General features: G+C 38.9%; 1 long non-coding RNA gene across 1 annotated transcript; it reads left to right on the forward strand.

Moving 5' to 3' along the window:
- The first annotated feature begins 21,487 nt into the window (after nucleotides 1–21,487).
- On the forward strand, nucleotides 21,488–107,979 carry LOC137153998 (uncharacterized). The gene is made up of 3 exons (XR_010920015.1): nucleotides 21,488–21,538; nucleotides 31,827–31,880; nucleotides 107,921–107,979. It is a non-coding gene; the product is annotated as an uncharacterized lncRNA (long non-coding RNA).
- Nucleotides 107,980–144,179: the final 36,200 nt, after the last annotated feature.

Consider the following 144,179-nt stretch of genomic DNA (forward strand, 5'->3'; position numbering starts at 1 on the left):
TATCATACTTGGCTAAAAATGGAAGTAGAGCAAAGATAACACCACAAAATGCATGTTCTTATTTGAGGATCTGATCCTGCTTCCACTGAAGCCAATGGAAATGTTTTTCAAATGAGAGCAGCATTTGACCCATCTCATAAAAGAAAACATAATGTTAGAAGTCATTTTGATTTTAATATTGATTTCATTTAAGTCTGTGATACATACACCACCCACATGTGCACGCACACACAAGATGACACATAATTGCACCATTGAAACATTTTGATTGCTCTGTTTGTCAACCAATCTTGAAGATTTTGTCTGTCATTAAACCATCCCTGCTGTGGCTTTCAACAATAAACAAACAGATTTCAAATTTTATGCTATTGCTGCCTAGACCAGGAGACATTTTTTGAAAGGAATGTAGCTGGTTTATGCAGCAGTGCTCATTGCCTACTGTTTGCAATTCTGTTCATAAGCCATTATCTTCTGTCAGTGCTTGAGGAAATGTATTAGGGTTATCTTCCAAATGGGTCATTACATTTTTTCTTCCTTTTGGGGGAAGCTTTCTAGACTACAATTCTGGACTGCCTCATTTTATTTTGTGTTGCCATTGTTTAGCAAGATCCTTTGATACACTGCATAGTTTGTATTGTATATTGCATAAACGTTTACATGTATAAAAACTGTGGAGATAGATGAAGGGTTGGGCTATTCTTTAACTTGAACAATTTCATGTAAGATTTAATCTAATCCAGAAATGACCATTGTTGAGCTACAAAAGGGTTTGGATAATTCATTTTCCCAGTTTCTCATTTTCATATGCCTGTAAATTTGCTGCTTCCAGCTGGCAGCAGAAACACAGAAATATTGTTCTTAAATGGAATTCTTATTTATATAATGCTGTAAATGTACACAATGATTTGCAAAACACAGAAAAAAGCCAAGAGGGGGTTGATTCTTTATTGTCCTGTGCCATGTGTAGTCATTTGAGCTAGTGCAAATAGGTGTAAAATGCCATCATTCTGATTTAAGTGTTTGACTTGGTGCTGTACACGCCTTTTGCAATAGGGAGAATGATCGTACAAGATGTGAGGCAACCTGGAATTGGGCCCAGAACCTGCCATGAAGGCCTTGCAGTTTCACAAAGAGGACAAATTGAGGGTAAACAGATCAGATATAGTAAAACACAAAGACAATGGACCTAATTCTCCTTCTGTTAACACCACTTCAAGTCAGGAGTTAGTCCTTTGTAATCGATAGAATTGCACTGGTGTGAATAAGGGGAAAATCAAACTCCTCATTGCTAAAAGGATAAATGTAGAAATGTAATGGAAAAAATGGGATTTATATAGGGATTGGCAGAGGGAGAGAGGGTATAAGACAGGACACAGATCCTGCTCCAAGCATGGAAGTATGGGAAAATTCATAGAGTTCAGAGCAGTGAAAGGAAGGAATCATCTAAGAAAGAGGCATGGGGAAGTGAATGTAAGAGGAAATGAGAATAGAGATGTAGCTAGGGTAAAATTGTTCATGTGGGCTTAGAACATATTATAGAGCATTGAATTTTGAAGAACAAAGGAAAGAGTAAAACACTTGGAGTAGGTTGAACCACAGTGCTATTAGAATGAGGAAGGCCAGGCTGTCACTTTCAGTGACAAATGTTGTGCTGTCCCCTTTTCATGTTTCTCATGTTATCATGTTTTTGGTGGCGGTCTTGAAGCAGCAGCAGGTCATGGAATCATGTAATTCAGTGGGATTCTCAGATTTCCTTAAAAAGTCTCTAGGTTTCATGGTTGCAGAGAAAAGCTTTAAAATACGACCTGAGTGCACTGCCAAGGCTGAAAAAAAAGTAAATATAAAGAACCTAATATTTGTTACATTGGGCGGGGGGAATCATGATTTTTATGAGCCTTACTCATAATTTTGGAACAATTGGGATTGGCAATACTGAAAATGACAAGAGTATGCTGAGAAAGGGAAGGAGTCTGGGACTCTTAAAATATCGATTTCTCCTCCTATCAGAGAAGTTAAAAGGAAAGCTTCTTCTCCTTTTTCTTTTATGCCCCTTTTCCTGGTGAGGGTTGCAGCGGCAGCATGGAGAGTAGGGAGGACCGGACATCCCTTTTTTCTGCAACAGGTTCCAGCTCCTCCTGGAGGATTCCCAGGCATTCCCAGGTCAGCCAGGAGATATAATCCCTCCAACATGTCCTGGATTGGCCTCACTTCCTCCAGTTGGGTGAGCCAGGGGGACATCCTTATCAAGTGCCCAAACCACATCAGCTGACTCCTCTCAATCTGAAGGAATAGCAGCTCTACTCTGAGGATCTCCCAAATAGCTGAGTCTCTCACCCTATCTCAGAGAGTAAACTCAGCCACCCTGCAGAGAAACCTCATTTCTGCCGCTTGTACCCGCAATCTCATTCTTTTGGTCATTACCCAAAATTCATGACCATAGGTGAGGATGGGGATGTAGACTGACCTGTAAACCAAGAACTTTCTCTGAAAACTTAGCTCCTGCTTCACCATGAGTGAGAGTAAAAGGATGCCTGTTCAGGGAAAGTTGACCATTTGTCTGTGTGTGACCTCAGTAAGCAGAAATACTAGTCACAGAAAGTGGGTCAAGAGCTGGAGGTGTTCATCTTCCCAGACAGCATTCAGTCACAATTTTTGCATTTTGGATTTTCTTGGGATATATGTTACTTGCAGGAGTGGGGTGAACCTTAGTAATTTTTGTACTTGGAAGTGCAAAAAAATCCACCTTACTTTCAAAGAAGCTCATCTATTTTTGTTCTCCTTTATCCCATCTCTTTGTGGTAGGCAAGGGTATCTGGACACTGCTGCAGCTGAGCCACATCAGCCTGAAAAGCATGTCAGAGAAGGTTATTAACAGTAGCGCCCTCTGTAGTGGATGCTTTCCAAACATGCAGAACAGTGGCTTCCTCTTTGAGAAAGTCGCAATAATGAAAAAGCCCAGAGCAAGTAAAGAACAAGTTATATTAGAGAAACAGGAATCATGTATGTTTCCAAAAGCACAGACTGTGGCAGTGCTCAATGGCTCCACCGATATGAATCCAACACCAACCTTACTTAGTGAACTCATGTTACTTCAGTCCACGTTATGAATCCAAGCTGTTGCTCCATTGTCTCACATAGCATATTACTATGTCAGGAGGAAAGAACAAGTTGGTAAATAGGAGCATCTTGAGTCTGCAGTGCGAAAGATAAACTTACATTGTTGAAATACAAGCAGTGAAAGGCTGCTTAAAATCAATCATCACAGACAATATCTACTGAACTGAAATCATATACATAAGCATATTACCTATTATGAAATGAATCAATCACTGATAGTGTCCCAACGCTTACTAACTGAGAAATGAACACTGAATGGCACACACCTCAGACTAGGTGAAATAAATGAGACAATTGGTATTGCAGTGTGAATGTGTACAGGTCTGCAAAATGGTTCAATTTAGTTGTATTTGCAAACGCCTTGCAAAGTAGATTAATTCCTTTGCTTATTGAACGGCAGGAGTTGCTAGACTAACTACTGCACCATGGCAATTCTGAGCCCTGACAATGGCCCATAGGGGTCAGTGCAACAGAGCACAAGTTCAGGCAGCCTTCAGAATTGTCCTAGCCTCTCTGTCATGCACCCTATCACAGGTTAACTGGCCCCTTTCAGGGGAGATAGGTCTAATGTCACCTGTGACTAAAAAGCAGCTTCCCAGCTGACTTCATGGGATTAGGTGATTACTTGAAAGAGTACCTGGTCTTTAAAAAGGTCAGCAAGAGCTTAGCTGAGCTGGAGAATTTCAGGGAATAGGTAGACTCATGTAGCAGATCCTGGAGCAGGTAAAAGAACCCAGCCAGTAGGTGATTCCTAGGCAGGTGGCTTAGGGAGTGTGAACACTGCAGAGAGTAGAGATGCTTGAGAGTCCCTGGATCAGGGCACTAGCTGGTATAAGTGAAGGAAAAGACTCTGGAAATTGTAGCCCTTGTTTGGGTAGAGGACCTATTTTATTGGGATATTTTTCCTAAATTGTCTGTTAAACAAATAAATTGTGCCCTGAGGAAAGGGCCTGAATTAGATTCTGGTATGGCATTGGTCTTTCCTGGGCTGGTGAGCTAGCCCCACTAGCTTACACCTCCCACCCCTTTCACATATCATTTTTATTCTTTGTTCCTTTTCATGTGGCTTATCCACTCTGCTGCAACATAGCTTTTCAGTATAGGCTAGAACAAACGATTGGCATTAGGCAGTGAGATTCCTCCCACCTTTCTCTAGAGTCATGAGAATCTCATGGGTTTCTACACTAAGTTTGAAGGCTAAATTACATTACTATTTTCATACTCATTGAGGAAATAAGTTAGTGCATTTCTTTTGCCTTCCAGTTTTTCAGGTTATAGACTTATGAGATCTGATAGATAAGATCCAGTAGGAATCCTTATTAAAGATAAACAGTTGAACCTTGTAGAATCAATAAATGGATTTGGAAGAGGTAAAAAGAATGCTCCTAATTTCACAAGAGGCTGAGAGATCCCTTGTGCAAGTTACATAGACAAGCTATTTAGCCCAAGAAAACAGATCAGATAAAACTGCTTGATGAAATGGGTTGTGATCAGAGGGATGGAGATTGGATGGAGATTATCGGGGTCCCCTGATTTAGTCCCATTAAGATGTTTGAGTTTGACTTCCACTTTGGATGTGGTAATTTCTACCTTCACATCCTCATTCCCATTAGCCACCCTGCCATTATCTCTAAGATCTTTATTAGCCTTATTCAAAAAAGAAGCAAAGTATTTGTTGGGCCATGCCTAGAAATCTTTAATCACCACCATATCGTCAGTGGTTAGTGGTCCTACTGCTTCTTTCACTGTTTCTTTTTATTTAGATGGCTATAGAACCTTTTACTTTTAATTTTAATTCTCTTTACAAGGTCCAACTCTGCTTGGCTTTTGGCAGTTCTCACATTATCCCTACACTTTCTGACCTCCAAGAGGTAGCTTTCCTTGCTGATACATCCCATATTCCATTTCTTTTACGCTTTCTGCTTTTCTTCATCACCTGTTTGAGATGATCATTCAGGTTGTTCTGCAACCCTTCCCTATGATTTTTTTCCAGTTGCATGCTTCAGATAGTTTCTGCACCTTTGACTTAAAGTAATTCCAGGCTTCCTCAACATTCAAATCGTTGAGTTCTTAAGGCCAATCCACTTCCCTAACTAATTCCCTTAATTTTTTAAAGGTAGTCCTTTTGAAATCAAGGAACCTAGTTTCAGATCTATTTTTATTTATACTTCCATTTAGTTTAAACTGAATTAGCTCATGATCATTCAAATCAGATTTGTCCCCTACAACCAGTTCTTCTATGAGGTCCTCATAGAATACGAAATCTAAAATAGCATCTTCTTTTGTTGGTTCAGCAACTATTTGGTCAAGAAATCTGTCATCTATCACATCCAGGAAAAACTGGGCTTACTATTATTCATAGCACTTGTCCTCCTATCTATAGCTCGGAAGTTAAAATCTCCCATAACCACACAATTCCCAGTTGTATTTATTTCATTAAAACCATTAAAGAGGCCTCTATCCATATCCAAATTGGATCCTGGGGGGTCTGTAGTGTACTCCAAGCACTAGCGCAGGGGAACCATTAATAGCTTTCTTCCTCAAAGTGATTTTGGCCCAAACAGCCAAAATGTCATATCCATTCCATCCCATCACTTCATCATTAATATACTATGCTACTCCACCACCTTTGGCTTTATTTCTGTCTTTCCTGAACAGCACATACCTTTCAAACCCTGTACTCCAATCATGACTACTATTCCACTGGGTTGCTGTTATCCCTATAATATTTGGTTTCACTTCCTGCACCAGTAGTTCTAGTTCCTCCATTTTGTGAAACAGGCTCCTTGCATCGGTGTACAAAAATTTTAATTGTTGCTGCTTGGCTTCGCCCACTTTTCACATCTCGCAAACACATCCCACTATAAAGTGCACGGATCAGAGCGGGAATAGATAAGGCCAGTCTCTTCATCCCAGTTTCTGTTTTACGGATGGGAAACCAATGGCAAGGTCTTCCTTTCCCCTAGTGTGGGGGGGAATTGGAGACAGCAGTTTCTCCCTCTTTTCTTCTCTGGAGGGAACATGGAACTAGCATGGGGACAGATGTGCCTGTGGAAAAAAAGGAGGCAGATAAGGGATTCCATAATTTGGACAGTTTTCTGCCAGTTTTCTGCCATGGCTGCTGAGGAGTCTTCGACCAAGCTTAACACCAACTCCTGAGTAGTTCATACTTGAAAATTCACTTCAAATCCTACCTGAGTCCTTATTTCACCAACTAGGGGAGAGGGAGAGGGAAGGGAAGGATGAGGGAGCTGAGCCTTAGGAACAGAAGAGTGAGAGCCCTTCCTCTGTTTGACAAGGAGGGACTGAACTTTGTAAGCAGAAAGCTTTGAATCCAAGGCTCCATGTAAGGGGACTTCTTTGATGTGAATATTTCTCATAGTTCTGCCCTATTGGTTCCAAAGCAGAATCTAACTTGGGTCAGGATAACTCATGTCACTTTATATTTTCCTGTTTCCCAAAATTTCTCATTCATAGTTAATGCTATAATGTCATTTTTAAATTATATTTTGTAAACACACAGCAAAATTGAAACATACAGGAAGAACAGGCAAAGTCCACACAAAAAAACTTCATTTTAATTCACTGAGGAATTGACAATGGGTGGAGAGCTTTGAAGACAATATCAAATGTTTCATTGTGGTTCAATGCTTTCTTCACCTGGAGAATGGAATAGAAGAAATAAAAGATAAAGAAAGAGCTATTTCTTTAATAGCTAGAACTAATTTTCTTTGTGCCTGCTAATTCAAAATAGCAGTACCTGCTTTGATTAGTGAGCCCCGATCCCAGAATGAATTCCTGCATGGGGATCCATGCAAGAATATAGGTGGCTAGTGAAAATACTCTGCAGGAGGTGGGGGCTGAGCAGGGTGTAGCTGCAAGTGGGCCTGTGTGGGCCACCCAATTAACACCCAGGCCCACCCAATCTGAGAACCAGGCACAATGCTTAAAGTGTGGGGGAGGAGGGCATAGGACACTAATAAATAACACAGGTGTGTGAAGGAGTCCCTGGTGCATAGGATCCTGCTTCTACCAGTCTCTGCTTTGCACTGGTCCCCAGATGGGCTCTGGCAGATGGTTTGGGAGCCCAGGAGCTCCCACCCAGTTTGCAACACCACTCAAATTTGGCCAGCTGCCCCTGTACTGTGCCAGCAGGGAAAGGGCTCACACTGCTGAATAGATAGGAGGCTGAGCTATTCACTTGGCACCTATGAGCAGGTGTGTGCCCACCCAGAATTCATTACAGATCAGGCCCTTAGGTCAAAGTGTTTTATTCAAGGAAACACTAAGATAGTGGTTTCACATTTCCACCAAAACACAACAGTGGACCAGATCCTGGTCCCATTGACGTAAGAATGAATTTTGACATTGACACCAATGGGACCAATATTCAGCATGGCATTTGTGGATGTGAACAGATTTATAAATCAAGTTCAGCACTATAATTTGGTGGATACCGGTAAATAACACTGATGTGTGAAGGAATCCTGTACTGTCACTATAACAGAACAGAAATCTAGTTTGAAATGCAGGCCCAGATCATGTCAGATTAAACTTCATGTGGAGGGAGGTATGTGTGGTAGATGCCTTAGACCAGTGTTTCTCAACCTGGGGGTTTAGAGGGGTCGCAAGTGCAGAGCTGGTATTGGGGGTGGCAAGAAAGGCAATTGCCTGGAGCCACAGGGGCGCCATGAAACTAAGTTACATGCCTCAGCCCCGTGGGGGTGGGACTCAGGCTTCAGGGGTACAGTAGTTTGGAAAGGTTAAGAACCACTGCCTTAGACCAAACATTTTCCTGCATGTAGTAACTCATAAATATCAATCAGGGTTAAATAACCACACTTGTTAGTTTATTATTAATATAGATATTATCACTAGAAGTATTTGTTGTGTTTTGAAAGTAGGTAAAGGTCATGTACTGTGCAAGTGTTTTTAATTAGTTAAAACAGTATAAATGAAAAATGTCTCCTTCTTATACCTTTCATTAATCTGGGTTTATATTTTTACAAACACCGAGCATCAGAAAAACAAGATGCCCACTAATATTATATTATAAATTCTCTCAGTATTTCTTCTGTTTTTATTGCTTCCTTACTTGGTTTGACATTTTCATGTGAGTAAAATACAGTACCACCATCAAGTTGTTCTCACTCATTTTTACAAAGGAAAAGTCATTTAATAAACATAATGAAAAGGTAAAAGAAAATGCTGGAAGTCAAGCCACAGCTGGAATGGGTTTGGCTGTTTTCTCTTTCACTTTGGTTAAAACTGCATGCATTGGTGAGTTAGAAGAAAATGATGTTGCTGTTTTGCTAGCATGTATGGCAAATGCTTAGTTATTCTATTATTTCCCTCTCACAATTTGATTCTGTAGTCCTTACTCAAATAAAATGAAGCAAATATACAGTATTTTAGAAGTTGTGGAGTCTTAAATTTATCTGTTTCTTGACCTCAGATACATTTTGAAGTTAATGTTTTTTTGCCTGAAAGAAGACAACAGACCTCAGTCCTCACTGACATTCTATCTGCTCCATGCTGTGTTGAAGAGCAGTGAACATATGATTAGTGATGGCTAACCATTAAAAGTTAGGGACCAAATTCTTACAGCACCACACTGATTTAACCTAGGTTGCATAGATTAAATTGAGAGTCTATTTGGCCTCAGAAGTTAATTCTTCCTACTTTTGTAGCAGTGCTTTCTTTGCCTTCCCTTTTTAATATTCACTAAATCTGGTATCTATCTTGAATACTCAGATGCTACAGTGGTAGGCATGAGAGAAAGACCAAAAAAACAGTATATAGTGTAGATGATGATGCTTCTTTGAATGATGTCGCTGTGGATGCTCCACTTCAGGTATTGGTGTGTTCCAGTATCTTTGATCAGAAAATTTCGGCTGCAGTGTCCTTCTGGGTTGTGCATGTGTGATAGTTATCACGCAGCACCATTGGCACCTCATCTCTCTCACATGTGCGAGCTGACCCCTTCAGATCCTTCTCATCCATTCCTGGCCTGCGACGGAGCTCCATAACAGTGTCCAAGCATTTGACATACCTAGAGAAAACAATTAAAATAATTAGAACTAAAATAAGTAGTTTACTCAAAATTTTATTTTTGTAGTTAGTTACTTAAACTACAAATATGTACATATTGTATATATATTAAATATATATATATATATATTTCCTATTCCCCTGTTTGGGAACAGTCAACAATGCCTGGTTCTCCAGGTTTTAAAAGATGTGGCTCCCTGCTGAGATGTTCTGCCTGTCTCAGATGATCATTTCTTTGTATCTGTTGCCTTGGGAAGTCACATGTCCCTCAAAAGTGCACTCACTATACTAATCTGAAGGCTAAAGCAAGATGAGATAGAGACCTCTGCCTGAAACATATCTTGATGGAGAAATCCCTCTGAGTGGCCGCCAACCCAGGACAACAGACTCCCTCTACAGGAGAATCCCTGGGAACATTACCTTCTTCTAAAGACAAAGCTCATTTCCCTAGAAAATCGAGGAAAATACCCATGACCTCGCCACAGAAAGAGCTGCCTAAAAAGAAATGATCTCCTGCCAGGTCACTGTCCTTGGTGACAACCACTTCTTGGGTGAGCATATTTGAGGCACTGGGTGCCTCTGGCACCGTCCACACCAGGACTGCTGCCAAGACCCATCAAAAGGAAAAGGAGTCAAAACACAATCCTGACTCCTCCTCTATGGCACTGTGATAATGCCAGTGAAAACTATGGCACTGAGGCCTTCACCAGTGGCTATGGCCCCACCACCTATGCCGACAACTTCCTTGGCACTGACAGACACAGCACCACCCACATCGAATAAACCAGGGTGTAAGACACTGGCACCGCCCATGGTACCATGCAAATCATTTTCATCAGCACCAATGGCACCAAAACCCAAGATACCACAACAACTATTACACCATGAAGAAGTTGTGGTATCCTCGGTGCCAGACTTGCTGCTCTTTGGTACCAATGGCTCCCTAGAGCATACGGCACTGGAACATCCAACCTGACCCATCCTTCCACCATTCTTGAGTGATGAGGATGATGACCAAGAAGAGAGTGCCTTCTCCTCACATCACTCCTCACCGATCAAAAACAAACCAATATTGGGATATATGAAATCAAGAATCTAATGCAGCCGAGAGGTACAACCATAGTATAGTCAACCATGACTATGCCCACCTATGCCCTTTCCCATGCAATGGCCATCCTGGGACCCAATGGGCAGCATACAGAGCACAGTATAGTTGACCACCAATCCTGCTTTGGGTGAAATAAGATAGTCACCATCATCTCCCATCCTGGAGACCACTGAAGCCTACAAGGAAATGGGGGATGAGAGGGAAGAGGGCACAGAGCAGAACATGAGGCCACCTGCTCACAACTCATCAGCAGCAGAAGATGAGTTCATAATGCCCCCACCTGCCACTACAGCCAACAATTTCAACTAGTTCCAAGAACTGTTTAAAAGGATATCACAGAGTCAGGAGATCTCTCTGGAAAAAGTGTCAGAAAATGAACACAAACTTCTACAAATTCTCTAGACCTCCTCCACCTCCAAAACCACCCTACCCATAAACACCAGATAGGAAATACTATGTACCAGCCAAGGTCATGGACTTCCTTTTTTTCTCTCATATCCTCGCCCAATTTCCTGTTGGTGGAAGCCACAAACCACAGTGGCAAACAACCCCAATACAGATCCACTCCACAGGACAAGGAGTGGAAGAGACTTAACTTATTCAGACGAAAAGTCTACTCGTCCACAACCTTACAGTTCTGAATAGCAAATTACAGTGTACTACTGCCGAGGAACAACTTGCCACCCAAACGGCATTACAAGCATTCCTTGATGTAGCAGACAAAGTAGCAAGAACCACAGCACAGCCATCGTAATGCGCAGGGCATCCTGGTTACAATAGTAAGAAATCCCAAAAGACCTGCAACTAAAGATGGAAGATCTCCCATGTGATAGGGAAAAACTCTTCTCTGCTAAAATCGATGAGATTCTGCACTCTCTGAGGGATTCCTGGGAGACACTTCATACCCTCAGGATTTATACACCTGCACCCAAACACAGACAATACCAACCCTATCAACACGGCAAAGACACCTCATTTACACATCAGCAAAGACAATTTGACTCTCAGAGACAAAGACAGAAGCCCCAACGACGTAGACATCTTAAAAACAGTTATCCACATCATAACCTACATAGGCCAAACAGCAATTTTGAACATTTGGTCAACGGTCTGAACGACCTTCCACACCTTACAGCACAAATACCAACCAGGTCTTTGGCCATTGATTATGCCCATTTTACCACATCTGCGCATCTGGGCATCAATCACCTCGGACAAATAGGCCCGGAGGAGTGGGCGGGCCTGGGTCTCTATCACCTCCCCTTTCCACGGGGCCACGCCGGAGGGACAATCCCCCCCGAGAAGACGGGGTAACGGGTGATGCCCTGGCCCACTACAAGAGACAAAAGAGTGAGACCCACTAGGGCAAAGCTGGCCGTTTGCCACATAGCCCATCTCTATTTAATGCTGCATGGAACTGTTTCTGTAACATATGGTATGAATTTCCCCATAAGTCTTCAAATATGGACAGAACATATTTCAGAGGTTTAGTGTATAATGAATTTTCTGGCAAACCTTATCTAAAACTCTTGATTGAAGCAGACCTGTGTAATTGTGTTCCTTTTTGGGGGATATTTTCTAGAAAGACATCACTTCCTACAGCATGATGGTACACACATGCCTACCTTTTTAAAAAGAGGTGATTTGTGTATGATTGTTTGCAACTACCCAAGTACAGTTTTGAAATATTATCCTAATATGTCTCTAGCAGTTAACAAGGACAAATGGATACTTCCATCATGACCCCCAAAGGTGTCCCTGAATTACAAAGACCCAGATTCAAAAGTTTAGTAAATTTTATTAAAAGTTTACAAACTTTAAAGTTTGTAAAGTTTAAAAACGTTGAAATCTGTGATAGTCAGGTCCATCTCTAATCCCTGTAGGCTATATATTATATCATTTTTAAATCATTACCACTAACAATGAACAAATCTTGAAAAAGAGTTGGTTTAGTTTTAAAAAATACACACTGAAGCCGTTTGTGCAAATTGTGCTGGCAATCTCATAGGAACAGGCTCTTTTGTGAGATTTCTGATAGTTCCAGTTTCTGTGTTGGAATATTGTGAGAATTGTTTCTCTCATTGTATTTTGACAGTTCCTGTCCCAGGTAAAACCAATTAGTTTAGAATATATGTGTGCATACAGTAAAGCAAGATTTAGTTCTTGTTTTGCTGTAAGTTTATGATGAAGATCTGCGTGAGTTCTTTTCTCTTGTTTTGCCTCACTTAATCTGGATTTATTCAACACTATTCTGCATATGGGAGGATTTAAAGAAACGGGGTTCTTTCCTGACTTTCATCACTCTGGTAAAAGACCACTCATTGGGATAATTGGATTGGTAGTAGTGAGTTTCCTTGTGCACTTCATGGATTCTTTGGCTTTTCTTTGCCTGTTTATTGGAAGCTTTGCTTGGGGCAGGATTTTTAATATAGGAATCCCTAGCTGAGTTTAGCTGCTTCTGGAGGCTCCCTGACCTCTGCTGGAAGGAGGAGCAGGAGAGTAAGAGACATTTTCCATCTGAAAAGTTTCCTAACCAAAGCTCATCTGCTGCTGGAGACTCCGGATCCCACTCTGACCCCTAGTTTTATTGTATAGAATTTTAGCTGGGAGAATTCTCTTTTAAACTGGTTTGCATTGCCATTGCCTAATACCCAAACAGGCCAGCTGCGGGTTTCATTCCCCTTTTGTGGATAATGGTGTAAAGAGGTAAGGTGTCTGATAAAACCAACTTAGAGAGGTTGATGATGATAGTTAGAGGATAGCTGGTGTCTGTAGAAAATCATAGCAGTGTTCCAAGAAGCTAAAACTCTGTTTGATCAAAAAAAAATGTTTAACATAACTAGAAAGATCTATTCAAAAGCTCAAACACCCATTTAAAGACATCTGAATTTAAAGACATCTGTAAACCCCAAACTGTTCACAATAGTACAAAGTACTGGTGGAGGAGGTTCTGACCCCATTTGGCTTTTATGGACAAATTATAATTGCTGAAACGTTTGAATTGCACCTGCAAAAGAATTCATTATACATAGTTTTAAAAAAAATACTGCTAAAGAATCCTGCTGTGAAATCCCATGGAACAGAATGAATGGGGAGTACAAGAACAGTTACTTTTTCAGAGCTAAAGCATGACAGACTCTTCACTATAACACTAGTGGTAAAAGGAGCCACTTTTCAAGGATCTAAAACTAACTACGGCAGAAAGGGAGTGTTCCAATAATGAAAGTAGAAGCTGTATCATCTGATGGTGGCTTTCTACACAGTCAAGTTGCAACTGACCTACGAAGATAGTCAATATATTTTTTCTCCCATTAACCATACCCAGATCGTTTTGTCATAGAAAACATAAGCTATTAGCAGGGGAGACTCTGAGGACTAAATTTTAGCATTCTTGAGGTTTTTTTCCTGCCTTGATAAACTTCGCCTGTTGTGGAATTTTTGTGTATGTGTGTCATGTAGGTTTCAGTGTTTCCTCCTGTTATTGAACCACTACATAGACATTTTTTGGCATTGCAAAGTAATACAATATGTGAACCTAGTCAATGTCATGCATTATCCTTGATTTAGGCAACCAGAGTGCACAGTCTACACAGGCTTGGTTTGGCCAGTTATGAATGTCCCCCACCCCAGTTTTGCTCGTTACATTGATGTAATGAATACTAGTGGGTGAACTGCTAAGGGAACAGACACGGAGTTTGGGTATTAAATTTCAAGACCTATATTCTGCAACACTTCCTGATTTATTTGTTGAGAATCTTTACCTGCCTCTGCCATCAGCAAAAGAACTTATCAGTTTCAACAACCATCACTAAGCAGCAAATATCCTCAATGAGAAGGATATCTGTTTGTTAATTCAGTGTTAGTGTGAGCTGTGAGGTGCCATCCTGACATCTCTGGAGACTTAGGACCTATGTCATCTGGCAGGTACAAAACAGTACCTGGCAGTGCAAGCTTTTACCATTCTTCTGCTTCCTGTGTGTCTCAACCAGCTTCAAAGAGCAAGAGCGATAGTTCAATCTCCATAGCCCATTCACTCCATAGACCCTCTGTTGGGACTTCTATCAAGGGTTTTGGAATACATTTTTCTGGACCTAGTCTTTCCCAACCGTTGATCATTATACAGTAGTTGCCGGACTACATTCTCTGGTATGATTATAATTGCCTTTGTTTTAACACTTCCTGTTTCTCTGCAGCAAACTCTGAAATATGACCTTCTATTTGTGAATATTCTGGGAAAAGAGAGAGAGAGAGAAAGAGAGAGAGAGCATACATGCTGTGTACTGTATCAGCTTATGTCATTAGCGACCCTTTTGTGTCCTTAAATAGCCTTGTGGCATGTTTGCCACACTACTGAGTTTTTAAAGAATCCATTATTGATTATTGCTTATCCTGATCTCTCTTGGTATTTTAGTCATTAATATGACCTTCTTTAGCATTGTCTGCATTCTATAATTTTTTTCTTAATATACTCATTTAATGCATTTTCATAATTTATTTTCTGCTAATGTTTTTATATTATAATAAGATGATATATTTGCCTTAATCACTCTGTCAGTGTCCTCATCAATCTTTATCAACACACATACAGCAGGTTGTTTTTGTATGTCATACTTTTTGCTAATTGGAAAACATAAGCTTTGTTTGTTAGGTGTGTTTTTGTTTCCTTTGTATTACCCTCTACATCTCCTCTGTTTCTTCTGACCCCCCTCCTCCACCATCACCACATCTGATTTTCATATTTATCAAAGTTTGTCATTCCAAAGGTAAATGTTTTTGTCTTATCTACTTTTGCCTTTCACATTTGTCATAACATTGTCAAGCTTGCATCGTTATTTAAAAAAAAATCTTTAAATGTTATGCACGTGGATCTGCTCATAAATATTCACAAATCATCACCAGAAAAAATCACCTCCACAACCTAGGAAAATATGTCAACTGAAACATTAGCAGTATGTTTAATCAGCAGTACAACTGGTGCTCCTATGAATAACAGTAACACAAGGTCTTAGGCTGAAAGATAAATACTGCACTTGCAGACTACTTTTAAACAATGCAAAACTTAGCAAATTAGGGGCATCTAATTAAATTTAGGGCCAGTATTAACAGATGGGCTGAGTAAAAACTGCTGGGAAATTATATCCATGCAAAAGGGCTTAATAATTACTCATCTGAATATTATGTAAGACATCAACTATGCAAGGCTGATGAGACTGCTGACTTCTGCAGTTAATTGTATATTTTGAACATAGCCAAGACCCAGAGTGTACAGTCCTTCCATATGAATTAACTACTCGGTACCAAAATGACCATAACAAGAGAAGAGGAGGTAGTCTTCCACGTTAAATATCTTGCTTTGACTATAAATGATGACTAACGTGGAAACCATTATGGTGCATTTAAGATCTCCCAGGATTGGTAATGTTGCCTTCACATGCATGTCATGGCCAATCAGTATGATCACTGGTACATAAGTGCTTCAAAACACTGCTAATCCTATTCTCACTTTAACACAGATTTCCATAAACCAAAGCCAGTTCTATAAACCACCCACTAATTAAAGATTCAACTCAGACTACTTCCGTGTCTGCATCATCGATTTGACCTAATTTGTTCCTCAGAGTGACAGACTACTTCCTGGAGAATGTCAGCCCTCCAGAGATGAAATTTCTTAGTAATGTATGTTTTGTGAGAAAAGAGCAGGCAATCAACAGATCCCAAATAAGTGTTTTGGGATTTTTTCCCCCCCTGAATATGCTTTAGGGATTCAGACCAATACAGATTCCTAAATTGACCTAAAAAAAGATACATGTACATAATAGACTTTGATACCGTTTCTACTTTGAAACAAGCAGACACATTTTAACCAGCAGGATTAGGAGATCTAGAATCAAGGATCCATCTTTTTTCATTGATATCAGAGGCACATTCATAGTCTGAGAATGGCTTTAAACATCCAGTTGCTGAAAAATCATAAATTATTGAAATAACATCCCCATATTGGACTTAAGAATTTTGTCTTCATATGATATAGTCCTGATATTCTTTTTTTAAAATTGCTACACAAAGAAAAATGATGATCATATTATGTCATGTAGTATGTGGAAGAATGGCTTAATTTACAAGATCAGTCTTGACTTCAGCCTAAGAAGTCTTTTTGTGCCTACCAATCAGGATGCACATTACCATGTTTTATCCAACACCAGAAAGCCTGCCAGGGCTCACCTTAAATTTTTAATGCACATCAATGTTGTTTCATGGGCTTCACCCTTTCTTCATATTGTCCAGAAATCTTTATTCTTGTAGTGTTGTCAGATAGCATTGTTATATCATGTTAATATAATACTGCTGTTTGGGGGTCCAATCCCATGGACTTCAGTGACTACAAGATCGAATCCTCCATGAGGATTTCTCCTTGTAGTCTTTTAATTTAGTGTCATTCTTTTGAAATACAGTAAAAATAATTGAAATATTGAAGGAAAAGGTAATCAGGGCCAGGAGTTCATGTATGTTAATGTAATACAAGTAGCAAAAATAGCCACCAGTTGCTATGGACAATTATTGAAACAGTTCCTTACATGAATCTATGCCTGCATCCTAGTCTGAAATCAGTGCTTAAGAATACTTTGGATCTAATTCTGATCTTGTTTACACCAGTATAATGCCATTGACTTCACTACAGTTACTTCTGATTGACTGATATAAGTGAGATCAAAATCCAGCACTCTGTGCTTTTCTCTGTATTTTGTTGATACATCTGATCACTCCTTTGCTGTGAAATTAATCCAGTCCATGTTAAATACTAAATCTGCATCTTTCAAAGAAGAACAGGGCTGGACTGTATCTCTGGCATCTTACAGTTGCAAGATGCTCCATCCACAACCCTCAACTACCCCTGAGTCCCCAGCTGGAATTTTGACTCCACCAAAATTCCTCCTGAAGACTCATTGCTTGACAGTTACACCACCCTTGGAGTGGGTGTAGCATGTTCCCACTCCACACCTGGCCACCAGAGTTTGATGACTTAGATATTGTAAGCATCAGTATATCCAGTGTGGTCTTTCTTGGGTACTGAGCTTTAATAACATTTCAGTTAATGCTCCAAACTGTTAGCTTGTGAATGTATGGCAACATGAGACAAAAGGCACAATCTTTGTTTTGTATAAACAGGGGTCACAACAGTGTTTTGTGTGAGTAAAATACTAAAGCTTGATGTGGGGATTGGCTAATTTGGAGACACTAAAGGAATACATTGAATAGATGTGAATGACTGCTCACATAGATTTAATAATTTCTGATACAGAGGTTTGCCGTGGTTAATAAAGCTTTTAGCCAAATATATCAAGTATGTTCTTCTTTTGATTATCTCCTAGTAACCCCCAGAGTTAGGAGACATGTTAGAATGTCCAGATATTCCAGTTCATTGGTTTGTCCTTGTTTCTGTGTGACAGGGTCTATTACTTGCATCTTTAAATACTTGATTACATTTTGTAATATTAATTTAAGTTGGTAACCTAACCCAGTCTGATGTAGAAATACAATCTCATTAGGCTGAAGTATGTGTAACTCAGAGGCACACTACATGCGGAACTGAAGTGGGTGGCACTGGCTGGAAAGGAGAGGTGTGGTCAGTGAGGTAAGGGAACTGCTGTACCTCAGTTGCACAGCATGTGGGGGACAGAGGACATAGGGAGTCTTGCCTTCTCCTTTGCATGTCCAGCATAAGGGCCAGGCAGAACTGCAGTCCCTGGGTCCAAGACTGCACAGAGACAGCTTCCTCACAAGTAGCCATTTGGTGGCTGGCAAAAGGAGACAGACATGGGGACTATAATTTCAGAGTCTCCCTCATGCACAGGCCACCACAAAGGGGTGTTAATAGGGGGCTGCGGACTCTGTATCCAGCTAATTTGGAAGGTATTTTTGATGCTGCCTCTGAGGCAATGTGGGCTCTTCACTGCTCCACCTTATGGGATATGCCTAAATGGCATGTTAGAGGCCTAATGTAGACAAATGCAATTTGTGAAGCCAAGCTAAGGGGGTAGGAAAAAGTGGTGCAGAGGTCAGAGCAAAAAAAAATCAATGGTTGTTGCTCATGTACAGTAGTTGCAAAATAGAACTTCAGGTGTGGGATTAAAGTCTAGCACAGGGGTGGGGAACGTGAAACCGTGCCGCCGCTGAATTCCCCCCCCCGCCGCCGAATTCTCCCCCGCCGCCAGGGCCACCATCAGGCCCTTGATAGAAAAAAGGTTCCCCACCCCTGCAAGAGAGACTATATTTGATGTTTTATTATAATTACTGGTATGGAAAGATGGTCTTCAAAAACTATACAATATATCTTTGTCTACAATTTAATAGATTTTAAACAGGCTGAGTTTTAATCTGGATATTTTTCATTTACACCTTTATAAGAATTTACTGATGAAGTATACAGCAGTGTAGACTATGGACAGATTTGTAAAGAAGTTTCTGTTGACCCAGAAAATTACAGTGTAGTGTACAGAAGCCTGATTGATCTGGGTCCATCAAACAGCGCAACTGAGTAGCTTGCATCACTCTTCTGAGAAGAGTGTGCAGAAAGAAATGCATTGTCTTTTCCTGAAAACAGGCATGAAATGAGGTTAAACACAGGAAATAATTATCACTCCACTACATTATCTAATTTTATTCTGTACATTTTGTAATGGGCATGTACATTAAAAGATTTTTTTATAGCATGTTAATGACAGGATTTTTTTTTTTGTGTATATATACACAAGTCAGCTGCTGCTGTTCAGAATGAATGAGCAGAATTTCCAAAAATTACTGAATAGTTAGAGAGTAATCAAGTTACACAGAATCTCAACAAAACAATTAGTTTTATTTGCTTAGAGTCAGAGACTTGATAAAAAAGCCACCAGAAATTAATGTTGATGGTACTGTAGATTTCTTCACTTAAAATGTTAGTTTAACAATATAGCTGGGTGTAAAACTAAGCCAAAGAACATTTTACGGGTCTAATTGGGGAAGCAGCATCAAAATGGATTTTTTCAAACTTGTTAGACGGTGTTTATCACACACAACAGCAGAGACAGTCTACAAGGCATTGATTCTGTCCCACTTTCACTGTGCTAGGATAATCAGTAGTCAATGTTCTAATACAAAGTTTGAAAATAAAACACAAATCATTACATAAACCTTTAGCTACTAAAATTATTCTTAATGATGTGGCTAGAGTTCCTGTTAGAGTGAGAACTTTTGCCAAAATTGATTGGTTTCTACTCTGTATCCAAAGTGATATATCTGCTTACAAAATGTTTCCAAATATAGAAAAATAGGAAAGTAGGAATGCCATTCAGGATTAGATTTGTGACCATGTAGTAGTTAGTATCCTAATTAGTAGTATCAGCTGCTTCAGAGAAAAGTGTAAGAAACACTCAGAAGGGGCAATTTTGGAATAACCTGACTACAGGGAAATTTTCTTCCCAAACCCAAGCAGCTATAGGCTGTTTTATGCCCCAAAGCATGAAGATTTATATTCTGTTTAATGTAATTTATCCAAGAAAATGTCTAATCTTTCTGAACTTTACTTAGTTGTTGTTATATTTTGTGTCAGTGAGTTCCGGAGATTAGTTGTGTGCCATGAAAATCCCTTTTTCAGTTTTTAATTCATTGTCTTTCAATTTAATTTGATGTTCCCTTTTTGTTATGAGAGAATGAGGGAGAACAGGAGCATCCTATTGACATTCCTCATGTCATTCATTGTTTTAAATATTCCTAACCATGTTATTCATCTCTGCTCTAAACTAAATAGACCCAGGTTGTCCATTCTCTGATATGGAAGTCTCTCCATACTTATTCTGGCTGCCCATCTTTGAACCCCTCCTAGTTTTGCTATCGTTTTGAGCTGAGCTGAATAGAACTGAGACATTCAGGGTGTGCCAGAAATTTATATGTTGGTTTTTCCCCCACCATTTTCTCTCCTATGTCTTATTTATTCCAATATTTTGTTTGCTTTTTTGGACCACGACTACAGACTGAGCAATTTGTCCAGTGAATTTCAACAATGATGCCCAAGTCCTTTTTCTGAGTGGTTACAGTTAATTTAGAACTCAGTAATACATATGGGTAATTCAAATTACTGTATTTGCATTTATGAACAGTGAATTTCACCTGACATCATGCTGCCTACTTGAATGTCTTTTTCAGGTCCCTCCTGAAATTCCTCAATCATCCTTAGTTTTGACTAACACAGTTTTGTGTCACCTGCAAATTTTGTCACTTCACTTTCAATCCTCACAAAAACTCCATTTTGTGTCATATTGAAAATTGACCATTTATTCCTACTATCTGTCATAGTCAGTTTCTAATCCCTAACAATACTTTACCTCTCACCTATGACTATTTAAGTTCTTTAACAGCTTTTTGTGAGGGACTGTGGCCTTTCAAAAAGCTTTTGACAAATAAATTAGATATACTGGTTTTCTTTCATTCACTGTTTTGAAGATTTCTATTGAATTGGAGAATCATATGTCTCTGAAAATCTTTAGAGAAGCTGTGCTGGCTTGTCCCTATTATATAAAACACCTAGAAGAACATACTGTCTTATCATTTCAACCAATTCATCCAGTACTAATGTAAGATTCACTGATCAACCCAGGTGTCTTTTTTAAAGATAGGCATAACATTTTCAGTCCTTTAGTAGAATGGTTGATTTGAATGATACATACTTTTGTTAGTGGCTTGGCTACTTCATTATTGAGTTCTGTAGGCACTTAAAGAAGTATCCAACCCCCTAAAAATATACAATCTATTTCTAGTGACCTGTTGCTTTTTTATGTAGCAGTTTGTTCCAATATCCTTCTTTTGGCAAGTCAAGCTTCTAAGTGTCTCATCTTTATTATCTGTAAACTGAAGACCTGGGTTTGGTACAGTATTTCCCCAACATCTGTGGTGAGGATAGATGTAAAGTAATTTTTTGCTTCTCTGAAATGTCCTTACTTGTTTCTTGTATTCTCAGGTGCCCAATGGTCTCTTGGATTCTGTCTCCACTCAATGCTTCTGATATTCTTAAATAATTTCTTGTTCTTTTTATAGTCCTTGGCTAATTGCTCTCTAATTTCAATTGTGTTTTCAACCTGCTGTCACAGTGCGAGGTGTCTCTTTAAGGGTAGGCCTGGGCTGCCACATCCCTCTTCCAATTTCTGTTCCTAAAAGACTGGGACTTGGTGGGTCTTCAGAAGATCATGTGGCTGCAAGATGGAAGCAAACAAAACCTGCTGGGGCCAGGTAATTGATGAGCTGTCTATTACTCAAAATAGAGACAGAGATTCAGAGTGTCTGGGAGTCTTCCAGTGGTAGCTGTGGGAAGACCGGAGGTATGGAAAGAACTTGAGGAGGAAGCCTAGAAGGCTTCCAAACAAGGAATTGTGGGAAGTGGCTCTGAGAAACAGTGAGGCAGGGCAATTTGGAGCTTGCAGGCAGAGTGCTGCCCAGGAGATAGGGTCTCAGAGCTGGAATCCAGAATGAAGCCAGGCCGAGCACTCCCTTCTCTGTTCTGAAATTTGAGGAGAAGGATTTGGACAAGTAGTTGAGTCCTGGGGAATGCAAAGGAGTAATACCCAGAGAGAAATGAAGATTGACAGGCTCTGAAGAGGCTGTGATCCAGGAAGAAGCTGGATAATAGGGCTTTGCTTTTAATTTAGTTAGGACTCTTAATAGCCTGATTGAAACCCTAACCTCCAAATTGCTAATGAACCACCTCAAATTGCCTACTGTCTCAGTGTGAGGCAAAACTGGGGCACTGAGATCAAGGGAACCTGAGGCAGTCGATGCATCTTACAGAGCTGGGTAAGCAACTGTCATTTCTCATAGCATACACTCCTTTTTCCTGGCTTCATTTGGCTGGATTTTCATTTATATAACAGAGTCTCTGGCTATCCTGGGCTATATTTGGTTTTCAAAACCACTGCCCATTTTGGGAATGGTTGTTTGGAGGAGCAGCACAGAGGGGTGTATCTATAGGTGTTCTGATTGACCTAGGTGGAATTTTTGGGGGTCTTTGAGAGAGTCTGAGGGGCTCTACCTGGTCCCAAATACTGCTGAGCTCTGCTGACTTGTGCAGAACCTGGTGATAGTGGGGCAGGGTAGCCCTCACCTTGTACCCAATCCCTTTGGGGAAATATAGTACTAATTGCAAGTCTCAACTTTCACAGTCTTTGTGCTTCCTACTGCCCTGATCAGTCCCTTTTGGTTATGGAGATGATAATGCTCCTTGCATTCCCTCCCCCATGTGGAAAACTATTAAGGCCAGCAGTAATCTGTCCTTACATATCAACATTTGAGTCTTTTAAGAAATTGCCATGCTAGAGAGAAGGATAGCATCAGGAGTAATCCTTACATCACCGGAGAGCTTGTAACTTACCTTTTTAAATATGCTTCCAGTCACACATTATATATTCCTTAATAAAACACAAACCCTTCATTGCTGTTGATTCATTAGGAAGCCTCCCTTACCAACATATTTCTAGCCTGACTATTTATGACTTAAATGTAGAGTATGCAGCTTAGTGCACACAACTGGAAGGGGATATTGTAATTGTGTACTGCATCTTTATAGGCTGAGGTAGCCTTGACTGTTATAGCAGCAGCTGCCATTTTGTGTTTAAATATGTAGATGCAGCGTGTTAAAGGAATTTGCTCCGATTTATCCAAATAATCTTTCAATCCAGCCTGAACTTTTCCTCACGCCTCCATCATATTAGACAAAATGCCTTGGAAATATTACTAGACATCTAAGATCCCGAGGACTTATGCAATTATGTGATACCTTGACCTCTAGCTCCTGGGATTCTTTTCAAGATGCTAAGGCTGGACCTACCTTTGTGGGGGTTCATCTCTTCTATTAGTTTCTGTTTATGCCCTCCAACTCCAGAGCCTCTAGAGCAAGGGATGTGAATTTCTACTGCTTTTTACTTCTACCAGTCACCATATTACTTCAGGAAGTGTTGATTCCAGCTTTCCCAAGCAGCAGCAGTTTTGTTGTTCCCTAAAGGGTTGTTTCCAACTCTCACCACTTTATTTTGAATCTTGTGCTGTCTGGTGTTTTTCTTAAAGCAGTCAAGTGATCACAAGAGAATGTCACTATTCATTTTTAAAAAGAAGTTTCTAGCCTTTATACTTGAGGAGGAAAAGCTTGAAAACTTGAACTCTAAAGACTCAAAAGCCAGAAGGCAAATAAGAACCCCAGATTTTTTTGTTAACTTCATTTTTAAGATAATCTCATGTACTTTGAGCAGCTGAGGCTAGCAATACTGGTGTAATTTGTCCCAATGACTAAGACTGATCCATTTCCATGCTCTGACCTTGGCATAGTTCGGAGCAGCAGCACTAGGGCTGCTTGACTGCAGGCTTAAGAAGGCAGTGCTATGTCTCGTTACACTTGTTTTATATTTGGAAACTTTTTTGCACCTGTAAAGGCTGGAAACCTGAGTATTCTTGTATTGTATGAAAACTTTGAAGGTGCGCTCTTTCCTAGAATATGGAGATTATTAAATCTTAATTATTTCATTTTGTAATTCCCTGTACTATGTGTTGGAATTTCTATGTTGAGGTTTATGTAAAATTGTGTGTGTATAAAAATCCTGAAAATTACAATAAAAAGAACTCGAAATTACAAAATAAGGCCCCAATCCTGCAAAGACTCAAGAATATGCATAACTTTAAGTATTGTGAGTCATTCCATTGATATGAATGGGGCTCCTCACCGTGCATAAAGTGAAGCATATATCTATGCAGGATTGGGGCCTAAAACAACTGGCTGCTCTAGGTAAAATGTAGCTCAGGTGATTAACACTGATTATTTTTTGAAAGGCAAAATTAATTATTTTTACTCTACAACAACCCATTTTGCCACATTTTAGGTGAAACAGATTTAAAATGTGTGGTAAGAGTCTACAGAAAATTAAGCTGATAATGTAAATGCTAACAGAGCTGTAATCATGTCCCCTACAATCTGAATTATTCTGCAGATATTCAAAATAGGAACTTTTAAATTTCTTTATGACTTAGTATTCTCAATACAGAGGATCTTGATGAAAAGAATCAATTAGGCTCAGAAAAGCTAGAATTCATAAATATCATCAGTAAATAAATTGTTGTTGTGTTAAGTAAAACCTGCTGATTTAAAACAGTTGATAAATCCTATCGCTAGTCTATGGCATGTTCTCTGGAAAAACTCCCAGATTTTATTTCATGAATAATGCATGAATATCTTTTTATGTGATTTGAGATGACTGGTTGCAGTGTGTCTGAATATTTCAGTTGTTTGATGCTGATTTGCTCTCCATTGAGAACTCCCTAACCAGTGCCTTATAAGGTAGAGAAGCATTACTGGATTCAGCTCTGAGAGTTAATGCAGCACGTTTCCATCACATTAGACAGCATCAATGACGAAAGCAATATTTAATTTCCCAGGTACAGTCAACTCAAAATCAAAGAGGTGAAGTGATGAGATCAAGGATGTTTTGAGATGTTAGTGTAGTTATTACTGTCAACCACCTTGTCAAATAGAGATAATCCATTCTGCTCAGCTTCCAAGATATGATGCTGTTTTTACTATCGGCAAATTTCAGGTGTCAAGACACTATTTAATTCTTCCCACTTGGATAATATTCTATCCTTCCTAGTTTCTCTAGTACCAAAATTTAATATTTTATTCATTCAGTCTCTCCACTGTAAGTGTAAAAAATTGTATGCAATTATAAAATATGTTGCATACATATTCTTAATGTTAATAATAGAGACTTTTTCAGGGATTTACATTTACATGGACATTTTAAAAAAGGCTGATCCTGTAATTCTTACTCAGATGAGTAATGTTTTTGTCAGTAGGGTTGTGTCATTGAAATCAATGGGAATAATCACGTGAGTAAGGGTTGTAGAATCAGGTTCAGGGTTTGCCACCTATGCTGCTCCAAAGACTTTGCTGTCCAAATAGACAGAACAATTGTAAGGCAGGCCTCAGGAGAACCACTCAGGATAGGGAGTATATGGGGGATTGATGATGGAAGAGGAGGTGAAATGTTTGCTGGGAAAGTGGGTTTTAAAGTATCACTGGGGACGGCACATGGTGGATGATGGGATGACATTCCAAGCATGGGGGACAGCATGAGTAAAAGTACACAGCCAAGAATAGGGACATTAAGAGATCAGCCTGATTAGTGGGGCAGATAGCATACTTTAACATAAGAGCAAAAACATAGAGCAAAGAGTTTAAATTAAAGACCACAGAGGGAGCGAGGGTAGGAGGGTAAGAGTGCAGCGGAGAAATTGGAGATTAATACTGCAGTAAAGCTGACTGATTTTGCAAACTTCCGTTCAAACTTCAAAATAAGTTAAATTCTACAGGAATCACTCCCAGTTGTGTTTTCTGTCCATAGACATTCAAATCATCGAGTTCCACTGGCACTAATGTTGACAGAAAGCTAACGTCAAAGGCTTATGTGCAAGTGTTAGTGGAAACTGAATTTTCGATTGCTGTGTGCAGTCATAGGTCTGAAAGTGTCTGCAAGTTTCTCTAGGCAGGGAGTATAAAAACTTTGCCTTGTAATGTACCTGGAACTGTGATTATTGAGTTTTATAGGCTTGCAGAGAACAAATCAGTCACTTGGCATTTAAAACAAAAATTTAAAAAATCATCAAGCTGAATAACAAAAGTGTGTAAGGAAATTACTATCTGCATGTGGATTGTCATACGTGGAGGAGAATATGTTTCTAAGCTATTTGCAAATTATTCACTGTAAATTATTCACTGAGCTATAATAGACTGGAGATCATGAAAGATGATGGAAGGAATGAGATCTCTTGTGGTTATGGTCAGAACAAAGGATCTGAGACTTCAGAAAGAAAAGAACATGGTTTTAAACAATAATTCTGTAAACTTTATGCACATAAGTAACTCTTCTCATGGGATTTCTCCCCTGAAAGCCTACAGGGCTATTCTCTTGAATGTCATTCTTCATGAGCATAAATGTTTGCAGGGTCAAGTTGCTAAATCAACAAGGCTGTGAGTGTGAAAGACAGTCCAAAGCTGGAGGTTGAAGAGGAAGGTTAATGAAAAGCAGTGGAAATAGGTTCATTAATGTGAAAATTAAAGTCACCTAGGATGAGAATAGTGCATTGAACAGATGCAAAAAAAGTGGGCTTGTCACCAATCAGGGCAGAAGGTGGAACAGAAGTCACAGGAGCCAAGAACTGTATAGGAAATAAGTATGATATCAGATACCATTGTGTAGCAACTGACCAAAATGGAAATGGAAAACACTGTGTGCTAATATGGGTTATTTTCAATGAGATATAAGGGATTGTTCTCAAGTTAGTGGCTGAAACAAAGGAGGGAAAGTGGGATATCAAATTAGGTGGGGTGATAATTGTTAAGTAATTTGTGGATCACCAAGCAATTTTTGTTGCTGTTAAACTTGCAGTGCTGAAGAGTGCATTAGGTGCATTGTAATACAAATATCAGGACATGATCTCACTGGAGAGTTTTCAACCTGATTTTAAATTAGAAGTAAGGAAAGCAGATAAGAAGATGATACAGTGGGTCTGTGAGCAAGGTCAAGGGCTACAGCCTTAATATAGTGTGGTTACTTATTTGATACACTTTATTTACAATTAGGGATGTTTGCAGTGAAATTAAAAACAGTTGAAACTCAAAGGTTTTGCATTTAAATTAGATATTGTTGGATTTTTTTTTTTAAATAACACTGATACTGAGTTTCAAAGTTCTGAACATCAAAATTAATCAGGATGAGGATCAGTTTTCACATTAAAAAATCATGTAAATATTTAAATTTACACACTGGATATTTTCTGAAAATCAAAATTTCTGAGCCATGAAATGCAACTGAATATTTCTTTTACAAAAAGCTTGACCTCTTCATGCACTCTTATTAAAGAATAATAGATAACAGCAACATCACCTGATTCAATTCTGAGCTGTCATTGTTTTTGATTTTTTTTGGTAACTCTAAAGCAGTGTGAATCTAGAAGGGTTGGTTGGTTGTTCCTGAATTCATATGTCCATCCTCTTGTTTCAGAAAGTGAGAATGTTGAAATTGATGGCCTTGTACGTTCTTGGGACAGCATTCCAAGGAAAGGAAATGTAGTGGAAATAAGAAGCCACAAATTATTGTATAGCAGGTCGTTCAGTGACAGGAAATGGCCATGGCAGAGAATATGTTCACATAGTTCAGTCTGTCACTTTCCTAGATTAATGCCATTGGGTGTGTATTTAATAAACACCCAGCATACTATACCATAGGTGCTGTTTCTTTACTGCCCGTTTGCTGATAAATAGTGACAAGTGACTATCACAAGATTTTTAACTCGTGGATGAGTACTGTTGTGAAAAATTGCCATAGCAAAACTCACTTCCGTTTATCTTGATTGGGTAGCAGGTTCCAGCTGCTGATGGAAGAAGCAGGATTACTTGGGATTTTGCAACCTACATTTTGCACAGTGCCTTTCATTTTTAGTTGTCTTTTTCTTGGCTCCTGTTTGCTTTAAATTCAGCCTTACTTTCCAACATGGGAAAGCTGCTTATTCATCTACATTGGAGCCTGACAGCTTACCAGATGAACTGAGGGGAGAGTAATTTGCTACAGAATACTTCCTCCTGCTTCCCCTCAGCCTCTGATACTTCCCTCTTCTCCTATCTAGACCCAATCTGGCTGGCCAGCTGTGCAAATGGGCAGGTAATGTGTGGGGAGGAATGAATGCATGGCTCCACCTGCTCTCCACCACCTTTCCAACAAGTTGCTCCTAGAAGGGAACAATTAGAGTTCAAGGACTGTGATTCTTGGCAGCTCTTATATAAGCCACATTAGTACTTATTTGAATTAGGGAAGTGCCCAAAATCAGTTTGGTGGGAAGGCATTTTAGTTTCTCCCTGCCATCTAGTCCTGAAGTATTTCTTGTAAAATAAATACATTTATCAGCTAACTTCATTCCCTGACCTTACTGCTACTTTTTATGGTTGATTTTATTTTATATTGTTGCATGACCACCCTTCTGTGCGTAGTTACCTCCTTATGCCATTTAAGGAAGACAGGTCACAGAAGGAGATCTTGGACAGAGCAGAATGCCAAAAGTGATTTTTAAAAAAAATCCAAAAAACAATGAACAACAGTATGCAGTTCTTAGATGATTGTTTTCATTGCATCTGGTTGCACCCTGCTGTTTACAGCTGGCTTGCTTGCCTTTTGGAGACACATTTGTAGAAAGTAAAAATATTTACCCACCTGGCCCTAATGAAAAATGTTAAAAAACCCTATTATTATTTTTTCTGTTTGTGCTTCAAAGTGACAGCTTTCTCTGACCTGATCGCATGAATCTGGCAAGAAAAGATAGCTGGGTGCTGCTGGAGCCTGGCAGACAAAATATTTTGTGTAAGCTAGTACTGGTAGTACTTTCCATAGGCAAAGGAACTGCCCTTTGCCATTATCTTATCCAGAGGCAAGCAGTCAACCACTTGTCTCCACGTCTCACATAACCTTTTCCCTAATGTTTCCTTCTCTACCAGCATGGCTACTGCTCTCGATTTCTATGGGTCAGATTTTCGTACCCTTACTCATATTTTATAGTATCTTTATTCACAAGCAGTCCCATTAATTTAAGTGGAATTATCATGAAATTAGGTGCTATTCATCATAAGGGTATCAATTTGGCTATGTACATAAAATTCACACACTCATGTAATAAAAAATCTATACATGGTTTTTCTCCATTTTCGTCTACTCTGGCTTATCTTCTTTCATCTTATCTAGTGTCTTATTTGGTCCACCACTAGTTTGTACCAACTTAATTCCATTGACTTCAGTAGAGTTACTCCTGATCTACACCATTTTTAAGTGAGCTTGGAATCATAAGCTAGAAACAGAATCAACATTTTGGATCAAATATTTGAGAACCTACAGGGTGGAATAAATGGTGTGGGGCATAAGGTGGTCTTTATCCATGATACATTGTACATTACACTCAGCCTGCAGCCCCACTATGTGTCAAACTGGTGCACATTACCTTGCCTTCTCATTTATACCAATTTTAAGACCAGCTTTTGCCACTGCATCATTGGTGAATCAGAGTTCCAGTTTAAAAGTAGGCTCAATGTACAGATGGAAAATAGGTCTCATCTCACAGCAGAGGACACCCACTGTCAGATGAGTTGGAGAATGTAATAATGAAGTATCAATCCCTGTAAGCAAGTGGAAGCAGAAGTTGCTAGTGAGAATTTGCGGGGCTCTCAGCCTAGCCTAAAGGGAGAGTGAATAATACAAATCTTATGCTTGGGAGTTGTGGGAGGAAGTTCACTCTCCAACAATGTAGCTATTACCAGCCAGAGATGTTGGGGAGCTGGGAGAAGGGGTCTTCATTTTTGTTGATCCTGAAATTTTTGTGTTCCCAGTACAGTCTTAATCCATCCCTGGTCCACAATATTGCATATGATTTTAGTTAACTAATGGAGAGAAATGCCTGATAAATTGCTATACTGGAACATCACAGTGAAAGGTAAAGCAACCATCTCAGTAGCAGCCAATTAAGTCCCTGTAACACTCAGAAAGGCAGCACAAGAAAATTCTCCAAGCAAAACAAAAGCATTTCAGATGGCTGGGAAATCTACCACATGGTGATCTAGGCCATATCCTACCAGTTATTTAGCATAGCTGGACTCCTGCATCTACATGGAACAACATTGACTTCAGGTGGCCACAGGGGTCTACCTGTGCAGAACAAATTCCAAAGTTGGGGCATATATGTTTTCTAGAGGAACTGATCCCAATACCCTGGGCCCAGCCCCCTACTCTTTGATAAAGTTTTGTTTTGAATCCTACATTTCCAGCTCAAGCTTTTGTCATGTATACTGCATTAAATCCAATTAAATCTAAAATGATGGCTTTCAAGGCAGAAAATAAGTAGACACTGCTTTTAACTTGACTGGCCAAAATATAAACGGAGATATGTTCCCAGAGGGCATATGTGAGGCTTTTTTGTATTGAAGTACACTTTTTGTATCCCATTTTTAATCTCTTAGTTTACTCAACTTCAAAAACAATTATGGCAATTATGAAAGACCCTGGGTTTTTTCCTCTGGAAAATGCAATGTGAGCAACATTTAGTTCTATGCCTCTTTTATTTTTTTTTTTTAAACCGCTAAAAGCTAACATTTAAAATAAGTTTTCCTAAAAGAACAGACCTGACAGAAACAACTGGGCTTTCCCTAAAGTCTTAATATTAGTTAAAAATCTCTGAGCCCAACTAGTCACACTATGGCTGCAATGTGGAGCTGGGAGGATTATATTGTCAGGGAGAAGGAAGATAGATATCAGTCAGGGTGCCATTTTGTATCAATAGTGGTTTTCTTTGAAGGTCATTCTTTTTCTCAGATTTCCACGGACTCATTAACATGGATATGCAGCTTCCTCATTCCTGGGCTTCAGCTACAATGCATTCCATTCAGGCAGTGCTGCTGAGGAGAATTTGGAGGGAATTTTCTGCATTACCTCAGGGATTCCCTGACTGAAGAGCTGCCCTTATCAGAAACACTTTACTTTTTAAAAGTGCAGTTCTAGTCCGGCAAGTTATTCAATATTTAAAATAACAATAATGGCATCATGAAGGTTCCATGTTGATTGTCCAAAGTGCCAGAGAAAATTCAGTTCAATTTACAATTATGGAAGGCTTTTATTTTAGCTATCAATTCTTGAACGCTTGCTCTGAGACCGGGAAGTCAAGCTGGGTTCTTTCCAGCTCGTGAACTGTTGCTAATAATAAAGGTTCTTCTTGCCAAATGCTGTCCTCAGTTAGATCTGTGAAGATGCACAGAATGCTAATGGGGTTGCATGGATTTGGCTATGTAATAGGAGTTTGGTTAACAATACTGTTGACAGAGTACAAATCAGAATACAGTCCATCTCCCAGTCCCTTGTTTGTTCTGCCTGACTAATGGGAGGAAAAGGAGTAGGGAAAATGTTTATTTCAAATAAACAACTATTAATTGGAGTGTGCACAGACAACAGAGACAAGCATTAGGCTTGTGGGGGCAGGGAGGGTGTTTCCACACTTACTTTCACATTTTAACATATCTTTAAGAGCACTTACAGAAAAGTCTTGAGGGGTAGGTCACAGATGCTGATTATATAGGGCTTTGATTCCATCTCCTTTTTGGCTTCAGCTACTCAGGCTCCTCCATCTTTGTATATTTTTTATCTCATTGCTTGTGTATATTTAAACCATTTAAACAATGTCTCCTGTTCACCTCTTTAGCTAATAGGAAGGAGGGGAGGGCAGCTCCATACACCCACAAGGAGAGCCAAGATGAGGAAACATGATGATAACAAAATTATTCAGAACAAGCTTCCATTTGCAATTTTCCCCTTCCTGTCACTTTCTGCCATCTGATGGTGCTGAATGACACTGTAAATCCACTGCACTCCCCAGACCCAGTGGAATGTTTCCAAAATGGTGTCCCCCAGTAGTAAGTAGTTAGTGCTAAGTTTGTCTGTTTCCTTTTGTCCAGAGCCAACTCAGCATGCTTGAGGTGATTCCCTCCGTAGGGGAGTGCATTTGTAAGGTAAGTTAATGAATAAGTAAAGTCTTCACTTCTTTAGAGAATGGAGTTCGGCAATGTGGTTTATGGTAGCTGATTCTTCTCTATGTCTCATAGGTTTCATATTCGTCTCTGTGAGGAGGCTTGTTAAGGTTCACCCTTTCAGTGACTTACCTCCCACGCCCTTACACTATTGGCAACTTCAAGCATTCAAAAAAAAATCAAGCCCCCTAAAATCTAGAGATTTTAATAATTACATTTTGGTTCCTTTTATTTGTTTTCTGACTTCTGAGCCTTTCAGGGCTAGAAACTTTTTTTAATGGAAGCTGCCATCTGCAGATATAACATCACCCTAGGAGCTGGAAAAAAAACACCAAATGCTGTGATACCTATGATAAAATCAAAAGTTGGCAACACTTTTTTTTTCCAGTGCTGGATTGTTCTATCACTGAGCTCTGATGATGAATTTCCAGCTCCTATGAGTGAGCTTCTGCAACTGCACTGTAAAATTTTGTATTCTGACAAGTATCTGCACATAAAACTCATGCAGCTATATTCCAAGCTGCCTCAGTTGCATATCAAGTTATTCAGCTCTTCACATCAATAAATGGTTTGCATGCCCAATGTTTGTGGGTACAGTTGTGAAAGCTGGTTTTAAAAGTGTCTCGTTGGGTATATGTGTGTGTGGAATTGTATAGGACTCAGCTGTGCCAGTTAGGCACCATCCCACACTGGAGTCACAGTCCGGAGCTGTTTCATCCTGGGGGAACTCAAGAAGGAATTGTGCATCTGAGATAACTCTTCCTCAGTGTGTAGAAAGAGCATGCCCACTGTTTCACCCTTTAATGAAGTTCAGCTTTCTCTCTGTCCACTATGTCTGTTGTGCTTTGCAGACTGGTATGGAAGGGCAGCAAGTCCATGTCCTTGCCTCTGAGGAGTGATCTCCTTGGAGGTGAAAGGAGAGACTACTCTCTGTGCTCCCATAAATTCAGGGGCTGCAGTTGAGCCATGTCCTTTTATGTGCAAGGCTGTGCAAGGTGGAAGAAGGCTCTTTTGTCCATAGCAAGGGACAATCTTAACTCATAAACAAAAGAACAAATCTACTTAGTTGATGTATTGTTCTGAAGTAAGTGTAAGTACCTCAGTATACCCACAAGGCTCTTGTTATTCCTGCTTCATTTGAGTCTTGTTAGCTATGATAGCTTCCAGAATAGTTACCATATTTGTCCATCAATAGCATCTTTTAAAATGTTTTCCACCTTATACTGTGTAATTGTAATTTCTCAGTTTCTTCCCTCAATCTATATATCATAATAAGTTAGATACTAAATTGTAAATGTGGAGGAAATTGGACATTTGGGTAAACTGCCTTCTACTTTGTGAAATTTAGCACAGAAGCAAGCACAGGCACCTCTTGAAGGGTGTCCTTTAGAATGCAAAATCGTAACATCACTCCGGCCACCAAAACCCTGCATGCAGGGTTTCACATCTGAATTAGAATACATTATCAGTGAAATGCTGCTGTTTTGGTTTTGTAATGGTTTTTGAATTGCATTCTGTTAATTGATGGCAAGGATGCCTAGCTCCCAGGATAGGCAATTTTGTTAGTTTGTTTAAATCCAAATAAATAAATAAAACAGCTATGCAACCAATGCATAATTAAAGATAATTTGAAAGTTGATTTTAAACTACTTCTATTACAACAGCATCTGATAACAATAATTATTCCTGGCCAGGGCATTTCCTAGAGAAATAATGAGTGTATAGGGTTATGAGCCCCCTAGCTTTGCCTAAGGCCATTAGCAAGCTCACCTTAGAAAATGCTCTTGACCTCAGTCATTATTGCCTAAACGTCTGTTCTGGTTAGAAATTTCCAGGCATTAATTTGTGTGTGTGTGTGCAATATATATACTAAATATCTTCGTTCCCCTTTCACTTCAGCACCTTGTACCATCAACCCCACTGCAATCTTTTAAAATGTAGTTGTTCAGATTTGACTAGTAACTTTCCTTTACTTATCCTTTACCAGTGTGAGCTCAAGAGATTGTAACAGGACAGATTATATTTTTAAATAATCAGACTACATCAGGTATACAATGTTACCAACCCCCATGTTTCAAAATCTGAGTCAGGCCCTTTAAAAATTATGAGATTTAAAAACCAAAACCAAAACATTTAGTTTGATTCTTTTTATTTGCCTTCTGAATTCTGAGCCTTATATCACATTCAGTGCACATTTTCAAGCTTTTCCTCTGCAATCATAAAGCTAGGAAATTTTTGGTTTAATGAAATTTGTGATGTTGACCTAACAGGGGCTTTAAGAGCAGCATCAGATATTGTGAGACTGATGATGAAATCACGAGACTTACTAACACAAGTTATATTTAAAAAATCTTCTTATAAAATGTTGTAAATGAATAGAGACATATCCTGAATTCCTTGTTCACTTTTTATTCTACATTTGCTCATGCGAAACTTACTGACAGCACTAGTAGAAGTGGTTGCATACTCAGACAGGAGTAAATCCAGAGGTTAAGATTTGACCTCTAGGTATTAATAGAAAAAAGTATCATTATATGCTAGCAGAAGTCAAGTTAGATGGAATATACCCTCCCCTTTCCATGACTGCCAGTACACCTGTAGCCATAACTCACCACATTTCCAGAGGATAGAATTAGTGGTTTGACATTTTCTGTAGTGAACCATTTGATATATCCCATCCTATCCAGGGGATTTGAATATAGGTTATTGTAAGTCTGTTTGCTTTCATCCCTGTTAGGTGGCTGTTTTAAAGCTTCTTGTGTTAGAAAATACTGTCTGCACCTGTGCACATTTGAACATTGCTTATGGATATTTATGGTTTTTGCCAACTAAGAAAAAGAAGAATGCTGCCACCCTTAGATCCTAATTCTGTGACATATAAGGCAAATACATAGGCTTTTCTAGCCACTGAGAGAGGTTGAAAAATTTGCAGTGAAAGAAGAGCTGTTGTAATGATATACAAGTTGGAATGAAAGGAAGCACACATCAGATTAATACATGGGCATTGTATTCTCAGGAGAACAAGGTTCAATTCCATCTTTTGTCACAAATGTAATGAGTTTGATAGTTTGTAGTGAACAATTATGAATGACACACCAGACCACTATGCTATTTGGCACAGAAAATCAAGAATGTTCCATCTAGAACAAAGTTAATCCTGTTTGATAGCAAATAACTCATAGTGCAGCTCCTTTAAGTATCTAGGGAGGATAAAGCCCACAGACAGAGAGCATTGTTGATTGTAAGATATAGAAAATAGCTCTCCTTTCTCATTGCCTTACCTGGTTTGTGGATCAGCAAAGCGCTTCAGGCACCAGTGGTATTAATCTTTTCATTCTTTTATTAGCAAGCAATGCATCACTATACAATTCAGAAATGAAAACTATTGTAGATTCAACCTCTATCCTTTCCTCCCCCAATAACAATTAAACTAGTGAGTCTCTTTCCAGGGAGTTATTTTGTCATCTCTGAATTACAGTGTGAGTCATTGCAAACATGAATGGTCACAGATTATTGATTTTACAGTTTTTGATAAAAAGTTCATAATAGCAGTGTAATATTTCTGATATACGATTTTGGTGTGCATCACTAGGGAGGCAGTCTTCAGACACATGCTATGTATATTCTTCAGTTTGCTGTTACATTGTCCTTTGGAAAGGAAGGTTTTGCTAAGAATAACTACTGTACTTTGTTTCGCTAATGGACAATGTCCGTCTGGTTTACGCTCCAAATTTATTTCTGGAATATCTTCTTGAACCATTTTCTCATATATTTTTATCATTATTCATGAAATAAAATACTCTAAGTTGTTGGGGTTTTTTAAAATTCTTGCTAACATTTGCACCCAAGTGCAGTAGTAGGAAATATGCTTAGAATTTGCTGGATGGGGAGGGGAAATCTGGAGACATAATTGGTTGGGAAACTTGGGTACTGGAGCAAGATGGTGCATTTAAGAGTCAGCCTTCCCTTTCTCCAGCTAAAAAGGTAGGTAAATTTGTGTTCTGCCATCTAAAGGGTACACAGTAGTGTGACAATAAATAGGGCAAGTTGATTAGGAAGGCCCATACTTTAATAGGATCTAGTCACCACCATGTTGAAACCCTTAAACACTAGCCTATTGACTTCTGTTCAAGTGCATTAGTCAGTAATCTCTGATTTATATATTCCCTGAACTGTGACCTGACTCCTAGTTCTCCAGGTATGATATTAAACTAGAGCAGTGTCCTATAGCCCTTGTATCACTAAAAACCCTCCACAAACTTGCCCTTTCTTTCCATCTTTTTCACTACTGCCCTTTTAACTATAGTCTATACCAACTGTCAGTATTAAGAAAGCAATTGCTAACGAAATGAGGGAAGTGGGATGAAGTTCCAATCACAATAATTGATGCTACTTTTCTACCTTAACAAATGGCAGGCAGTTCATTTTACTAATCGCTGATTTCTGCAGAGAAGTCCTAATCGATTGATATAGCTTTCCACAAATCTAAATCTGAATAGCTCCAATCGTTTTTCAGACTCTTCTCTGAGACACTTATGATGTATAATTTTTTTGCCCCTTTGCCTGTTTCTAGGATTGAACTGGAACCAAATCTTTGTTTGCAGTAAAATATTACTGTCAATAATGGTGGGGATTTTTTAGAATAACAATTGACCTAAATTAGTGCAAGAAAAGAACAAAGCAAGGGAAACTTTTTCCCGCAAACCTGTTCTTGCAAAGACTTTCAGAAGATTAAATCAATTAGAGTATTGCCTAAAAAGGACTTTCCACTATCAGCCCAGAGTTCACTGACTCTCTTGGTACCTCCTTACTGTTAGAAAATGGTTCAAATGGTCTCATGGACCAGAAACCTAGAGTGATCTCTGTTCCATCCCGCCTCCACAAGTACTGCTTATGAAGCTCCAGAAGAGAGCTCCCACCAACAGGATAAATATCAGTTTAAAAAATCAACCAGAAACATACATCAATAAATCAACATATTGTTATGTAATAAGGACAGACTTTCTCCATTTAAGGATTAAGAATTGGGAGGTAGTTACTCAGGCTTTCATGGTATTTCCAGATGTCTCCAGCAGTTTCCTGAGATTCCCAGCCAAATTTTGCAGACTTGAAGGTTCAGTTTCAATAAGCATTTCAAACCAAACCTGAACTTTTGACCCTCTTTCAAATCATAGAAAATTAGGTATAGAAGGGACCTCAGGAGGCCATCTAGTCCAACCCCCTGCTTAGATTTGTAGTACACTAGTTGCAATACTGTGTTCTTTATAATATTCACAGCAGCTATGGCTAGCAATAAATGGTTCTGGATAAAGTCAGAGAATGGTCATGGAGAAAAGGGCAAAGGTCAAGGAAATGCTTTAAACGCCACAGTTCTCGTTATGTAGTCAAGCAACCTTTGTTATCCCATATTAGTTCAAATAACTAGAACTCTGCCGAGAGAAAACAGATGGGAATATGTAGTGGATATGCCAGAAGGGACCTTTGTAAAAATATGACTTAACACTACAGTTTTTAAGGCTTTTCTTTACTTTGGGAGGGAGACACCTCATCGTCTCTGGAGCAATTAAAGTTTTCTTTTAATGTTTGTTTAGATTGCTGCTGAACTTCTGCTGTCTAGTCTTCCATGAAGTACACAGGGTATAACGTGACACCACTCAAGATGCTCAGTTCAACTGGTTCAATAGTTACCATCACTTCCCATCCACCCACATGTCAAAATCACAATGTGAAGTTGCAGATTTGGGGGTGAGGGGAAATGAACAACACAGAACCCATGACTCCAATTACACAAATTAAGTCTAAGTAATGAGTTTCATCCCTATTCAAACTCCATTACTATTCATGCACAAGGCCATTTGACATCCATTATAATAGTGCCAGAATTGTGGCCAGTATTTTAAAAAAACAGTTTATTAATGCTGCTGGTTTGTAACTTCCCCAGTTGATTGCTATAACTTTACTACAAAATGTGGTACAGTAATACACTTTTAGATAATTGCAAGTTACAATTATGTAAAGAGTGATAAACCTTTCATCCTATCCACTCACTATTAAGTGATCAGGGAAAAAAATCAAAGAGCACAATGTAGCCTTAATGGCAGTTTTGAACAGGCAGTACATTGTACTGGAAATATTAAAATAATATTTTCAACATCTTCTGGGTGCATTATTAGAGTCTGTTCAAGATAGGAACAATGAACCATAACTGTCTTTCTTATGTTTTTTTTAAGTGACTTTAAAAAGACTTTTATACCTTGTAATTAATTGGCCGACTAGGGAAATCTGCCATAGAAATAAATGTAGTTCAAATAGTCTTCCCTAGTAGATGGCATTTGTTAGGAAACCTTTTCTGAAGACTATTTAAACATGCATGAGAAACTACCAATTACTTAACCCAGTGAGAGTTCCTTACAGAAAAAAAGTTGGGAGAATTATCATACAATAATAATAAAAATATTGAATATGTTACCTAGGGCATGAGCTTATGTACTCTTGGTAACTTTAGTCAGTAGGCTTTATTTCTAATTAAGTTGATCAATGTGCTTCAGTATCAGTTTAAATAGTTGATTCCAAAATGAAAAATTAAAATTTATTTGCATGAAATGTGCAGAGCTGCAAATCTCACAGTGACATTGGATATTCAAGGATATTTTTTTTCATTCCTATATAGAGTTTCTGAATTATTTTAAAAATTCTGCAATGGATAATGGATCAGTTTTTCATCAGGCAAACTCCCCACTTCCTCCAAAAAAAAGAAGGATGTTCTTGTTAATAAAGCAACATCTACATTATTCAGTACACGGGGCCAAGATCTTTATTCAGAATCTTTGAGGTGTGTAATGATCTGTGTCATGAAAATAGTTGTCAGTATTCTCCCCTCCGTCTTTTTGGCTCTAAGAGAATCATAGCTGAACCAGAAGTGAGCCAATTAAGATATTAGGCCAATCCATTTGCTGGTGTAACTTACATGCTGGTAAGGTAAATCAAGGTAAACCTGAGTGCCACACAAACTAGGGGACCAGAAGTGAAGGGGATTATGTAAGAATGGCCATACTAGGTTAGACCAATTGTCCATCTAGCCCAATATCCTGTCTTCCGACAATGTCCAATGCCAGGTGGTTCAGAGGGAAAGAACAGAACAGTTAATCATTAACTGATCCATCCCCTCTCACTCATTCCCATCTTCTGGGATTGCAAGAAAAGCACTTAATAAGAAGGCAAATGTAGATATAAGATAATGGAGATTTCTGCCCCTATTTTACCCCACATAAATAGAATCATAGACTCATACAACTGAAAGGGACCTTGCAAGGTCATCTAGTCCAGTCCCCTGCACTTATGGCAGGATCAAGCATTATCTAGACGGTCCCTGACAGCTGTTTGTCTGACCTACTCTTAAAAATCTCCAATGTTGGAGATTCCACAACATCCCGAGACAATTTATTCCAGTGCTTAACTACTCTGACAGGAAGTATTTCTAATGTCCAATCTCAAGCACCCTTGCTGCAATTTAAACCCATTGCTTCTTGTCCTATCCTCAGAGTTTAAGGAGAATAATTTTTATCCTTCCTCCTTGTAACAGCCTTTTATGTATTTGAAAACTGTTATCATGTCCCCTCTCAGTCTTCTCTTCTCCAAACTAAACAAAGTCAGAGCTAGACACAATAATCCACTTGATGGCTAATCAGTGCGGAGTAAAACTGAAGAATTACTTCTTGTGTTTTGCTTACAGTACTCCTGCTAATACATCTCAGATGGATGTTTGCTTTTTGTGCAACACTATTGACTCGTATTTAGCCTGTGATTCACTATGACCTCTAGATCCCTTTTTGCAGTACTCTTTCTTAGGGAGTTATTTCAATTTTGTATGTTTGCATCTGATTGTTCCTTCCTAAGTGGAGTACTTGACATTTGTCCTCACTGAATTTCATCCTGTTTGCTTCAGATTATTTTTCCAGTTTTTCCATTTTGAATTATAATCCCATCATCCAAAGCGTTTGCAACACCTCCCACCTTGGTGTCATCCACAAACTTTATAAGTGTACTCTCTATGCCATTATCTAAATAATTGATGAATAATATCTTCATCAATTCTTCATCAATATCTTCATCAATAACCAGACCCAGAACGGATCCTTGCAGGACTCCACTTGATATGCCCTTCCAACTTGACTGTGAACCACTGATAACTACTCTCTGGGAATGCTTTTCCAATGAGTTATTGCACCCACCTTACAGTAGCTTCATCTAGGTTGTATTTCTCTAGTTTGTTTATGAGAAGGTCATGCGAAACATTATCAATACACACTCTTGTTTTCCCGGCTCTAACGTCTGACTTCTCAGAGCATAAATTACACCATCTGATTTAATTTACATCCCCATTTAGATCAAATCTGTGTGTGGAGTTAGCACTGTTGCTGTTTCCAAAGTCAACAGAGGTGGCATGCTGATGGTATAGAAATAGTAACGCCAGCTAGCTAATGATGTGGATTGTCATCATAGCCTTTTCATGAACTCCTCTGGATGAAAATAGGATAGCACATTATGGTAGGGGAGAGTTGATAAAGGAAAAAGGGAAGGCAAAAGAGATCCTGGGTAGGGGAAAATCCACATTACCTTGTAATTTATAGATATATTACTACAACAAAATGTTTATTGGGAATCTGATGATGAAGACATTAAAAACTTGAAGGTAGGCCGAGATGTACCAATCCCATTAGTGTTGAGGAATGGAACATAATCCTTTTAAAGACCCATTTCAGTAATCTTACTATTCTGGAAGTTGTCTTTCTTCTGTGTTGTGTTGAATGTATGACTGCATGTGTTATAGCTGTGTAGAATGTCATAATAAAACTGATAGCCCTATGAAACTCCCTTAGTTTCATGTAGACTTGTCTCATTACAAAGTAGAAACTCATGCTGTGTTTGTTTGAAAGGTCTGTTAAGGTTTATCATGAACCTTTCAAAGAAACCTGAGCTTAGTTTCAAGAAAAACTTACCCAATTTATGGTTTTTCACTGAAGTGATATGAAATTTATGGGGTCGCATGGGTTAGGTGTGAAACCAGGTGAATCTCAGCAGTTCCAGTTGCATTTCACTTTGACTGAAACCAAAGACACAGTGTGAAGTGAAATTGCCGAGTTTCACACAGCTCTAGTGTGTGTGGGTGTGTGAGAGTGCCTTAGGGCTTGACATCCAATCAATTAGCATCAGCATGTCACTTGTCCTAACAGGAAAATAACAGAAAAGCTTTTCTTTTCAATGTAGTATTATGGGGATGTTGAATAAAACGCACCTGTTAAAATTAAAACACATAACCCGATGTGTCTTAGTTTCATGCCTGTTACAATCTGCCAGTAAATTTAAACAAAACTAAAGACAGCTTGGAAAGTTTTTTTCTTTCTTTTTATATTAGTACTGTTGCCGTTAGTGCTGCCATAGCTAAGGCCATAGTAGTATTTCCAAGAGGCCCATTTTTTAGCATTAATGTAATTTATTTCAAATCACAACAGGCTTAAATTTATAGACTCTCAGTCTGGATGTTAATTTGTTTGCCAAAAAGAGTTTTCAAAGTATAGAGCCAATTTTTAGCAGTGGAGCATATAATTCATATAGTTATGAGAATTCTAGTTTAAAAATAATGAATGTGGGTTTTTTTTAAAAAAAATCCTATGATTTTGGTCTTTGGTTAATCTAATGTACAATGGGCATCATTTGAAAATAATTATTTATACTGTGATGGTGTTTGGCTTTTGCACAGCATTTGATGTATTTCTTATGGAGGATGTTCACTTGGTTTAGATACAAATGAGGAAAATGGATACATGCCAGGCATGTCTGATATCCCATATGTCTTTGATACCTTGTAGAAAGGGGGAAAATGGGTGACATGGGACTTGAAGATTTACACTGGTCTGGCTGAGAATGTAATGTAGTTCACAGCTCCTCATGTAGAGACAGTTGAAAGACTACAAATGCCAAGGTCTATGCTGGATGTTATAAGAAATGTATGGGTCAACACAGCTCTTTAGAAATAAAATGTGCTTATTAGCTATATTTGAATGTTACAAAAGACCCAGGTTTAAGGTATTTTTATTACACTAGCTTCCCCAAAAGTGAAATAGCTTTAAGGGCCAAACTTTCAAAGCCACTTTCACAAACATGCACTCTTAATGGCATTGTGATTTGGGCATTTAAAGGCAGGATTTTTCAAACCTACCCATTATGCAGCTTTTTCCATTTCTTGTCAATTGTGTTCATCATTATTGTTCTTTGTAATTACTTTATCAAAACCAATAAAATTCCATGGCCCATATTAAGAAAATAAAAGAAAAAGAAATGTCAGTACTTAAGGGCCTAGCTAGTGTAAGTCTTCCATTGTCTGAAAATTAGAAAGGTAGCAAAACACAAAGATAACGTATCTGTCTGATCTTTTGCATTTATGTATGTATTCATTAACACAGTAGTATTTTAGAAGAAATACCAAATAATTAGAAATATGTGGGAGGTAGAGTCCAAGGGTATTAAAAGTCAGAACAGAAAGACTTAGTTAAGAAAAAGAAATCTTTCAAGTTTTCTTTATGATGCTATAAGCATGCTTGAGGATTACTTCAGAATCTTAAATACACAATCTTCTGTCTCTACACTCAGATCATTATAGTTGCACAATGTGCAGTAGGCAGAAGCATGGTCTCATGATCAACACAGGAAATATGAGTTCTACTCCCAACTCTGCTGCAGACTTCCTGTGCAACCCTGCCCAAGTCAATTAACCTCTGTGCCTCCTTTCCCTCCCCATCTATAAAATGGGGTTTATTTTATGAATAATTGCCATTTCCACTTTTGAATTGTCCACTTCACATTGTATTGTGGCTATCTGTTTGAGATTGTCACATGGAAGGTACTTAGAATGAGCAAAATATTATTAAATCACTAGGTTTAGCTGCACAAATACTGTATTTCTGTACAATAACAGATGGTCGCTGTCATAGCAGCCTTTGTTTTTTATTGTAAATCAAGAGGCTATCAAAAAAGGTAAGGTTTATTTTGTAAATCTGCAAACAGGTGTATGGGAGTTTTGCTCCTTGCCAGCAATGAGAATTTTTCATTGTTCAGTTATTCTTCAGATACAGAAGGGGAACTACTGATATCCAACCAGGAGTGTTCTCTGAATACTGCCATCTTACAATTTTTAGTTCGTGTTTAATACAGTCAGATTATGAAAAGATTAAAAAAAAAAAAAAAAAAAACCAACACTGACTGAGCTTTAGGTCCAATAGACCAGAAAAGCAACAAGAAGGAATATTTTTAACTAAGGAAGCAAATAATTAAATACTAAGTGTAGGAAAAGTCACTGATGAATTGCATTAATTTAATAAAGTTTTTTTTATTGAGTAAAATATTAATGTCCACTGAGCTTTCACTGTATACTTTCTTGTTTCGTGTGTGTGTGTGAGATATCTGATTCCACTTTCATGTCTCAGATGTAGCTTGAAGAATCTCTGAGCTTCATTTGGGGTAGGGAAAAAGATGCCTCACTCAGTGATGCTGTCTGGAGGTGTTATGGCTACAGGGCACTGAGAAAGGGACACTTGTACTACACATGTAGTGTCTCTCCCCAAACCCCTCTTCTCCCCACCCCATCCCCCCTGCAGCCATTCATATGTTGATTGGTATTCAGGGCAGGGTAAGTTGTAGCCTATTCCCAACCTTCCCAGGTATTCTAGGTACTATCTTTTTTTGTATGGCTTGCGAAGGTAGCAACAATTACAAATTTATATCTAGATTTGATAGCCAGCAGATTGCTTCAGCAGTGAGCTGGTGAATGTCTTTCAGGCTCCTGGCAAAAGAACAAAGGAGACACAGATATGATGTGCTTCGTCGTTTTGACCTGTGACCACAGTCATATACGGGTGTTTGCCTCATTATCCATTGAGAGACAGTTTGTCCACATCTCCAATGGGATGTCCTGATGCGATTCAATCTACACCAGTCTTTCCGACCTAAATCAAAAGCTTGTGGTTCCTCGGCAGGGTCAACAATCAGCAGTTTGTTTTGAGTGTTCAAAATACTCCATGTGGTTCTCTAATGAGCCTTAGGGTCAAAGTTGCGTGTGAGGGTTTTGATGTGGTTCCATAGAGGGCTGCGGGATTTTAAACTTGTCTTTGGTAGGCTCTGCAGGTCATCATGCAATGGGCTCCTCGTGTTTGCAATTACATAGTTAAGAAAGTGACATGTCTGGACACACAGTATTCAGCCACAACATGTACCAAGGCAATTGTTGCGGTTCCTAGGGTTTGTGAACTGGAGCCCCATGATGTTCTGGCCAGTTTCCTAATAAGTGCGACACAAGACCTGATCTTATCATGGGTCAGAAGGTCAAACTCTGGTCCAGTGAAATGACGAGATACTTTGTGTTAGCCTCATGGTTGACACTGTCACCTGAGATCTTAACATAATGGCTGATTATTTCCAATGCTGGAATCTTAGGCTGAACCCAAAAAAAACCATTATAACCACTTTCCATCTGAACAATAAAATGGCTAATACCAAACTCAGCATGGTCATAATGGTTTTTTTTAGGGTTAGGCCTAAGTTTTCAGCATTGGAAATAATCAGCCATTATATTAAGATCTCAGGTTAGGGTGCAGCTGATGGTATGGAGGCTTGTGTGCTGAGCAGCTAGAGAAATGTCATCTGCATACTCAAATTTCCTCCTTTTTGTCATTTGTGTATTCATGGGGTATAAATTAAAAGGTATCGAGGTCAGGACGGAGCCCTGAGGGATGCCCAAGTTAAAAGTTCTTGGTCTGCTGATCTGGCCATTAAGGTGCACCTTAAAACAGTGGTTCCCGGTCATCACCATCAAAAGACAAGAGCAAGACGACAACTTTCATGCGGTGCTCCTGTTAAGTGTTCATGTTTTTCATGCTTCGTGCTTAGTGAAAATTCACTAACATACCAATGTCTGGCTGTGGAACATTGCTTTACTGCCCCCTCAGTGAAAATAGCAACCTCCTCCTATGTTCAGGGAATAAAGGAAGCCACATTATGATTGCCCTCGGCTCTGTATAGCTTGATGGCACCCTTCCTAATCAACCCCAGTAAATTAGTGTGGGGATAGCCGTAGTTTGCATTTCAGTTGGTAATCAAAAATCTTTTGATTGCTGCAGATATATGGTGAAGATAACAATGATGTAACCATTAGTCAAAATAGATGACGCTCATTGAGAGTCAGTTACGACACACTCATGTCAAATTATGTTGTGAAAAGGATTTTAGTGTAAATCTGCAAAGGCCACAATACAACATCCAAATGATAACCAGATTTCTTTCTATATGTCCTAACATTATATCTTGTTTGGGTAATAGAATAATTTCCATGAAACTCATCTTGCATGGTCAGGCAAGAAGGGGGACTCAGGCACTACAACTTTCAGGATTGCAACACCTAACTTGTGGGCACCCTGCTGTCTAATGGAATTCACAGCCCTGAGTTAGGCATCCAAGCTCCCTATACAATTATTTAGATGCCTAAAAATGTGATTCACAACTGCCAGCATACTGAGTAGGGAGCTATCTAAGATAGCAGTGTGGCTTGAAGGTGCCTAACTGGAGGCTGGAAAGAGGCACCTACCTCCACTTAGGATTCATGTCCTCTCCTGGAGTTAGGCTGCTAAGCCATGTCAGCCCTCTTTCAAGAAAAATGGTGATGATGCCACCACCCCCTGTAACTTTTACACCAGTGGTTAGAGCACTCACCTAGGATGAGGAGACATGGGTTCAAATCATCACTCTATCTGATGTGGATTAGGAACTTGAACTTTGGTCTCCCACAAGAAAACCCTGACCACTGAAGTATACTAGAAAGCAAATCTCTCCTATTGGAGATGTTCTACTGTGTATAAATAATTATTCATGGGGCCAGAGAAAGAGAATGGCACGATAGCCCAGGGTTAAGGCACTTATCTGGGATATGGGAGATCCCAGTTCCAGTCCCTGCTCCATATCAAGCAGGGTGAGAATTCAAACCTGGTTCTCCTACATCCTAAGCAAGTGCTCTAACGACTGGGCCAACAGTTATAAGTGCAGTGTAACCACTGCCCTAGTTTTTTGTGCAGGTTTAGACATAGTTTAAGCATGTCTACTCAATTGGGTCCCAAAGGCCAGGCAGGCAGAGGTTTGTTTGTTTGAATATCACGGAAGCTTAACTGTGAATTAGGCACCGAACTGCTGGATAGTCTCATACATTAGGCAGCCATGTACATGCCAATCCTCCAAAATTTAGGCACCTTGGGGACTTTAACAGTGGAAACTTGGGCGCCTATAAGGTTAGGTGGCAGCTGACCAGGGTTTTTTGTGAATGCCAGAGGCACCTAAATGTTGGACTTGGTTGCCGAAGCCGCCTTTGTGTATCCTATCTCAAGTTGTTAGATGTTCATGTTATATGTATGGAATTCTAGTTGTAATTCCAAGATTGCCAAATGCTAACAATTTAAATCCAGAGATCTCATTTCACCACAAATCCTTGATAAACCAAAGTCAGTACAAGTTGTGCTTTTTTTAATAATATAATTAGGTTATTCTTGACAGTTGAAGGACTAGTGGAATACCTGGTATCTCAAGATATTTAAGATCTGTTTTCAAAACTCCCATTAAGAGTCATTGCTATCTGGGCATTATTTGTGTATGACTAGTTACGCATTGCACTCATATTCAGCGTTAAGAGTGCACAGCTTTAGTGCACATATTACAGGCATTAAGAGTCTTTCAATGCCTGATAGCAAAATATCAGTCTGCTTGTAACGAAAAAGTATGGGTCATTGAGTTATTGACAAGCACTTATCACAGGGTACTTTGATATCAAATGGCAGTTAAAAAATCCTAGACAAATAGTGATACAGTGGATGAGTAAATGTACCAAACCAAGCACAAAATGTGTTCAGGCTGTCACAGCACTTCTAACTCAATTCCATTTGCCTAATGCTAAAACTGTAGAGAAGCATTGGGGAAATAATACAGATGCCTATAGATTCAAATGGGATTACACAACTGGTACGTGAGATATTGATAGCTATCTATATACATAGCTCAAAGAGAAAACATGATATATAATATTGCCTGCTGCATGGTAGTCTGAAAGATTAGTTTGTCTTAACAAGAGATGATTATGAGATGGAAGGATTTAGATTTAGATTTTGATCTGCTCAAATCTGTGGTAATAGCCCCAACCAAAAACTTTGATATAATCTCTAAACTTGGTTTTAATAGAGTAACTAGCTAAGATTTTTGTTTTCGAGATGCCACTGTGGCTTTAGAATTTTACTTAGAAACAGGCTCAGAAATGTTGGCATGCAAAAGGAATTGACAGGTGTTTGAAGTACTATAGTCCCTCGTGGAGGGAATGATGTGTATGCAGCGAAGTTTATTCATATCCTGATATGCCCAAAATGGGACCCGTTAACATCAAAATGTAAATGTTTGCTGTAGCAGAATGGCTGCTTACTGAATGTCCCCTTGTGGCCAGAGGTCACTTTGTGGGCACCCTGCCCTTTTTAGCTCCTTCATTCAGGCCCCTTAAGAACTGCATTCAGGTTTTCACATGGATAACAATACCCCATGCCAGGAGCTATTTTAATAACAAAACAGTTCTTAACAATCCTCTTGGTCACAAAATAAAGTCCATCACCACACAACAGTTCATACTTAGCTCTAGTGTCTTCTCTCATAGCCAGAGGTCTTCTGTCATAGTCTGTTCTGACAGCTCACCTCCCAGCTCTTCTTAGCTGGTGCTTAGTCTTCTAACACTGGTCTCTAGGTAGGCTTGATAGAATCTGATTTTTATTGTTTTGTAATTATAAAATATCTATGTTTATTTTTAAGCATTTTTTTAATTTTTATCAAGTTAAATTTTCACAGTGGAGAAATTATTTATATATATTTATATATAAATATAATTATTTAATGACCATAAACATTGAGATTCAAGAAGTTAAAGCTTTATAGCTATTAAAACATAAATTGTCGATATCACATGTCAAACTAAACAAAGTGCATATCCTTAAATCAAACTCTAATAAGTTCTCAAGCAGCATTTTTCTTACTTTGCCTGTCTGTACATTTCAATTATTATTGATGGAAATATTTTTCACCTGTTTGTGTGTGTATGGTGAAAATGACATTTACCAATAAAAATCTGTTCCTTCCAAGCTTATCTATTGGCCCCCAAACTTCTAGAACTAAAATTCCTCCAGGTTTCCCCATAGCAGCATCTGGCTCCAGGGGATCCTCTCTGTCACAACTCCCTTGGTCTCAGGATCTTTCTTAAACCCTTCAGTCTCTGCAATTTCCTGGGCTTGCCCCTTTCATTTTGGCCTTCTGCTGATCTTCATAGGGCAATCACCCTGATCTCACCCAGGTCTGACTCAATCTGTAATCAGGGTTGACTGGTCCCAACCCTTAAGGGACAAGCCGTCCTGTTACTCTTGCATAATCAGTGGAGTGTCTTGGATCAAGGTTATGACATATATTGCTGATGTTTGGCAAAAAGGCACCATTAAATGGAACATTTGTTTATTTTTACTGTTTTTTCATCTATGAATTCTAGGGATTTAAATATTTCCTAGCCCATCACAAAAAACTACCTTTAAACTTTATTGAAGGTCTAACTTTAAATTCAGAATAACAGCTCTAGAGTTAAGGTGAAAAAATACCTTGTCAAGCCATCAAAATATTTTTAAAACAGCAATTTTTAATTAGAATGTAAATACCTTAATGTTCTACATTTATATTTAGAGCATGGCAAATACTGTTTAAAATATTTGCTTGAATTTTTGTAATGACTTTGCTTTGGCTGTGCTTATGTTTTTTGTGTTGGTTTTCTGTGATCATTCAAATAACTCTGCCACAGTGTTTTTGAAAAGCAAATTCCCAAGTCATGTGCTCAAGTATTGATGGAAAGTAAAGGTAAAATGGGGTATGTGAATACTTGCTTGTGTCACAAACCATGGCTGTCAGCATCGTGAGCACGTCCCTACCATTTGAGTTAAAAATGTAAGACAATGCTTCGTCTCTCCTTTTTCATCTTTGCTCTTTATTGTAATCTTTTTTGTTAGCGGGCACCACGTATTTGATTAACAGTTAACTTCATTGCTAGTTGGCAAGATGTAGAGTCACTTGATATGTGGGGTCTTGCAGTGTATGAAAAATGATCTGCTATTACTTTAATATCTGAACAAAAGCAGGAATTGAAAGGCAACAGGATATGAACTGCTGTTGTATATTTCAACATGGACTCTCTTTGTGAGGCAAACATTTGCTCTTCAGAGATCATTTAAGAATCAGAACATTGGGTTTTCATATAGAATTGAGCTGGAAATGTTTAAAGTTGATATACACTTTGGGATACTTAACCAGGGCTAGTCAGTATTTAGTCATATATCTGTTATGTCCTATGTGACTTCGTAATTTACAGTAAATTCGCCCCAACTTGACGCTAAGAGCTTAGAGGGTGTGGTTTCTGGTTAATCTGTTGATTTTCATTGCTATTGTACATAAATTCCTGACCTTTAAGTCAGTGTAATTATGTTTTTAATTTAATTCACCTGTAACAGCACCACTGTCTAATGAAAGGCAGCTGAAAGTGAAGAATCATCTAACTGTACAGTCTTGAAATAAGAACACTGCATAGCTGATAACTTGATTCATATTGCCTTTGCTGTGGTTTCCAGCAAACCTTATATCAGATTCATGGCTGGCGCTGAACCACATGCTGTGTCCCTTGTCAGACATTCTTCTCCAAAAAGGATATCCAATAACTTTATGAAAGTGTGTGCAGAAGAGTAATTGCAGGCCATATGGATCTGTTCCACCACAAGTCTCAATATTTGAGTGCCTTGCTTTCCAGATTATAAATCAGCGCCTCTAACTTGCACTTCGAGGACAAGGCAAAACAGAGAGGCAGTAAGAAGTACTAGTGGATTACTATCTCCTGTACAATTACCATGAGTGAATCCCTACACAAGTCAGACTGCTATGAGTAGTGTCTAGCTTGCATATACAAGATCAAAAAACTGTTTGATATATATACAGCTGTGTGTGTGCTGCTGCTGATACAGTTTTTTTGCACATTTGATTGCAGATATAAGTGCACAGTGTGAGGGATTCCTAGTTCCAAAAAATAAACAAGTCAGGAAATGCAAGTATTAAGGGTATAATAGCATTACACCCCTCTATATTTGGTAGTATGCTATTCCGCTATATATGTATACAGAAAGCCAAAAATATAAAATATTCCTATTCTCTGTGGAATGCTGTTAAATTTAAGAGTGAGGGATTTTCTGAGATTTCAGCTGTGCAGCCATACAGATGGTACTAACTTTTATTTTTTTTCCCTTGGATTTAATAAGAAATAGGAGGGAAAGCTCAGGCAATTGCTTAAGCATTATAGCATATAAATGCTCCCATTTAGTCTTAAGGAAGTGCTAAGAGTAAATTCCCACCTTTGCTGTCTCTGTTATTTATATGCTACCCTGCACTCTGACCTCCATTCCAGCAAAGCATTTAAGTACCTGCTTAACTTTAAGCTCACAAAGAGTCTCACTGAAAGTAGTAGGACTGCTTTCATGCTTTGTTGGATAGGGCCCTGTATGAAGTGGAAGGTGTATAGAGTATATTATATAATGTTATGGGATGTGGGTGAAGAATTCAAAAGGTCACGTTTCACCAGTATTGCTAACTCTCACAATTTTAAGCATGAGTCTAGTGATATTTGGTGTTTTTATTAAAGCCCCAGCTCCTGAACTGATTTGATTACATGAGAATTTCAGCTTTCTTTTTTCTTTTTTTTAAAGCCCTCGTGTTTGTGGAGAAAAACTTAAAAATATAACTCAGGCACATCCTAAAGGCTCAAAACATAGGTTTGTGGTGCTATTTATTTGATTTTCATTATTGTTTCCAAGTTATTTTTAACCTAGATGTGGGGGTTATGGAATCCCCATCATTAAGTTTTTAAGAACAGGTTAGACAAGCATCTGCCAGAGGGGGTCTAGATACACTTAATCCTGCCTCAGCATGGGGGAATTGACTAGATGACCTTGAGGTCCCTTTCAGTCTTACCCCCAAAATCATAGAATTTTAAAAGTGTATCACTCATGATTGTCAATAATCTTTTGTATTGTAATACGAGGCTCTGAATGCCAAGCAGAAGAAAGAAAGCTGTATGGTTGCTGCCATGATGGATGCATGTAATGTAGAAATGTATTTCAATACATTTTGTGTTAAATGTGAAGAACAGAGGGAGGGAAAAATGGGGCAAAGGGAAGCCCCAGTCAAGTTCCCCCTTTTTAGTTTTATAGGTATTTTCCTCTTGTTGAAGCTAGTTAGTGCATTCATTTTAACACATATTTGCTACATCAACTGTAAAATCAATATTTTTTGTAGGAGGAGGAAGATCTTGTAGAAAAGGACTGGGGATAAAATTTTCAGAAGTGCTTAAGTAACAGGAAATTTCGAAAGTTTTTACTCTATCTCATAGTCCATGGGACTTGGGTTCTTAAGTGCCTACTTTATAAAAGTATTTAGGGGCCTATATATGCTGATAGGTGCCTAGTGAGATTTTCAAAAGTGTTTAGGTGCTTAACTCCCATAGACACATAAAAACTCCCATAGACTTTTAAAAGCTGGCCCCAACTCATTTTTAAAAATGGGACTTAGGCTTTTAGGTTTGTTTTGTTGTTGTTGGGAGAAGAAATAGCTTAGAACAAAAATTTCAAGCACTGTACTTTCAGTGACAATGATATAGTAGCATAACTATTTTCATGTTGAAATGGAGAAATAAATGTTGAAATCTAATCAACATAAATAAAATTCAGCTGTGTAAAAACCTGATGATAAAATATGCAAATCATATATTGATAAATATAAATCATAGAGATCAGTTTAATTAGTACTATTCTCCTTAACACATTTCCTCAGTTCTGTTTATTTTTATTGCTTCAGAAGTGTTATGTTAGAATAGTACATAGAGAAATTAAGTGTCTGAAATTTCCAAGTGAGAAGCACCAAATTTAGCAGGATTGCTCGTTAGGATTCCTGATTTCAGAACCAATAGCATATCTCCTCTAAGGATCAGCAGCTGACTTTGAATGGAGTTTCTGACCAATAGGAATGATACTGACAGTTGAATAAATAATGAGTTAAACAAAAACTGCACCATTGAGCTATTCGAAAACACAAATTGCTGCATGTGCCAGAGCCTCCTGTTCTTTAGATGTAAGAAAGATAATGCAATTAACACAAGATGGCCACTGTCTCACTTTGGTGGAAAGGAAAGTTGATCAACAGCTGCAATGTGTACCAAAAGCAACATACTGATTTTACATAAATATACACAAAAATTTGATTTGGGGCAGAGAACAAGGTTTGGAAAATGTTAGTCCAAAAGTTAAAATTCCTATAGAAATATTTTGTCCCTATTGAATTATGTAGGACTCTTTCATACCAGTGGGAATTCTTGCTACTGTTCCATGTATGTAAGTCCCACCAGTCCACAGCAGAGATCCACAGATCTCTATTTCCCTGCAACATCAATGAACACACTGTCTCTCTACCGACAGCTCATTTGGGCTTTTTCTTCAGTGTTGTCAGACTCTTTGCCAATTTCTACTTTATGCCTCTCTCTCTCTCTTTGACTTAGTCTAGACTGTTGCATCAGAGAAGCTGTTTGTTTTATATATTTGAGGCTAGGCCTGAACTTTGAAATAAGTAGCTAGTGTTTTGAGTTGATATTGGCACCTGGCAGAATTATGAAGCTGAGAAAAGCTGGTTTCCCATCTTCCTTTTACAGTGATAAAATTGATTTGATTTCTGGGGAGTTAATCTGGAGAGCTCCAAAAGGGAATTGTCTCCTTGTGTGATATTGAAATAAAGCATTTGCAAGGAGAAGCTTATTCTCAAAGCAATATTCAGTCTAGTAAGTTAGTGTCCTTGTCCATTGATCTACCCCAGTATGTCTCACTTTCTTTTCCAGTCTCATTAACAACAATCCCTTCCCCCCAACTCAGTATTAACATCTCTTGTGATCAGTGAATTCTTATATTTTGGTTCAGAATCCGTGAACTCCTACATTTCTGCTGTTGAACTCTTCAGTCTTCTTGCTTTTTCAAATTGTATTTTCCATATACCCCAAGAAGAATTAATTTTATTATCAATAGCAAGGAAAAGTTAGGCAGCAATTTAAATACACAAAAAATTTAAATAATTTATATTCTAAAACTGCAAAAAAAAACAAAAAACCTTTTTCAGTAAAGTATGATTGAAAAACTGTTATTTTTCATTTTCTTCTAGTCAGTCCTTTTTATAAACTACATATTATGATATCCTAGGTGAACTTTATTAAGGGTCTCCGAATATGTAAATTCTCTTTTTTTTTAATTGTTCTATATATTTATATGTGATTTTTACTCTTAATGCAGTTTTGATCCTGATTTTAATTGTTTGCCTAAAGAAACAATGATAATTGTTGCTCTAATGCTCTCATTCAGTGCCTGAATTATTAAATGTTGATAACTAATGGAATTAGAACACTGTTGTTGATTTGTGTGTACATTTGACTTAATTGTGGTTTTTAAAATTTCATTCAGAAATAAAACATATAATTGGGGATGGGAAGAGATGGGGCAACCTGGTTCAGAAAATTAAACAAACCACACCCCTCTGAATCTCCATGCCAACCTTCACTAAATCTATCTGGAAGTTGGAAAATGTTCCATTGACTTTTCCTTTCAACTTTCTTCCATTTCTCCACTTCTGGGTTCCAGACAGAATCCAAAACAGAAATTCCAACATACCATGAGTAGCTGTTCTGGCAGCTCATTCAGAAGCATGAAGCAGAAGAAACCTTGCTTTAAAGCATGTTTGTTTTTTGAGAGAGATTTTCCAAGGGGGGGGGGAGGAGACGGGAGGGTTTAGACCCAAGAAATCTAAAGCTGATCTGGATAAGCTATACAGAAGACCAGAGTCTTATACAAATTCCAAGCCTTAAGATGCACCCTTCACTATAAATACAAACCATCTATCTTTGCAAGTTTTACATTGTTTAGGACATGGCATACTGTGCCCTGTCTGTTGTGATGTATTAAAGTTAAACCACTAGCAAACATTCCTTTACCTATAACTAAGCTAATACTACTTCATACTCAACATATCAATTTTTCACACGTTTGTGTGTGTGCATTCTCTATCTCCATGAAGTCTCATCTCTCCATTCCTAGTACCATGGACTACTACTGAGTGGAATTAAGCTCAATGTCTCAAACTTTGAGACAATCACAAAAAGGGCTAACAACACAAAAGGAAAAGAGGCAATTTCTTCTCCTGACCCCATTAGAGAACATGGATCAATCACTGCTACTTCTACTAGTAGTTCTCTTTCTAATGGCCCTGGGATATTGACAAAATCTCCTTTGTCAACTTAATCTACACATATCTGCATTGAATTGGAGAGGGTGTGATGTGACAGACAGGGGTTATGCTGCAAATCCTATAGGAATGCTCATGAGAGGAAAGGGAGGATTTTGGCAGTATTAGGAATTCATTAGGGCCTGATCCTACAAACAAATCTGTAGCCAGATAGCCTTTGAAGTCAGTAGAGCTCTTAGAGGGCTTAGAGACTTGTTTGCACGATCAGGATCTAAAAACATAGATATTGATGTTACTGAATCCCTCCTCAAATTGCTTTATTCAGAACTGCCAGCCAGAATGGGAAGAGACTTGTATTTAGAAACAAGGAGGTGATTGGAGCTCAGCACAAAATGAAAGAGTATGGTATTCATTAGAAAGTACTTAATATACTGTACGAACTCTTAGGAGCTTATCAGACAGAAGTACATGAGCTGCTAATTTTTTAACACTAACAAGTTGAATGCATAGTTGGTGGTGGGATGTGTACATGGTGTTCATAAATTAATATCTGCTCGTTTAGAATGGTGCTGTAATTAAGGTTTACAAGACCAGTGTAGATCATATTGTTATGCTGATTGCAAAGGCAGTGTATGCACCCATAGGCATTGGCTTTCCCCCTTTTGCTATTACAATAAAAATGAAGGTAAAATATTTTTTGAAGTGACCTTGTTCTCCCACATTTTATTGGTGACCACCACATGATGCTGTCCAAATACTTTTCATACCTGTCATTTGCTGAAGGGCTCTCAGCTTTAATTCATCTGTCCTCTTCAATGTATGTATAGCAGCAGCAGGGGCTGTGCAATTTTCCTTTGCCCTGAAAGGTATTGATTGCATAGGAGTTACTGTTGGTATTTTAAAATAAAATATGTCTCTCTTTATCATTAGAGGTAGAAGCTTATTGTGGCTATTAATTTATTGCTGCTACCTCTGAATCTGCAGGTTTTTGATTCAATGATTTAGAGGCTTCTCGATACATAATTTGTTATATCTTTATTTTGGAAAATATATGTGCAGCATGTACCTAATGTTGTGCCGTAGTTCTCACTAAAGCATAAAGATTAGGGAATTACAGGATCAAAATTTGGTAATGGCTTACAGACCAGGTCGCAGATTCAAATCCTGACATAGGTCTGCCCTATTAGTAATTTATTTATTTATTTCTTTGTATTGCTGTAGCAGCTAGGAGCTCTGGTCATGTACCAGGATTCCATAGTTGTATGTGCTAAACAATCACAGAACACAAAGATGGTCCCTGCCAAAAAGAGCTGCCCTTTAGTTACTCAGAAAAGTACATGCTATGAGCTGGTCTGTCAGTTCAGTTCCAAATGGATAGGTGTCCATATTGCCAAAACCACCACCACAATTGGCACTAATTGGCTCCCTCTTTGGCACTCATAGCAGAGAAACCAGAGCCTGCAGGACATGGGAGGCTTGCACTTGACAAGAATGTGCCATATCCTCAGGTGGACAGCAGCCTTCAGTTTCCAAAGCTGCTGATTTTGCATCTGTCATCACATTTGCTTCATTTGGAAAAGTGAAGAACATTCTTGTGGCTAAAACACAGGACTTGGAGTCTAGAGATCTGGGTTCCCATTGATTGCCAATAGGACTTTGACTCTTCAATGCCTAAATCCCTTTTGCAAATTAGACTTAGGCCTCTAAATTAGTTAGGCCTTGCAGCATGGAGTGCAACAATGCTTAAATTCTTTTGAAAATCTGGACCTGACTCTTTAACATATGATACCTACCAATGCCATAGAGATGTTTTGCATGAACATCTGTACGATACTTTGAGCTTGTCCTTTGGAATGTGCTGTCAAAATGAAGCACATTAGTTTGTTTTTAAAAAGTGGCAAAGTAGTGGAGATGCTATAAATGCAATATTTTTAAATATTCGAGAAAGTGGTAGATGTATGCACTTGTGGGAAATAGTCATTTAGTTTGTACACATAGTTTAGTTACCTTTAGAGCTCTGGAATATCATCTTTTGCCAGTTCTTCCTCTCCTGCTGCCTCTGCATCCCTTGAGGTTAGGTAAGTCAGAACAATAGTGCAGCATTTGCTGTCTTTGTTGTTAAATCATTTTAAAAAATGAAAATGAAAAAAGCTCTTGCCGTACACGCCTATGATCGATTTTCTTTGTTACTGGAGATGTGCTGCAACTGAAATACCTTCTATTCCCTCTCTCCCCTTTTCTTTCACCCTCCAGCTTCAAATATTGATCACCCACAGAGTGGCATTTGCCATCTGTAATGTCACTTGCTGCATGATCCTTCTGGGTAAGGAAGGCTGTTGTAAATGCGTTAATTTTTAATGAAGGCATTTAAATAGATAAATTCCCCAGACAAAGAACCTAACGGAGCAGTTAAGGTTGCTGTTCCATAACATTGCCCCCTGGCCGTTGTACCCATTCCAGAACAAGGGTTTAAACAGCCAAACTCAAACAATGGAAACCCAGAAAATGTGTAGTTATGATCCCCACACAAGCAAGCCTTACAAGAATGTTAATTGCAATTTAAAAAAAAAAAAAAGAAGTTTAAAAAATCAGGAAATCCAGAGTGCAGGTGATACTTCCCCCACAGGACATACAACCTTAACTCTTCCCTCTTTAGAATGGCAGCACCTTATCTGTGGTTCTTTTGGATTGAGAGAATATTTGCTCTTAGAGCTCTGTACCCTTAGGTGTTGGCAGAGAGCCAACATAAGCATAGCTGTTGTGTCCTACTCCTTCCACATATACTTCATCAGGCATGTGGAAGAAATAATGGCCTATGGGGGTGGTGAAGGGTGGGAAGCTTGTTGAACATGGTCCAGTTGCCTTTGGGAAATCATGCTGTGGCGGAGGCAAAATAATGTTGCACTGAACTGCTGCTCCTCTTCCCTTCCCCACCTCTATAGTTGATCCCTAATCTACTTCCACTTACTTTCGCTCTCCTTTGGCAGTGTAAATGAAAAGGAGCATCAAGTACTAAGTAAAATAGCCCTAGCAATATATTTGAAAACAAACATGTTTTATGAATCCATTTGTTCACACTCCTCTTCCATCCATGGTGCTCACAGTCTAAAACGATTCAATGCTAAAAAGCAGAACATCCAACTAATGCTGCTTTTTTTTAACCAGACCCTCATTTTGTGCTACTCTGTTTGCTCTGTGAACATAGCTTTGGAACCCAATACATTAATATTTGAAATGTTTAGCAATCTACTCTGTTGCATCCCTCACGTTTTCCAATGCACAACATACTGTAAGACTTTATATGAGGAATAAACAGTTTTTGCAGCAGTTCATTTCAAAGCCTAAGTGCTCTAGCCCTTTAGTGAATGCAATAAATTTTATAATAGATTGTAATCCCATTCATACTTTGTCTTTTAGAATATCTAACAACTTTTAGCAACTACAAATCATTATGTAAATGCAATAGAATTATAGTTTGCACAATAAAATGTCTACATTTTCAGCAAAGAATTTATTTCTCTCTGTAATTCAGCCATAAATATGCAACTGCCAAATATACTTTAACTTAATGTAGTACATAGAACTTTACTGTATTAATTCATTTTATACTTATGACAAGCCTGTTTGTCATACAGGCTGATTGAAGCTACAGCCAGCCTATTGTAAAAGATTCACTGGGTTCCTTAAAAGCTTTTATAGCAACATACTAAAAGGTATATTAAAAATAGAAAAAATTGATTTTGCATAGTTATAAATCAAGCTCTTTAAGATTTTGAAACTGTGCATAAAGAATTGTTTAATTTGAGAGCACTTGTTCAGCACTGAAGGAAACTTTAATTGAGGCCATATCCGGCATCATCCAAAGCCCAGTTAAGTCACTAAAGATTCCCTTCAGTGAGCTTTGGCTCAGGACCATAATGTAATGAACTGTTGTTGCCACTGGCCTGAACAAGATTTAAATTTACTTTGATTCTACCCACTCCCCTGCTGTTTCACTTTAAAGCCATGAAGAGCCCTGATAATTTTTAACACTGAAAAACCTATGGGTAAAATCCTGGCCCTACTGAAGTCAAATAGCAAATCTCCCATTAACTTCAGTGAGGCCAAGATTTCATCCCAGGAGCCCTTTGTCCAATATTTCAACCTCTTAATAGTAGTACTGTATGTGCTGTATGTAAACATAGTAAAAGACAGTCCCTGATCCAAGTAGTTTATGCTTATTGGAAAGTTTCCTCCTAGAAGTCTGTTCCTGGCTTTCCTTCTTCCTCTCTTTTCCCTTTATTTCTGCTTTCCCACTGAATAGTTATGCCATGGCAGCCTCTGTTTTTCTGTGTAACACTAAGTGGGTTTCAAACTACTTGTTCCCATTTCATTTTGAAAACTGGAAGCCCATTACTGCAGAGTTTCCAAGTACAATGAAGAGGAACAGACTGCATGAGAGAACATTTGAATTCCTTCTGCTTATCCTTGTCTGTAGCGAGTGAAATATAAAATGGTTTTGGTTTTTTTAAAAATGATTTTAAAAGTTCTACAACTTACAAAAAGGTGGTGTTTTGCAGTTATTGTGGAATGTCCTTTTTTGTATGGGAACTATTTTAGTATCAGCTACATCAGCAGCTGTTATAGGCTCTCTGCAGTGTGACGGACGCACAGCAAGTTCAGTCATATGCTTTCCTGACAAAGATCATCATCCTTCTTCAGTTGCTAATAATGCAAATTGGTCTAGCTGGAATCTATTGTGGGCTGTTTTCAAGCAGTACTCTGCTCTGTTTTTTTTCCCCATACAGATAAACTCAACTCATTGCTAACCTTCATTGTGACCTTTCATTCCTCTGTGTGATTGATTTGCCAATTAAATCTACTGCCTTTAGAGGCAATAATATTATGAAAGGAATAGTTCAAATCCAAAGAAGGAAAAATATAGGTCTTGCAAATTGGGAGGTGGGGTGTTTGCGTGGTTGGTTGGCTTTTTGTTTGTTTGATTATTTGTTTTTTTCAGGTTATGTAGGTCCTACTCTTTTTAATTGGACTTTAAAGGACTCTCTTAGGCCTTTCTGATATTGTTTCCCCTGTTTCTCCCCCACCAGAAGACTGAAATCTTGGTACAACTCTAGTTTCAATAGAGTTTTGCCCACTTGGTTTTTGGTTTTATTGAATTCATGGGTTCTTATCCTGGGAGGGGGAGAGTGACTCCCAGAATGGTCTCAGACAGATTTGGGTACGGGTTCACAGTCACCTTCTCTTTATGGCTGGAAAGGGTCTTGAAACTATTTTTTGTTATAATACAGAATCATAGTATGAAAAAAATTCGAGAACCACAGATGCTAAAGGCACAAAGGTGGTTAAATAGTACCTGTATTTTAAAATAAATTATATTTCAAAATCCACTCTATTAAGTTGTCTACAGTGAAGTGATAATGAATATGATCATTTGGATGCTGATCTTGCAAATATTTACTTGTGTTTTATTTCACACACTTCAGAAGTCCCATTTAGCCACTGGGTCTACTCACATGCATTTTAAGGTATGTGTAACTATTTGCAAGATTGGGGTCTTAATTGCTGCTAAAACTAATAGATTTGATATTGTATATTAGACTTCACTATAAGCTGTATCCAGGGAATTGGTACAAAGTATGTACTTTATTGCTGGGTCACCAGTTCAAATCTTACCAGGACTGTAATGAGCACAAGTTGTTGCTGTCTGTTGGAAATGTAGTGGGTCTATATGAAATCAGCTGGTTGTTTCAGTCCAGTTCCTACAGGAAAAGTATACACATCACAAAAAATATTAATACAATTGGTTTTAATTTACATCCTCATTGACAGTCTAAGGCCAAGGATTTAATGGGGCCAGGAGACTTTTCCACCGTTGAGCTGGTGGCCGTCTTCTTATCCATCACATTGGGTTGAAGCACAGTGACACAGCAACATGGGGATGTTAAGGCCCAGCTAGTTCTGTGGATAAATTCAGTCTTCAGTACCATCAGTTATCTTTCACAAACACTTAAAAAGCCCACATTACCTCTTATTTCACTCATCCATCCAGCAATTATTCAAGCTAGTGGAGCACAGGACTGGAAATAAGCACTCCTGGTTTCTGCTTCTACATGTGCCACTGACTTAAGTTGTCATTTAACATCTCTGTGCATCACTGCTACTATCTGTAAAATAGGTATTGCAGTGCTGTTTACATCAATGCTGCCGACCTTAAGATTCTGGCCTTGGCTGATTGTGCAGAAATGAGCTGACTGTGCTATTGAAAACCAGCTCAAGGATGATGCATTGTCCTTTACATACAGAATCTTTTCAGGATATACTAAACTTGTTTGCCTCGGCTACACAAACACATGGTATGTGTTGTGTAATAAACAGTTACAAAAGTAGCATGGAATGTCCTGTGAAGATTACAATGTATGGGTGGATGAAAGTTTTAAAAGCCTAGAATGGATTTGAGAAGATCAAGCAGACCACTCATACAGAATAATAATATACAATATTTAGACAAGTTTTAGTGTAACTTTTTAAAGCATACTCTTTTTTTGAAAGTGTAGTGGGCATCTGCAGAGGCTTGGCATCTAAGGAGTTTAGTTGAGGTTCAAGAGATCAAAGGTGATAGAACTGCATCTGTAGTGCCTGGTTCAGAAAAAGCTTCCTTTCCTTTATAAAAATGGATGTTTGGTGATGTTTGGGGTGTGTGAAAACATTCTGAATGACTTGACTCCAAAGACTTGAAGTGAGTCATGTGCTCCTATCAAACTTCCTTGATTGGTCAAACTTTGATGAAGTTGACATCAGTCCCAAAATAACTTCTCTCAGAGATGATGCTTTTGAGGCAATGTTAGCCCCAGGTTAGACAGCAAACTAAAAGTCCAAAGGTGTGGGTTCTATACTTAACTTTTCCACTTGCTGTGTGATCTTGGGCAGGACACTTAATGATCTAGTGCCTGAGTCTTTAAACTGAGGATAATAAAATCTACCCTCCTTTTGTGAAGCACATTGATATTCTCAGATATTATACAAATACAAAATATTGGTGTATTTTCTGAAATGAAATCATATGAGTTGATGCCCCAGGGAACTAAACAGGTCCACATATTGGTGAAATGTGAATGGGTTGGCCATGAGCAGTTACAACACAAATTTCAAGTGGTCACAGTTATGGCGTTGACTTGCTGTGTTTCCTTGGAAATATTATTTAATTTCTCAGTGCATCATCTGACCCATTTAAAAACAGACAAAATACCTTCTGTACATCATAGGGGGTATTGAGCATAAACGCTTATAGTAAAATACTTCGAGGTCTTTGATTGAAAAGCACCGTAAGAATAGAAAGTGTTGTTATATCACTGAAGTGTTTTGGGTAAGTGGGGTTTTATGGCACTGCTATACATACAATTGCTCAGAGTGCTGTTTTCTTTTCTGAAGTACCTCAGCTTCAGTGGGGCTTCAAGAAGGTTCAGGGGTCTGTCTGCATGGAGCTTATTGCAGGATTGTGGCCTTAGTGCTGATATGAGCCACATAGCTTGCTCTTTGTTTTAGTGGCAAAACTAGCCTCCAGTATATAAATCAGAAGCGTGTTGTCCTTTTGATATCTCCAAATGGATTTTTTTTTTTAAAGAGCAATAGCTACCAGATGTGTGAGCTTCATCTTAATGAGACATATCTGACAATTTAAATGTTAATAGTATTAAACGTTTTGGCAAAATACAAACACCAATCTTAAATCGATAAAATGTAATTATAGAGGTCAGTAGGGGTTAGTTCCACTTTTGACTTTGAAAGCCCCCAATAAGCCCTCTCTCCCAATATATAAAATTCTGCCAACAAAGTTCAGAACTGTACTGCACTTCCTCTTGCCAGCTCAGCAGTGTATAAAAATGTCAGCATACCCATTTTTAAGTTCTTTATCTCAATTTTAAATGGTATATTTCACTTTAAATAATGTATAGCTCATTGAGCCTACAACATATGAATAATTTCTATTAGAGCATTCATTTATTCAGCAAAAAAGTTACATTTCTAGAGTTTTAGCTCTCCTGTCCTCTCTGGTTTTCCCACAGCTTTGTGCTGCTCCTCAGTTATAAGATAGCAGGGGTCATGCAGAGTGACTCTTTAGACTTCCAGTCCACTGGCAGAGTTGTGGGTCTCACACTTTCACTCTCTACTTCTCAGCTCTTACAGTTTACCTGTGAGATTCAAGATTTCTCAGATTCAGAAATGTCACAGTGCCACTTTGGCTTAATGTCAAACAAACGGTGCTGGACTCTAGGTCTGAGCTGTCAGAGCAGGCTTACAGCCCAAAAGAAAAGGGAATTATTACTCCTCTTAAGATGGCAGAACATAGATGATGGCCTGGCTCTGGTACCCCCAGTGACAAAATTAACACCTCATCTGATTAAATATAGTTCAAACATAAATTCTGAAAACTAGGGGTGGAATTGGTGTTGGACTAATTCTCCTCTCCAGGAGGTCAATCTTATTGATTGTCATGGGAACAGAGTTGGTCAATGCTGAACAGTTTTGAAAACTATGTCCAAGATAATTTGGAAGACAGCAGCTAATGCATTTTGTGATACCTGACCACCTGGAGAGTAAACAAGGTTTAAGAAAACCCTCAAGAATCCCATATTAGCTGGTGGGAGAGCAAAGAGAGCATATGAAATGATGTGGGAATAGCCAGTAAATCCAGATAAATTTAAGAAAATGGCATGGAGAAGCCAGGAGGGGAAAAGGGCCCAAGAGGTTATAATTCAAGGTAAACAGCTTGTAAATACAGTGTGGTACATCAGAGAGGTTATGTGGAATATTTATATGGAGGATGTGGAGAGCCTGGAGGTCTGTGCACATTGCATATAGTGCTTCTCATTAGCACATCCTTGACCTTTCATTTAGTGCTGGAATATTACATTTTATGCAGCTTGCCTGGAGAATCTTCTCCATAAGAAAGTAATAGCTGCCTGGAATGTCTTTGTGGAAAAAAAAAATCTAAAATGCTGCTACAAAAAAAATGTTTAAAAGCAGCATTTTAGTCAAGAGTTCAAAGCTATTTTTATAATATCTCCTATAAGACTTAAATTGATATTTTCAAACTAATTTAGTTGCAAGACCCAGATGGAAATTACAGGAATTAGGCAGCTATCCTATTCCTAGCTAGAGAAAGGATTCCAGAGATCATATGAGTCACTTGCTGGAAAGGAGGACCAAGATGATAAATAGAAGAAATAGCAGGCTGCAGTGGCAAAGAAAGAGTACTTGTAAATATGTATATTTTTGAGTGTATAGGTAGTTGTTGATTCATAATGTGTTGTACCTGTGTGTTATGTGCTAGACGGATGCCACTGAAGTTGTTTGGCTTTTTTATTCATAGGCTTTTCCATTAGCCTATTGTTGTTGTATCTGAGAGTGTCTCAACAATTTTAGCCTCTCAAAACCTCTGTGAAGAAGAAAAGGAAGATTATCCCCATTTTACAGATGTGGAAACTAAGGCACAGATTAAGCCACTTGTTCAACATCAGATAGTAAATCTGTGGCACAATCAGTAATGGAACTCAGATGTCCAGAATCCCAGTCCAGAGCTGTAACCAGAAGACTGTCTTTTCTCTCTTTTTAAAATGGATTTAATTTGGTCTGTAATTGTGGTTAGTGAATGGGGGATTTGATTCCAGTGTGACACACAAAGTTTCGAAAAATCAGTTTTGATTTGAGAGCTTCAGGATGAACTTAATACACAGTCAGGGATTTTATTGTGCCCAACACTGACTTGTGTAAATAATTAACAAAGCAGAGTTCATGGAATGATGTTGATTTCTATTAGCTTTTTAATCTTCCCAATACTCGTATGGATTAATCTCTGATAATCACTGTGACGTTCCACCCCTGCAATCTGGACTGGTGTGTAGCTGTGTCACCCCAATTTCTCACACCTCGGCCCCGATTTACCCCACTCCTAGGTCAGCCCACACCCAGCCTCCTGCGAGTAATAGGTCCCTGACCTAGTGAAGGAAAGCTTCTGGCCAGCCACTTGTGGGATAGACTCCCAGCAAACACCCCCAGTCCCAGATGCAACCCCAAGAACTGCTGTCTTGCAGGATTCAGTGCTGTACATTTCTCCATCAATTTATCAAAGAAATTGGTATGCACCAGCCCTGTCACTCTAAGTGGAGTCTTTACACACACTCAATCCACATGCACTGTTTTAGTTAAAACAAACAAATAAGTTTATTGACTACAGCAAGATTTTAAGTGAATATAAGTCAGAGTAATGTAAATCAAGAGATTAATAATATGTCAAGGAGTTGGTCACAATTAACTAAAGTAATAAATTGCATGCTAAACTAGACTTGATATTTCAGTAACTTCTGTGATGTCAGCTTATCCACAGCTGGTTGCAATGCCTCTTGCAACCAGGCCTCCCCTCCCTGTTGGTAGGTGCCAGTCCTTGATGTCGCTTGTGGGAGAGATTTTAGGGGAGCCCTGAGACAAAGATGCCTCTTTTTAACAAGTTTCCTCGACTCCCCCTTGGAGTCAGGTGATCATCCATGTCCGGCAATGGGCATGATTTTTCCCTCTTGAGCCAAAGTGCTCAAAGATGCTTAGGCCAGTCCACGGTTCCTGTATGCATGCCTCTGCTGGGCATGGAATCATAGCTTTGTGTTTGTCTGCATCTATCCAAGCCATGTGAGACACGTGTTTGAGGATATGACAGAGCAGAATTTAATATCTGCATGTATGAATTATATTGCAGGAAACATGTTATCATAACAATAATGTTCAGTATGTCATGAGCATTTCAAAAACACCATAGATGACATACTTTGCATTAGACAATAGCCAGTTACACTATAAGGGTGAACATGAATGCTACACAAATCGCACTATAAGGGTGTACATGGGGAAAGCATGTCACAATCACATACTCAGTTAGTGTAAATATAATCATATACATTAATATATTTTTCTGCTCCTATTCATGTAACAGTCTGGATCAATGCTGTTTGGACATGCTAGGCGCAATGTCCAGTCACTGACTTCCAATATATAATTTTTTCCCTGCTCAACTGCAATCCCACTACAGGCCAGCTGACACATTTGTTTCAGTTCATCTGCTTTAGATTCAGGCAGCTGCTCCATGGAACAATGTCATAAGTGTCCAGACTCTTTTAGCTGCAAACTCATGGTGCAATTATGATACTCCTTTCTCTCACAAAGAAAGTGCAAGGGATTACTAGAATGGAGAACGCCCAAGCTCAGTATCTTCCTCCTGTCTCCAGGAAAGCTGAAGGGCCCCTTACACCGAGGTCCATAGAGCCCGGTACATGTGTGAAAGCTTCAGTTCTAATGCAAATGGTGATGTTTGCTTAAAGGCCTAATGGTTGGAGGGAAGATAGGAGGTCAACGTTTGACAGCTGAGGGGAGAGGGCAGGTAAAGGCAAGCTTGGTCTGAAGCATCCTGATTTTTATTTCACCAGCTCAGGGTTTTCAGCAGATATGCGTGGCCAATCTGCTGAGCATTAGAAAATGTGATCAAACAGAGGTACTGGGATAGGCCATGGAAACTGGACATTTCCAGTTTACCCTACTGGCATATTTGCTATGTCCACACTTGAATATGTGTTCAGAGGGAAATATGTCTATGCTCTACTATACATTTTAATTAAGCTATTATATAAGAACATTAATCGAGTGACTGTGGGTTCTTTTAAAAGCACTGTTTAAAAAAAAAAAAAACTTGTAAGAATTGATTTAGAATCTAAGATCCATAGACTCCCTTGTCTTGTTCTTGTATCACTATAGGTTATATATAGCATTTCCTCTGTTTCTTGGTTACCGAAGAGAAATTCTTCATCTCTTCCAAGCTTCCTAAAGAACATGTTCAGAAAACAATCGAAATTAGGTTATTTCATCTCTCCCAAAATGAAAAAGGCCTGTTTTGTTGTTGCCTAGAGAAATATTTTTAAATTAATAAATTATTCAAAATAATACATTTAAAGGATCAGAATGGTCAGTGTAAGAAAATTAGTCAAGTGATAAGAGTTTAGACGTAAAAAAAAAGATGTATGAAAAATTCATTCCAGATATTACCAAAAAGATTCCATCCCCTCTTCCACTAAAAAATGACTTAACCATATATTGGATTTATGTAGCTAAAGCCTTCTTTGCAATATTTTGGTCCAGATTTTCAAAACTCTGAGACTCCTTTGTTTACTATTTGTGTGTAGAAGTAATTGCAGGCACAGGTGATTTCATCCAGATATCTTGAACTGCATTTGCATATCAAGTAGAAAATGTCTAAATGACTGTACTCAGAGATGCAAGAAATGTATTGCAATTAAGGACCTAAGCCTGCAAACTTATTCATGGGCTCTTACTCAGTCAAGTAGCTGCATTTAAATATATTGGATTACTTGCATGAGTAAAAGTTGGTGGACTTGCCACCAGCCCTTAATTTTTAAGACTCATTTGGCAGATATAGAAATGTTTTGAGTTTAAAACTGAGCAGAGAAATCTGATCAACTAAGTTAGAGCAAAATCTCCAGAAGTCTCTTATCTTGTATTTCTTCACTAGCCACACTGGTTTTATAGGGAGTTGTTGAACAGAAAGAATTGTCCATTTACATAAAGACAGCAGAGCTTCACATGAGTGCCCTAGTCCCCCTGTGTGGACCTGATTGCAGGAACACCTTGGAGTAGTTTGTTAAAATAGCTGTAATCTCAGGTAGATGAAATAATTTGTAGTCAAATTAAATATCTGATTAGTATGGTCTACAAAGACTTCTTTGGGGGAAAAAATCTTCTTTTCCCTTACTTCTGTAACAGACTCATGGCTTTGTAATCAATGAAGCTTTGTGATGTTGCCCCAGCCCAATATTCCTAGACACTACAAACAGTATTAAGGCATTTACTACACAGGGTGCATGTTCATAGTCATAACCATCCCATAGGTTTACTCTTCCCACACAACAGAAGACACATTTTGGACTATTACGTATTTTGTTTTTAAACTACATTACCTTCAAATATCACAAAGTGACTCCTGTTCCAGTGATATACTTGTTTCCATGGTAACTATTGTTTGTGGAAGGGAAGAAAGGGGGAAGCAGATTTTGGTAAATTAATTGAAAAATAAGTTATCCCATACAAGTAATAATAATAATAGCGCACTGTACCTTAGACTATTTTCTCTTTATGTAATGTTACATAGGGGTATTATGGAGGAGATGGTAGTTATTCTATAGTTTAGGCTGCATTAAGATTTAATACATAACATAATGCAACTATTCAACATCATTATTAACCTATATAGTACTGTATGTGGAGTGTGGTGTAATCTAATGTTTAATATTAATCAGAAAAGAATTAAACCAAAGCCCCATTAATATAAATGATACTTTAAGTCCAAGGACACAGATGTCTAGGAATCATGCAGAATTGTGTGCAGAATTGTTTTCAAAGTAGGAATTCTGCTCTCTATTATTCATGAGCAAGTGACTGAATTTACCTGTGATGTGCTGCACACATTATTTTATGTTCTGTATATATTTATTTATCTGGCTTTCGCCATGATGGATAACAAAATGTATACAAAGAACTCAGTACATCAAAAAGATGCCAATAAATGAACCAGGTATCTTCCATAATACAATAAAAATAGAAAAAATTCAATATACATCAAAGAAATGTCAAAAGCAATTGTACATTTCAGAAGTAAACATTGCTTAAAAATTTATAAACACCCATCAAAATTATTTTGTGGGATAATTTGAGAGAGCATCTGGCATAATCTATTTTAATTTTTCTGTAATTTTATTTAAAATAATAAAAATATTAGGTTTTGTGGCTGAAATCTAATATATTAGAAAAACTCTGCCTGCCTGTGTGCTCTAGTGAAGAATAATCTACTATAGTCATGAAATCAAGCAAAATGAGGTCGCTGGGGTTCTGATCTGCTTTAACCAACCTGATATACCTCCCTGTGTGTTGGTGAGTCACCACAGCTGACAACTGATTTTAAAAAGCAGGACTTTGAAAACTAGACTGGAGCAGAACTTCATGGCATTCTTAACTCATCTTTTAAAAGTTTCCACCCTCAAGTCTTTGGTAAGCAAGCAAATTGTGTCTTTGATGTGTTGGCCCATATGTAAGATTTTTCCCTCTAATTGTTGACCATCTTTTTATTGGGGAAAGGAATTTGGCAGTTTTTGACATTCTCATTGTTGAAGGTGCAGTGCAGAAACTGGGGGAACAAACAGCCTTTTTTGCAACCTAGACAAAAGGTCGGATTTTTATTTGTTTGTTTTTTACTTTGAATATATATAAAAGTTGATTCTGCAAATTATTAACTCCAGTGTATATCCCCTTTGAAATTAATGGGATTTCATATGGAATAAATATAATTCGGAGTAAGGGTTTGAAGACTAGGTCTAATATTTTGAAGAAAATCAATGTTTTTAAAACAAAAACATAATCCTAGCACTGGAAAATTAAAATATTTGTTGGCAATAGACTTTCTATGAAGCTGTGCCTTCTAATGCTCATGCTAGAATATATCAAAGCATTTTACCAAATAATGCATTAGATACAGTGACTGTGACTGTGAGCATGCCAGCCATAATTCAATAATATTATACAATATAACTTGATTCTACATAGTGTTTCACACCAACTGTCATCAAGAATAGTTTACATTGGCATTGTAATGTGTCTTTCTTCTTCCCTTATTTGGCTAGTGGAAGCTTAAAATGAATCTGCAGAGGCCTGTAGGGATAAAGCAATTATTCAGCTCTGGTTGCTTTGAAGACACTTTGGTGATAATTTCTCCTTTTACCCAGAAAAGGTGGCTACAATGTTAGAGTGGTCAGAACCAACAGATGTCCGCTGTGTGGCACTTGCCTCATACTATTAAGAGTTTATACAGGCATGGCTGAGGATGCTATCCTATTGCATACCAGCTTTACATTTAAAATCTATGCAGCCAGATATCCAGGAATTGAAGAGGACTTTGATCACAAAGTGCCCATTACTAGCATATTCCATACTTACTAGTGCTGAACCATGGTGCCAGTGAAAAAGGAGTAGAGGCTGGGCAATCCTAAAAGGAGAATGATGGATATTAAATAGTGATCTACTACAGTCAGCCCCCATGCAAACCAGAATTAAATTATGTTGACCTTGGCAGGTGCATAATTTTTTATCAGGCATTAGATTGGTCACCTCTATGTATGACTCACTTGCCTTGAACTCATCCGCAAGGCCCCCTACGCTCCCTCCATTTTTTACGTTTATCTTAAAAAACCACTTCAGTTGTGTTGCCTTGAATGGATCTTACTAATATGTATAGAAAATTCCTTTTGTTCCTCTTCTCTGTCTGAGCTGTCTATGTGTATCTGCTTGTCTGATTTAGAATGTGAGCTCCTGGGGGCTGGAACCATTCCTGCTTGTGTGCCTGGAAAGTGCCTAGCACATTGTGGGTGTTACCATTAATAAATACTAGTAATTTAAAAGCACTGTAGTATTGCTGAATGTTTTAGTGTGGAGCCCAGAAAATATGTGTTTTAAAAAGCTGGTTCCTTTAACAGATTCTTTAATCTGAGCTTCACCCACAGTCACTCAGATAAATGTTTGTATGACTTTTCTCATTCACAATCGTCTCAGCTGACAGTAAATCAGCATTATGTGCTCTGTCAATGTTATAATTCACACCCCATCTAAAGGAGAGTAAGATCTGGATACTTTTGGTCAGCTCATGATTTCTTTTTGGCTATTAAATTGCACTTCAAAGGCCCTTCTTCCTCACTGATGGGAAGTGTAAGAGCATTCCTTCACGCTTGCATAACCTTTGCCATCAAAGCACTTTACCAGCTTTTTATTCTATCACTTCATCTATTTCTGACGTTTGCCTTGTCTTCCTCTGTAGCAAGAGCGTGGCTTGTAGCTAATGTCCCTGAAATCCCAGGGGTACAGCATGACTGATAATAAAAAGGTAATTCTGATATTTCTTACCTCCCTGACCCAACATTTCCAGAGAGCAGAGAGGCAAAGGAAGACAGGGCCTGCAGACTCATCTGATCACCAAGTGGTTAGAGGGTACGGAAGCAGAAAAGCTATTTTTGTGGTGTGGGCTGCTGACCACAGCTTTACTAGCTTGAGAAATCATAGCCAGAGGTTTAAATAAGCTTTTGTTTTTCAAAAAAAGTCAATGGCTGTTAAGGGTGTTGAAATTGGAAATCGACTAAGACATTGACTTCTTTTGGAGAAGAAAAGGCATTATGAAAAATTCTCTGAAAAACAGGAAGACACTGGTTTTATAGGTGCCAGAGGAAAATAATTGAAAAATGAAACTGCTTATACCGCCCTTTCAGTGATTTGAAACAGTCCTCCTGTAGCTTCTCCTTCCTGTCATATTCACAGATGTTTCTGACAGGTTTTTCAATATTTTTAATATGCCAAATTAGGAGTATATTGGCACTGAAATACCTGAAATGTATTTGAACAAGTGAATATTCTGAGATTCCATTACTACTTTTATTGTATGACGTTCTTGTGATACACCTCTGTGGGAAAAATAATTGGGACCAGAAAAATATGTTGAGTTTATTGCAGGAAAAGAATGGTTTGGATTTTGCAGAGCTTACATTTATATACCTTAAGCTCCTTTAATCATCTTTGTCAACCATTTAGGAATATAAAGCTGATACAAAATGTGAAATCAGTGTCAGGGAAGAGATGATAGGAAGTAGCAAGAGAAAGAGTTTAATTTGAGGATTTGACTTGAAATAACTTGTCCCCAGATGATCTGGTTGGCTCACATGGAATTGGCAAATGGGTAAAGTGCTTTTTACCTCTATATTTCTAGTTCAAATGTGGCCAAGGACAGTAGTGACTGAAAGTTATTACCATCTGTTGATTGTTTTTATACTTGTACAAACAAAGTTTCAGTTCACAGCACAAAGTAGAACCATCATATTTGGCAATAATCAATATTCTTGTTTTCAGTCTCTGTGGAGAAGCTAAGGGTCGAACGGGATAGAAAATGAAGTATGATACCTTCTCATTGCTAGAGGTGGTTCCTTCAGAGCAGGATTAATTCTTATTGGCAGGGTAATTCAGAGGTTTACAGAGCTGCTGTCTGTATTGAAGATGTCTTATGGTGAATCTAATGTTTCCTGAATACTGGGGGTGTGTGTGTGTGTGTGTGTGTGTGTGTGTGTGTGTGTGTGTGTATTAGAATGATTAACAGATCCAAAGATTTGAGGGGAGAGGGTCCCAGGGAATAAAAATGGTCTGTTGTTATTGTAGTCAAGAATTAAAAGTAGGGCTGTTTTTCTTGGTATGAGTTGATGGTATTTGCAGCTCCCATTCATCCCCTCTCCCACTAGATGTTTAGGCACTCCCAGAATCTTAACTTAGATATCTTGGGGAAGGAGCCTTGGTCCATGGTAAAATGCCCAACTTCTACTTCCTCCTGGAAATGCATGGTCCCTTCTTCTTCCACTTAGGCTCTTCAGGGGCCACTCTGGATGCCTCAGAGGCTGGAAACTTACATTATCCATTCCCACGAGGTTGTGGGTGGACAAAGCAGCTAGAGTTGTGCAGGACTCATGCCTGCCCCTGATCTCACTTCCATGGACCCCTCACACCCTTGAGTGACCTGCTGCTCTTTTGGTACTACACTTGTGGATGTCCATTCTTCCTGGCCCCTGATTTATACTAAACCTGAAATTATGCAGGGTGGGAAAAATACACATTCAATCATCAATGATCGTGTGAGTCAGATGGGGCATGTGGACTGAGGGAATGCTGCATTGGGGATTAGGGAGGAATAAGGTCTAAGTCAAGGAGAATAAGTTTTAAACAAAAGTAACAAGACATACCTAATTTTGCTTGTTGGTTGTTTGACTGCTTAGACTGAGTTCTGCATGGCAAAGACAGTCTCTTTTATATGTTTGAAAAAGCACCTGACATACTGTGTATGCTACCATACTATAATAATAAAACAGGCTCCTGTGACAGATGGGTTTTTCTTTATGTAAGAACATGAGAACAACCATACTGGTCAACCCAATTGTCCATCTAGACCAGTATCCTGTCTTCCAACAGTGACCAGTGCCAGATGCTTCAGAGGGAATGAACAGAACAGGTAATCCTCAAGTGATCCATCCATTGTCACCCTTCCCACCTTCTGGCTAGGGACACTTTAGAGCATGGTTTTGCATCCCTGTCCATCCTGGCTGATTGACCTGTCCTCCATGAACTTTAGTTCTTTTTTGAACCCTGTTAATCGTCTTGGCCTTTACAACATCCCCTGGCAAAGAGTTCCCCAGGTTGACTGTGTATTGTGTGAAGAAATACTTCCTTTTGTTTGTTTTAAACCTGCTGCCTATTACTTTGATTTGGTTACTCTAGTTCTTGTGTTATGAGAAAGAGTAAATAACACTTACTTATTTAATTTCTTCACACCAGTTATGATTTTATAGACCTCTATCATATCCCCTTAATAGTCTCTTTTCCAAGCTGAAAAATCCCAGTGTTATTAATGTCTCTTCATACGGAAGCTGTTCCATTACCCTAATAATTTTTGTTGCCCTTTTCTGTATCTTTTCCAATTTCAATATATCTTTTTTGAGATGGGGAGACCAGATCTGCATGTATACAAGATGTGGAGGCACCATGGATTTATATAGAGGCAATATGATATTTTTTGTCTTATTATCTATCCCTTTCCTAATGATTCCCAACATTCTGTTAGCTTTTTTGACTGAATGAATGTTTTCAGAGAACTATCCAAGATTTTTTTCTGGAGTGGTAGTAGCTAATTTAGACTGCCATCATTTTATATGTATAGTTAGGGTTGTGTTTTCCAATATGCATTACTTTGCATTTATCAACACTGAATTTCATCTGCCATTTTGTTGCTCAGTCACCCAGTTTTGTGAGATCCCTTTGTAACTCTTCAGTCTGCTTTGGACCTAACTATCTTGAGTAGTTTTGTATCATCTGCAAATTTTGCTACCTCATTGTTGACCTCTTTTTCCAGATCATTTATGAATATGATGAATAGTATTGGTCCCAGTACAGACCCCTGGGGGACACCACTATTTACCTCTCTACATTCTGAAAACTGACCATATTTACCTACCCTTTGTTTCCAATATTTAACCAGTTACTGATCCATGAGAGGACCTACCTTCTTATCCCATGACCGCTTACTTTGCTTAAGAGCCTTTGGTGAGGTATCTTGTCAAAGGCTTTCTGGAAATCTAAGTTAACCATATCCATTGGATCACCCTTGTCCACATGCTTGTTGACCCCCTCAAAGAATTCTAGTAGATTGGTGAGATATGACATCCCTTTACAAAAAACATGTTGACTCTTCCCCAACAAATCATGTTCATCTATGTGTTCATCCATGTTCTGATAGTTCTGTTTTTTACTGTAGTTTCAAACAATTTGCCTGATGCTGAAGTTAGGCTTACCAGCCTATAATTGCCAGGATCACCTCTGGGCCCTTTTTAAAAATTGGCATCACATCAGCTATCCTCTAGTCATCTGGTACAGAAGCTGATTTAAAAGATAGGTTACATACCACAATTAATAGTTCTGAAAATTCACATTTGACTTCGTTCAGAACTCTTGGGTGAATACCATCTGGTCCTGGTGACTTATAACTGTGTAATGTTTACTGTTTTATGTGCCCCTTTCAGTCCAGCTCTGCCAGGTTTGTGCCGCCCTACAATAAAAAAAGGCTTTTGAATATTTCTGATAGCCTACTCAAGCAGAAATGTTAAGTCCCATGATTAATCAGATAGTTTCCCCCATCAGACATTTCCTCTGTTACAGACTTTGGCCCCAATCCTGTGAAGACTTACACTTGTGCTTAATTTTAAGAATGGAGTTACTCACATGTTTATAGTTAAGCATATGCATAAATCTTTGCAGGCCATTGACAGCAATTGCTTTGCTCTCCTGACTGTCCTTGTTTCAGAAATTGTTTCAGGTTTTTAGCAGAAATAAATGGAGGACATACCTGCCTTACAGACACATCATCAAGAGTGACTTCCTGAGAGATTCCTTTAAAGCCACTAAGGATCCTGACCAAAATTGGTTTTCAGATTTTAGTTAGTGGAGGTCATTATAACATTGGAGTTTGCCAGTTCATGAACCCTTTTAGTTCAGAGAGGTCAGCACACCTGTAATGTTTTACAACATTCTACCCAGAGTTCCTTTTGCCTCCTAAAATGCTTCATGAATTTGACGAGTTCACTGTACTTACATCCTAACTATGTAGTTGTAAATTTTTTATCAGGAGTCTCTAGTTCCCCAAATTATTTTAACAGTGAAAATTTCCTGTGTGTGATGCTCCTTTCCCCCATCCCTAGTAACAATATCCTTTTTTCTCTGTTTCCTGATACAGTATTTGTTGCCATCTATGATAGGTCTCACCGGTTCTCCATTCAACAGATAAGTTCCCTGGGAATTGAAGGTCATGTGTCAAATTCATTTTATCTGACAGTACCCAGCCTGTCTTGTTTCTTTAAGGCCCAGTGAGTTCTGCAATTCTGTCCTCTTTCAAATCCTTTTCTATAGCTTCTGTGTGAGAGACTAAACAAAACAGCAGCCAAATGTCTGAGTTAATAATTGAGTATTCCTATCTGATATTTGTTATCAAGATTGTCCCTAAAATTAAAATTCTGCCTGTGAATTTCCAAGTGCACCCATCTAGATGTGGGCTTTAAAGGTAAAGGCCATAAATGGTTTAAGAGCTAGTTACCCTACAAGCGTGCCTCTCTCCTAATCCCCTATTGCAAGAGTTAAATGCAGGCACTTTAGTTTTGAACTCCCTCACTCACTGAGATGGAGCTTTTAGCCTTTTACCCTAATGGAACTCAATGCTCACCCTTCCTTAGTCCACTAGCGCCTGGAATTGTTAACCTTGATGTCGTGCTATAAGACTCATCTCCTCTCTTGGGCATTTGGGAAGGACTAGTTTGAGGGGCCATTTTCATATGTAAGGTGCTCTGAGGAGAAGCATTAGTTACTCAGTTCTCTTTGATGGAATGAACAATCTATCATCTGTTACAGTGAATAATGTGTGAGATTGTTAATTTATTGTCAGAGTGCCCAGAACACAGAGTGGTGCCTGGTAACTGGAGCAACACCTTTTATAAATCAAAAGATAAAGACTCCTTTAGGGCCTTTCCCATCTTTAAGCTGGGAAAAGTTGAAGTAATAAAGTAGCAATGTGTGAATCTCATGAGATTTTAGGAATCAGTTAGGATGAGAATTCTAGTACAGATGTGTGACTACAGTTTATCAATACTCATTTGGTCTCCAAAACTTGTGCTGGGCCTGGAACCCTCAAGAAAACAAACTTTCTTTAGTGATTTCCAGTATATCCAGTATATCCAGTATGTCACTGGAAATACTGTGTGAACAGCAGAGCCAAGTGAATAAGTTGTTTCATTACTTATTTTTTGTGCAAACTATCCATCAGGAACTTTCGATTTTCTCAAATGTCTTCATTGTATGAAATTATTACAGTAATCTTCCTAGGATAATTCTTTGCGTGTAGATTGATTATGAGCAGTTCATTTTAAGCATTTGATATCTGAAATAGGAACCATATTGGCTAGCTTTGGTTGGTCACATGTCACCAAAGTATGATTTTAACCTGATTAAAGGAGTGTGACTCTTAGAATTGGTCAAATAGTGATGTTTGCAAATTCAGATTCTGCTTTTCTACAAGTATTCACCAATATGTGCTCTTCCTACACACATTCCTGTCTGTTAGTAAATGTATTTATTGGCGTATATTGTGTAAAGCAACCATATAAGGGGTGTGAACACTAAAAAATGTCAGGTATTTGCCTATTAGTGAGTAACAAGGCTTCTCTGTCCTAACCATTTACTAGAATTTCAAGGGTGCACAACAAGGATGATGAGGCTGACAGGCTAAGGGTTTGCCTACAGTGTAGATTTTTCCAGTTATATTGGTAACTCCCCTGTGTGAACACTCTTATTCCAGAATAAGAGTGACTTTTTTTTTTAAAGCTTAGTTAGACTGCTTCCAAAGCAATGTACACTTAACCAGGAAAAGGCACTCTTTAACTGTCTGCATGGGGAGTTTTGCCAGTATAAGTATAGCACTTTAAATTCACATCCTACCTTATATACTTATAACTTGCCTATGTAGACGAGCCCTTCGATAGCTGTTCTAAACAAGCCTTTCCACTTGTGAATGTTCTCAACCAGCAGTAGCAACTGTAGATCAAAATTTTAGGTGGGGCACAATGCACTTTTGAAACGCCTCCTGGTAGCTCAGTGCTATGATTTCTGCCATCACTCAGCTTCCCCATGCTTGTCAATAAAGCAGGAATCCTGACTCTTTTTTATTTGCTCAGATAACAGATCCATTTGTCATGGGCCACTGGGCAGTATGATTGTTCCTAGGCTAAAAGTACCACAGAAACCAAGCCTAGAACACATAATTTGTCTGTGTATTCAATAATCTTGCCAGATTTTTTGGGGGCAGACTGTTTATGAATTGTCTGGGGCTCATTTTCCCATGTAACTAATAGATCTACACTGATAATGACAGTTCTAGCTGATAATGAACACAAATGAGGAGAACCTGAAAGTAAAGGTCTAGAATTTGTATCCTCTGAGGAGGAATGATGAGGAAGAATTGAATTATTGAACTTTCCCAAGAAGCTTGAAAAAGAAAACAGACATCTGTGGTGTGGGATTTTTCCTCTCTTTAAATCTAAAGGACAGCAGAAAAGCAATCTGTTGTTTGTATAGAAAAGAAGGCTAGTAAAGAAAGAGAAAGTACACTCAAGGGAAAGTCTGCTCTAAGAAGCCACTTGAAAAATAAGCATGGGGAAACATTTGCACAACGTGCATCACAGCAACAGTGAAGAGGCAGGAGGGAATGGGCGTGTACATTAGCATGATTAAAGGCAAGGATAGAACAGGTGCAGACACTAAAAACACTCAGGAGAAATCCAATCCTACAAGTCCCGTGTGCATAGAAGAACTCATTGAAGAACTGAGCCTGGTGCGTGGAATTATCAGGATTCTGTTTTCTTCCATCCATTTTTCAATGCAAGTGGGATATGACTCGTGACAGAGTTCAGAGGTGCAAGCAAGATGGCAATATAAGCCACTTGCCATCCCACAGAACAATATACTAGTGCAAAACATTTGAAAGTGAAAAAATAGAGAAGCAATCTTCTTGTGGGCATGCTAAATGTACAATGAACCAAAAGCAGACAGTGAATTTTTCATAGATTCCAGTACCAGAAGGAACCATTGTGAACATCTAGTCGAAACTCCTGTATAACTCAGGAAATTAAAGGTGCCAAAATTTTACTTCCCTGGCTAGGGATCTGGTGGGATTGGAAACCCAGGAGCTCTGGCATCATAAGTAAGACCAATAACCCTAGGCCAGGGATGTTTAATTTTAAGGTGGTGGAGGGCAACAAAATCCACTAAAACCTATTGGCAGGCCGGTGTGTATGTGGGGAGAAGCACATGGAGGGTGAGATCAGGTTCTATCCCTAAGGTGTGACTCAGGGACATGGTGTGTTGGGACCTAACCCCAGGATCAGAGGCCCTCAGGGGGCAGGGTTGAGGACTTGGACTGTGAGTGTGCCTGCACTCACCTTGCAGCAGTGTCTGCTGTCTGGTGGGGCTAGGCTGGCTCCCTGCTCCAGCCAATTGGCTCTCAACACACTGTCAGATAAATGTGTCTTGCTTTGATTAAACTTTATTGTTCTTTTTTTTCCAAACTGTCTCCAGACCCTTAAATACTTTTGCTCCAGACACAGAACAACTGTCTGGTACTCTAAAAATTCCAATGAAACTTGTGTTTATTTTGCTACATGCTACTAAGTACTGACAGAGAGAGTCACCAAGCTGAAATACTATGGCTATGCTTAGCCTGTTGAGGGATTTCTCAGCGGAGTTGTTTATATATAATGTCAAATGATAGGCCTATGGTAATTGGGAAGTCCACCCATTTGTATGGATGGCCAGAAGTCACTAGAAGAGAAAAAAGATTCTAAATCCTCTTCCAAACAAGTGTGAGTTTTGCTTTTAAGTCAAATCTATTCAATTGTTTGCTGTTTCCTTGGTTCACTTCTATGTATAAAACCAATAATGTCTCAGTAACCTTAGTTATTGTTTGACTTTTTCTTTTATGTATCTGAAATTCACTGTTTCTCCCAGCAGTCTTAAATTAGGTCAGAAACTAGCTGGTGTACGTTTTGAAATATATTTAAAGGGTCAAATTCTGCTCTCACTTATATCATTCTTGGTCAATATTTACACCTGAAAAATGCCATTTAGAGACAGACCTAGAATGACTAATATCAATTGTGTGAAGAATAATCAACTAATGCAAGTCTAGGATTAGATTTTATTGGGTAGGAAAAAAAAGTAGTTTATTTCTTGCAGCTAAGATGTGGATCTTTTTATTATAAGACACCAGCAGGACTTATTAAATATTTTACATTCAATTCTGCCTTGACTTATCCCCTGACTTAGATGTATCAATACTTCACAAGAGTGTGGATCCCCTAACTATTTCCTATTCTGTTATTTCATCACATCTTCTGGACTCATTTTTACTTCTAGTACCTTACCACTGTCTTGCCTTTTTAAAAATCTGTCCATTAAGTCATGGCTGAATTTTGGCTCCTTGATTAGGTAGGCACTGAAGAGTTGTTTCCATGGCAATTTATTAATTTTTCTCCAGGGTTTTATTTTATGGGGCGATATGCCTTAACTTTAGGGTTTGTGTATGGAATTTTAAATTTTCAGTTTGAATGGAACAAAAGTGAAACTGCCATAACCCATCAATTTTGCCTGGTGTGAGGTATGAACAATGGAAAACCACTGACCTTTGCATAGTTTCTTCTGTAAACAATCACTCAACCCATGAACTGCTGCTACTAGGTCAATGTTTAAAAAAAAAAGTCCATGAGCCTGGACCAACTTTCATGTTTTTGATTAGTTTACTCCTTTTGAGGGTTCACTATGAACATTGCACACAGCTCTAGTTACTTCAAGTACCGCAGTTCCTTACTGTGTGAGGCCTGTTTTTCCTCTTGAAAAAAGTTTTGCATCCAAGCTCTTAAAAAAGAAATGAACAAATGCTTACTTTTCTGGCTTTTGAATTTCAAGGCTTTTGTTTTGATCCAAGCAATTGGGATTTTAAAAATTTTATTTACTGAATGCTTCCTTTTGTAAAACGTTGTTAGATAACAAAATGTAAAAACTGTGAAATTAAATTGTCATGTTTTGCACGAGAGGGTGTTTTTGATTCATCCTCTTGGTTTGCAAAATAGTAATAGGAATTTGCAAGGAAAGAATACTTCTCACTGTACTGTAGATCCAACATAAAAACAAACAAACAAACAAAGGAACCCTTTAAACTAAAACAAAAGCCCCTACCAAAAACAAATTAAACTTTTTTGTAGTACAAACATGCTTTATTCCAACATAAACCTGGGACTGATGTCTTGAACAGTACTGTGATTGTTTTTCTTACCATTGCTACTTGTCAGGGTCAGCACATGGTGTAGCAGATGCTATTACTATCTCCCCATTAGAATTCTGAATAACTGTACTTGGGAAACAAGGAGCTTCATAAGCCATTACCATAAAGTGGTTGTCAGGTAGAATAGTTTTATTGCAAGTAGACATAACCTTTATAATTCAATCATATCATACAGTAGGTTGAAGACATCCTCTATACTTTAGTGGCAATTTAAAGGATAAATGGAAAAAAGTTATTTAATATCTCTTTACAATTACAGCATCAAATCATATGAAAAAGCCAGTGTCCCAAGAGGTTTCTATCTTGGTGACAATCTGCTTGCAGGTTTAGAAATAGTGTTCCCATATTCCAAATTTTTCTTTATTTTTGGAAGAAACTGGATTAAGTTAAATCTGCAAATGAGGGTCACTCTTCATTAATATTCACTGTCCAATTTACCAGGTCAAGAATCATAATCAATGCCTCTTGCTGAGACATTTAAACTACTTATCCGAAATGTTTGTCTTATGTGTCTACATCTTTATCCTGCTTTTAAAAAAAAAACACTTGTGAATTTTTGAATAGTTATGCTTTATGAAGGATGAAGACTCACTGGAGCAAAAAAGAGAGAGAGAGAGAAACTACAACCTCATTATCTGCAGTGTGACAACTGCCATCTCGGATCAGTTTTGGAAATCAGTTCAAATTGGATCTGCACAGTAGGAGTAATACTTACATAAACCGTCGAACTCTTGTGGAAAGCTTGTCAAATATCCCAAATCTATTTTTGAGAATAACTTCACATTCTGTTCAATTTGACTATTTTTATACACTCCTTATTGTTTGCTGATTTTTGCTCAGATGGATGTTTATACGAATTCCTGTATTCACAAGCAACGGGGCCAACTCAAAAAATCCAGGAGAATGATCCAGGTTAATTCAAACTGAAAATATTTTTTCCATATTTTTTCTTCAAATCATAAAACTTGGATGAAAATTTGTTTTGAATTGACTGAAATATTTTGACAACTCAAAACATTTTTTTTTAATTTTTAATTTTAATTCAGCCATTTTGGCTACTTTCCATGCTCTTTTGTGTTTGTTTCTTATTTAAATGGACCAAATTGAAATCAAAATCCCATTTTGATTTGAAAAGTCAAAACAAAATATTTCAAAATGGCTGAAACACAACTTTTCAACCCTTTCAAAATGTTTCTCCTATCAAAATTAATTTCAGAGCCCAAAAATGCATTTTTTGGTGAAATACAATTAGCTGAAAAAAATTCACCCAGCTCTACTAAGAAGTACTGAAAGAAATTGGACTCTTCCTGTGACTCTGATCCAGGGTCTTTCTGGCTTCGGGAACAGTAATTAGGAATATCCATCTGGGTGCCATCTTAAGAGAGATTGTCCACACCTCCTTTGAAGAAGGAGCAAAATTTAAAATGCACTTCAGCTTCTTTTTTCTACAGTGATAAAACAAATACAAAACCCTCAATTTCAGGAATAGGAAGGAGAGAACCGGTGATCAGATCACTTCCGGATTTTATAATTATGCAAGTTGCTCAGATGTGTGATGTGTTATATATATGATGTGTGGTATAAATATCCAAATAGACACTCACTGTCTTTTAGAGCAACCAAGGGATAAAAACCTTCTCCTGTCTTATTGTACCTGAGGACAGAAGTAGATGGCTGAATGAAATGAGGGCTTACACTCAATTCAATGGCATTTCTCTGTTACAGGATAACTTTTGAACATCAAATCTGTTCAATTCCAAAATTTCAATGAGAACCCTCATGATTTTGGTGAAATTGAAAAACCACTAAACAGGTCCACAGAGTGTATATTTGTTGCTGCAGGCAGAGGATTCTCTCTGGTCAGAGGCTGCTTGAGACTATTAAGCAACACCTCTGTGTGCAGCCCACTTCACCACTAAAATTTGGCCCAGCCATTCCTCCATCATGATGCTGGGGCTGCTGGGCCAAATTTGAGTGAGTGGTGTTGTGACCTGGTGCAGCTAACTGACAGAAAGATGACACAAAGGGATTCCTAATATGTCAGACGAAGTACAGATGGTATTAGTCTGAGGCCTGAAGGTTCAAGGCCAGATCGATAAAAATACTTGGTTTTTAAACCCCACACTTTGGCACTTTAGTCCTAGTGTTAGGCTCCACTGCAATTCACAAAACTCCCTCTTGGCTGCTGCCTAGCCCCAAAGGCAACTATATTTCTGCTGTAAAAGATTCCTATGTGTCAGAAGAGTGGGTAGTAGTACCCACCTAATAACTTTAAGCCAGTGGTTAGAGTACTCACCACTCTATGTGGGAATGTGAGGTTTAATTCCCCCTTGAGGAAGAGGGGGAGAAAGGATTTGAACAGGGGGCTCCCAAACCTCCAGGAGTGTGCTTAACCACTGAACTGTGGGATATTTTGATGTAGGACTCCCTCAATATTTCCTCTTGAAGCTGTTATATTGTCGATAAATAGTTAAAGAATCATTGAATCAGGGAGACTGAATGCTGGGTCTTCCACCTCCCAAGTGGGTGCCCTAACCCCATGATATAAAGTCATTCTCACACACTTTCTCTCTGACCAACTCTTAAACTTAAACTCTCTTTAAGGGTTTATACACAGTGGAACAGCTTCATAGGAAAAGATTGAGGGAATCAAAACATCAGAATATAGGACAGCTCAGTGGTTAAAACACTCTCCTGAAAGGCTTGGGAGGCTCCTATCAAATCCTTTCTCCCTCTCCATCTGAGAGGGTAACTAACATTCCAGAAGAGTTGCTGCTTAATTTGTACCAGGGTTTGCCAGAGCTGAGCCCTGGCAACTCTAGGCTTGGCAATTCATAGCCCCAGCACCTCTGGGCTTGTCGCATCAGTTATGAAAGTAAAAAAAAAATTGCCTGAGCCCCAGCACCTAATTGCTTGAGCCCCGGCACCTCTTTCATTACAAATTAAACACTGAATGGCATGTACTAACCACTGAGCTAAAAGCTATAACGTGGCTGCTGCTGCCACCACTGCCTTCACCTCCAGTCCTTTTGCGCAGGGTGCTAATGCTTGTGTGGTGTTAACGCTTTAAAGTAGTTAATGACAACATTACAAATCTGTCACCACTTTGGTCTGTCATAGGCTGTAGCTTCCCAGTTGGTGGGGTAAGCCTGACATGCTTTCAAGTCTGACATCAGTGTGTTTTTATATTGTTTGTTGTACCTTGCTAGGTGTTGAGTACTCTCTAGTTAGCCATATGAATGAGATGCCCAGACCAATGCAGCTGAGCTTTTATGAGTATGTTTTGAATGCCAGACATTTGATAATGATGAAGGATTTCAATATTGGTAGTTTTATCCCACTGTTTGCTCCTGCAAATAGACCGAAGACTCGCATATGGAAGTGAACCAGTTTCCTAATGTGGCAGCAATACGTTTTCCATGTCTCACAACTATACTGAAGCACTGAAAGCACAACTGCCTGAAAGACATTTAGCTTAGTGCTTACTTTGACATTCCTGTAGGCTATATGACAGCATTCCAAATGCAGAGGTGGCCTTGGGTTTACGACCAATATTCTCATAATCAATTGAGACATTCTGTGACAGCATACTCCTTAAGTCGTGACACTTCTCTATGGACTTGAGAGGAGCAGTTCTGATCTTAATAACTGGATAGACATGCGCCTCCCCTGGCACAGGTTGGTGCAGTACTTCAGTTTTGTTTAGGCTGATTATGAAACCAATATCATTGACTGCATGAGCAAAGAGATCAGTTATAAATTGAAAGTCATCAATTAAGTGAGCAACCAGTGCATCAGTCATCAGCAAGTAAAAGCTCTCAATGAGAAAATTTGCCACTTTTTTGTGCAAGCACAGAAGTGTTGCAGATTGAACAACTTCCCATTAGTGCAGAAATAGATAAATACTTCTCTGGATGCATTTCATGACATTGACATAAGCATATGGGGAAAAAAGACTGGAAAAGAGTGTGGGAGTCAGCCCACAACTTCATTTGGTGCAATTGATGACCAGAAAGGGATCTGATATATCACCATTTTCCACCATTTTGGCCATCATCCTATCATGGAAGGGCCAAAGGAAAGAAATAAACTTTGTACCCATCCAAAGATGAACAAAAGTTTCCAGAATTCCTCACAATTTACAGAGTCAAAAGCTTTAACTAAGTTGGTAGACACCATATAAAGTCCAGAGTTTTTCTCCCAGCACTTTTGCTGAAACTGACTGACAGGCTGTGAAGATCACATCTACAGTTTCAAATTGAGACTCAGGGAGGGTGGTTTCCACAGACTAGGTGTTAAGTCAATTCACTATGACCTGCACAAGAATTTTCCCAGCAATAGAAAGTAGGGAAATTCTGGGGTGATTATCACAGTTTGCCATATTATCCTTATAATAGAGATAGACAATGTTGACCTCCTTGAAATCCTGTGGCAACGATTCTTGTCCCAGATAATGTGGAAGAGCAATGTGAGGTGCCTTCCAGTGGGATAGCCACCGTACTTGTAGATCTCTGCAGGTATGCCATCTGCACCAGGTGATCTCCCTTGTAACAGTTGCTTAATTGCTGTTATGGTTTCATATAAAGTGAGGGCTAGTGCAAGTTCGTCTTTTAGTGAGCATTGTGGAAGAGCATTAATTGTTTGAATTAAATGTTTGAAGGGTGATTAAGAGGTGAACTGAAATACTTGATCCATCACTCAAGTATTTATTTTTTTGTCAGTTAAGAGTCAATTGCCACCCAGTGTACATGCAGGGGTTATCCCATTGTACCTGGGGGCATTGGCAGCACTAAGTCCAGCAAAAAAGCTTTTGGTAACTTTCTTCTAACTTCTTTCCTTTCCCATCATTGGTTTTTCGTTTGCCAAAGTCTGGTCTGAACCATCTATTTTTCTCAATGATATGCAGCCTTCCTAGCTGCTGAATCCTTGTCTACCATTTTGCTCAATTGGTAGCATGCAATGAGTTCAAAAGTTGAAATATTTTGGGGTCATTCTCTTTAAACCAATCCTGGTGTTTCATCTTAATGAAGCCAATAACTTCAGCAGCCATATTCTATTGTGTCCTGAAAATGTTTTCAGACAGTCTCAACATCACTGAGGTTTCTGTAACCTGAGGGAAATGTTCCCATGAGTTTGACTAGAATTCGGATTGTTTGCCACAGTTTTTTCCAGGCTTGAAATAATTGATTTTCTTCACTGGGTTGAGTTGCTCTCTGTGTTGCTTGTGAGCAATACAAAAGGACATTGACTTCTTACAAGTCTGTGGTCTGACCAGAAATCAGAGCCTCTCATGTTGTGAGTGAATCTGACCTCCCATAGATCTGTGCCGTACAGTAACATAATCAATCATGTGCAAGTGTTTTGAATGAGGCATTCAGGTTGTTGGCCTGTTGGTGATGACTAGATTGTACTCAGTGCATTTGGAAAGTAGTAGCAAGCTGATAGAGTTTGTGTTACCAACTTCATGATGACCTATCACATTGTACCCTGATGCATAGTCACAATCAACCCTGACACTGAAATGACCTAAAATTATCAGATTATCATTTTAGGGGACCAACCTGATGACACTACCAGGGGTTTGATAGACATCATCCTTATACTCATCTGGATGGTCATTGTCAGTGAATATGTGCTGATGACAGAAGCATAACATCCTTTAGAAAGGCCAATGCAGAGAAGCATAAGTCTGTTGTTAACACCCTTTGGCAGTAACTCAAGTTCTTCTTCGAGTGCTTGCTCATGTCCATTCCATTGTAGGTGTGTGCGCACCTCCATGAACAGTTACCGGAATTTTTTTCCCTTTAGCAGTACCTGTAGGGCTGGCTCTGGCACCCCCTGGAGCCACGCACACATGCCACGGTATATGAGGTGCTGCCGGCCCTACACCCCCTCAGTTACTTCTTTCCACATGTGATGGTTGCTGGAACTCATACAAATTGCATCACAAGTGTTCTCAATCCCTTTTGTTCTCCTTAATCGTTTTTTGTTTGTCTTAGTTAGGTAAATTAATCCTTAAGTGTTGTTAATAGTGGTAGTTAGTCCCGCCTAGGACTTTGCCAGGAGTTTGAAAGCCTTACTAATGGAGGCAGCACTCAGACTGGCCTCCAAACCAACCATTCTACCTCGGTACTGAGCGTGGCATCGGTGCTGAGCGTGCCGTCGGCACTGGCCCCGCCTCGGCACCAGACTTCCTCCTTTCCATTGAGGAAGAAGCAGCGTCCAAGAAAGCGAGATCAAGCATGGAGCCGCACTGAGGTCAGACAGTGGAGACTCGCTTGCCACCACTGGAGCCTATGTCTCCAGCCAGAGAGCCAACCCTGACTCCTGGGAGTGGGAGGGCGCCTCTGCACCTGCTGACGCCATCGACACCGGAGACGTTTCATGTGGCACAGACCTTGTTGGCCTTGCCCACGCCACCCTCATCCTGGCCTCCACCCAGAGAGAAGGAGCTGGTGTCACAGGGGAAGCTCGTGTTGGGACCCCCTGGTTGGCTTAGGCGATCTCTGGAGCCTGGGGGACAGTCTCCAACAGCCCGGTCATCCTGAATGGAAGGGTCGACACGGTGCTGCTCCCCAGTAAATTGTTCCAGGTTATGGTCACCAGATCACCCCGCATTGGCAGCGAGGTCACCCTCTTAACACTGGTCGTGATCCCCGGCACCGGGAAAAGCTCATTCCAGGAGGCGGCGCCTATCTGGGTCGCCTGCAAGAGGCCACTCCCCAGAAGGAGGTCTGCACCACTCCTGCTCCCCAGCGCCAAGGAGTTTGACCACACTGGTGCAGAACATACCCGGTCGCTGGAGGCAGACTCAGCACCGAGGGGGAAGCAGCGCTGTCAATCATCAGTGCCCAGGCGCCGCTCCGGGAATTCTAGTTCGTGTCAGAGCATGATTCCCCACATCGGCACCAGTCATGGCACTGGCACCGGCGCTCATCGTCATCACGATCGATAACGCCAACAGGTTGTTCTCCAGAAGCTTGTCACGCAAGGGGTCTGGTCAATGGAGAAGAGGAGCATGCACGTCAACGTGAGAGAGTTACGAGCTATTCACCTAATCTGTGGAGTGTTCCTCCACTTTATTGCGGGCAAGCTGGTGCAGGTACTGACAGACAATATGGCAGCCATGTATTACATCAACAGATGGGAGGAGCCCATTCCTCATCCCTCTGCAAGGAATCAATTTGTCTGTGGGACCTCGCGGTGAGACACAATTTTCACATAATAGCCTCTCACCTCCCGGAGCAAGGAATGACGAGGTGTACCACCTCAGCGGGTTGTTCTTACCCCGCCATGACTGGTTGTTTCATCCAGATGTGATCTCTACGATTTTCCAATGGTGGGGCTCTCCCCAGGTGGACCTGTTTGCGTCAGCATGGAACAGGAAATGCCTGCAGTTCTGCTCCCTCTGCGGTCTGGAGGCCAGGTCGCTCTCTGACGCCTTCCTTCTGCAGTGGTTAGGGAGCTTCATATACACGTTTCCGCCCATTCCTCTTCTTCACAAAGTCCTGCTGAAAATCAAGAGAGATAATTGCACCGGCCTCGTCACACCAGCACTGGTTCAGCATGCTGCTGGACCTATCAATTGCCCCCCTACTGCAGCTACCGAGATGGCACGGTCTCCTGTCCCAGGACCACGGTTGCTTGTTACAACTGAACTTGTACTCCCTACACCTCACGGCATGGAGGCTCCATGGCTGAGCACAGACGAGCAAGCCTGTTCAGCGCAAGTCCAGCAAATCCTGGTGGGTAGCAGGAAACCTTCCACATAGGTTGTGTATCGGGCAAAATGGAAGTGATTTACCTGTTGGGCAGAGTCCCAGGGAATTTTTCCTGGGTTGTTGCCAATACAGGTGATCCTGGAGTACTTGTTGCAATTAAACTCCAGGGACTAGCACTAGCCTCCCTGAAGATTCACCTAGCGGCTATATCAATGTTCCACCAACCTTTGGAAGGGAGATCAGTTTTCTCCCACCCTGTGACAACTAGGTTCCTGAAAGGGGTGGAGAGGCTCTATCTGCAGGTCTGTGACCCGGTGCCCCTTTTGGATCTCAACCTGGTTCTCTCTCATCTCACAGGGCCTCCCTTCAAGCCCATGGCTACGTGCCCTTTACTGCTGCTGTCACGGAAGGTGGCCTTCCTGGTGGCCATTACCTCGGCAAGGAGGTAATGGCCATTACCTCAGCAAGGGGGGCCTCTAAGATTAGGGCGCTGATGTCAGAGCCTCCTTATACTGTGTTCTATAAAGACAAAGTTCAGTTGTGGCCACACCCAGCCTTCCTGTCTACGGTGGTTTCCCAATTTCACTATAACCAAGATATTTTTCCCCCATGTTTTTTCCCAAACCGCATGGTTCGGAGGAGGAGAGGAGGTGGCACACGCTAGATGTTAGATGGGCATTAGCATTCTATGTCGAGCTCATGAAGCCATTCTGGAGATCTACACAACTCTTGATCAGATAAACGGCTTACCTGTTTCCTCCCATTGCATCTCATTGTAGATAATTTCCTGCATCAAGTTCTGCTATGAGCAGGCAAAGATGCCACTTCTGGGGATAATTACAACCAGAGCTCAAGCTTCATCCACAGCCTTCCTAGTGAGAGTGCCTGTGCAAGACATCTGCAGGGCTGCCACCTGGTCATCTGTACACTCCTTCATGTCCCACTATGCCATCGTCCAGCAGGTGTGGGATGATGCAGGCTTTGGCAGAGTGGTGCTGCTGGCAGCTTATCCTTGACTCCGGTTCACCTCCAAGGTATTGCTTGTGAGTCACCTACAATGCAATGGACATGAGCAAGCACTTGAAGAAGAAAAGACAATAATTTACCTTGTAACTGTTGTCCTTCGAGATGTGTTGCTCATGTCCATTCCATGACCCACACACCCATCTCCGCTGCTGGAGTTGGCAGCAAAAAGGAACTGAGGGAGTGTAGGGCCAGCAAAGCCTCATATACCGCGCCATGTACGCAGGGCTCCAGGGGGTGCCGGAGCTGGCCCTACGGGTACTGTTAAAGGGAAAAAAATCCGGTAAACATGCACAGAGGTGCGCACACACCTACAATAGAATGTACATGAGCAACACATCTCAAAGAACAACAGTTACAAGGTAAGTAACTGTCTTTTTTTTCAGGCAATCAAAGAGCGAATAGCAAACCCCACACCAATGCATCTGCATTCATCCTCAGATTTTCCAATTTAGTGAAAAAGTGTGACCATCACTGACTTCTTCTAGTTGCGACTCACCAGCAAGTGTTGTCTCACTGAGTGCAGCCATATCTATATTGTACTGCACCACCATTCTGCCAAGTATAGTGGTTATACACTCAGGTCAATCACCTCTGTCAAGGAGCGTGCAAACATTCCAAGTTGCAAAATGTATTTGGGTCTTCCTTACATTTAGACTACGGAAATGCTGGATGACGAATCAGGTGAGGCACTCTGACAGGTTTGGGTAGAATGAGCATTTTTTAGGGATCTTTTTCTATCCTCTTTCCCATTTGAGGAGCACAGAGCTGTCCCTAGATAGGGATGTTCTGAGAGAAGGATATGAACATGGGATCTGCTCCAGTCTACAATGAATAAGCATCACTCCCAGGCCAACTATATGCATGATTGTTACAAAAGACTTCCAGCAGCATCCTCTGCCTGTGCATGCCATCATACCCCCATCACCACAGAACTTGTATTAAGAGGTTGCAGAGTCAGTGTTGTGTTGCTGAATCACCTGTACTGTGATTGGATTATAGTGGCAATGGTGCGTGCAATTCCAGTCCCACTCTCTTGTCCATTCAAACCATGTTTCATACTGGTGAAGAAATTACAACGAATAGGGTGACAAACATGAATGCAGTTTAAGTTTGGAGTTCCTCCACCTTTCTACAGTTACTTCTGGAAGGGCAAGACCTTATAGGTTTATTGGCTAGAGGCTTATCTGATGGCAGCCTACATTCTCCAGAAACACTTCTTAGTTGCTAATAATATGTTTGGACAGAGGAGTGATCTTTCTGGAGCCTCACATCAAGAATACATCTGATGCATAATTTACTGGTGCTCCTGTGTAGATTAATATCCCAGTGTCAGATGTTTCACACAGACTTAATTGTTATTGTATGCTTGACTATTTTGAAGAATATATATAGTTGGGATACACCAGAGATTAAATAGATATTCCCTATTCAGTAAATATGCATACATTTTCCATATCTTTAGAGGATATATTTTGTCATCGCACTCAACATTCTTGAAACAGCTTTGTGAGAGACAGTGTTAGGACTGGAATACAGTGCACCACAACTGACTTGTTTGTGACAATGCATAGTGAAAAGGAGTTTTCATGATTGACATAAAAATGAAGATTCATATTATACCTCACAAAGGCAAAAAATAGGAATGTTGGTCTAGAGTTTTCCATGTCCCATGTTATCACAGACAAGGACACTGACTGAGTATGCTGTCACATTCTGTACAGCATTTTAATAGATGCTTCTTTTTATGGATGCAGTTTTATGCTACTGCTGTCTTGGCACAGAGTAAATTGGGACCCAGCCAGGGCACCTCTGAGCTCCAGCCATCCTTTCTGAATGGCCCGTTGGAGCTAGAGGCAGCCAGGCCATTTGGCTTCTGTTATTTATGCAGAGATCACAAATGTCATGCAAAGCTGGACCAGAGATGGGTCACTATTGAGGACCATCAATGGAAAAGTTGCTGATGAAGGCCACACACAAAGTTATTACTCTGGGTAAATATCACCACATGATATCTACTGCTCTGCCTTGAATACAGTTACTGGGAACATTAGTTATTTTTCAAGCAACCAACAGAAAAATAATCAAAGGGCTACAATGACTATGTCTGGATGGGCACACTTTTATATATCTATTTGAGAGCTGATTCAAGACACTAATAACTGATCCACAACTGACCAATTCACAAGACAGCCAGAATCTCATAGATTATATCTTACATAATTGCACAAGTGTGCAGCTGGCAATGTCATAAAGATGTAGACAATTAGCTTAACTTTAATTTTAATTCTTATATATACTGGTCCCACCTCTGATCCTTAGTTCCACTGCAAAATCTGAGGGCTACAGATGAGTTTGGCACAATATGCTGATCTTCAGAAACTTTATTCATAGAAGTATCTTATTCTGCTGCCTAAAATCTCATTCTGAAGGAACACTGAAAAGAAGATGTTCTACATGCTAAACATTAGCATATGTGTTCACATATTCATTTTCAGGACAGGCCACATTGTTTTAGAAGTGATGTGTACGGGCTGATTTTTCATCTGCTTCTTAGAGTTTGGAGACTGAAATGGATGTTCCTGAAAAAATGGCATTTTTTGCATAGATATGTGTTAACATTTGCAAAATGGTCTCCCATTTATGCAAATGTGTGTTTTTCAATCTGCATCTTGGGAATCTTCATATAATATCTTAGCCCTTATTCTTGATGAGGACTTCCATGCAGGAGAAACATTGCCTGTGGGTTGCCTGGATATTTACTCCTGCGTATTTGTGGGCATAAAAACTCTATATTTCTTACTCTGAACCACAGCATGAAGAAGAAGTGATTTGAAGAAGTAGGATACACAGGAGAGTAATGCTGTCAGTAGAGTAAGTTTCTTTCCAGCTCATCATACCAAAACATTCTTTAAAGTGTATTCAAATTGAATCATTGACATGAAGCTTAAATCTTTTTATTTTCTCCTTAAATCTTGGATCTAGTACAACAGCAAAAATTTAATAGGGAGACTTGTTCATGTGGGAAATGTTTGTGTCATTGTCAAAATTAGTATATAAAGCATCCACCCACTTCACAGTAGAAGTAAATTGTCTTAAAGCTTTACAGAATACATCTCAGAAGGCTGATGAAAGGGACTTTTGCGAACAGCCCAGTTTCTGCTGCTGACATATGTGGCCTACTCCAAAGCTTCCAAATCTCAAACTTCTCAAATGTTGTGTATTTTGATGGCACAGTAGGTACTGTAAAAACAACATTCTCTCTTGTTCAATGCATGAGTCTCTGAGTCTGGATGGCTAACTATGCTACCTGTCTTTCCACTGTGTCACCTTGAGCCTTGTGCTGACAGCACTGCAAATGCACCAGGGATAATGTTATTTAAGAAGAGACATAATCACTCCTAAAAGTAAGAAACTTGGGCAGATAGCTAAGTAAGAATGTAAGGTTTAATGACCATGCAGTATTTTGGATCATGTTTAGTTCGTACATGGATTGCATGTGAAATCCACAATGTACTTAGACAGTGATAAGGTAGGATTCAGAAAAAAATTGAGAAAGTAACTTAGCAGTGTATCCTCTATTTGGATTATGGTTCTGTAAATATGAAACATGGTTAATGCAAATTGTGACATGTTTTTCTGCCTCTGTTATTATTCAATCATTCTCCAGTTCTCTAATGGTGTTGTAAATGAAGTACGTGTTAGGAAAGTACACTATTTCACTTTCTTTTTGGTGAGAATTAAACACCACCACTCCACCACCACCCCCAATATTTAAGTTATCCTGATCAGTAGTATACAGTTAATAGTGGGTTGGCTACAAGCTTGGTTATATTTGATGGCAACTATAAGAGTGACATCTGTTTGGTTTACCCAAACAGTACTGCTGTGACAATAGTATTGGCTCTGTTCTCAAGCAATTGGCAGAAGTCAGTGGAAGGTAGGCCAGATATAAATTTCTTCTTCTGCCTTCTAGATCATATTAGTTATTTACTGAATGGTCTGTAAGGCTGCATCACCTTAGGTCTCATAATTCACTGTTATGGCAACTCCACCAATGGTAGCACAATTGTAAGCTATAGTGTAGTCAAGACTTGTGCATTTTTGCCACCGTGTTCTCTAGCATTAAAATTCTGACAAAATGTGTTCTAAATTAGCCAATATAGATGAAGTTTAAATTATGTTTTTTCCCCACAGGTAAACAACATAATCACTGGCTGAGCAAACAATTGATTGCAGCCTTTGAATAAATTGTGGACATTGTCTGACATCAACTGAGATATGAATAGTATCTTTACTGTGTTGCTAGCACTTATTGAAATGTGGGAAAACTTTGCAGCTATCTACAGACAGCTTATTATACTATCTAAGTAACCTATGTATTTAAACACTGCCAGTCACCTAAGTGAATGAGCATCTATAGTGTTGGCCATGCTTTCAGAAACTGGTGTCTAAGTTGCATGTGAAGCAAACAAATACTTTCACTGGCCAAAGTAGGTAGTCGCATATGGAAGAAGGGTGGCTGTGCATGCAAAAAGGTATTCACTGTGTATGCGTGCATAGTCATTAGTTTGTGCATCTGCTCACACGAGTAAGCAAGTTGAGTGAATAATTTAGCACAGATTTTCCAAAATCCTATTTTTTTTCTCTGAAATGCATGTGGCTTTATTCTCTTGAATTTTCATTTCCATTAATTGTAAAGGCACAATAGACAGTTTATTAGACACTGCTTGTGGCTAACTACACAGCCTGTGATATTCCCATCAATCATGGTCTACCTCAAGTAGCTTTAAGACAATATTATTTCTCCTGTAGTATGCAGTTCAACGTTAAACTGACTGTGTTTGCAGGAGCATATGGGGGAATTTATCCATAAGCAGGGCTCATTCATGGAAGAGAATGCAAGATATTCTATAAAGATCAAAAATGCAGATTACAAAAACACATTTCAGACAGAACAATGCAAAGATTAACTCCATGTATGTATGTACATTTTGATTTCCTCAGTTTCAAAATCACGTAGAATGCATTAAAAACACAACCACACTACTTGTAAACAAAATAGTGGTACTGCTTACTAGGGAGATAAGTAGTATTTGAGCATAGGGTGACATGAACTAGCTCTAACCTCTTATGCCTTGCCTTAAAAAAAACACAAATGTATGTGCACAGAATACCTTTAAGGTCCTGTAAAATTGGGGTTTAGGAAATGCAGCGTTATAAAGATATAGTCTTAATATCTTAGGATATGGATTGCACGGAGAATGTCTGTACAAACATGGGAGAGTTGAGGATATTATGATATGTGTTCTAAACAAAAGAAACTAGGCAATAAAACTGGGCAGCTGTCATATGGAAAGGACACAAGGAAAGCAGCATATTCATTGTTCAGTAGAGGCAGTTGGAAAAGATCAGTGGGAATGCCACAGATTATGTTCCTGTACAGGCTCCCCCTTTCCCAACATTTCCCCCAGTTCCTAATAAATCTAAACCACTCCTCCCTACACCATAGTCTCATCCACGCATTGAGACACTGCAGTTGTTTATGTTCTTATGAATCTGTGGAATTCCTGAAGAACTGTTAACAGTGGACCAGTCATTATTTTTGTGACTGCAGACACTGTTCAGTATCATCTAGAGAACAGAGACAATCCTGTCCAATTAGTAAAAAGGCATTATCTTACTGCTCTGGAAACATGAAGGTGGCAAACAAGACTGTTGTAACTATCAAAGCATTACTCTTGTATACATTCTGGGGAAAGTTTTTGTTTCTGTTTTGTTGGGCCAAGCTGCTCATATCTGCTTAAGGAACAACAGAATACTATGACAAACTGGCTTCACAGTGTATCAGCTCATTAAGAAGGCATGAGAATTCAAGCACCCCATTCACATTTCATTTGTGACTATCAGAGGGGGGTTGAAACTCACAGGCCTCCCTGACAAGCTCTGTAGAATGTTCTATCTCATATATGATTACTCCTTGAGATGCATTCTTGTAAATGGGAAAAGAACCACCATCTGAATTAGGTGGGGGTGTTTGACAAAATCCTTCGCTTCTCCAAAACTCATCAGTGTTGTCATAAACTATATTCCTGCCTGATACTAACCAAATGCATTTTAGAGTACACCTTGATGACTGGAACCTCAATGACATCAATTTTGCCAACAATATAGTGCTGTTGTCAAATCAATGGCCAAGCTAGCTGTGGCACTTAAAGCACTGGAAAGCTCAGAAAATTAATTGGTTTAAAACTAAAATTTTCCAGTAACACATTGCTGGCTCTAGCATCTTCATAGGCAACAACCCTGTTAAGATTGTTGGTGTTTTCACCTACCTCATTTCCACTGTTGATAACATGGGTAGCATCGAGAAAGAACTTGAAGACCGTTGTGCAAAAGTGTTGTCAGTAATGGGACACAACATCAAGAATATGTCTTCACAAACTGAACCCTTTGATAAGTAGCGTGAGGAAGCTGAGGATATATAATGCTTCAGTGGTCAGTAATATGAGCTATGGAACTGACACATGGCCTCTCACTGTCAAGATTGAAAAGAAGTTGGATGCTATTCAGATGAAGCATCTCTGAATGATTGAAAACATCAAAAAGGTATAAATTCAAGTCAAAAGAAAAGATTTGTTTTCTAACTACACAGATCCCACTCTCTGAAATGGTTGCCCATTGCTCTCTAAGATGATATGGGCATCTGCTCTGGATGCATAGCATCTTCCCTGTGAGGATCACCATCAACTTTGATCCTATGAAAGCAGCCTGGAGAAGAGCCTGGAAACCTAACACATGATGGCTGAGTGGCATCAACAGACACTTATCCTGCATAGGCATCTTACCCTGTAAAGTGCCAATTTTGACTCAGGACAGAACATCACAGAGGCTCATAATATGTTTGGTGGCCTCTATTCTGTCCAAATGACAGCGTGAGACTCAACCATCACTAGGCACTCATCTGGACAATAGGATACTCTAGGCAAATGGGTAGGACAGCTCTTCAGAAACATGAAGAAAAAAGATTCTGCCATCTTTATCTATGATGGTTCTTGTATAGTTTCCAGCAATGGTTTGGCAGGTGACTCAGGCAGCCAGTTTCATTCCAGTCTGTCTGACAGACACAGCCAGTATTAGGCACATATGTGGATAGAGATCCACAGTTTATTTCACATTTCAATGACAAATTTACTGGGAAATGTTTGGTATCTTCTCCCAGATTCTGTGGTTTGTCCATTTAGTTCTTATTGGGGGGGATGAGATGAGATGATGAATGTTAAATACCAAGCTCCTGACAGCATGGGGCAAGGTTACTGCTTTGCACCTTGGCAACTGGAGAGCAAGCTTGTCTCTTACCCTGAAGGGAAAAGTGCTGGGGAACAAACTCTCTGCCCAGCAATTAATGGTGGAAGCAGTGGTTTGGCAATAAGGCTGATGACCTCAACAGTGAGTAGACAGGTGGCAGTGGGGAGCACATTTGCCACCCTGTGCTGGAGCATGAAGACTGGAGAGTGAGCTTGCCTCATTGCATCATGGTGTGAGGAGGGGGCTGGTAGGAATCTCAGCCCCTATCTGAAGTGGGGGCCGGGGCTGGGGAGCAAACTGAAGCAGACAATGAATTCTTAGAAACAGGCATAATCCACAAACAAATATTTCTCAGCAATTAGGGGATTTTTTTTCTGCTCATGTGCATTGCTCACCTGGCACAGCTCTTCAGGTGCCTTCATCCCTATGTTGAACCTTAATTACACCTTCATTTTGGCAGCACTTCCTTTGGCACCTGTAGATGGTACATTTTCAGCACGTTGCATGGTGAAGCAGAGTCACTGCTCCCATTACTGTTAATGATGGTTTGGTATCTGTTTCCCTGCATATCGTGCCGAACATTCATCCTTAATTGTCTATAAAATCAAATCATATCCACTTTATCATTTGACTTTGCTCTCCCTGATAATCTTGTAAACACATTGAATTTGCCTTCTTCAGTTATCTGTGCATATCCCTTCAAATTCCTTGTATCATTAGTGCTAATTTAAGATGCTCTGGCATGTCACATTGGGAAACCACTACTTCAGATGATTAACCTGTTAATCTATTAATCTTTCCCCACATTGCTTTTTTCCTTCCCCCTTTTTTTGCTTTCTCTTGACATTTATTTATCTCTCTCATTTCAATCGTAGTCTTTCAGATGGAATCATGCATGCCCTCCAAAGGCATATTACATAGTTATGTTACACAGTTGTCACTTCTTAATTTATACATGAGGAAAGAATGTACTAATTTGCCATGTTGTTTCTGTAGGTTTAATATGTAACTTTTAAACTGTGAATGATAAGAGAAACATAAATTAATCTTATGGGGAATGGAGGATAAAATCTAAGTAAAACCTATTAACCTCAAAGCTTCCGCCTCCTCATTGTTCATGTATGGTATCTGCAGGCTGGGTATTTGTAGCCCATTACTCCCATTGACACCATGAGCTTTCAGTGTGTAAGCAATGCAGGAACAGGTCCTTACTGAGAGCATATTTGTCTTTACAATGTTCCAGTTTTTCAATGTCCACTCATTTAGCAAACCTGCAGGAGGTTTGTTTGCTTGCTTAAGTTAACTTTTTTCTGTCCTCTGAAATGTAAATATTGTGGTATTTAATTTCACAGTAAATAATCTCTCAGCATGGATGAATACATGCCCTTTACCTTGTAATGAAACAAAGAATCTGATTCTGTCAGTTGCTGGGCAACTCCAGCTCTTATGCAAGTTGAGGGAGCTCCACCCTTTGTAGAACTGGTCTGTTGGTCACCATTGCTTTTCCCTCCTACATTCCCCACCCAGTAAAGGATGAATTATATTGTGTCTCTTAATTAACATGATGTGTAACAGCTTCTCAGTATAGAATTAAACGGCAAACAGAGTTTGTGTGAAAAAAGAGAAAAATCCGTTAGCTTGGAGTGAATACCTTGCTGTTAATTTGCTTGGCTAAAATGCAGCTTATTACAAGTAACAATTTTCATTAACTTTGAAATGTATATTTCACTACGTTGAGTTATTTGTTTACAATGTTTTTATCAAAGTTGAGTTTATGCCTCTTTGTATACCAACCTATTTTCCTTTCCCCGATGGCCATTCCTGGCCTATCAAATCATGTTAATTTCTATCAGATATGACCATGAATGAAAAGTGAAACATTCTGAGTCTGGAGGTGGTATTGGAAACTTTGTGTCTCCCCACTGAGTTCAATTAAATAAAATCTCCATGTATAAGTGACACATCTACCCAAGAGGGCTTTTCACTCTTTGGCAATCGCCAAGGTATATGAAGTAGTGAAATTTAGTAATTTAATGACAGCACATCAAAATATATAAGTTAAAGCTTCTCCATCTGTGCTTAATTCTTTGCTACACTGGTAAGTGTTCACAATACAAATGCTACAGGCTTTTCTAGGTCATTTGGCATTATGTGAGAAATCACTGCTCTGACCGCATATGGTGAAGCGTCAGTAGCTAAACAGATTGGCAGGGCAGGGTCATAATGCACTATAATCCTTGAGGACATCAGTTGCTGTTTAGCCAATTCAAAAGCAGCTTGACATTCCTTTCACCAATGACACTGTTTATTTCTCTGTAATAGTTCTGTCATAAAAACTAACTGCAATGGACAGATTTGATATGAATTTCCTGAAGTAGTTTCAGTAGAACTAGACAGGATTTAATTCTAATGTATAGTATATACACTGGTTTATATAACAGACTATATGTTTTGGAAGTAGAATGAATCTCTTCAACTCCTGCAGTTTATTCTGAATACCTTACCTGATCAGAGAGAATAGAATCTACTTTGAGGCATTGTGATATAGTAGTAAAAGCATAAGGCTGAGAGCTGAGTCTCCTGTGTTCTATTCCCAGTATTATAACTCTCTTACTGAATGGAATAAGGCCCTTAATCTATCTGTTTCAATTTACCCATTAGTAATGTGGAGATATTACCCAGCTACCTTGCAAGGGTTTTCTTAGACCTAGCTAATTAATGTTCATAAGGGATTTTGCTTTTTTACAGTGTTTTTCAACTGAGAAACTCTGTGTTACTATATGATGATTCAACTTCAAGCCATATTTTTTTGAGAAAGTCTGGGTTGTTTTCTTTTCTAATGATTAGAGTGTTGCTGAGTACCAATTGCTGCTAGTTAATATCCTTGTGACCTTCCAGGACTTACTTGAGTATTATTTATATTCTAAAACAGATATGGAAGACATTATAACATACCTTTGTCCAGTGGAAAAATGCTCTTCAAATATATAATCAAGATTGGTAATCTTGATAGAGTACAAGGATGGAGAGTCTGGAAACTTGGATTCTATTCCCAACCCTACAATTTGGGGAAAACTTGAGCAAGTCATTTAACACCAAACTATACACTATAGTTCTTGTTGTGGCAAAGTGACTATGACAGTGCGGCAAGTTACCAAAAAGCAATACTGACTATGCGAGACTGGCCTGTATGTTTCTCCACAAGGGACTACTGATAACAGTGGGCAGGTATTTCAACCATAAACCAGAAGTTCACTTTCCTCAAGCCTGGCAGCCCTGGGCCAGTAGGATTTCAGGTGGCCAACATCTGAACTGTTCTCTAGAGAGTCAGGAGGGCTAACAGTCAGGGCAAAGTGTCAGTTGAAAAACAGTGACCTGTACAATTAAAGAACTCCCATATCATAACAGTGCAGATCAGGAAAACCAAGGGAAAGAGAGAAGTGCTGGGTGGCCAGTAAATGGCTAATAAAGAAAAAGAAATAAATCCATTTAATGTAAATTAAAACAAATAGAAAAAAGCGAAGCAAGCTGCCAATTGGGCAGTGAAGAAGGTCAAAAAGATTGCCTCAGACAATTTTTACGCTGAGATTGTAAACAACCCACAGCTGGCTGGTAAAAAGATCTATAGTTCTGTGAAAATGCTATAAGGAAGGAGGATGGTATTATAACACCATTTGTAAATGATAACCAGGGACAGTGCTTGTAACACCTGAACATGTAAAGAAGAGGTGGAAACAATACTTGAGATTCTCTTAAATGAGGCAAATCCCTTTAGGGTGGAGTTTGCCAACATATGTTGCTAATGTGGTGCCTGAGCATGATGTAACAGAGGAAGAGATCTAGGAAATAAAGAACAGTAAGGCAATGGGACCTGATGAAGTGATAGCAGACCTGGTGAAAGTCTTGGGTGAGAGAGGCATAAAATGGATGAGCAGAATGGTTGAGCCACATGGTGAGACAAGAAAATTCCCAAAGTCTGGTGAAGTCTGTCCTGGTCCCAATACATAAGAAGGAAAGCATCCATGAATGTGAAAACTATTGAAGGAAAAAGCTATTGTTGCATGGGATGAAGATACTGGAATGTTTCCTGGACACTAGCGTTAGTAGGCTAGTGGAACCCCTCTTCGAACAAGAACAGTTCAGCTTTAGAAAAGGCTAGGAAACCACAGATGCAATGTTTGTAATTTGGCAAGGGATAGAGAAGTGGCTACAGTACCAACACGATAGCTTCTGGGCTTTTACAGACCTAGAAAAGACATAATAAAGTGAACAGAAGGATGTGCTCACACCAGTGCTCAGGAAATATGAAGTGTCTGAGGATTTAATAACTAGGATGAATGCCTTGTATACATACATACACCTAAAACAGTCTCAAATGTGTTTTGGAATGACAAGTGCCTTGCCAAGATGCAGGATTTGTTGTGTCTAAACCATCCAAGACCGATGGATATCTGGCTTCTTTTTGAAAACCTCCACTGAAGGAGCTACCATGACCTCTCTAGGCAGTATGTTGCATTGTCCTACTGTTCTTGTAGTTATGAAGTTTTTCCTGAGATTTAATCTAAAACTGTGGTGCTGTAGTTTGAACCCATGGCCTATAGTTTGAAACTCATTGCCTGGAATTCATCAGAGTCACAGAAAATGTTAGCGATTTGCTACCACGGGCCTCCACAGTCGTCCCCTTTGGTCTCTTGGATACCTCATGTATTTTTACAAAGTGAGTAGTGATGGTGGCATCATTCCTACAGAGGCCAGGAGTCCATGTATCCCTTACCCAGACAACTGGCTGGTAACAGGTCAATCCAGGTCATAGGTGGTGTCTAGCAATTGCATAACATAATCCATCTTTGACATGCTAGGCCTCCTGATCAACACAGACAAGTCAATCCTGTCTCCATATAGAAAATAGAATTTATTGGAGTAGTCTTGGACTCAACAGTAGTCAAGGCCTTACTTCCACAGGCAATGTTTCATACAATGCAAAGCTTCATTCTGGATTTTCACAAGTGTGGGAAATTGTTTAAGGCTGCTGGGGCAGATGGCCGCATGCACTGATGTGGTCCAGTATGTCAGACTGCATCACAGAATACTTCAGGGCAAGGTGGCAATGGTATATTCTCCATGAAGGAACCACATAAACATGTTAGTGCACTTACCAAGTCATATTTTATCCTCCCTAGAATGCTGGATAGACCCAACCAGTGTCTGCAAGGGGGTTCTTTTCGCCCACCTCAACAATCTCTTACCTTAGTCATGGATGGCTTGGACCTGTGGCTCACCTGGGATCCCTGTAGACTGAGGGTAACTGGTCTCTACAAAATTTCAGTCTGCACATAACCATCAGGGAGTTGCAGGCTATTTGTTTAGCATGCATGGCATTCCTTCCTCACTTCAGGGGCAGAGGTGTAATGGTGCTGACCAACAATATGACAGCTAAGTTCTGTGTAAACAAACAGCATATAGCTTCGTCTTCCATACTCCGTTGGGAAGCAATCCTGCCCTAGGACTTCTGCATCAGCAATTCTATATTTCTGAAAGTGAAAGCCCTGGGGGCTCAGAATACCTTGGCAGATCACCTGAGCTGGTTATTTATCAGTCATCATAAGTGGTCCATTCACCCAGACATAGTAAGGGCCATTTTACAGCTCTGGGGAACTATCCAAGTGGATCTGTTTACAGCAAAGGACTAACAAAACATCAACAGTTCTGCTCCAGAGCATGACACAACTCGGGTTCACCGATGGATGCTTTTTCTACTGCTGTGGTCAGAGGGTCTGCTGTAGGCTTTTCCCCCCATCCTTCTTTTACCTGGAATTCTCTGCAAGGTCAAGCAGGACAAAGCTCATCTTTTACCAGTTGCCCTGACATGTCCCCATTAATACTGGTTTTCACAGCTTTTGGACCTCTCATTCAGTCCTCCACTGTTACTCTGTTTACACACACACCTAATTTCACAGAATCATGGCCACCTTCTCCACCTCAATCTTCACAGACTTCATGTGATGGCCTGCAGACATCAGTAGAATAGTCATGCTTCAGAGAGGTGCTGAATAGTAGAAATCCATCAACAAGGACAACTTACCGTGCTAAGTGTAAGGTTTTCAATCTTGTCACAGATGAAAGGGATCTCCCCTATTCTTGTTTCTATTCAATATGTACTAGACTATCTTTTATATCTGAAACATCAAGGACTGGCAATTAGCTTGATCAGGATACATCTACCAGTTATATCAGCATTTCACCCTCCTGTGGATAACCACTCCCTTTTTTCCAACCCAATGGCCATAAGATTTGAAAAGGGTTTGGACAGACTATTTCAACACATTCAGGGTCCTTTTCCTCCAAGGAGCCTGAATTTAGTCTTAACAAAGCTTATGGGTTCTCCCATCGAGCCTCTAGTGGCCTGCTGTCTATTGTACTTTTCAATTAAGATAGCATTTTTAAAAACTGTTACACTGGCCAAGAAAATAGGGGAGTTGAGAGTGTTAGTATCAGATCCTCCATATATTTTTTTGGGTGCAGATAGTCCACAGTTGTCCCCATCCAAGTTTTCTTATGAAAGTGATTAATCCACTTTTAATATCAACCAAACAACTTTCTTATCATCCTTCTTCCCAAAACTTCACAGTAATAAGGGAGAGGAGACACTACACATTCTAGATGTTACAAGAGCATTAGCATTTTATCTGGAATGGTCTAAACCTCTCAGGTCTTCATCTCAATTGTTTATTGCATTTGCAGATAGAATGAAGTGCAGTCAAGTTTTCACTTAAAGGATTTTGTTGTGGATATCTGGTTGTATTCACCTGTGTTACCAGTTGTCTAACATGAAGCTGCTGGATAGAATATTGGGTCATTCAACTAGAGCCCAAGCAGCCTCTGCAGCATTTGTGGCTCATGTGCCCACATTACACTTTTTTGCAAAATGGTAACCTATTCATCATGTCACACATTTGCCTCCCATTGTGCAAACTTGCAACAGTCTAGTGATGATGCTAAATTTGGATGTGTGGTGTAATGCTCGGTATTTTATCTTGGTGGCGGGAATGGAGCAAACGGACAAAATGGATTAGACTTTAGCTTATTTATTGAAAGAGGTAATGAGACAAAGACAAGACTGGGAGTCCTCTGCCATAATGAAACAGAAGTTCCAGCACAAGTTTTAATACAAGGAGTAAAATGCAGGCACAATCAATTACAAAGATAAAAAGTAACAACTTGCAGGTATGCATGGGCATCTATACTAGGGGGAAGTTCCCACAGTCATTATTATTGTTATTGTTGTTATCGGCTGAGCAACAGCAGCGGCAACAACAATTAATAAACAGTGAGGTGAACCATACAGCAAGGAAGAAACCTGCCAAGAGGATACCCACAGCACTATACTCCTGGGGGCCCATCGATCTAGAAGAGGTAGACCTATCTAAGTGGGAAAAGGGGCGCTTACCAATACAAGAACTAGGAGACCCATACTTCGTTCTGATAAGCGAGTGGCGACCGGGGAACCGTCCTGGCCGAGGCATCCGCTAGCGCTTCCACGGATTCACGGAGGGTCTCAGCTTGGGGAGGCTCCCTGGGGTCTGATATACCCTTTTTCCCTCCTCACCTTGCAGTAAGCCTTACCCAGTAATACATGATGTATATCTCAATCCGAGTAGGGATTGGGCCTTAACACTTTGTTACTATTAGTCTATTGGTAGTTAGCTAGGGACTTTTTGGGATAAAATGACGTTAGTTGTTTACTTCAAAAAGAACTTAATTATAGAAGTACTTCTACTTTATTATTGCCAAAACAGGAATCATTCAGCTTATCAAGCAACAACAGGTGTATGTGGTCGTCTCGTGATTTTCCAGACCCCATGGCACTTCCTCCTTCGGCCCAAGGTCGGACAGAGGGCAGCGTCTGGGCTCTGCTCCCGAGAGGCCTAACTCTTGCTATATTTGCTGCAAAAGCTTAGCAATGCTTTCAGGGCCTTGCTCTTGTCAAGCTATACTGATTTCGCGTCACAAAGTCTTGCGCGCCCTAACAAGTGGTCCTCCCATTCCTGTTCGAATAGACTCCAAACCCACCTCCAGATGGGACTGCCTGTGAGTCACCTACATGTGCAATCACTCAAAAAAGAAAGAACTGTTTCTAATCTTTCCGTAACTGTTGTTCTTCAAGATCTGTTGCACATGTCCATTCTGCCATCCATCCTCTGTTCCTTCCTGTTAGATAAATTCCAGTAGGAAGGAACTCAGGGGGGTCTGGTGTGGCTTAGCCCTTTTCTGTCTGTGCAGTGTATGTGAAAGTGAAGAGGGTGCTTGGCCACACCAACAGATGCTGCTAAGAGTAAAAACTCTTTGACTACCGTGCACTGGATCACACAAACACCTGCAAGAGAATAGACATGTGCAACATATCTCGAAGAACAACAGTTACGGAAAGGTTAGTAACCATTTTATATCACCTAATATTTTAATATAATTAAAACTGAATAGTCTTCTAATATTTCATGTATGTAAAATCTCTGTACAATCATGCTATGAATAACAAAACAAATATTGTATTGAGAGTATGTATACACTTCTCTGTGTGTCCTGGTAGACTACTATACTGGTATTATTTTGCTTCTTTTAAGTGCAAAATATATTTCATAGACTATTTATGAGGGGGGAGAGTTAATTTGTTTTTAATCCAGCTGAATGTTGCATTTTGACAAAGTTTTTCACATAGCTGTTTATTTATAAAAGCCAGATGTGTCCAGAACTGTAGCTTCATATGTATAGATATGAAAACACAGATACACACACACACTGTGTGTGTGTGTTATATATGTAATCTATATAATCACAGTATAAATCTGTGATATAATTTATTTATAAAATAGTTCCAGAGGGGTAGCCGTGGTAGTCTGTATACAGCAAAAACAACGAGAGTTCTGTGGCACTTTAAAGACTAACAAATTTAATATTTGTAGACATTAAATTTGTTAGTCTTTAAAGTGCCACAGAACTCTCGTTTTTATTTATAAAAAGATACCCATGAAAATATTGTATATCTTTTGGCTAACAATTGCAGTCAGAGGAAAAATGTCTGCTTTCATGTTTGTAGGAGAGTAAAAATTTAAAAGCTGGACAAGTGGTCAGGCCTAAATTACAGGGAACAGGGTCAAGGCAAGGGCAAACCTTGTTTCTGTTAATTGGTGTGAATTTTAGTTAGTCTGTTATCTCTCTTCTTCTCCTCCCTTCCTAGCCATCTGCGCAGGGGATGAGTCTATTGCTATTTCTGTGCAAGGCCTTTTGGTGTGAAGAAAGCATTAGCTTCCTTCTCCCCCTGGCATGCCCTTACTTCAAAGAATGTTAGTGTAAAATTTATAGGTTTTAAGGTGATTTGCCTGACCTCTGTATGGGAATCCTGTAAACAACAAACAGGGGTGGGTATAATTATATTCATTATGTAGTTGTTAATATTCATTTTATAGGCGTCAATGTAACCAAATAAGGGTCTGTGGGGAGTTGCTGAAAATATATACATTTACATACTGTTATGGATAAAAGAATTGTAAAATAACCCCCTCGTTGCTCACTCACGATGTCGAGGTAGAACGAGCAGAGTTCTGTCTCCCCAATCCAGCCCCGGGACAACCTGTTTGATTATTTCTAACAATGTTGTTATCTGGGATGTTCTTCAGCTTGAAATACGGGTCTGCTTAGTTCAGACACTTCAAAACTTCCTTTAATCTCCACAAAGTACTCTACTCCCCAAAGTGTCATTTATCCATCTTCAGAATTATCCCGTGGCCTTGTTTCTCTTGACATAATGTTTGTTGGTCTTAGTTATCTCCTGCTTTTCTTTATTTTCAGTTGATTCATTAAAATATGCTGGTTGGTTGTTTCACTCTCCCTCCCTTTGGAAATACACTTTCTCTCTTTGTTTTTCCCCCTGCTTTCCCTTGAATTAGTTATGTCTTCAATCCTAATTCCTAGAGATTCAGAGATCCAATGTTTATTTCTTTCTCCATTTTTCTGTTTGTTTATGTTCTGACATACACTACTTGGGCAAATGTAGTCTCAAAATTACTGCCAGCTTTTTCACGCATCTTGGCCCAGGTCTCCACCCATTTTCCCTCCTCCTTTTTTTTTTTTTTTTTTTTAAATCCCTAAGAACAACTTGTACCAATGGTATCATTTCTAACTATGGCTGTATGTCCCAACAAAGTAACTTTCCTTGCTTTGCCACAGCCTCGGCTACTGTACTTGAAATGTTCACGTAAAGCTGTTGTACATGATTTCTTGAACTCTCTAAAGAACATGTTCTCCCAGATGCTTTTATAGACTCATATGGAGCAAGGTCAAATATATCAACCTGGTACATTTCAGAATTGCATTACTGTACACAGGAAAAAAGTTTTCTTGGGTCATTAACAGATCTGTTGTCTCAAAAAATTGTCATATTTCAACCCCTTTGCCACGATTTCTCTGTAATTTACAATACTATGCTAAGAAAATTGGTTCAAATGCCTGACTTGCTCAGATGATGTTTAAATTTTAATCTTCAGTGAATAACAAATATGGAATTATTTTGTTATCTGTCAGCATTTTATATTGTCCACCGGGAGTCTTGTGTAACTTCAGAGGAGACCCATCTGTTTTGCTGTTCTGATTATTATGCCAGTGGAAAGTCACTTCCCATAGTATGAAGAGAGCCACACAACACTTTCAGTTCAGTCAGAGAAGAAAATGAAAAATGAACCATCAAGACTCATTTTTGTCTATTGTTTCTTCTTCTAGAATTTGCATTTCATGAATAGAACACTCAGCAAGTTACCTTTTAACTTAGCTTTTAATTAGTTGGTGTAATAACTATTGACTTTGCTGTAGGGGTATGCCAGTATTATTGATATGACAATTAAATGCAAACTGATTAGTCTATTAAAGAAGTACTAACTGACTTGTGTCATACTAAACTATACTATTTACAGTTGATTTGGTCAAAATAATATGAGTTGTACCTGTAATTTATTAGGCTCTGAATTGTACCTTTATGTGTGCCTTCATACTAATATTTCATCTGGTTTTTACTTGAGAGAAACTCTGAATTAATTATTGTATGTTCAAATTGATTTAATTTAGAACAAATAAAAATGACAAAAGGGTTTGTGTGTTGATTGTTGATATGACAGAATTAAGAGATGCCAATGGAACAGAGAGGTGATACAGGAGAAGAGTTCTAGTTGCCAGATTCTTCAGATGGCCTGAAAATTAGTTGGCTTTCTTTTGGTGGTGCCCATGGAGTCAGGCATTCTGGTTTATAACATGTAATAAACCATTCATTTTATTTAAAGGGGCGCTTTAATAAATACATCAAATCTTTTTGCTTCTCCACAAATGCCCTCTCTCTTCAGTTTGCACCTTTGATCTAGTGGACCTGACTGTCAGTTGCTTTGCACCTTGTGTAATCATTTACATATACACAAAGTGGGTGTAAATCCTTTCTGTTTTGGTAGCAAATTACTTTCACTTTGCACAGGTTCAACTGACTATTTAAGATGCAAAGCAATGTCAAATGAGGCCCAGTATATTAATTTCTTCCTTTCTTATTCTGTAAACCTAACCCATGAAATTGGCTGTCTTCAATACCATTGCTACTTCCTGGCATGACACAACAAAGATCTTCTATTCAGATTGGGACTCATCTCCCACCAACTTCGTATTGCTAAAAACACGTGAAGTCCATAAATGCTATATATATATATAAGCATAACTTGAGTAGAAGTTCCAGATATCAGAGTGTGGTATCAACTAACCTTTCATCCATACAAGTTATACAAGTTATAGTTATACAAGAAGAAGAATCATTTTGACACTGATAGAGTTGAGCTTCAGAGGTGGTCTATATATAGCATTGCTCTATTAGACACTTGAAATGTTTCAGACTGGCATAATTTTCATGATGATGATTATAATTTATGCATATAGTAAATTTACTTCTCCTCTCTCCTTGGCAGACCAGCCACAAGGAAACTGAAGGACACCCTATTATCCCTCCAAGACTTGGGAGGCCCAGGTAAGACTTGAAGGAAATGGCATAAAGTTTTACTTCAAGGATCTTTTGTTTTATGTCATTTGGGTCTAATTGTTCCCTCGCTTTCCACTTGCTGAAAGAGTCTTTCCTTGTGTGAAATTGCATCATTCTGTTGGCTAAATTTAAATACAAATGATTGAAGAGGGAAGAACAATCAGAGTCCTGTAGCACTTTCAAGACTAACAAATTTCTGCAGGCATAAGCTTTTGTGGGCTGCAACTCACTTGGTCAGATGCATGAAATAGAAATCACAGATAGGAGGTATATATATGCATCCAAGGGTAAGAAACAACAATGGGGAGGGTAAGTGTTAACAAAGTCCATTCAGTTAGACTAGATGAAGCCTATTCACAACCATTGATTAGAAAGTGAGAATGAGTGAACAGTGACAATTACTTCTTGTAATGAGATAACCATTCCAAGTCCCTTTTCAGACCCAGTCTGATTGTGTCAAGTTTGCATATGAGTTTCAGCTCTGCGGTTTCTCGCTGAAGTCTATTTTTGAAGTTTTTTTGTAGAAGTATGGCAACTTTCAAGTCAGTTACAGTGTCCTGGGAGATTGAAGTGCTCTCCTACTGGTTTATGGATGTTACCATTTTTTTATGTCTGATTTGTGTCCATTTATTCTTTTGCATAGTGACCGTCAGGTTTGGCCAATGTACATGACAGAGCGGCATTGCTGGCACACGATGGCATATATTACATTAGTAGATGTTCAGGTGAATGAACTCCTTATGGTGTGGCTGATGTGGTTAGGACCTGTGGATGGTGTCACTAGAGTTGATGTGCAGGCAGAGTTGGCAACGGGGTTTGTTGCAGGGATAGGTTCCTGGGTTAGTGTTCTTGTTGTATGGTGTACAGTTGCTGGTGAGTATTTGATTCAGGTTGGGAAGAATGCTTAACTCCTTGTGAAACTTTGTTTTTTATGTTTTTGTCCATGAAAAACATGCATTGAACTCTATCTGTTCTTCTTTTACTGCATAGTGCACGATGCATGACCCTTAATTGCCTATGTTCTTGCACCCGTGCACTTTCTTCCCATAATAAAATGGTCTAAAAAAGAAGGAAAACATCCTATATTTTCTCAAATTTGCTTGCCAGATACTTGCTGCATTTTCACAGGTTTTCATGACTTCCTAAATCTTGTTCACAAATAACATGGCTTAAATTTCTCATGACAGTCATGAGAGAAAGCAACAAAACTAAACTCGAGTTTATCCATGAACATTTCATGAGGCACAATTAGAATTTTTTGCTTTGCCATGGTGATGGCAAGTGGGTGAAACTTCAGGGCTTCATTTAATTGTGAGCTTTTATTTACTAGTTTTCATTCACTCAAAGAATATCTGAAATGCTTCATTGTTAGCTAATATTAAATGGATTGGGATAAGGGGAATAGTTATAGGGAGGGATAGAGGAGGTGATAAACTATGAATTCCTGAGTGGTGCCACATAGTAGCACCCGCTGTTTTGGTTGATGACATGCTACAGGAGCAAGGAAAACAGCAAGCAGCTTTGTTTTAAAACTGCCTTCCCCTGCTACTCCTAGGTAGTAACCCATCTGTAGTTCTATGCGTATCTAGCAACTGCCTCGGTTTCATTTCTCCCAACCCGAGATAAGCAGAGCCACATGACTGTAGACTCCTCAAATGAACAGGCAAGAAGCTGTTCAGGTCTGGAGCACTCTTCTTTGGAGCACCCTCGCAGAGTCAGCAACTGAGCCAGGGAAGCAATCAGGACATAAGTGTAAGGGGGGTTGTATTGTAATGAAGGGCCCATATGTTTAGATGCATTCTAAGTACACTTTTCTGTAGCTCCTGAATATTTTCGCTAGCTCTCTGTGAGAGAAGGGACAAAAGGGGAACAATGAAGTTGGTGCTGCTTGCAGAACATTCTGGGAAATGAGAACAGGGTTGTTGGCAGTAGAGTTGTATAGAGCCTTGCAGTTGGGGAATAACGTCTTAAATGCTATATGGAAAGAAAAAGAGGAGCTGGTGGAGCGACTGGAAGAGGGAAATGTCACCGCCTCAGCAGCAGGTGGGGAAAGTGGCTTTAGCTGCTGCATTGTAGGTGGACTGGAGAGGAGCAAGATGGAAACTGGGGATATCAGAGAGGACGGTTACAGTGGTCAAGGAATGAGATAATCAAGATGTGGGCAAATGGTTTGCTGATGCAGACAGGAAGAATGGGATTTTTTTACATATGTTACTGTGAAGATGGGAAAAATCAGGAATTTGTCATCATGCACAAGTGCGGAGAGGGAAGAGGAGCAGCCAAAATTGCTCCAAACCTAGGATGATGGTGTTGGTAGCAAAGCAATGAAACAATGTAGTCACCTCAATATGGGAAAAGGAGCCTAACATCAGCATGTTCCATCAGTCTGAGACAGTTAAACAAAATGCTGGTTTCCAGCAATTCCAATAATATCTTAAGGTCATTTTTAAAAATGGAGTAACTTGTTATACTTTTTAGTTTAAATGACTTTTCCATCATCCTTTTAGCTGAGCATTTTGTTTTGCTCCAGGCAAATCAATGAAAAATTATCTGCTGAAATATAACATTTTGTTTATGTACATTCACAAGAGACTAATTTAAAATGCACTTGATTTGCAGCCTATAATATCAAATGGTTATCATAAGGGTTATGATCTTGTTCCTTAGATGGTACATTCTGCTTATTATTCTTGAATTCAGCCTAATTTTCTCCAAACCAACAGTCTCAGGATGATTTTTTTTAAACATTCAAATAAAAGAATCTCATAGAATGTCATCAAACTTCCTTTAAGAATAGAGTTCTAATTATTTACACAAGACTAAAGCAGTTTGCTGGTGTTTTCCCTCTTTGTAATATATAGAGAACATCAGCAAAGTGTTTAAATTAAGGCATAAATGGAAAACAATAAACAACAACATATTTTAATGGAATGCTTCAGCTGTGAGACAACTGCAAATCTTAAAGCCTAGAAAAAAATGGGGATATTTTTAGTATGATTTAAATCAACCATCTTAGTAGTTGTTTGGAGGAGGAAATTAATAGTTTAGTTATCTGAGTAGCTTAGTACAAGTGAAAAAATGACCCTCAAGTAAATCAGAGATAGAGACTGCAGTGAATGAGCAGAGTTGTGGGTGGACATGCTTTTGAAATGGAGAGAGAATGGAACAAATTCCTGGAGAGCTTTGAAAACCAAGAGGGCATTTTTTGATGGTATTTGGAGATAGCTATTCAATTATGATAGGTAATGGAAGATTGAATGTTTTATCATTGCAATTACTGGAGCATTTATCTAAGTGGTAAGTATTATTGTTATGGTCTTAATAAAATAAATATGAGAAAAGCCCTAAAGAATTCAAGTTTCTAGTTGCTTTCTTTTTAAAGAAAGCCACAATTGTTCACCAAAAAAATCAGGGGAGGAATTTAGAGTTAGAACACAAAATAGTAATATCAGACTAGGTTTTAGAGGTGCTGAACTCCAAATTCCATTGTCTTCTACACATACAGTGGGTGCTCAGTCCTCCTCAAAATTTGGCTGGTAATCCACAAGTAAGCTTGTTCCTGCTGGCACTGCAAATACTATTCCCATAAATGTGCTGATTTCATTAGTGATATTATATGTAACAAGAAGTCATGGTTTGGAAAGATGATCCATAAAACGAAATAGTTCATCTTAATTGTATTAATATCATGGGTTGTTCCATCTCAAAGGACGTGTTTGCAAAATGGCTAAGGACCTAATCTACCACATAAAGCCATTTATTTCTGAGGTGTCATTGTTAGTAGTGGAGAGTTCTGTACAATTACAAAATTAGAAACTATTGCAAGAAAATTATCAGTGCTCTCTTTTAATTTGCTTTAGTCTTAAATCTGACATAGAGTGGTGGGTGAAACTCAGAAGGTTAAGAGTTCTGGCTTGAGGGACAGGTGAAGGTTTGGGTCAGTTCACTCAGCCTTAGTACAACTTTGGGAAGTTTCCTGTCTGGGTAGCTCAGTATTTTTGTATCTTGTTTAAAGTCTGTGAGCCTGAGATGGTCTTAATTAAGCCATGGAGATTTTCAGAGAGAGAAGAAAATTAGAGCAGAGAAAATAATGAAGAAAGCTCTTAAACTGCTGAGATTTATCCAGTAGAAATGAGAGGTCTCAGAGTAGATATTGTTGATGATTTCAAGGCTAAAGTACGTCAAAAATAAAAGCAGTCTGAAATCCGGCTATCTATCCAAAAAGGGAATGGGCACATCACTACAATACAAAACATTAGATTTATAGGTGTGGATAATATTGTATTATAAGCCTCTACCACTTCATATCAAAATCACACTCTTAGCAAGTTGCTTCATTTTTCAAATTAAAGGTTGCAGTTCCTGATTTACTCTCCTAATACTTACATAGAGCTTTACATTTTCAAATCACTCTATACATGTTTGACTAAGTCTTATGTGAGATGAGTGAGCATTAATTGCATTACACAATTAAATGTATACAGAGGCTAAGCTTAAAAGTGGTCATTGTTTTTTTTTGTGTGGCCAGCTTGATGCCTTTCACCTGTTATACAGTGGTGCTGAACGCCTGAAACTCCTGTTGAGGACAACAGCACCTGCAGGTGTTCAGCACTTTTGAAAATCAAACCCAGATGGTATCGTATGGGCTATTCAACAAGAAAGGCCAAAATCAGTGGTCACTTATGAAAAGTTGACTGTAAGTGACTTGTCCAACGCCACAAAGCACAGGACCAAAATTAAAACCCTAGTGTCCAAACTCCCAGGCTCATGGTAAATCTACTAGACAGTGCTTCCCAAAGTTGCAGAGCCCAGGCCATGTGGTCATCATGCAGAGGGGCTTTCATGGGGGGAGGGAGCATGGTACAGATGCACTGCTCCTGGTCTTCCCCCATATTTATATTTGGGGAGGCTGTCAATTTTTTTCCCCTTGTGAAGCATGTACTGTAGTGGAAAGAAGCATATAATTCAGTATCCGTGGGAGCCAAAATGGCCACCTTCATCTTCTTCTTCAAAAGTGCTAATTTGAATAATTTTTGTGCTTGCACTGTGGTGCTTGAATTAGAAAAAAGAGAACACAAAGTGTTTTGTAAAAATAAGTTTACTATTCTCATGTACTGCCTTGAGGATCCTGTCCTATCTCAGATCTGAGAGCATAAGTATAATAGTGTCTTCCTACTTGAGATTTTTTATTTTTACTCTTAAAGGGGATTCTGTATGCCTTTTCAGTGTAAAGTGGGTCATTCTCTACTGCACGCTGTTAAGCTTTTGCAATCCAATTTTCAAGAAAATTAACCAGCTCTTACTTACCAAGATCATCTGGGAGCTCAAGTAGCCTGAGGTTTTCTACTTGGATCTAGTTCTTGAACATTTCCACCTTGTTTTATAGGAGTTGATTTTATTTTCTTTAATTATTCTTTTGGAGACATTGCATTAAAACAGGCCCTGCTCATTGGCCTGTGTACTCAGGGTATTCTCCACTTTCAACAAGTGACACACTTTTATTTTCTTCCACTTCATATACCATGAGCCTAATCCTTCAGTAAGTTTAGTAAGAAATGAGGATTGAGTTAGGGTTGCAAAATTGGTCCAAATACTTTAGTAACTAGGAAACTAACTGGTCAATTTAGGGACCATAGTGGCTATACCCAATTGTCTACTCCCATCTATCATTTAATGACTCTGAGGATCTATATATCTTGCAATGTATGCATGCTTAGCTTCCTGGTTCTGGAGGTCAGGGAAGTGTAAGTTTTTGTCGTTTCTTTCTTTTAAGTACAGTGAGAGTTAGAAGTAGTTAATGGTAAATATAGCATTAGGTTCACACGTTTCTGTGAATAAAATAGTTACACATTTTAAAGACCTGCAGCTGGCTTGCTCCTAGTTCTTAGTAGAGATGGGCCCACAGTCCAAACTTCAGTCCAGATCTGAACTTCCCAAAGTTGGACACAGATAGTTGGATTAGGGATTTTGGTTCAGACCCTCCTTGTTTTGTTTTCAGATATAGTGACAGTTCATTTGCAACTCTTCTTTATTTGGAAAAACAAAGCTTGTGATGTAAGCAACAGGCAGGTTTAATTTTTGGATAGACACAAGAATAAATCAACATGAAGAATACCTCCATTTGAGGTGTCTATCCAATTTTTGTTCAGATAATATGACTGCAAAATATCACCATAAAAAGATTTTTTAAATTATTTTGACTAGTTTGTATGAATATTAGAAAAATACTTAACTTATCCCTCCATGTGTAAGAATTTATTCCTTTCCTCTCTTTAGTCCTTCCACTGCTCCATCCCACAAAACAAATGCATAAAAACATTACAATTTACATATTGGTTCCAAAAATGGAGTCTGTCGTTTCATATCCTGTTTCTGACAGTGGCCCTATATAGAGAAAGGTATTAAATCCCGCCATATAGAGCCAAAGTCGTGGTGCTCCAGTAAAGTGAATGGAATTGCATCAGGGACATAAAAGTTAGCATGTACCAATATTATCTGCACCCTAGCAGTATGTGAGGTTGCTGCAGGATTTGCCCATATTATACTTAGATTAGGATATATATGTGGTAACTCTTGGAAAATTGGATTTAGTTGGGGTTGGTCCTGCTTTGAGCAGCGGGTTGGACTAGATAATCTACTGTTGATTACCCTAATTATTGATTAGATGACCCTATGATTCTATGAAAATCTTTATTTTTTAAGACCTTCCACAGTATTTGGGACAATACATTAAATTGTGCAGAGAACTTTGTCCATGTTCAACTCTTGTGTAAGTCCATTATTTTTTTTTTTAATGGAAATTACCTGAGAGGTTTATTTAGTCCCTAGTACCCAGAACTGGCCACTATCATAAATCCTACTAAAAATTTTCAAAGCCTTTTTTAAAGGTTATCTGTTAAATGCAAAACTAATAATTTATTTTAATTAATCTGATTTTCTATTCCTGAATGGTCCATGAAGGAAGAGTGTGTGTTTTATCTCTAAGGTATGTACTAAAAATCATTCCCAAAGTGTATTTTGTGAATAGATCATAGCTTCTTTGTGGCAAGTATTTCCTACATCAAATTGGAGCTACTTTTGATTGGATACATAGTTCAAGGGGTGTGTTGCTGTTTCTGGGCTAGATGAACATAACCCTTAGAAATCAGTTTTCTCGTACAAATGCTCAATGTTATGAGTTCAACATTTTTTTCTATGAATACTGTCCAATATTTACTTAACATGTGTTTGTTTCACAGTAAACTTGTTTACTAGAATATTTATTAAAAATTAACATAAAAGGAATGTAAACACCGTCCAAGCAAACTGAATAATTGTGGGAATATTTTTGTAGTATTGGCCCAACTCCAGTTAGCTATGTGGCTTTTGAGGACAATTAGGGCCTGCTAACCACAAGCCTTACTCATATTAGTAGTCCTCATCCACACCAGCAGGCACATTGAATTCAATGGCACCCTTGTGCTAGTGAGGGATTCAGGGTATGGCTCGCAGGAACCTTATCTGTCTTTCACTGAAATTGATGGAAGTTTTGCCATTAATTTCAACAGATGCAGGACCAGTACCTCAGTGAGGGGCTAACAAAACTGAAACTCATCACAATGTTTGCAAAAGAACTTCACAACAGGCAGAAGTTTCATAGAAGACTTTTTCTACTGATTTTCTGTCTTCTACCTACTTAATTAGCAAAAGAGCTTTGCTGCTGGGAAAAAAAGGAAGCTTTAAATCCCTCAAAGCCACCTATATTAAGTATTTGACACCATTGTTTTCTTAAGTATTGACAGGAGTAAAAACAGCTTCTAGATATGCTTCTAGCCACTCTCATTGTTACTAATTAGTTTGTTCCCAAAAGATGGATATAACCTGTTCCAACAATTTGATTCCATAAAATCTCATTTTGGTATTAAAAATCATACTGTATTTAAATCAGCAATGCCTAATGGAAAACAACTGAGGTCTTCAAATATGATCACTGGCCTAGGGTCTGGAGTGCTCAGTATTTCTAAGCACAATTTAAAAAAAAAAAGAAAGAAAGAAATACAATTTTTAAAAACACAAAAGGTACTTGGGAGTATTAACACAGGAACAGAGAAACTACAAAAAATTGACAAGACAGTTGTTGGAATGCATCTAGAATGCTATATGCCATGCTAGCCACCATCATATAAAAGGGAGGCTATTATTGCTTTGCAATGTTTACAGCATATGGTAACTAGGATGAGACTAGATGGTTCAGGGTTTTGAGTAACATGAAAAGGATGAGCCAAATTATAGCAGTCCATGTACATGCATGCTTCTTCCCCTCTCTGTGCTCCAGTAGAAATTCAGCTAATCTGAGGGTGTCTGCTCCCTGAGAACACAGAGGAAGTGGATGGTACTAGTATGTATGACCAGCCAAGAGAGTAAGATAGGTAGCATGGCTTGGGACTTCTCCACCTTCTCAGTGGACAATGCCTGGTTGTGCTGGGCTGGTGAATTCTATACCTTAAGTTTGATACCCTTAGCTCACCTGCAGGTATTATGCTGGTTCCTGCCTTCCACAGACATAATATTTTCAGTTATCAACACTAGGACTGTGTACAGTTTCCTTTTGCCTTACCCCCCAGTGTGGTTTCACCACTAGCAACCCTCATTAGGCCCTACATAAATTGATCTAAGTCTCACTTGGTTTAAAAAAAAAAAAAAAAAAAAAAAAAGACGTTTGAAGCCTCAAAGAGAAATTTTCAGCCTTGGTGAAGCATTGAAAAATCAGGGGACGTAATCCAAAAATAGGAAGCTAGGTTCATGGAACTACTTCATATGAAAGATAATAAATGTATGCTGTAAGCTACCAGTGAATGCGACTGCAGTAAAAAAGGATATGTTAATTCAAGGGACTACTAGTTGTGTCTGGAAAGGGAGGGTGTTCAGAGTACAGGTGAAAAAGCAGGGGAGTATGATTAATATCCACTGAAAAAGGAAAGCTCATTGAACTGCATGGGCTTCTTCACTTTCCTGAAATATATGTGTGTGTAAACATGGTCTGGATATTCAGTATGAGACTGTCAGCCATGGTTTTTTCAGCTTTTACTAAATAGTTTTCCAAAAAATCCAAATTAGATGCTACTCAAACATTTCTGGGAAAATGTGGAGTTGCTTTCAAACATGCTTAGAACACATTAGAAACATCTTAGTCTCCTTGCAATTGAAGTATATTGTGGCAGTAAATTGTAATAGAGGGAAGCAAGAGCACAATGCCTTCAAATAAATTAAAAATATTCAAAAGGAATTTGTTTACCAGATGCTGTTAAAAGCAGGATCTTAAGGATGACTCAGTAACTGACCAACTGGTGTCAACCATTCTGTACAGTTTTGTAAAAAAAATAAATAAAAAAGTAGCTGTTTGCAGAAAGCCTGTAGAATGGGAGGTAGGGACAGATTTCATCATGAGCCCCCTACAGCCTCTGGATACCTGACAAAAGATTGTACATAAACATAAATAAATATGATACATTAAAAGGCACTGTGGGTCAATAGTTACTAAACATAGGATGTACATAAACTCCAGACCCCAGATCGCCCCATATATTAGAAGATTGTACCTTCCCAACATATTTGCTAAAAGAGAAATAAAAATGTTATGGCTTTTGTCCACTGCCTCAGATGGAGAATTTCCTGCTTCCCAGCATGTCAAGACTATATTATGAGGTGGCCAGTAACTCTGCCCTCATTCACTGTGGAGGGAAATAGGACAGCAGACAGCCCCTTCAATAGATAGGCCCTTTTATATTTGAGGGTTTTAATAGTAATATGTTGAATTTGCCTTATTGGATAAAAGGGAACCAGCGCACTCTAGGGAGTTGGTGCCAATAGCTAATGTATGGGAAGGCCTATAGGAGGTGAGGCTATATAAAGCATATTTCATTTATCAAGCCTAGAGACTAAGAAGACATGAATCCCTGTGGCTAAGTCCATGTCCCTGTCTAGTAGAATCTACGTCTATTTTTAATTGCTGAAACCTGTTTGGTTTCTTGTAATGGCACATGCACCCCAGACCCTACCAGTATGCCTAGGGTATACCAGGTCAATTAATAGAGCTGCCACTGAGCAAGCATGATCCTTCAGGTCTTTCTTCCCACTCTACCAATCAATATCTCCTTGTTAGTAGTCCTGATCTTCAGCTGTCTCTCGATAGACAGCATGAAGATGGAATCACTGAGATATGGAGCTGATGGTAATAGAAGCATGAGCATGGCCAGGGTATTGAAGGTAATGAATGCCACACCACTCTATCAGTTCTCTGAGTGGCTACATATACATGTGGGACAGTGGTGTTGACAGAATTGCTATATAACTCTGAATATGAGGCCACTTGGAGCCTCTGAGTAATTCCAGCTGTGTGATTAACGCAGCTTAACTGCTGATTTGAAAAATCATATTGCATGCATTCTTAGATGAGGGATGAGGCAAAAGAAATAGAAGACGAGGAGGTACATTTTGTAGAACCCCAAAATGTATGTCCGGCTAATATATAAAAGTTAGTGAGAAGGCAAAGCAAGGGAGGGTTAAAAAGGCAAACATAAACTTCTAAACCATATTAAGTAGAATGGGAGAAGCACACATAATTTGTCTGTTGAACTGGTGGTAAAGCATTTAAGAGAAGGGTATGAATATTATTAGGTTAATACAGACAAGGTTAAAGAAGAAAAATGACAGAAGTATAAAATTCTGGAACACATAATTTACTGAAAGATGAGCAGGAGAAAAGCTAGGGAATGTCTTGATTCTTTGGTGTGGAATGATATTGAACCTTCAGAGAGAAATGAGGTAAATCTTTTGGCTGATACATCAGAAAGCTTAGCAGATAAGGACAACAAGGGTAGCCAGGTTGTTATAGCCCTCCAGGGCAGCTAGGTAAAGCGGATCAGGAAATCTTTTGCTGCTGATAAGAAAAGGTCTGTCTGAAGGCCAGAACTTTGATCATGGAGGATTTTAATTACTGAGATTTTTGATGGTGATAACTACGTTATGAAAAAAATGATTCTGTGGATAGTACAGGATTGCTTTTCAACACAATTTGTAGCACAATCTATATGGTCAAAGGCTCTTCAGGAACTAATCCTGTGAATGAGGCAAGTATAATTAATAAAGAATGAGCATGTAGGATCTAGTGCTTAGAACATTATGTGAAGCATACATCTAAGAATAAATAAAAAAGGAAATAAATAAGTTTTTAATTGTCAATCAGTTGATGTTGAGGAAATATTGAAATGCCTAAGGAATATTGTATGTAATTGCATAATTATATATTAATTATGTAACCTGTTAGTTATTAATTATGAAACCTTCAATAGATAAAACAGCAAGAGTCCTGTGGCACCTTAAAGACTAACAAATTTATTTGGGCATACGCTTATAACAAAACTTATGCCCAAATAAATTTGTTAGTCTTTAAGGTGTCACAGGACTCTCGCTGTTTTGCTAAAAACAGACTAACACGGCTACCCCTCTGGAACTCTTCAACAGATAAACTTTGAAATATTTAGGGAACTGTTCACAACAATGCAACTGAAACCCAACTTAATTAAGTCAAAAGTGTAAAACAAGCCAATATGATTAAGTTGTGAATGTAAAGAGTGGTGCAAGCAATACATAGATGGCTTATAAAAAATGTTATCTAGTAAGAAGGAAAATGGGAATATCTGTAAAAGTAGAAACAAGTTAATATAATTAAAGGAGCATAGAGATACATGGAACAGTGAATTAGAGAGTATAGTTGAACTAGCAATAATGTTTTCCTGAAGTACACTGGTCCACTAAAAATGTGGTCTGGTGGAGATGGGAGTAAGAAAATGCCAGATTTGTTTAATAATCTAGTTCTGTCTTTCCATTACAAAAAGTACATCTTCCACAGTAAGTTATATTGCTCTTACAATGTATCATTCTTACCTTACAAAGGTTCCCAGTTTTTAAAATTTATTTCATTTTATTGTTTTAAGTTTTACATCACATAGAGGAAGAAAGAATAATGTTAAAACTAGTTATTAATGGTAGCATTGCTACAGAAAATAGGCACATCAGATTTTATTAGAAAGAAAGAAAGAAAGAAAGAAAGAAAGAAAGAAGTCATTTATAACCCACGTGGGAATCAACATGTGGAAAAACTGTTTCCCAAGCTCCTACATGAGACCCAGTCCTGTCTAATATCTCAAGAGATGCTTCTAATTGAGGTTGGTGTGGAAAGAATAACCACGTAAGTACCTTTCCCCTGAGCCCACACAAATACACAGCTGCATTTAAAAAAAGAAAGAAAAAAGCTTCTTTTGGCTTCATTTGAAACTTGTATGTAATCCTTTATTTTCTGTATTAGGCCTGCGCCTGCTCCCATTCTTATCAATGGATTTTAGCCCTTGATTTTAATGAGGCCAGATCAAGGTTATGGCTTTTTTAGATGCTTTTGGCATTTACCTATAAAATTGAGAACAGCTAAATCCATGTTGATATCCTGATGAATACTATGTTGTGGGGTCCTTTGTAATCATGCAGTGCACGATTTATTGATTTATTTAAATACTATGGCATAATCTAAAACCATCATACTAATGCTAGTGGAAGTTGTAGCACTTGGGACCATTATTGCAGAATATTTGAGGGGGAGAGGAGAGATTCTACTTTCAGTTTTCTAGTCTGCAGGAGCCATCTTTTCAGAAAAAGAAAGAGGTCTGCTGTTGGTGATTCACATGCCAGTTTCACAAGCAAAGGGCTTGCAGGGTTTGACATCAAGTTACTTCTCCAACAATTCAATTTAAATGTGCAGAAAGTTATTTCCTTTTGATAAGAGTCCTGGAGGGGTGCACAGGTTTTTGGTTCAGGCTTTTCTCAATCCAGAGAAGTCAATCCAAGGATATCAGTATGTCTGGTTGGAGAGCCTCTCACAAAGTGGTACGTGGTCAAGGAAGCAAGCCTTTACTGAGCATAAATCTACTAGAGTGTGGGTGGGTTTTTTAGTTCTTCCCCAGATGGCAAACATCTCACTCACCCACATGGAGTGCAGCATGGTGGAGAAAGCTAAGAGAGGGAAAGTTAGACGCTGTGCCTCCTGCACCTTTCCTGCTCATTTAGTGTCTGCATGGAGATCTGTGGCTGTTCTGTGGAGACCCAAGACTTTCTCAAATGCTAGTGCTGGAACAGTGTCCTGCAATCTCTCTCCCTGCAGAGACAACACGTAACTGTGTGAGGACGGGGCACAATTTAAAGGTTCTGGTGGTCTACAGTGAGGTTCAGGGCAGGGCATATAAACTCTGGCAAAAATCTGGGGGAGCATGTGCCCCCGTGTGCCCAACCCCCACATGTTGCATTTACCTCCCTGAGCAGGAAAGCTTTCAGAAATCAGCAGCTGAACCTCAGCAGCAAAATCACTGGGACTGCCATAGGCAGTGGCCCTGGGAGCAGGCATGAAGAGCAGCTCCCTCTCCTCCCCACCGCACATGCGGGAAATGTAAGTCGAAGCAAAACTTCAGAAGGTCATGGAAGCTTCCCACCAAGCTGCTGTAGCCCATGCTCACAGCTCTGACTACTGACCAAAGACTCTGGGGAGCAGCTGCCCAGTACCTCCACTGCAGCTGCTGTGACTGCAGTGAGCTACTGACAGGGATTTCCAAGCAGACAGATTAAGGACACCCTGGTAAAGGATCCTCGGGCCCAATCCCTCCCTTCCTCCACTCCATAGCATGCTCCCTCCCACTCAGCTGTTTAGTGTCTCAGGACTGCTCCCTCCCAGTAATGTCAGCCCAGCTCTGTCTCCTAGTGCAGAAGTGGGCCAAGGATTCCTTTTGAACCTCCACAATTGGAGGCTCATGCCCTTGGGGTGGAGTCAATCTAATTTTTTCCAAACCTCACCTAGGAGTCTCCCTAGAACAGGACATAGGACCCTGGAGAGCCCCCTACTATCCAGTCTAGCACAAATCTGTGCTCTGACCCAGTACCTTTCTCAGGGCAACAAAGCATAAGAAAAAGAGGTCTTGCAGATGTTGAGAGCCCTCTACTCACCCCAACAAAAAGCACTAAGGGAAGAAAAAGCCCCCAGATATCGTTCATCTTCTGAACAGTCTAATTGAAAAGATTCCTCTAAGAAGTGCTTTAAGAGGAGCAAAGCAAAATCTGTTTCCCTCAAGCTACATAAATCTGCAGAGTACAACAGGGCAAATATCCCTCAGTCCCTGCTGCCAGAGTGTAGCTAATCAATGTTGAAAAGACCAGTTCACAGATATGTACTGATCTCTCTAGATGTGCATACACTCACACAGAGGAAGGGCATTTGCAAGAGTATAGTGAGTATTGTAAACTATGCTTTAAAATCTGCAGCTGCCCTAGACTAGCTATATATCCCTCCTCATGCATCCTGGGAAGGTGTGATCAGTGGATAAGGATTTCCTGCCACACCTAAAAGACTGGAAAATTATTGGGTTGTTGTCTCCAACTGCTGTTGCAGGTTTCCATGCCTTAATATCCAAGTTATTTCTTCAAGCTTCTATTGCAAGTTGCCATGCCTTGCCACCACCTCCCCTCAGCAGGTGTACATTGAGTAAGAAGAGGGACAACAGCTCAGATTTAGAAGAACTGCCAGGCCTAAGGGTTTCTTGATGAGTAAGAAGACACCAGGCATGCAGATGGCCATCCTAAATCCCCTACCAATGAGAGCAATAGAATCTGTCCCTCCTCTACATAGGAAACAAGGTCTTTACTACATATTATTTCCCATTTCATTAAAAAAGAGAAAATAAAGTAGATGGCTACCAGGCAGTTCTCAAGTGCTGAACTGATCTGTGAAGAAATCAAAAATCAATATGGGAGACCTTAAAATACTTGCTGGCTGCCATCAACAAAGAGGACTTCATGACATCAATAGATTGGTTGTCTATTTCCATATCCCAGTTTGACAGTCTCACAGATGCGACCTATACTTTGATCTTGGAGTACAACACTGCTAATGCAGGTCCTTGCCCTCTGGTTTAGTAGGAGCACAGCGAGTATTTATGAGTCTGCTAGTAATGTAAATAGCAGCTCTCAGCTTGAGAGGTCTAAATCTACCCCCTTTCTGGACGAACTTCTGATCCAAGCCTCATCCAGAGTCAGGGCCATGGATGGCACCACCCAGAGGCTACAGAGCTAAGATTTTGTGATGGAGTCAGTTGACACCATCTCATTGGATTCCCTTTCTCAGAGTGGAAATGGACATAGTCCTCTACAAAATTTCTTACTGCAGGAAAGACAGGAGAAGCTGAAGAGTTTTATCAAAACAGTCAACCTCTTAAGTGAAGTACTAAATCGTACACTTCTGTCTCTTCTGGGATTAGTAGTCTCCTGTGTGGATATTCTTAGTGGGTTTATGTTCACATTAAACTGCTACAGAGTTTTCTCCTATTCCTCCCTCAACTATCTCTCATCTACCCCTCAGTGAAGGTATCTCTTCCCAGCCAGATTCTCAGGTCATTCAGATGGTGGATGAATCCAAAGAGACTCAAATCAGGCTTCCAAATAGGTGAACCAATCAGGACGGATACAAGCTAGGAGGGATAGGGCTCTCACACAGGGTCAAGAATTGTCCCAGGGATCTGGTCCAAACAAGAGAGCAAGTGCTGTATAAACTCGTGTGTGCTTAAGACAATCCAATACGGTCTCATGGCTCTGCTCTCATGTTTGCCTCACCTCACACTAATCATGACAGATAATACCTCTGCCAAGTCATGCATTAGCAGACAAAGAGGAACAAGATATACAGTCCTTCAAAGTGATCACATCCTGCTGACTTGGGTGGAGGAGAATCTGCAGTCAGTTTGCTCCCTTCACATCCAGGGAAAAATGAATGTTACGGCCAATTGGCTCAGCAAACAAAAGATAGATGAATCAATAGGAACAATAATCAGAGGTGTTTCATCTCCTGGTAAAGCAATTTTGTCTTTCAATGACAGATCTATTTGCCTTCCACATGAATCACAAGGTTTCAGTGTTCTCTTGCAGCAGGATTGCAAAGCGAAGGCAACAGATGAGTTACCACAAAGATGGCCAAAGGGACTATTTTTGCCTTCCCTCCCTTTCCTCTCCTCACCAAAACATGACAGAAGATCAGGATAGAAGCAGCATTGGTCAGATTGGCCCACAAGACGTTGGTTCTCCAACCTTCTAATGTAGCACAAAGACTTCCCATCTGATTTACATTTTGAAGGGATATGATATTACATGGACCAGTCATGCATCAGAATCCAGACAATCTATCTCTTGAAAGGAGCGTCTTAAGACACAGAGATTATTCAGAGAAGTAGTATCCACGTATTTAGCATCCAGAAAGAAATCTACTAACTCAAGATATTCACTGGCCTGTGAAGGTTGAAGTTTATCCATTGGTATCAGGACAAAGGGTTCACACCTACATTTGTATCTGAACTAGGGATTCTTGAATTACTTCAAGATGGATTCAGGCTAGACCTGGCAGTTCAGACACTCAAAGGTCAGCTTGCTACTTTGCCTAATATCCTTAATGCAGGAGACAAGTAGTGAATTTCATCTTACCCAGATATCCAGTATTTTTTTACAAGAGCAAGATCTCTTCTATGTTCATCTGAAGTGCACAGAGTTGTTTCATGGGATCATAATCTGTTCTCAGTGCCATTACCAGCACTCCATTTGAACCATTCACAAAGGGGTGTCATTATTTTCTAACCATTAAAGTGGACTTTTTGATGGCCATCACCAGTTTCAGGATGCCTGAGCAGGACCCTCTTTTCCTGCAACCTCAAAACTGAACTTTCTATAAAGATAAAATGGTATTGAGAATAAACCCTGCCTTCATACCAAAGATTAACTTTAGGCTCCCTAGAACACAAGAAATTGTCCTTTTCTCCTCCTGCTCAGCTCTGTCATACCGAAAGAGAAATTGTAGCATACCTGAGATACCCACAGAGCTCTCAAATTATATATTCACCACACAGCTCAGTTAAGAAAGGCAAATACTTTGTTCGTGGTTTATCATCCAGTGTCAAAGGGAAAGAAAGCTTAAAAATCTTGGCTAAACTCTTCTAAATCAGAAGCATATAAATCAAAAAGTGTAACTCCATTTCTGAAGTCCAAGCTCACTCCTTCAGAGTTGTGGCAACTTCATGGGTGGAAAGATCATATACCTGATAAAGGAAATCTGTAAAGCAGCCTCTTGGTCATCTGCTCAGACCTTCTCCAAATTATACAAGCTCAACATCCACTCATCATCTGATGCTGTCTTTGGTAGATGGGGTGCCCCTTGCTGTATTATTCCAGAAACTATTAGAAAATGGTTACCTTTTTTCAATCTGTACATAAATGTGTATAGCGTCTCCCCACCCTGAGTGGACACAGCTATGAAAATCCCATTGTTATGGGTCTGTGGACCTCATTATGAATAAAAATAGGAAAATATATTTGTGCCTTACCTGAATATTTCCTTTGTTGGAGTAATGAGGTCCACAGATCCAACCCACCCCAAATGGGCTGCTATTTGGGGATATATAGGCTTATTAATTGGCACTCAATGTTTGTTATTTGTTGAATTCCTTGCTCTGAAGGGGGATTGTTCAATGTAGTTTTAATGCTTAACTTTCTTTACTGATTTGGTGAAATTAGAGATTTTCTAGGCTATGGAAGTATCTTAACTAGTGGCTTCTCAAAGGTAGAGCCACATCTCCCCTGCCACTGATTGATAGGTTTGGTCTGTCTAATTTCATAGATCTGTGGACCTCATTAAGAAAGGATATTTTTAGATAAGGCATGGATAAATTTTCCTATTATTTATAAATATTATTTTAATTTTAAAATCTTGCTTTGCCAATGCATAGAAAGTAGAAGGCCTGCGGTTTCCACCAAGCTGGTTGTCCTACAACTGTTTTCTCCCAGTTTTCAATAGTGAAGTAAAAAACTCACAGTCTTTGGTGCCTCCAACCAAGAAGCAAGGAGTCAGACTTTTGCAGCCCTGCCGTTGATTATATAAACCTCAGATAGGCCCCCTCCGTCTAATTCCTTTGTGGGAGCATGAAGTCCTCATCTCAGTCCCAATCAGCAACTACTACATAGGCGGAGAAGTCTCACTGCCATTATTAAAATATTTATAATTAATGCATGCCATTTCTTTTATCTCTTAATCCTACCCTGAGATTATTTAATAGGCTGCATGAGTTCCACTATCTGATTTCCAGAGACTTTAAAGTAGGAGAATAAAAAATAATATTTGAGAATACTTGAAAAGTTCTTAATCCTGCTTTAACTGTTTAGCAATTTGCCTTCCCGTCCCCAGTTTTTGGGGTAAAATTTTGAATCTGAGTGTTTAATTAAATGTATTACGTTTTCCTCTCCATGTGTACTCTGACAACAAAAACAAACTAGTTAAAAAAGATATAAAGTCAGTATTCAGATTTATCCTTTTTAAAGTGCTCTATACTCATTTTTCTTTGAGCTAACCCCGCTTTTTAAGTATTACATTTTGGGGAGTGCTCCATTTCAGCAGTTGTTCCAGGAGAGAGTACCTTAGCCTGCAGCAGTTGATTGACAGGTATGCACTCTCTCCATAGCAACAGAGGAAGGAAAAACTGAATTAGATTGCCAAACACTTTAAAAAGCAGACAGGAAACTATCAAGTAATCTTTGATAAGACAAAAAAATATTTTCCTTATTCTGAAGTTTAATATTCAAGTTTATAACTCTTCTATAGATGTGATCCTAAATCTGCAATTATAGGGCTACATTAAAGTGAAATTTTAAGCCCAATTGTTTAGATCCTGGGCTACAGGCGAGTGGGGGAATTATTAAATGATTAAGCATGAGTAGAAATCTTTTAATGTGATTACATTTTTGTATTATTATTTTTTAAACTTTTCCTTGCATTTTTTAAACCAAAACATGACAGCATTGTGTTAGTTCCTGAAAAAAACAAAGTAAAATTGAGTACAAGCAAAAACTTAAACTAGCTAGTTCAGTTTTGTTGGGGGAAGGCCATATAAATAACCTAATTTATTTTTATCTGTTGTACTGTTTGGCTACTTTATCAGTTTTAATAATTAATGCCAAAGGTAATGTGTCAGAGTAAACTTCAGAGAGAAGTGGATGTAGGTATGTAACTTATTGCTGGTTGTTGGGTTCTGCATCTTTCAGATTTCTGAGACATCTGTTTGCTGGATGCCTTCCATACTGTAATGCAGTTTGAGCTGCAGGTGGATGCTGCTACACCGTGCTCTTGCCTAGAGAAGTTACTCTGATTCTTTCTTGTTCTGTTGGTTTCCTAAGTCTAAAATTAAGTCTTTTGGACTGAAAATATTATTTATATTTAGTATTAATATTACTGATTTATATTGCACAGCTCTGTAAAATCTCATTTTATCTGGAGTTTCTGATAATTAGTGTTTTTCTTGAAACCCAATCTCCTAGAGTCAGGTGATTATGTGAGAATCGTCGCTTTCATTTAAAAAAAGAGTAACTTTCTAGTACCCAAGGTAGCCAAAGAATAGCTTGAGAATTTGACCCAAGAATACCCTAAAGGCTCGAACGACCTAAGAACCTGAAATGGGTTTTTATAATCTCATTATTTTTTTGGTGCCTGATTCATAAATTTTGAACAGTTGGTAATACAGATTATAGTAGTGCCTAGGACCCCAGCACTAGGTACTGTAAGGACAAAATAAGAGACAGTCCATGTTCCAAAGAGTTTACAACCTAAATATGTGATTACCCTTGGAAAAGCATAGTATGGAAAATATTTAAAGAGAAAAAATAGTCTTCCTCTTGACATTTTCACTCTCTTAATTGCAACTTTTTATTAAGAAAGCTGATGTTACTTGAACCTCTGCTAATGATCTACATTGTGTGCTTCTTTTAACTAATGCTTTAAAGAGAGTGTTTTTTGGGGGGTTTTTTTTTTTTTTTTTGGTTTTAATCTTCCTTTTCTTTTCCACTAAAAACTACTCTCTCTCTCTCTCTCTCTCTTTTTTCTTTTCTTTTTTTTTTTTGCCTTATATATTAGGGCTCTTTCTGTAAATGTAAGAGCACTACTATGGCATTTACAAAGTCTGACAAAGTTTATGGCCTTTGGAAGAAAATAGGTCAATTAAACGTATTCAAGTGTTCAACTTTATGACCTTATCAGCCATGTTTTCACTTTTCTTTAAATCTTTGTTCATTCACCACCAGCACTGTCACAACTCTTTTCAGTTATTGAACTGACCTTTGGTTTTACAAACATCAGTAAATCAACCATTAAAATGCAATGAAAATTTGTAACGTCAATTCATCATGAAACTCATAGAGACAGTCTGGAGAACTAGATGGTAATAATCCTTCTATCCCTGGATGTATGTGTCTATCTATTATCCACATGTCAATCTATAGAAATGGCATACATATTCCTCTGGAGTCAAGGAGTTCAGAGCTGTGAGAGATAGAGTTAAACATATTCCCCCTAATTAAAACACAAGGATTTTCTTGTTTATGAATAAAAGACTAAATTGAACTTTATAAAAGGGGGGGGGAGGAGAAGAACACTGGCAATCCTTAGCATTAATGTCAGAATTAGTCTTGTGGGTTTCCCATGATTGGATATGGGATGTATCTTTTTTCCCACTTGTTGATTCCTGGTTCTAATCAGGCATAGGCCTGATTAAGTTGTTGGCATCTCAGTGTAGTTGAGTAGTTAGATGTGACAAACTTCGGCCTTTCCTAACTTTGGTCAAGTTCAGGGTGTTTGCCTAGAGATGAAAGCGTTGTATTCCATTAAACTCCCTGAGTCACAATCCTCCCACAGTTCTTTTTTTAACCTCATGATTTAAATGAAAGCCATAAAGAAGTGACTAATGCCTGATGAAAAAGTTTTTAAAATATTCTGCTGAAATTGGAGCAATACTGCTTATATTATACCCTGTGTCATCTGCTCTGTTTATCCCTTAGCTGAAGTCATAGTCTTGTGTTAGTGACATCCTAATCACCTCCACCATGTGTAGTTACAGTGTCACAACAACTAATTGTGGTCTCTCAGCAGAGGTTTACAGTTTCAGGTGGAAAGTAATAGACATCAGGCTCTGATGAGCATTAAGATATGTTTTCAACACAAGTCCTCTGTAATAAAGGATAAAGGAAAAGAATACATAAATTACTATAGGCCAAGAATCTTCATGCATTTTACTAACAGTTAAGCCTCATATTTTCATTCGTGAAATACGAGGTAGAGTACTCTATTTAAATAGGGGTAGACCAGTGGTTCTCAAACTATGGGGTGGGCCTATCAAGGGAGGCCTGGGAATATGTCAAGGGAGGCGCAAGCTGTGTGGGTTTTTTGTGTTTGTTTGTTTGTTTTGGAAGAGCTCTGGCTGTCTGCCCAGATGGCTTGGGCTCGTGCAGAAGGAGCGTGCACACCTGAGAGGCAAGGATAAAAGGGACAGCCGAAGCCATGCCAGCTTTGCTGCCCCCCCCCCCCCCCCCAATCTCCCACCAGGAGGCAGCCCAGGCTCATGCTCTCCTCCCCCAGTCCCTCACCTGGAGGTGGTAGAGCTCTGGCTGTCAGCCCTGGCGTGGTAGCAGCAATGCAGAAGTAAGGGCGGCAATGGGGCACTAAGTCTGCTGTGAAAAGTGATATTGACAAATATCACTTTCCACAAAGCCACCCTTACTTCAGTGCTGCTGCTTGTCTACAGAGCTGGGTGCCCAGCCAGTGGCCACTGCTCTCAGCTCTATCTTCAGATCTGCATGGTGATAGATGTACTTGTTGGGAAGGGGAGTGGAAACTACTACAGACACAAAGAAGGGGAGCCCAATCAAATAAATTTGAGAACCACTAGGGTAGATGGAATGAGTTGCCCAAGATCTCAAAGTAAACTATGGGCTCAGTTGGGAATAGCCCTCAAGTTTTGTGACTCCCACTCCAGTGATCTAACTACCACTTAGGGTTGCCACTGGTTGCAAACTTTGCAGGATTGTCCCAGTTTCCTCAGTGTTTCTACATTCTCACAATCACATTTTTCTTTGTTGTTTGATTTGGTTTATTTGGGGGGGGGGTGGTATTTGTTTCTTTTGGGAGAAACTTTGTCCGTAGGATTCATTGACTATGATTTGGTAATTGATGAAAAATTGTCCAGTGATTTATTCACAGAATATTATTTGGCCATTTATCAAACAGTTCAAATATTGCAAACATTTATGGGTTAATAGTTTGTTTACAGAAATGTGCTAAATCTAGACAGAAGCTATGCACAATGACTAATTTGACTAACTCTGTTTACTATCTACATTGCAATAGCGTCTAGAGGTTTCAGCTGGGACGGGGCACCATTGTGCTTGGAGCTGTGTTTACTTATAGCAAGAGACACATATAGCCCTGAAGAGTTTGTCCACAAATTACACCTGCAGCCCATAAAATATTGTCCCATAAGGATGTTTCACAGTGTGTTGTTGCTTTGACACCTTACAGAATTTTGGACACAAGATTATTATGGTACGTTATGATGCAGTGCCACAGGCAACTCAGTGATACTCAAGTTTGTTGAGCCTGACAAATTTGTCACAAAATGAGAGCTCTTTCAATATTTTTCTATGGAGCGTGAACAACTCAAACATAACAATTGAGTCAAATCCTCAATATCACAGCAGTGTAGTTTCCTGTGATTTAAGTTTATATTAAATTGAATTAAACGGTTTTTTTAAAATGTTTGATGAATGTCTGTTTTGAGAACATACAAATTCAGTGACAAAATATAACAGCTTACATCTCTTCATGAATAATGCTAGTAAATACAAGAAATGTATATAGTCAAATAATTTATTTTATTGTCTACTGCTATCTGTAGCAATTTTTGGCATTGAGTTTCTGTACTGCCCTGCATACTTTGTGTGATATTTTTCCTTTTATTGCAATGCTTAGATGGCTTATGCATCAACCAACAACAATCTGTTTATGAAAGAGGGAACACTCTGGGAATTGTCAGTAAGATCTTCAGCATATCAGGGCATACTAATGACTGTTTGCTATTCAGTAAAACTGCTGTTGTCTGCAAAAGGAGGTACTTTATACAGTTATTTTTTCTTGAAAAAGACCTTGTTTTGGGGGGATAATGCCATATTTTTTATATTGTTCCTGAATAAATATGAGGGAAAAGGGGGAAAATGCATATAAAAGAGGAAGAAAAGCTCTCTCTGATTCATACGCATATCCTAATAGCTCATAAAATATTATGATATCCTGGAAGTGTAAAAAGCTAACAAGTGTTCATGTTTCAGAACATAAAACTCCATTCGATATCTCTCTTTATTCACAAATGTATTTTTTTTATTTATGGCTGCTTTGATACATGTTACTATATTTTCTTAAAATATATTCCCAGCCTCACAATTCTTACGTGAGAGAATTTAAGAGGAATGCTTAAAAGGCAATAGTGGGAGCTGCAGATAAATGTTTAAATTATAATAAATATTTGTAGCATGTTTTACAGCTTGCTGATATAGATGCTGTAGTTTCTTCCCAAAGTTGCAGTATCTATTATTTCAAACATCTGCATAACCCATTTACTTGATTGTTGGTTTTGAGGCAGTGATTTCTTTGTTTTTCAAAAGAAGAAGGGGGAGAATATCTTGACCTTTCTTATTTTGGTCCAGATCTAAATTTAATCCCTAATAATCCCTGCTAGTTCCTGTGGCGATTTCTTGCATGGCTAATAGACAAGTTAAATATTAACATATTACATACAACACAGCATGAAATAGCGGTCAAACTGTGCAGCCTGTCCCTACTTAAAGTTGCACTGACTGTGGAAATGCATACATCACTGATTTTTTAGCATGGGTCATTTAACAGCATGAAGCACATAAATAAGATAATAGCCCCAGAAGAGGTACAATCACCTCTTCTGCTCTGCTCTGGTGAAGATCTATACAACTGACACAAAGTATGTGCAATGTTTTTCAAATGGGACCTAATATATTTTCATGACAGTATTCTGGTAGCATATTTGAAGGACCAGTTTTCTATATTACATGGAATTTTGTTGTCTTTCCAGTTTTGTGATTGCTGTGTATGGATATGGCCATTCTGACACTGAATAACCAGAGAAGAGGCTAATGTGCTATAGCCGGGAACACAAATGTGGTCGCCTAATATTAAGAAGACTTTCAGCTGGGAGTCACAGAATGATAGGAAAGGGCAATTTGTGAACTTTCACAGAGCAGTGTATGCAGTGCCGGATTTCGGGATAGGCAACTGCCTGGGGTTCTGGGCTCAGAGTGCTGTTTTTGTTGTTAGTGACAAAAGGAAAAATTTCTTGATATTAGTACACTTCAGTTATTCTTAAAATTAAAAGGTTTCTATAAGCTTAGAGAAAATAAATTTTTTTATTTGCTTATATATGGCATGAATAAATATAGATTTACAGATCCTAGTCTGCAAATGTATCATGTCTTATGACAGGGATAAATCATGCATACAAATCGTGCATCAAAGTTGTGAAATGGGCTACAAATGCAATAAAAAATAAGGTATTCAAAAATTTAACAAATGGGGGGAGCGGTGCTGATGCTGATGCTGATGCTGCGCTTCACCTCGGGTGCCATTTGGTCTAGGGCCAGCCCTGAATGTATGTTCGTACCTACCAGGGAACAGTTCTCTAATGTTTAAAGGGACACGGGAACGATAAAATTACATTTGTAAACGTCGTTTGCTGTATTACTAATAATTCTTTAGATTATTGTAGATGGCAGAATTTCAAAAATCAAATATGTTTTCGTCACTGATGTTGTTTACTTTCTCTACAGCTTGAACAGTGAAACTAGATTAGTCAGTTTAACTTTATTGTCATAGGCCAGGTTCCCCAGAGGACTAGCTCAGGAGGTTCTCAACATGGGGGTTCTTACTGGGATTCAGAGCATCATTGTGATCACTTTTCTTTTCTTTGTGATTATAAAAGAGCTCCCAATTTTGTTGTTGTTGTTGTTGTTGTTCCTTTTGAAACCTGGGTAATGGTGTAGAAAGGGTTCAGAATTACTATGGTAAGACAATGCTAATAAGTTTGGGTTTCCATCAGTTCAAATAAATGTTAAAATGAAAATAATAATTAAATATTTCTACTGCTATCATGATTTATAACATCTGCTTTTTACAAAACTTAAATTAGGTTTTTAACCAATTTCCCAATATACCTTTTTAAGTTCACAGCATGACTGGACCCATTACATATACACTGAATTAGTTTCCTCTACAGCGTCTACCGTTAGCTGAAATAATGAAACTTTATCCAAATGTTCTTTCCAACTCAGAGATCATTTGACTTCAAGGGGATTTTATGTCCATACCATTATTATTTATAGTGTTTATTCACATTAGAGAATTGTATGTGACACCCTAATGCTGTGTGGGGGAGAAAAAGCTGCTGCTCAATTCCATGTTCAAATAGAACATCTCAGAATTTTTCCAAAAATCTGTGAACTTTATTTGAACTTGAAAAATGGGAAGGCTCAGGAGGTTTAGCCCTGATGTATTCCATACATAGTAATCACGTTTTACATGTTTTAGGAAAAAAATGAACCACTTTCCTGTTAGTGACATCTTTGCAATGCTACCTTTCTCCCTTGAAACTAAAAGGATATTTAAAAAAATATATATACTAGAAAAAATACTGTGCCATGGTCAGCACTTATAACAGCACTTATAACAGTTTTGCAATTGATATTGTCTGCTTAAGCAGGAGGGGTTCTGGGAGCTGACAAGTCTCAAACCACCACATGATTGTGTGTACATCCTACTGAGAATGATTGCTTACAGCGTAGTACTTGACAAACTTTAATAACTTAATTGTCATGACCCTTATGGAAGGTATACAATTCCTATTTTATAGATATTTTATCCAAGTTTATCAGTCATTTTTATCTCCATGTAACATGTAGGAACTGAAGCACAGAGATTTCTTCAAAACGGCATGTATAGAGTTAGGCACCAATACTCTATTGTCAGCAGTATCTGGAGGCGCAGTGCTCCATGCAACTGTGAATATGATCTAGGATCCTCCCAGAAATCTAGGAGGACTGTTCTGGTTTTTCAGACTCCGAAGCTGAATTCTAGTGGGTATGAATAACCTCCGATGTTCAGGGAAAATCTCTTTTAGTGATCAGGTTGCATTGGATAAAATTTTTTCAAGGATGTTTGCAAGGACGTGGACTAGAATCTTTACTTTAAAAGAAAAAGAAAGAGTTGGGCTTCTTCTTTACAGTTGGAGATCCCCATATTATAACAGGGTTGGGCCTGCAGTGCTTGTTCTCCAGAAAAGGCCAACTCTGGTTATAACCCAGATTCAGGTCCTTTCTGCCAAGTGAACTATGTCATTCTGGCATAACTCTGAAATTGAGGAAATCCTTTTTAAAATGCAGAACTCAGTCGTGCTATCTTTGACCCTAGCTGTAATTAGGTAGTATACATGCCGAGAAATTTGCCAGCCAGTCAGCCCTCCATCGCATTAGCATTTATTCTCTGTAGTTTGGAATGACGAGCTTGGCTTCTTGGATTTAAATAATTGCATATGACATGCATGATTTAGCACTGCTAAAAAGTATCCTTTGTGTTCTAATGGACCCAAATTGTGGCACTCAGACATAATGAGCCATATCTATCCCTGGTGTAAATCCATTAATTTCAGTGCCCTTACACCTTGGATACTCTGATATACAGGAGATCAAATTTAGTTGATCACAGTGGTCTGTTCTGGCTTTATAATCTATGAATCCTGCAAACACATATTAGGCATCATGTCAGTGAGACTTGCTTGTCTCACATTTGGCCCTAGCTGAATATTTCTCTGTATTTGGCAATTTCCCTCTACTATTAAACAATTTTCTAGTTATCTACTGGCATGTTTTGGTTTCCGGTGTCTAACATCTTCTAACTGAACATTTTCTCACTTAAAAGAATTTATCAGGCTGCCAGGTAGCTTTTTTTAAAACATAGACTAGCTTCTTTGTGGGATATTTTAAAAACAGATTTATTTTAAAAAGCATAAATTTATCCAGTAATTACTTTTCAGAGTCTGTTCTTGTGTATTGCTTCTGGCTTCCCATTCAGTTTAATCTGGAGTATCTCTAATGTTAACTATTTTGTAATGATTTCAGTAGGCTTCTATGGTGACCCAGTTATGGTGTTGTTACAATCTGAGATTAGAAAGGGAAATATATGTAAGGGTACAAGTCCACAGACAATCTATTATGATGCCAATTTGATGCCACTGTCATTATGGCTGAGAGATTTCAGTATAAATCTATGGAGAGCCAGAAATGAAAAGGTGTCAATGCAAATTATACTGTCATTAGAAAAATGAATTAAACACTAAAATGGCTTGTAGAAGGAAAACAATGGCCCAGGCCTCCCCCATACCACAGAAATTCTTAGTATCCCATCATCCTTAACTCAAACCTTTGTTATAAGGGTTCTTTGGAGACCAATATGTAGGATTGTTACCTTGCTGTCCTTGCTGTTCCCAGCACTATAGGTCAGGATTTACCCTTTTGTGTATTTTCTTCTTCCTTGTCTCTCTGATATCCTGGGATGAACATGGCTACACCAACACTACACACAACAATGGAAGAGATTGAATTTTATTTTCTTCCTAGCATTTCCAATGCAACAATATTATTGTTCCTAGTTCAGGGAACTTCACTTTACAAGTGGGCAGTTGTGATGCAAGTTCCAGAAGTACTGAATTCTTTAGGCAGTTCTTCCAGGGGTATATTACAGGATTTGGAGATCAGATCACCAGTCATGACTAATTTGCCTGTTTGCTCTATTGTAATAGGGATTATGTGTGTTTTATGAAATACACAAGGAAGCACAAATAACTTCACTTTTCCCCTGGGTAAGCAGGTGTGGATCAGTCTTGGGCTATATACTGCTACTGATTTTTACAATTCAACTGCATTGCAAGCTTTCTGTGCCCTGTCTGTGTACTATGAATGTGGGCTTCCATGGAGTAGGGACAAGTATGCACTCTGTCCTGGTACTGAGCTGCACATAGGGTCCTGAGCCAACCTGTGTAGATCCACAATCCTTTGGCAATGACTGGTGATGGAATGGGTACTGTCTGTGGGCAAGAGAGGACAGTGACTGAATGGGGTTGTGGGGCGGCGAGTGTAGTTTCTTTTCATCTTACTGTGTGATAGGGAAACCACATAGTGAAGGAAACATCCCTATATTCTGCTGCTAGGCTCCTTTGCCTGCTGGTTCTGCCTGTGCTACCCTATGACCCACCTACATTGCTGCCTCTGTCTTAGTCATCTATTGAGTGATCCACTTGGTGCAATAAGTTTGTACTCATGTTTTTAGATACATGGCTATTTTCAAAAGAAAAATACATATTTTTAAAGAGCACCTTATTATACAAGATGATCTACAAGAATAAAGGATGAGGAGAGGAAAAGCTTGAGAGGAAAAATGTCAGCAGTTGGGGTACAGGGAGAATTGTGGGGTCCCACTTTTATATTTTATCCCAGGATCTGTAAATCCTGACTGCAGAATGGTTGCAAATCTTTTGAGGCTATCTGTATATATGAATGTCTTGCCTGAGTAAAGACTGCAATATTGCCCCATTGGTCTTGAATTTTTGCATACTCCTATTTCTCCATCTCAAAAGAACATTTTACAGATGAGGAAGCAAATCTGCAACCTTTTTACTTAAAAAAAAAAAAATTAAAAATCTGGCATTGGTTGGTATTGCTCCCTGTCAGGGGGCAAGGCTATCAAATTCTGTAACCCTGTCATGTGGCTGGGGACAGGAAATAGATGTCACATAGGAGTGCCAGTTGGTCTTTATGATACGCTGTCAGTAGAAAGCTTGAACATTGGAAAAAATGGAGCAAAATCACCCACCTGAATCTCTCAGTCTGGGAGGGAACCTGGTGGAGAACTGCAGGAGGTGTTGCAGCTCTTCCAAATTTTTCTGGGAGCAGTGAAATCACAGAGGATGGAATCCTCCATGCTGTTCCACTGCCAGGCCCAGATGCATTAAAGATCTACAGCACACTAGCAAGACAGCATGAAGGGAATAACAAATTGTAGGACACAATTACAAAATTTCAAGAATACTGTGATACTGCTTGGGAAAGGCATATGTTTTTTAAAGCCAGCAACTGCCAGATGAGACCATTGACCACTGTGTAACAGACATATATATATATATATATATATATATATATATATATATATATATATATATATATATATATATATATATATATATATATATATGCAGGAAAGTTAAATCATATAATAATGAACATTTAACAGACTAAGCAGAGATTGAATTATTTGTGCTATACTGAACCAGGTCAAAGCAAGGTTATTATTAGAAATGGAACTTTGCAAAACTGGCTGTTTGGAGGGCTAATGAAAACTAAGGGTTTCACAAACAATAAAATAATTGAAGTGCTTTGCATCTATTTAATACATGCCCAGCACGGAGATACTACAAGGGCAGTCAAATGGCAGAGGCCAGATTTGCTACTAGTAAATCCAGAGGCAGTTCACAATGTGAAAGTGTCCAGTGGAAGGGATGTTGTGTCATTCTTGCAATAAAAGGTAGCATTTTGCAAGTGTAATACTTTCAGCACAGAAGGCAAAGAAGTATGGCAAAATGCATTGATGAACATTCAGCTGGAGGACAAAGATCTGATGAAGTTAAAGTGTAATTCTTTAGAATTCTCTATATATCTATAAACCATGTGTCTGCTACGGACTGGTTTGTGAAACTGTAAATGTATATGGATAAAGGGAGATCTTCAAGATAGCTACCAGAGCTGAATGCAGTTTAATCACTGCAAAAGGATAAAAAATTAGTATGACCTTCCCAATAGTAAAATTAAAAACTAAACCAATATTATATAATGGTCATAAACTGAGTCTATGTGGTAAAGCAACATGGGAATGTCTGCAAAAGGACTATAACTTTCTGTAGAGTTTGAAATAGTATAAAGCCAAGCCCCAGGTGTGCTTGGGTTTAACTGAGGTCCATAAATGCAGATGATTAAACAAGTGTGTAAGTTGTCTAATGAAAAAGATGCAAAAGATATTCTTAAAGCATGACAACATGTTTAACAGATTGGAATGCATTAAGAATATAATACATCACATTGAGATCTCAGTATGCCACTGCAAATACATGCAAACACAAAGTGCATTTGACCCAGTGTCAAATGTCGATGCTATTGAGCAAATAAACACACCGTCTAACTCGGTTAGCAGTCGGGTCACCATATTCAAACCAAACAAATTAAGGATTTGATGGCCTTAGGGGTCTTTTGAGTTTGTACAAGTGTGAGTTCTGCCTCATGAGAGGAGGTCATATGATCAGAAAGCTATTGAGATTCAGAGACAACAATTACTGACAAATGTCCAGTAAGAGGCAGAATAGTCCTGTCCTCTGTCAAGGGAGTTCATATAATCTACTCTAACCTGCATTCTAGGTATCTCTGTTTGTTTTATTAATTGGCTGTATGAGTTTGTGCTTGTTTTGGTCAATGTTGCACAATATTGACATTTCACTTACAAAAAAGAAAAAGAAAAGAAAAATGTAACAGTAACCCCTGGAGTTGATGGATACTGATCCCTGTTATATGATAAGAGTATCGATCTTTGTAACCTCTCACCATTTTAGGTGAGAGGCTAGGAAATAGAGTTCAGTGTCTCTTATCAGCACCCATGTGTGTCCCATCTTTATAACATGAAACATATTTGTTTTGCCCATAGTAATAGAATATATCTTATTTTTACATCTAATTCCAAATCCTTTCCACTGGTCTAGGAACTACTTAGATATTTTCATTAAAAATCTTACCATATACTCTCACGCAGGAGGTAAAGTAATGTATGCAGAACCACCTCCAACAGTCTTCCTTTAAGTGATGTGTTGAGGTCTATGCAATTAGGATTTTAAGTACATTAAAAATGATCCCATAATTTCCACAGAGGGGGTTGTGTACCAATTTTAGATGGCTTTCATCATTGTTACACTGTTTCATGTTCCTTATGATTGTATAACTACCTAGTAAAAATCTATAACATATGACTTTGTTCTGCAAAACCATTAATTTATAATCATTTTACGTATGTCAGCTACTATAATTATGGTGTGGTGCAATCTATACAACTTGACAGTATTTTGGCAGAAGCATCTAGTGTGACTTTTTTATTATTAGTAGTATTTACCTGGCATTTCTGGTTCAATTTTAGTTTTCATTTCACACATGATTATTCTCCAGAGTTATTTGGATTCCATTGTATAAAACTGGCCATTATTTGCTCTTTCTTGACTAGTGAATTGAACACCTTTTAATATCTTACCGCTTTTCAAGAAAAAAATTACACTCATACACACACAAATTTGTTATACAAAAACAGTGACTATAATGAAGTTCCACTGGAGCTGAAGTAATTACACCATTGAATGCTGAATTCCATTATATAATCATCTTTAATCATCCTTTTTAAAATTACAATCTGAACCTTTCTGTCAGGAACTTTAGACCTAATTCTTCTCTTCACTGAGCCAGGTCTGTACTGGTGTAACTTCTTGACTTCAGCAGAAGTCAGAAGTAGAACAGGTTCATGTGGTCAGATTTTCAAAAGAGCACAGACCCCACAGTTGGGCTGAGATTTGCAAAAGAACTCAGTCTGCTATATGGACAGTTCTCTTGAAAATTTGTCACGTATTTTGGTGCCTAAATGGGAACTGCTGGCTGCTGAGGACTTATGAAAATCTGGCCTTTATTTAGGTGACAAAATAGGATCTTGAACCCTTTTCTATCTCTAATTGTGACCGTTGAGTACTTGAAACTGTGCCTTGAACTCTTTTGAAAAATTGGTCCTGAGTGTGTATGTAACTAGAGTTCCTAAGATGATACACCTATGGGGATCTGTATGAAGTGAAAAGCATACAAATGAATAGAGGGATGATAGGAGAAAACTAACTTTTAGTTTATTCTCATTCTTTCCTCCTAGTCAGAAATGCTACAAATAGTGAAGGCTGTGGACATTATAGCTCTACAATGATTACACAAAGATTATTACATGTGAGGTTATTGCAGAATATTAGTAAACTGATATGGTAGTGTCTAGATCCCAGAACACTACTACACCAACTAAGGTTGGTGCCTTAGAGATACCTAAGATTTTGGAAGGTAGGAAGATGAGTGTTGCAGGTGAGAAGATCCTTAACTTTTGCATTTGATATGTTAATGATATATATAAGAAAGGCAGCTAATTTGTCATAAGTGTTACAGGTGCTATGATATCTCTTGGAAAATATATCGCCTTAAAGAACATCAGAGGTCATATTTCCCTTTTCTTTGAAGCATCAGTCCTGCTTTTCTTCTGAATTACTAGAGGACTCAGAGGAGGAAGCAGAACAGGTGCCAGTCTTCAAAAAGTGTGTGGGGGGGGGAGGGAGGGGGGAAGGAAATGACCCTAGCTAACTTAACTGATTAATGATTTAATGGAACAAATTTAAATAGTAAATGGGCCAAATTCTCCTATCAACTCTCATGGGCTTGCGTTGGTGTAATTAAAAGAAGAATTTAGTTGCTAGAATATAACAGAAGAGTGATGTGATCTTCAAGAGGATTACAAATTAATGACTTAATTGCCTCTTGAGGATGAGGGCAATTCTGTGGGCAGTGTTGTTGGAGCATCTTCAAAGCCTGTAAACTGAGGAGAAAAGTATTGTGTCTGTACAGTGGGGATTCTGGCTCATACCTACTTCCCCATCCCACCTAGACATCCCCTGTTACAGTACAGTGGTAATCTGTACCTTTGACCCCTCACTCAGTCTCTCCATGGGCATCCTTCCCAGGTTACAGGCCTCCACCTGTACTTCTCTCAGAGTAAAATTCCCCCAATTCACCCCACTTTTAGACTGGGTGTCCAGGTCACAACACCCTGTTCGCCAACCAGGCCTTCAGCAGGCTCACTTGGATTTTGGCCCCTGCTTTAGACATCTTTTTAGGATTTGTGCCCTGTATGAAAATGCAGTAACACAGGAGAATCACATGTTCAAAGTAAATTATTATTTATTTGTCCATAGGAACATAACAAAAAGAGATGAAAAAGGTTAACACAACAAAAGGCCTACATGCATATTATCTTACCTAAATCTCAGCATTTCCTTAAAGTCTAGGTAGGCCCCACTTTGTCCCAGGCATCCTCCAACATGGGGGTTGTGTGAGACAGACTGCATCCCTATAGCATCTGCCTCTCACTGAGACTGAAACTTAGTCAGCACCTCTCTTGTGTGTTCGCAGACAGTCTTTTGTCAATTTCAAAGTCTCTTTGTTTGTTCTGGGTCACCTGAACCTGATCAATCAGCTTTATGCAATTCCTTACATGAGTCAGAGATAGACTTTCAGCAGTAGATTCACTGTACGGTCCTCTTGAGCACTGGCAATTAAATTAAAGTCATTGCCTGGTTTCTCGGTACATGTGGCGATATGCAGCTGGATTTAATTATTAGTGTTCCATAAAGCCAGCCATGTCACAACACAAACAGAAATACACACAATATTCATAAAAGAAAAACAATTGGAGGAGGAGCTGCCGTCACCCCTACTCTCATACTTAGTAGGCCACTGGTAGGGCACTCACTCTGGATGCAGGAGACTCAGGTGGAAATTTCTGTTCTGGAACAGGGAATGGAATCCAGATCTTTACCCTCCCCCAGATGAGTACCCTAATCACTATACTATTGCCTATTACAATATAGGTATCTCTCAGTTTCTCCTGTTGAAGCCATTCTACTCTGTATACATAATCCCTAGAGCAGGGATTTTAATTTGGGTCTCTCCCCTTCCCAGGTGAGTACCCTAAACACCAGGCTATAGAGTCATTCTCACTCTTTTTCTCTGGCCCAAGGACTATTCTTCTGTTCTCATCTGCTTGTTTTGTAAGTCGCACCTGTAACCCTTCCGTGCCTAGAGTAGCCACCTGAAAATGCCAAGGTCAGGGCAGGCTGCAAAAGAAGAGCAGATTCTCCCCGCACTGGAGGGTAACACTGAAGTCAGACTTCCCAACCAGCCACAAACAGTGCTTCTGATTCCCCACACTAGTTATCAAGAAGCCAAAATAAAAATGTACACAGCCCCCTTTACTGCATTTCAATCTCCGGCTCCCAATCAGCCACTAGGTCCAGTAAAGAGACCAGTTATTTAAACTCTATGCTCTTTATCAAAAAGGTTTCTCCTGACCCCAAAGGGTCAGCCACAGTTTAGATCTTACCCAAAATACCATGCTGCCAGCCAATCCTTTAGTAAATAAAAAGAAAGAAACAAACTGTAAGAGAAATGTTAAAGGATTAAAGCAATCAGATACATACAAATGATTTGAATGTCCATATATATCAGGTTTCTAGAAGAATTGTGGAGTTTGCAGGCTTGTATAGTCCCTCTGGTATTCATCCAGTACCTGGATGGGTCTCAGTCCTTTGTTTCACAGCTTCAGTAGATGAGTTGATCCAGAGGTAGGTGATAACTGAAAGACAGACTAAAGACAAAATGGACACCTGGGCAGCTGCCTTTTATGTCCTTTAGTCTGTGCCATGCTGCTTGTGGAATTTTACAGGAACCAAAACGGAGTCCAGAGTCACATAAGTAAGTCCTGGTGACTCATCAGGTATATCCCTGGCTTCTGTCCCTGGCCCCTGGTACCTGTGGATCTCTTAATGGGCCATTAAGCAGGCTATTGTTCTGCAGCCATCCTGTCTGGGGTGTGACTCAGACACAGCACAATTTGAAATACAGATATATCAAACATATCCATAGCTTCCATAACACATATGACACATGAATATAAACATTATCATCTTACTTAGCACATTATAGCCTTTCTAACAGTACCTGGCATGGCATATCTCACATGAATTACTATGATTTTGACATATTGGTGTTAAATAACATAATAAATGCCCCCTGCCCCCACCCCATCCAGCCAGCATGACAGCACCCTTCAATTATTTGTTTTTATTAAAAAAAAAATTAAAATGTCCCAATACAAAATGAAACATTTCATTTCAGCTTGGAAAAAAAATTTCAAACAGAAACAAATTTTCGTCAACTTTTTTGATTTTTCAAAAATTCCAAAAAAATTTAGTTTGATTTTAGTTGAACCGTTTTTCCCCCCTAATTTTTCAGAATTACCAGTTAACTGAAAAATCAGTTATTCATCTAGTTCTAATTATGACGGCTTCCAGCATAGGAATAGTAGGGTTTTTGTAGCTATTTCCTGCATCTCTTCCTCCTTATTGCACTCTAGGTACTGCTACCATTATTTAGCCCTCATTGGGGTTGAAGAAGATTGTATAGGTAGGAGACCTCCAAGTACAATCAAGAGGCAACTGGAAGTGGTGTCACTCTTCCTTGGAAGTGAATAGGGGCAACTGAGCTGCTGTAGTTGTCTCTAAAAGAAGACCTAAAATAGAGGCCCTCACTGCTTATGGTGCTTGGTGATCCCAGGAACCTTTGAAAAAAAGCTGGGGTAATCAACCCTGGTGTCCTTGAAAAATTGAATCATTACTAGAGCTAAACCATTACTTGGGGGGAAATGTATTTGTTAGACTTCATCTCATGTGCTTTTTCCTATTCATTTTCCACAAACATTTTGAGTGCTCAAGAATTACTAGTGTGATAAGAGACTTTTTTTAGCTAGAATATTTGCTGGATGCATATTTGAATCGTATGTTGATTATAAAGTTTGCTTTTTACTCCATTGCCTGGTAAGTCATCTGTTGTTTCTGTTCCTTGTCTGGATGACATACATAATTAAACAACATTGCGAGCACTAGAAATATTACATTCATATATACAATTTATGCCATTACTTACTTACCTAATCAGAATTGTATTAATTGTATGTGACAATAGATGCAGTTTAAATAATCTGCCAATGAAACTTAATTTGGTAGAGATATCATTTCAAATAAGGAATGAATGGCGGATTCTAACTCTGTTTGCAGACATTTTGAGTATGGAAATATATTGAAATACATCATCTAATAAGTTATTCATTCAGTTCTAGTAAGTATTGAACTGATTCTCCATTTACTTAAGTTTAAAACTCGTGGGAGAGAAGAATTAGGCCCTGCATTTTTCACCTCCTAAAACTGCCTATGTGGTTGCACTGGAAACATTCTATACACCCC

This window comes from Emydura macquarii, unplaced genomic scaffold (genome assembly GCF_026122565.2).
Source record: "Emydura macquarii macquarii isolate MOO-44397 ecotype Brisbane River unplaced genomic scaffold, CSIRO-AGI_Emac_v2 contig_1253, whole genome shotgun sequence".
Lineage (NCBI taxonomy): Eukaryota > Metazoa > Chordata > Testudines > Chelidae > Emydura > Emydura macquarii.